At 41.7% G+C, this 144,179-nt stretch overlaps 2 protein-coding genes across 2 annotated transcripts in view; both read right to left on the reverse strand.

Moving 5' to 3' along the window:
- Positions 1-260: 260 nt before the first annotated feature.
- drp2 (dystrophin related protein 2) lies at positions 261-107,794 on the reverse strand. The gene is made up of 25 exons (XM_070913934.1): positions 107,730-107,794; positions 89,751-89,863; positions 62,984-63,158; positions 48,782-48,938; positions 40,142-40,262; positions 39,469-39,580; positions 37,712-37,868; positions 35,591-35,737; positions 30,944-31,022; positions 29,169-29,229; positions 26,763-26,824; positions 26,138-26,212; positions 24,333-24,534; positions 21,362-21,447; positions 19,203-19,360; positions 16,557-16,723; positions 15,174-15,285; positions 14,130-14,266; positions 12,631-12,696; positions 7,257-7,322; positions 4,673-4,819; positions 2,824-3,076; positions 921-1,038; positions 717-803; positions 261-280 (listed from the first exon to the last, which is right to left on the reverse strand). The coding sequence occupies exons 1-25, from the start codon at positions 107,792-107,794 to the stop codon at positions 261-263; spliced, it is 2,943 nt and encodes a 980-aa protein (XP_070770035.1).
- A 27,353-nt stretch (positions 107,795-135,147) lies between these two features.
- The window catches only part of cenpi (centromere protein I), an 11,053-nt gene continuing 2,021 nt past the window's right edge, over positions 135,148-144,179 (reverse strand). Inside the window, exons 4-20 of the mRNA XM_070913490.1 lie at positions 144,013-144,120; positions 143,408-143,456; positions 143,235-143,281; positions 142,940-143,029; positions 142,701-142,832; positions 142,149-142,292; positions 140,615-140,735; positions 140,252-140,346; positions 139,974-140,091; positions 139,665-139,729; positions 139,226-139,335; positions 138,187-138,322; positions 137,346-137,470; positions 136,859-136,907; positions 136,007-136,225; positions 135,531-135,572; positions 135,148-135,374 (exon numbers count right to left, since the gene is read on the reverse strand). Coding sequence (XP_070769591.1) covers positions 135,231-135,374; positions 135,531-135,572; positions 136,007-136,225; positions 136,859-136,907; positions 137,346-137,470; positions 138,187-138,322; positions 139,226-139,335; positions 139,665-139,729; positions 139,974-140,091; positions 140,252-140,346; positions 140,615-140,735; positions 142,149-142,292; positions 142,701-142,832; positions 142,940-143,029; positions 143,235-143,281; positions 143,408-143,456; positions 144,013-144,120 — 1,794 coding nt within the window. The 3' untranslated portion in view covers positions 135,148-135,230. The remainder of the gene's footprint in view (positions 135,375-135,530; positions 135,573-136,006; positions 136,226-136,858; positions 136,908-137,345; positions 137,471-138,186; positions 138,323-139,225; positions 139,336-139,664; positions 139,730-139,973; positions 140,092-140,251; positions 140,347-140,614; positions 140,736-142,148; positions 142,293-142,700; positions 142,833-142,939; positions 143,030-143,234; positions 143,282-143,407; positions 143,457-144,012; positions 144,121-144,179) is intronic.

The raw sequence follows: 144,179 nt of genomic DNA on the forward strand, positions 1-144,179 counted from the left end.
GCAGCCTTTAGCAGTTTGCATGAAAAAGGCTTTTAGTGCACAGAGTTCCAGTGGAGGGTTAGCACTGGGTATCATAGCTGCTGCAGTGTTCACAGAGTGCACAGAGTTCCAGTGGGGGGGATAGCTCTGGGTATCATAGCTGCTGTAGTGGTCACAGGGCCTGGTGTATTGTGGCCTGACCTCAGCCGTGTGGAGCTCCTCCCTCTGCCATCAGGGGTCCTTTCAGGCTTTCACTCTGCTCCTCCAGGCCCACTCGGGGGTTAGATGTGTGAGGTGGTGCCTGAAATTAGGAAAAAGAAGAGGAGGAAAAAAAGGAAAAGCTTTTACAATTTTAGTAACACATGCATAAGACTGAGAACATTTTCTTGGTTATAACTAAGACGGCTATAATTATGATAATCCCTTTCTTTGTTCAAGCTACAGGCTTTGGACTGCCCAGCAAATTGCGTTTTAAATGCAACGGGACAGTTTGCAAAGTGTGTGACACTGGCACTCTCTTTCTCTCTCTTTGCTACTGTCGCTGTCTCTCTTTATCTTACTCCTCCTCTCTGCCATTTAATCTCCCTGTCCCTCCCCCAACTATCGACCCACAGCAGTTCATATTTGCTCTCCTCTCCATCTCTCACTCTCCCGCGGGTGATGGAGGAGCAAAGAGTCTGTCCATGAAGCGTGGGTTGCCACAGCTTCTACGGTCCGTGCAGCCGAGACGAACTCACCCGGTTCTGAAGGGAAGACGTTTCTCAGCTGCTCGATGACCTCCTGGAGCTGCAGCACCGTGTCCTGTTCGTGCTCCATATCATCTCCTGACACACACACAGAGAAGGTTATACCTCCATGAATGGTTAAGGGTGGGATGGTTTCATATTCAAAGTGCGTGCATATGTCAAGCCCACATCTGAGCCTGGCTGCACGTCGCTGACCTGCTGCTTCAGTGTCAGTGGTCTCCCTGCTGGCCGGCTCCCCGTGGTGACCCCCTCCGGACACGGGAGAAGACAGGGTTGACGGTTCCGATCCGTTGGCCTCCGAATCATCTTTGGGCTGATTTTAGGAAAGACTGATTATCATTCAATCCAAATAATTGCTCATATTCATCATGTTTCAGGCTACAGAGTAATTCAGCCTTTCACATGATAATGAATGGGATAGTTAATGGCACTCAGCCAGCTGCCCTCGACTGGTATCTCCGAGCAGAACAATTTTAGAAAAGCCAATTTTGCCCGACAGCTGTTACTCAAAACCATCAGGTTACTATGATCCTTGCTTTGATAGACAGATAAAAAGACAGACACAGCAGTGTTGCAGGAAACACGCTGACGGATGTGGGGGAAGGTATCAAATCACAATCAAAGATGCATAATGTAACTCTCAGGGATATTCCCAAATACCACATATATGCAACCTACCGTCTTTTGTATTGTTTTTAGCAATGCTGCAACAATACTCAAGAGTACGTTCAGTAGTTGCAATGAGATGTCTGCAGAGATTAGAGTTACATACACTTCCAATGGCAGATTTTACTGATTTTATTTTTTGAGGAAATGAAACTGTGATATTGGTCCTGGGAGAAAAGAAACGGAACAGTATTTATTTTTAACCTAGGAATGTGTGCCTCCACCTACTCTGCCACACGCTCTTTCCCCATCACTCTCAATTTCCAAGTCTTTGACTTGAAGAAGAAGCATCATGTCCCTCTTTCTCAGAGTCTTTCTCTCATTGTCACTCACTCCCTTTTTTTCTCTTTGTTCAGTGACCTGCATGCACAATTTACACCTGTGCTCCCACTGCTAACAATTCACACTTTCACGCTTATTATAGTAACCCAGTGACTGCGTGTGTCAGCCTCCACTCTCCTATCCATCTCTTTCTCACACCTTTCCTTTAGACTGCAGTAAATCCTTTTATATTTCGCTCCAGAGTGTCTTAAGGCTTATCCTCTTTCTTAACTCCTTCTATACTTTTTTGTACTCACACTACTGGCATTTCCATCTTGCAGTGTCATATCTTCAAAGTTAAAATTTTACATTTTACAGAGCAGTTGTCATTTTGCATATTTTTTACATGTACCTTCTTTTCCCTTTTGCACTTGAATGTATGTGAAGCATTGTGCTACTGGATGTATGCACTGTAATGCATACAAATGTTTAAAACCATTGAACTTCAATGTGTCTGCCTGTGCCCATTATTCAAACTGCAGCTATACCGTTCAGTTACATGTAAGAAATATAGCAGATGCAGTTAACCAGAGCCCCCTAACAGAGCAGATGCTGCTGATGGACACATTGGTGACTGTAGGGGTAAAACGTGACCTTCAGTGTTTAAAGTTAAAGTAAATAAAATCCAAAACATAAAAGATAAAACAGGATTAAATCATTTAAACAATTGCTACAAATACCATCAGTTAAGAAGAGACATGAAAGTGAGTTTTAAGAAGAGATCAGGCTCATAGGGAATTAGCAGATCACAGATACAGACAGGAGTCTGACCGTGCAAGGCTTCGGGCAGTAAAATCTTAAAATCTATTCGAAAAACTCACACGTAACCAGCAGACGGCAGCAAGGATTTGTTGTGATATGGTCACTTCTCTAAGAATGTGTTAAAGGTCTGGCAGCAGCGCTTTGTATAAATTGCTTTGGATGTTTTGCCTGCTTAGACCAGAATAAAGTGTGTTGCAATAGTCAAGTCTGGAGGAGATAAAAGCATGGATGACCATTTCTACATCTGCAAATGAAAGGAATGACCAAATTTTGGTTACATGTCTCCGTTGGACAAAGCAGGACTACACTACTTTGAGTCAAACATTACACCTAGATTACAGAGGTGTACCTGTAGCAGTAGCTCCCTGAGCCTGCGCAGCTGGGACTCCAGCTGTTTGTTGTGGTCCTCCAGGATCTGCATACGGGTCTCCAGGCGCGTCTTGTGTTGCCGGAGGACCCGCGCCTCGGCCAGGAGCTCCTCATCCTGCTGCCCTTCCGCTGTGGGTGAACCTGGACCGCCCTCTCCCGCCTCAGTCAGCATGGGAACTGACGCCGCCTCCTCGTGCTTCCACTTGAGCCTCCTGTACTCGCCCTGCAGCACCCTGAGGACCCACAGTGGAGGACAGATGAAGGGAAAACAGTCAGGCCCACATGTTGGTGCAGAATATAGAACACATACACACAACTAAAGGTAATTTATGCAGCTTCCACCTGTCTGACAAAAAAATACGCCTACACATAACAATCTGACTTGTTTGCAAGTTATATAATTAGAACAATTTCACCACATGCATAAACACAAAAAACAGTGCAGCAAGGGGCTAATGTATTGTTGATATCTTCCATGTGGAGAGCAATCATCTTCATTTTGAATGTAAGCGGCAATAAATCAGTGTCTTCTATCTCTGTGGCGCCACGGCCATTAACTGACTGCGCGCTGTGCTGTGAAGCGTTACTAAAGGTGTTTTAAGTTATTTGGGTGCTGGAAAATGATGTTGGTCTACTTAAGTGTTGAATTAGTAATAACCTTCTGTTTCAGACAAACAAAAACTGCACATATCACAGTGTCATCACAACCAAATATCAAGTGCAGGAGATCAACCTCTGTGTTTTGTTGACATCGGCTTTAATAATTGCTAAATTAACACATTTTCTTTTAAAACCTAGTATGTAGAAAAGTATTGAACTAGTAACCCTGCCCTTTGACACACACTGGACTTTTTGAAAAAGGTAACAAAATTATTATTTTAAGCTGTTAAAGATGACCTGAACACCCAAAAGAAGGTGTTTGATTGTGGTATATATTTATTGCTCAGGTGTGAGCCACAGCAGAGGATACAAACTAAGCAACAGCAGCAACTCCAGTCATAAATAAGGACAACGGAGCAATGTCATAACAGGAGGCAAAAACTGAACTGGGTGAAGGTTTCAGACACCCAAAGGGCACAAGTGTATGTGTGTGTGTGTGTGTATGTGGCTGTGTGTGCGGCAAGGTCACAACCGAAATAAAGACAAGAGAAAATTATTCATATGAATCATTCGCATAAAGGTTGCCTCTGGTAACCAATTACGAGGACAGGAGAAAGGAATTTGCCTCATTTATGGAAAATGCCTGAGATCTCTTAACTACCAGGACACAATGCATTCAAATTCAGGCATTAACTTAAACTTACTAACTAAACTAATGTGCGTCACACTCGTATCACACCAGTCCATAATGGACTCTTCCCGTCTCTTCTGCAGGACACCGACATCAAACTGAAGGTGTTTCCATGTCATCACCACATTATTTTACAGGCTTTACTGCCACGTATGCACACAGAAAATGTTTCTTGTCTTCTTTGTGCTGTTCAATCTTCTGGGGAGCTTTACTGATGAAAATCACTCCCTAAACCAAACTTTTACGGCTCTGCTACATGCCTTATCCCAAACCTTTATCTAAACCTCATTCAGATCTATAACCAAATCAAATTCAACACAGTTCTCAATGCTTACAAAAATAGCAAGTTTTATGAATGTGATGGAGTTGGTGTACTCTGTTGACGTACAACAATATGTTCAGAAGGATTTATTGAGTGTGAAAACAAACACACTCAGTAAAATGACTCCACCACCTGAACAAATCAAGAAAGGAACCCAGCTCCACACTCGAAGCACCATGCTCTAAAACACATTTGTTCCTTTTCCTGGCTACAGACCTGTTCTCGTTCTCTAGGCGGGCCAGGGTGCATTGGAGCTGCTCCTTGTCCTGGTGCTCCAGGTGGGCCAGCAGCATGTGTTGTCCGCAGGGTGAGTCATGGTCCAGGGCTGGGCTGGAGTGACGCAGGAGGTACTGATCTTCATCCCTGAGTCCCCCACACAGGAGACAGCACACTGAGCCACCAGCACACAGCCACCAGCAGCACAAAGCAGAGCCAAGGACGGCATGGGAGAGCAGACAGGCCAAAGCAAGGCAAGCAGGACGAGGAAACGTATTACAGGACGAGACGCAATGCAACAAGGCTGGACAGAGCGAGAAGGGACGCTGTGCCAAGTTCACAGTCCAAATATTAAATGTTCTGTAATAAACTTGGCTCACCACACCAATAAAAATCCACTCCCATTTATCAAAAATGGAGGTTGGATCTTAAGCTACATCACAATATATTGCCCAAATAATAAACACTTTATTGACAATGCAACAGAGCACTTTGATGGTCAACCTACGGCTGTAAAACAATAAATGCATCTGTGAATGTTTGGCCATTATCTTAAGCTGTTTGTCTATTTATATGTTGCGGTAATGCTTTGGGCTACGAAGTAAAACTATTATTGAGCCAAAGTTAAAGGCAAGTTATTGGAAATTGCCCTGTACTGCCAAATCATACATCACAGAGGTATTTATTGAGGTGGCCGGATCCACTTTAGCTGCAGCACACCTCTTCTACTTCTACTATGTTATTTTTGTTTTTTTAATTTTTTTTTCTTTCTTCCTTTTCTTTTTACATTTTTATTTACCTCCTTTACTTTGTTAAGAAAATTAAGTTTTTGAATTATTCTCCCAATTTTCCATTAATGGGAAATTTATAGGAATCTTTCTTACGTTTGGCAAATCCTTCACATCACCACTCACCCACATTATTTTACAGACTATTTTACATTTAATGCAAGTGTTACCTATATGTTTCTACCCCAGAAAAATGTATATATCTATATTGAAAGCTGTAACAGATTATATGAAAGAGAAGATATCTTACGGTTTGTGAAATGTCGTTGTGTTTTGACCCTCAGGGCCACCGTAGTTATCTTACATTAACTTTCCAAAATTATTGTGGTTGTAAGTGAAATGTTGCCATAACTAAGTAGTAGCTTAGCTAGCTTAGTAGAAAGATAAATATTTATTAAGTTTAATTATGCTATTATGTAAAATAAACATGACAAACTTTAAATAAAGTTGGTGTGGAATTCAAACATTTATTTTGAGCATAGCATTAACAAGAAATACTGATTCACCCACTTATGGAAGACTGATGGTTCCACTGACCTAAACTTAAGGGTTCACTCATTTTCATTTTATTTCAATTTCATTTTCAATAAGCAGGAACTGTGAACTCAGAACAATGCACACAGGTGGAGGGTGAAGGCTGCACACACGGGCAGCATGGTTCAGGAAAACAGTATGATGTCAGCCAAACACCAGCTGGAGGCACAGATAGCACAGCGGCATGTACAGAGCCATGCAGCAGGAAAAACAGAGAGGCACTGACAGACAGAAGGACGGTTTTCGCAGAATAAGAACAACAACGTACAAGAGAACAAGAGCTGAAAACAACACGCTATACACAAGGGGTAGAAGGGAAGTGTCACGCATACAAACACACTCTCAGACATGCAATTATAGACAGACACAGATGCAAATACTATACGTTCATGCACTGATATTCACACGTTTTTGAGACAAAGCTCCATCCAAGCGACACTCGAGATACATGCACATCGTAACAAAGACATTGGCAGCGGGGTCGAGAAGCACAGGTGTCAGTAGTAAAAAGTAGTGTAGTTTTGTCTAAGCCTAAAACTAGCTTCTAGTGTGATGTCAATCACAGCCTCCTCTCAGGGAACACACACATAAAACACGTCTGAAAATAAAAAATAATGAGCACACTTCAAAATACACACACACAGACACACACCTGGAGCCCTAAAAAACCCTAAACAACGCTTTGCACGGAGCTGCTGGACATGCAACCTTGACTTTAAAGCGAAGAGAGGAGACGGTCGACAGCCCACATAGATGCCAACAAAATAAGACATGGTCACACAAATAAACAACCCTAACCAGTCTTTCCTACTTTCTCAGCTTCCCACAATGAGGACTCACCTTACTGGCTGTCCAATTCACATCAAACATCCCTATTCCTCTCACTGCTGTAAGCGCACCACCGCCCCGCCACTCAGCCAGCTTCTACAAACACACACATGCCTCTCGCTCCTCAGCTGGGACTTTGTGTATCTACCCACAACCACAGACTTCAATCGCAGCAGGTATGTGCATGATGGGGGCCATTTTCATTATGTGGCTGATTATTCATGTGATTACCCAATCTTTCCCTAACCGTCGAACATATATGCACGAGCCTGAGCACACACGTAAACACAGAGACAATCATTGTATCAAGAGGAAAGACTGTACACGCAAAACACACACACACACACACACACACATACACACACACATAATCCCTGTGAACGGCTGTGGTTGTAATGAGGGGGTTCGTAGTGTCGGGGTGACAGCATACTCACAGACTTTCATCAGGAGACAGGCTATCCGTGAAGAATGAACAATTCTGGCTTTCCATTTCTGCCAACCTATACATATACAGTATACACACACACACACACACACACACACACACACACCAAGGACAGCATGTGACACAAACCCACACACATATTTACACACACATGTGTATACAAATAGACACACAATAAAAGAGAAATACAGGAGAGTGGGTGAGTCAGAGCAAATGTGGGAAAAAGCAAAAGCAACACATTGATATTATCACACACCGGGCAATGTGCTTCCTCAAACACAAGAAAAAACAATCAGTGCAGTTTAGCTCTTAAGTGGTGTGAATAAAACCAGTGGCCTTTTTGTATTATGGACTGCGACTGAGCAGCGAGTTGTCCACAAACATCTGGCTGACAAGGCTGCAGAGTGGCTATAAAAGTGTCCACAAAGAGGGAGAATAAAACTCTGATAAAATACCGTACACTGTCTAGCATCATGCAGGCAATAAAAAGAAGTATTTCAGAACGAACGCCACAGACAGCAACTGTGTGTCTGTGTGAGGAACGAGTGAGCGGCTGTGTGGCTTTTAGGACCAAGGACAGCGCTTCTACTTCTGCATTGTGTCCTGCTGACTGTCAGTGGACAGCTGCACTAATAAAAAATGCTAGACGAGGGTAAAATGTTTTTAGTGTGTGAAAAATACATGGCGCTTTTGCTGTTTTGATGGCGGGAAAAGAATCACTGTGTAAAATGAATTGTGTGTCTTTAAAATAAAAAATGGGGAATTGTCTGGGCCCAGTTGCTCCCACTGGTAAGGCCAGTGCCTTGCATGATTGCTCGCTCAGTGTTTGTGTGTGAATTAGTGAGTGAAAGGCAAATTATAAATAATATATATAAATGCAGTCCATTTATTAAATTGAAAAAAATAATGAAAAACAAGAGAAATTGGATAACATTTTGACATTACGCTACATATTAAAGTGCATATTTTGGCTAATTCATATTAAAGTGTATGTTATGTCTAATATGCTAGCTCAAATAAACAAAAGTAGTCACACACTCAAACTACTCCCATGCTATTAAATTATTTAGTATAGCTTCTTACACTCTCTTACAGCGTGCAACTACTTTTCTTTATTAGAGTTGGCATCTTACTCAGTTGTTTGCACTTCGCTCATTTGGGTGTGCAGCTGCAATTTGTGGCATTTCATGACTAATATACCAATATTATATCAATACACTAGGATCCAGCCTGGGGCCTTGCATTTCTTAACACAATAAAACACTGTTTACAACAATTATTAGTAGTGTTTTCTTTGTGTATGTGCGTGACCAGATCATCATTCACCACTAATTACTTGTAGAAGCATCAGTATCATGTATAAGCAGCTTGTTCTTGACTGAAAAACCTTTGCCCTCTGTTGTTATCACCTTTGCCTCCTCCACCTACATGTAGCTTACACCTGAATTCAGGGTCAGCCACCCACTCTCTGACACTCATTAAAAGGAAATGTAGGAAGATGTGGTCTGAAAGTAGATGCATGACACGGGTTGAGTGAAAGTGGTTACAACACAAAATTAATTCATCACAAACTGCTGCAGTCCACTGAATATCACATGTTAATGATAAATAACCGTGTTAGAGGATCAAAGGGTGGTTTCTCCTTCAAGTGAGGTAATTAATCAGCACAGAGAAGCAACCCACTGGTGCACATACATAGCTGCATATATACACATGTGCCACATGAAAGCTGGTCTTAAGTCTACACTGCAGCAAACACACACGACACACCCCATGCTGCATCATCTTTCGCAGAATGTCGTCAGCTGAAGGAGTGAGGGATGGGAGGAGGAGGAGGAGGAGGAGAAGTGAGTGATGTAGAGGCTGTCAGGGGCATCCACATTACATCCTATTTCTCTCCAGTGTCCAATGAGTCCATAGCGCTGAGAAATTTAGGATTTATCCAAGTCCTGTTGGAGGAGGCCCGGCCTGTGAACCTGACCGCTCGTAATTCAATCTGCGACACTATTCATCTGAAAGCCTCCACAAACCAACAGCAAATGAGAGAGGAAAGGACAGAAAGTAACGGGAAATAGTAGTGTGTGTGTGTGTGTGTGTGTGGGTGGGTGGGTGTCTTGTGCATACTTGTGTGTTAAGCTTCTTGTATGAATGTAAATAGATGTGAGAGGAAATGAGAAACGGGAGAGAGAGCGGGGGTAAGAGAGGAGAAATCCTAACAGAGTTCTAAGAGGTTTTTTATTATCTTCCTCTCATCCATCCTCTACAAGCTGTCGAAGCAGCGCTGATGATGAAAGGCATGAACTCTACTCCTGCATCGATATGGGGGGGGGGGGGGGGGGGGTACAGAGAGAGAGAGAGAGAGAGAGAGAGAGAGAGAGAGAGAGAGAGAGGAAGAGACAGAGGCTGTCTCTGGCTTTGACATGCCTACGAATCTGGCTTTCCTAACCCCAAACATCAAATATTTTATCTCCCTTGAGATGACTGGAGACTACATTATTGCTATGGATTAACACATATACTCCTCACTGGCTGAAGGGCACTTTGACACACACACACACACACACACACACACCTATCTAATATGTCATCCCAAGGGGAAGAATTTCAGACACTGACCTGCCAGTGATGACATCCAGTATTTTTATATCGGCTTGACTTTCCATTAGTGTTCAAAGGGAGCGGTGAGTTACGATTAATGGGGTGAATGAATTCAAATACGGAATGTAATTTATACCTTTATATTCTCTACTAACTGGCAGGTAGAGAGGTGGGAGGAAGAAAGAAAGAAAGAAAGAAAGAAAGAAAGAAAGAAAGAAATGAAAAGACGATTGAAGTCAATTCTGCATGCTGCCAGAGCACAGATAAAATACTCAACATTCCCATAATAAGGACTGTCTACTCTTATTATGACGGTGCTCAGATCAATGTGCTCTCACTTCTCAAATGCCAATACTCATTCATTTTAGCCAGTAAAATGTATTTAAGGCACATTGGACCAAAGTGATACTAGTCAATGATTATTTTGGATAAAAGCACAAGAAATAAAAGCAGTGCCTCTTATCTTTTTACCTTTCTCTTTTGACAGACTACAATGCCAGGCACTGGCAACAGGTCAATACCATCGGGAGCAGTATTGACATGTTGACATGAGGAACCAGGGATCGAACTGCCAACTGTGGGATTAGTGTCTGCCCCAATTACCATGTCGTCCAATTCAACACAGCTAACTGAGGCCTCAAAAACTACCATTGAATTGAGTCAAAATACCTCTGATTTGTCTCTTAATTAGCTTCACTGCAATGCCATTTATTAAAGGGCTATTACATTTAATTGAATAGGATAAAAACTACTGCAACATCATTATGTTCTTGTAACATGTGTGGCAATATACAGCACAATGGTAACTTTAATTTAACCCCCTCTTTGAGCACTTATTAGCAGTAAACACTCACACTACCAGAACACAGTACAAGGACATTGTTAAGTTTTATTAATGCATCTGTAATCATGTGTGAAGATATATATCTAGACCAGTGTGTCATAAAGCATTTGTTAACTCTTTACAAACGCATACAGATCATTCACAGGTAGGTCTAAAGGATTAGTCTGGTGATATTCTATATTTCTATTATTGTCATCAAATCCCATAAAAAGACCAAAGCCAGCACTGAACTGATCCTAATAACAAGTGTTGTCTAGCAAAGCCTGCAGCTTATACATGCCTCCGTGCCACAGAGCTCCATTGTTGTCCAAAACTATTAAACACACATCAGTGAGCCACACCGTTGCACTGGGTGACACGTTCCTTCATCACGATGAATACGGGGTGCCGTAGTTTATTTAGAGTTAATCCGACACACAATCCTGCTGCCAAAAACACTCGCTAGCTCACCAGATCCTGTGGCTGAAAATAAGCCCCCAACAAAATCTCAGTTTACTGTTTGATTAACATTTCCTAAAAGCCACAGTTGCCCAGCTGATTTAGGAAATAATGAAAATGTATATTCACGACCCATTTTTAAAGATTTACGTCTTCAGTAGTAAAGAACAGAGTCACAAAGTAGGCTTTGGTCTCTCACAGAAGTTGTTATGAATAAAAGAAATATAGAATATCGCCAGCCTCATAGTTTAAAACTGTTCATGAAGACTCATCATTATGAGAATACAATCAATCATCAAGCATCTACACCAGTAATAGATGCTTCATATGAGCTGTGACTTAAATACATACACTTTAACTGTCCTTACATCTGCTTGCAACTACATTATAGAGTGTTATAAACCATTTATTAATGCGTCATTTAGTGCTCATAAAAGACAAATAGGGATGTTACCATTTTGGGACACTTTATGAAAGCATAACTCAATGATCGAAGGTTATTCTCTCAAGTAAAAACCCTTACTGATTCATTCTTATGTGAAGGCTACAGGCAGCGACATTATTACGCTGGCTAGGATTTCTTTCTGAGTGACCAACATGAGTCAAGAGCTCTTTGAAGCAAACTGTACTGTAATTAGCAACAAATGCAATAACGTAGGCGAACGTAACAGAAAATATATTAAAGAATGGAGGAGAAGAAAGGGCTAGAAGAGAGATAGCAAGGGATAGAAAAAAGAGGGAGAAATAATGTGTGGGTGGGATACAACAGAGGAGAGAGGGATCAGAGATAAGAATAAAAAGGCAAACAGAAAACAAGAGAAACGGAAAAAAGGGAGAGATAAGAGGGGTAAAGAGGACAATTGTGCCTGCTCTCTTGTTGGTGTGTGTTCCCTCTGTTTTGGCAGGGTGTAAGGCAGTTGTGTGTAAGAGCCTCGGGGAAGTAATACACAATGGCACACACACACACAGCAGGCTCAGTGGAAATGTGTGTGTGTCCAGCTCTGCAGTACTGTGGGCAGAGCTGCCAGGAGTGTGGGAGTCCAGTGCTGTGCCTTGTTTATAACCTGTCAGACAGACACTAATCCACACCAACAGCTCCCAGGTGACCAATGGGCTCACTGCCCTAGCGAGTGACAGGCCGCTAGGCGCACTGAACCCCGCTGACCTCCACACACACACCACAAACTGCTCTGCTTAAGTGCACCAGTGTGTGTTTGCGTGGAGAGTAAGCGTGAAGGAAACCGCTGGGCAGTACAGTCTCTACCTGGCTGAAGTACAGTGCACAACGCAGCCAAATCAATACTTCAATCAGCGTGAGGCGAAGACTTGAGGGTGAGGGAGCAGAGGAGGCTCGGGGAGGAGAAGAGGTGGGGGGGGGGGGGGGGGGGTGAATACAAAGAAGAAGGGGTTGATCTGGAGAGCGGAAAGAGACAGACTTTGTTGTAATGATTTGATGTATAGCACAGCACAGTGAGCCACGTACCTGCTGGCATAATGTTCAATCCTGCTGTGTGTGTCTGCATGGGGCAGCTTGGGTGAGGAGCACGGCCTGCGAACAACAGAAGCAAGTGTCGATACCTCACAGAGGCCTTTTTAACACTCTGCCAAGGTGAATATGTGGTTGTAGAAAAGCCGAATCTAAACTTAATTCACACACACAATGCGATAATCCGGTAGAAGAGAGTTTTATTGTTAGGATGCAAACAAGGCAGACAAGACTACTTATTTTGAAGAATAAGATTTTACACACAAAACATATATACAAGGGTCTAAACATATGATGCATTTACATTGATTAAACCACTGGGTCCCAACATGTTTGGCTCGTGATGCTTTATAATCAAGCACTACCTACTCATGACCCTTCATCACAGGTTGCGTGTGTCAGTGAGCTACGAGTAGTTCAGGATCTGGAGGATCCAGTTATAGCTTTATAATAAGGCTATTCATTTAAGAACCTTGAGTATGCAGTGGCACGTTATAATTTACTGCAAATCATGGATCGGCCTCCACCCTGAAATCCTGGGGTATTGAAAAGATTTCCCCGTCCCCTGGAGGAGGAGACATTGTAAACAATCTGATTTGCAGGGAAAGCTTCTGGGTTTATACATGAAGTACAACTGAACCATGGATTAAATTAAGAAATGTTTTCTATGATTTCTCTATGATGCTTCCTAGGATGTTTTCTATGATGTTTTCATGATGTATATTCATACATACACAGACATAAGCAACGACTAAACCCTGTCCATCTAATAAGAGACAGCTATTGGCTGGGGGCAGGGAATTTAAATGTCTGCACTGCCTCTTCTTACTGTGATGAAGAAACTCTTTATATTGCAACATTAGGTGCAGCACCTTATTAAAAAGCTCTTATTATAACTGTGTGCTCCAGGTCTCCTCACTCCAGATCCCGCCTCAGATCCATTTCAACCAGCTACAACATTAAAATGCTGCTTATACGCTAATGCAATAATAATAATATAATCAGAAGTAAGTTTAATAAGTAATACGTATAATAACATATAAAAACATATTAAAATACTAGCATATGGGATCCAGTCTTGTCTCAGCTCTGTGTCAGCGGATGGACAGTTTGAGGTTATAAAATGTGACCCAAACAGAGACACAATCAGCCAAAACATGGACCCATAATCATGCTAAATCTTCCTGGGTACTGTCGTAGCCCTGAGCTATGGTTCTTGATGTCCTCATGGATTTTAGTCTCATCATTCTTGTTTTTCCCTTTGGGTGAGACTCACCCATGTGAACAGAGCATCTGATCCAGACTGAGATCATAGGCATAACATTGTGTTAATGTCGAACACAGAGCTGTCCCCTTAACCCATCTTGGCGACTGCCCAAAAATTGTCAGAGCATGATAATTAGCCTACAGCAGCAGGGTGAAAGTGAGACTAAGTGAGAGACAGATGACAGAAAAGCAGAGACGGAAGGATGTCTGTGTTTATGTGTGGGACTCACGTCTCCGAGCTCTCGGCTTCGAGCACAGATTGCACCGGCAGGTAACCTCTCTGAGGGTGCTTGGTGAAGTACTGCTTTGACCTGAACTTATTCTTCAGAGTCTTGGCAAAGTCCCTCATCTTCTCTCCCGAAGTTGTCTGGAGTGTGATTTAGGAGGAGGGGGTTGGGGGAGGGGTGAGAGGCAGCAGGAGGGGATGGGGTGGGAGACAAATGACACCGCTTAACAATTCTTGAAAATGTTGCTTTCTCCAAAATGATCTCATCTGAAATTTGTCCACTCTGTCTTGGCGCTGGTTTGTCTTATTTTAACTTTAGAAGGCTAACTTATTCCTCCATCTGCTTCCTCATTCACATTCGGCTGCTCTCTCTCTGCTTCATTCTCTCTCTATGTCTCTCTCTCTGTCTCTCTCTCTCTCTCTGTCTCTCTCTCTGTCTCTCTCTCTCTCTCTGTCTCTCTCTGTCTCTCTCTCTGGCTCTCTATTTCCTGCTCTCTCTATCGTAGTAGAAATCTATGGGCACCTGCCTGTCTCACAGTTGTGAAAAAAACGTAGCAAGCTAATATAAAACATTGTCCAGTGAAAAAAATAATTGTACAAATGGCCTTTTGCTATATTTTACAGCCCAGAATTGATTAGAGATTAAATCTGGCACCATCTCAGCACACTCCAGCTTCAGCTACTCCTTTGGAATGAACTCAACTTCGGAAAATGTGCGTGCAATCGCTTAAGACTCTGGCTTTATTGGGGTTTAGTGCACGACGTGTGCTCCAAATACCACTTTATGTGTGCACTATGTGAGCCAGAAAGGATGTTACGGCTGAGTGGTACTCAATCTCTGCATACTATAGATCTGGACGAGGCAGTGTAAGCATACCTAACGGTATACACAGATGATAGAGATCTCACAGCAGAGAGGGAGCTAATTCTATGTCTGGCTGCAGGAATCGGGAGATAGTAGTATTTTTTTGGAGTACTGCTGAGTTTTATTCGTCCCTGGAGGCTTGAATTTGAAGTCTGTTACAGAACTTGATAATGTTTGTCTTACTGGCGTGTAGTACTCCATGATGGGGTAGTGCAGCTTCTTTCCCTTGGTAGTGCGGCCAGTTAGAAAACATGTCTGGCAGATGTCCACATTGAACTGCTTCAGACTGCGATACCTGTCAAGATCAATATAACACAGAGGCTGAACTGATGTTTGCAAGAGAGTGTGTGTGTGTGTGTGTGTGTGTGTGTGTGTGTGTGTGCGTGTGTACTTGTATACCTATCTTTGTGAGGACCAATTTGAGTTTTAGACCTTGGGAGGACATTTATGGAAAGTGAGGACATTTTGGCCGGTCTTCACTTTCAGACAGACCTTCAATGGGCTCTTTTGAGGGTTAAGACTTGGTTTTAAGGTTCAGGTTAGAATCAGGTTTAGGTTAAGGTTCGGGTAAGGGGCTGGGGTTAAGCATGTAGTTGTGATGGTTAGATTAAGGGGCTAATGAGGGTCCTCACAAGTACAGAAATACAAACTTGTGTGTGTGCATAATATAGGGTTGGTGCCTTTCTGTGTGTCGAATTTATATGCTTGTCTACATGCATACTTTTTTCACACATCCCTCTGCTCCAGACAGATATGTATTCCATTACAGCCATCTGTTAATCAAAATTGTAATTAGTAATCGTATCTTGTCGTATCATGTGATAAATTATGTATTGTGATTACTTTCACTTTCCGAATACAGATAAAAGAAGATCAAATCAATATTTGAATACAATATTCATTTAACGTATGGTTTGCATATATATATACACAAATTCTTTTCTGTGCCAGATTTTATGAGGATGAAGAATATTTCATAAGAACAGGAGTTTTCGGTCAGAGATTACACAGATTGGAGTGTGCTGCTGCTCCTCTTGTTATAATGCATTGTATCTTAGTAGCAATGCATCTCCGACAAGCCGTTATCGAGTGAGGAGTGAGCAGCGATTCTTATATATAATTAAAACAGAAAACGCCAGCTGCCACTATTAAAATGAATTTCTTTCTTCTCCTTTTGACTTTTAAAATGTTCCCACAAGTAATATTCTCTTTCTTCTAGTTATTAAAAAGTTGCAATTTTACTGCAAACTATATTCTATAGACTTTTTTTGCATTCATACTTCATACTCAACTCCAAGTTCTTTTAACCTGTTATTTCCATTAAACTTGCGGGATATTGACCTTTATGTTACACACCCTCATAATGGTATATTTTATTTAACATGTGTATTTTGGTTGTGTATTTGAGATAAGATCCTCGTTTTCACTTATATCATTTGTTCTTTTCTTTTTTTATGTGATGTTGCAATAGCCCACTTTGATCACTGACGAGTCACCATGTTATGTTACTTATACATGTGTGAAAAATGTTTCTGTATGTCTATTTATCTACGCTGGCATCCCTACCTGAAGCCCTTGATGGGACATTGTTTGCAGACGTAGCATTTGGCCTGGTGCTTGGTCGACTCTGCAGCAGTCACACGGTGGAGGACAGGCAGCCAAACCATCGACTGGGGCTCCAGGCTCATCCACTCCAGGAAGTGAGACACCTCAATCGCAGGTTTCCCTGGGGCCTGGGAAAGGAAGGCAGGAGGGAGGAAAGAAGTGCAGGAGACGGTAAACAATCCAAATATAGACCAACAGCACGGCAGGTACATAAAGTAATGAGAGGAGAAAGTGTGTTTCCTTTCCAAAGGTGGTTTCAGGTGAGCTGTTGTGGAAAAAAGGAATCAAAGAGAATATAAAAGATAAGTGGAGGAAGGCGAGGGAGAAAGACGATGTACTACACTGTGGGATACCTTTTACTTTTATGCAACTACTTGAACAATTATGAAGCTAAAGCACAGCAGACATAAAGGATGTGTCTGTGTGTATACTGTATGTGTGTTTGCAGACTCACCTTGTTGAGAATTCCAGAAAGTGGGATAAAAAGGAAGTCAACCTAATAAAAGAATGACTCGCCAAGCGCTGAAAATCCGTGATGTGCTAAATTCTCATTAAGTCCGCATCAGAGATGCATTAAGAGGTTGATTTCCCTGGGGCTTCCTCCACCGCTCAAGCAAAGTAGCATACTAAATGTGTGTGTGTGTGTGTGTGCACACTGATCACACAGACTGTGAGATGTACAGAGGTGTAGAGTCCCCCAGGGGTGAAGGAGCTCCTCTCTGGTAGTAGAGTAGCCAGCTTCGCTCCGTGTGGGAGGTCAAACAGCAGCCCCTCGCATACCGAACACCTGGAACTGGCACTGACTATGCTGAGCATGCCGCCGTATCTCAAAGCAGCACGCTGAGCAGATGGGATGCTTTAAACATCATCGGAAAAGTAGAGTGATAAACATTCAGTCATCCATCAAAACCTAGTGCTTTCTGCCCCATATATCCACTGAATGCCATGTGTTTGTGAATCAAACAATCAACATACAACACTTCTCACAAAGTATAAAAATATCTACTCAATGTTAAGTTATTCCCTCAGTTGAATTTGACCTAATAACCTTTGCACATACCATAACACCTTCAGCAAAATCATATTGTTCTGCGTAGCCTCCTTACTCTGCGTATTCTCTGCCCCAAGACAATCATTTGCTCCTCTGCCAGCTGAGTCTGAGGTGCTGTAACCACATCTCCACAAACTGGTGTCACTCGTTTCCAAGCCAAGTGATAAAGAGGCAAATGGGTCACCCCCCAATACGCATTACATGGATATTTCATCTCCAACTAAATGCCCTGACATGGAGCAAATGGAGAAAGGAATTGATTTTAAGCAGCCATAGCCGATACAGCAAGCATGGACCAGAATAGATTGTGTATAATTAAAATCTGCCTTGAAAATGAGGGAATTAAAAGGATTTGCATAGGCCACCTTCCAAAAAAGCTGTGGCCCGCCGCTAACAACTCCCTAATTATCTGGTGTCCCCAATTGAATGTCACAAGGTGAAGTTCCTGCAACCTGCGCCGTACACGCACAAGTTCAGGCGCATTCAGCACAAGCAAAGGATGGAAAGACAAATTAATTCATGCTCTGAATATGTCTCCTCATTAGCTATCGCTCTGTGCGCTACTGGACTCTGTGACCTCGCTTCATCATATCAATATTCCAATAGATCATTTTCTATAAGCGACTTTCCCTTTTAAACTTCTTGGATTTCAGTGTCTATGTATGGGTAGTGACATCATGCATTATCCACAACTACTGAGCATTAAAAGCAATGCAATATTAATGTGATGTAATGTTTGTGAGGCAAGTATGTGTTCTGTAGTTGGGGCTTCTTTGGTTAGAATAATTATAACTTCTCCATTTCCTGAGATGGTGCATTTAGCTTCCTCTTTCTCTGAAGGACTGCGCTGATGTCAGTAAAACACAAAGGGCTTCACATAGCTGGCAGCTTCCTGGTGTGACGTCATCACTTTTTGATGAACTTCCTTGAACTTTTGATGGAAAGCATCCAAAGGCAAATGTTGGATTTTGCCATTCATTTTTCAAGTTTCTGCCTTTATAATTCTGTTTCTGTATTTGTAATACTGTCTTGGCACGGAAAAGTTCTGTTCTGAGCATCTGGAGGTCACTCGTTATTTTCCAGCGCAGTAATTAATAGATTAGCGGGTTTGAGATACATCAGTATTCTGTAATAGCATGAATAAGCGGGTTTTCAAGGTCGACTTCATATTTCTCATTGGGGCAATCAAGTCATTGATTCAAGCGATGAAAAGAGCGCTATCAATCTTACAACACTGCACAGTGGTGGTCAGCCTCTCGCTTGCTTCAAGTGTGAACATGCTGGTCTGACAGTGATCCACTAGAATCCATAAGAACTTCACAGCTGCAGTAGTTGAATCTTGTGACTGAAATCAGACTATATCAACGTCAGAAGTGTTTCTCTGGTAAAATGGGATGAAGTCACAACATATTCCAGACGAAGATGACTTCATCTGCATTCATTGTCCATAATATGTGTGTGTGTGTGTGCTTGTGCGTAGCAAACTGTGCACGCACCGTTGCCTATCTGTGAATGTGTTTTAGGCGTGACATGCATGGCGGTGCCTCTGTCCTCACCACGCGGAAGCAGCTGCGGACGCTGGGCTCCACGTTGCTGCCCCCAAAAGCAGCGACTTCACCCAACTGGCGGGGGATCTGGATGGCTTCGTGGAGCAGCAGGCTGAGGTGACGCTGGTCTGTCAAACCTCCAGGACCAGACACCTGACGGAACAAGTCTGCAACCACCAGAAAATACATGAAGTGATGTATCAATTATGCAGTAACTAATCTGATTATACACCAGTGTGTACCAGCATTAGCTGAGCACTGCATTTGTTTACATGAGGAACAGCTGCTTTCACGTGTATTATTATCGCATGCATTTTTGTTACACTTCTACATCTGCTGATTAAGAGCAATTGTATTTATTGCTACATGTTCTCCGCTTTTCAAAAAAAAGGTAAGCTTTGCAAGTTTAGAACAGCAACATATTTTTCATCCATTTTTTAACAATGAGCCTCCAATTCAAGGCAAGAGGTTTACCAAAGCTTTGTTTTGTGGAATAAAATTCACTTCAGTGACATATAGACAGAGACCGAATCAGCAGCCTGGCTGCTCTGCTAGGAGATGAAAGAGCAGCATAAGTGGAGTCTTGTCAGATTTTGAAGCAGGCCTTTATCAAGGTGGCTGGGGCTCTGCCTGTCACTGAGGAGATGAATGCTGACAGGCATGTGAGGGTGCTGCACAATGCCAGTATAAGCATCCCATGTATCCCCCTCTCTGTGTACTTATTCAACCCTACAGGGACAACACTTGGCTTTAACACCTGCATGTTAAACAGTCTCTATATAGTTCTCATAACCAGGGCTGAGGCATGTCTGACATTTTAAATATTCACATCGAGCTGTTTGATAGAGATGAGTTTTGGACATGTTTTATGGAGACACTATCACGGTATATGGGCCTATTACATCTGAAATGTGCAGCCTGCAGCGTTGCAAACCCTGCAGTGAGATAATGGTATTCCTGGAGAAGCCACAAACTATCTGAACACCCATTACTAAGTTATTTTGCTAAGTATTTGATATGTTTTCTTAAATAAATAAACCACAGCCACGAGTCACACTAACGTCAGCATGCGAACATGCTCACAATGACAGAGCTAACATGCTGTTTACCAGCTATAATTTTTTACTATGATCACCATCTTACCTGCAACTGCATGGACTATTTCTTCCACTCTACATCTCAGAAACAGATTTTGGTCTTTTGTCAAATTAGCCGTGAAAGCAGTGCATGTTAATGTCTGCAAAACTGTGCTCATGCAGAGGCAAATGTTAATTAAAAGCAAGTAACTTGTGATGTAGTCTCGAAAATTTGTGTTACCATGAAGTCAAGTAATTAAACTACTTTTGAAATCGTAATGACGAGTGATAACAAGCATATTCTTTTTGAATCACAAGCCAAAGGCTGGTGATGATGGAATAAACACCCACCATCTGTACCTCAAAGTGGGTTGATGCAAATTTTTCACATTTATTTGTAAATATTATTCCAGTGACGTGTTGAGTTGGCAAAAAACGAGATCAGTCAGTGAAATGACAAACTGATGAGGCCACCACATGTCTACCTGAAACCAGAAAAAGAGGACTGACTCACATCAAGGACCATTCAATTGAATCTGTAAACTCTCAGTCTTTAAGAACTGACACAGATGGCGAGCCAAGCGTGAATAATCCTGGCATGGGTTGGGCCATGTTGTCTCAGATCCTGTATCAACTACAAGCTGCTCCAGGTCCAGCTACCATCAATTCAAATGCTCACTCTCCATTTTACCTATATTTGCAGGATGACTCGTAAACTGGGGTTACAATGGAACAGTAAAAACATATCTCAGACTGGAGCGGCACACTAATAAAACATTACAGCATAATTTATAATCGCAAAATGGAGGAAGGGAGCAACTCTTTGCTAGTTGACTTGTGAAGAAAAATGAGAGTGAGAGCCATACAGAGAGTGTGTGCATGAATGGTGTCTTTGGCAAGCAATCCTTTTAAGGCCCTCGGTGTACTTTGTAAGAAGTAAAGAAAGCTTTCTCCATTACGGCGGCAGAGTCATTTCCTCCATTAGACTAAGTGGATGTCTTTATGTAATACTGGCAATCAGGGCCTTTTGTTTTGGCTCATTGTTTGCAGTTGAGGCGATGCATTAGGCACATGAATGAGCATCAGACTCACATTTGTACTTCTCTTGGACGTCTGCATTGCACAAGCTCACCAATCCCATCTTGAAGCTGAGAACTCGCATTTTGCCATTTCGAGCACTAAAGGAAAGAAAGCGAGAAGAGAGAGAAAAAGTTGTAAGGTTAAAATCTTTTGTACAGTGAATTATCTCACATCATGGAGTGTTGTGTTGTGGTAATATCTTCATACAGGCCTGCTGGGAGGACCAAATTGTGGAGGAATTACGTGGGTCAAAGCAGTACAGTACAGGTCAGTGCAACAGTGTGAAATTGTATTAGGGCACATCCAGAGTAACTAAAGGCACTACAGTGACTTGATGAAGTGTTGTGTCCATGAGTTTATGCCCAGAAGAGCAATAATAAGCTCCCATACACCACAATGTCACTTAGAGACAAACACATGCACACATACTGCATAAATACACACTTGAGAACACGCACATCAATTACACAGACACATATCCAATATTTGTGAGGCTCAGAAGTGTCCCCAGCTGAATAAATGTGCCCTGACCTGAGCCTAAAGGGGTCACTGTAGCTTTTTCCCTGCTTGAAATAAAAAAAAGGGGGGTATGGGGAAGCTACTGTAGAAAGACACCATCACTGTTCGTGTTCAGATTTCACAGCTCCGGTGCCAACGCAGCCGGGAAGAATTCACTGCCGAGCTGAGCAGCATTGGCAGAAACCACAGGCTTATCTAATTAACATTTGAATCGTTAAGTGAGACATCAAGAACATCACATTCATCAGAGAACATCAGATCAATGAAGTATAAAATTGCACCAAAGAGTGAGTTAAATTTCCAGATCTGGATGTTGCTTTGAATGTGTTCAAAAAAACAAAGTAGGGGACGCTGTTTTTTTTGTTTTTTAATTCGCAGATAGGTCAAACCCGGAGGAAGTGAATCATTACTCAGGCCAGACCATTAGAGTCAGGTCGAGAAAATTAGAGTCACATGGAGAAACATGAGAAAGGAGAGCATTACTGTCTTTTCCCCTATTACATCCAAGAGGAGCTGGAGAGCACATGGGGACGACCGGCTGTCAGCACCTTTCACACACACTTTCCGCTGTGTGTCGCATGCCATCTTCAATATGCACCCCAGTGCTGCTCCTCAGGGGACTTGTCACTCCTGCACACCCTGCTAGTGTGACACGCCTCTGGAGGACACACACACACACACACACACACAAACATATATGCACATGTAATGCACATTCACTGGCGCAAACAATAAACACTTGAAAATGGACACACAAACATACACACACTTCATTCAGATTCACTGCCCCTATTTATTGGAAAATAAAAAGCAATTACTGAAATTTATGCAGAGGGTAAAGTCTCTGATTGTCTCTCATTAGCAGCAAGTAGTTAAGAGCTAGCGCCTGAATTACAGCACTTGTGGGGTTATTCCTGTATTTCTGTGTCTGTGCTCAGTGTTTTTTTCTTTGGAGACGGCACAGAATAGTCAAACTAGAGCAAAGATGGGGTGAATGTTGGTGTGAAAGAGGATTTGTTTCTGTTGTGCCTCAGAAGGGGTGATTGGCCCTCTGCCTGGACATTGTTATTGGAGCTTTAGCCATGCTGTGGCTCTTTATAGGTGTCTGTACAACAAGCCATTGAACCAATTACATCAATCTGCAGACAGACTGTCCTCGCACTGTGAGGAACTGTTAAAAATAGTTTTTATTGCAACTGTTTATTGTGGCATGACCTTACACATAGTAAGTCATAGTGTGTATGTGATGTGTATGTACCTAAAACTCTGTTAACCTAGACCTAGATTTAGTATAATGTGACCTTTGTCCTTTAGCAGCGCTTAACCCAATGAGAAATACACCCGGCTCTTCAGCATTTCTAGACCTGATACAGCACCATCATGGAGGACTATGTATCACAGTCATGGATTAAGCATTTAAAGCTACCCTGGAGAGTTGTATGCTCATTAAGAATCAAATCAGACAGTAAGAGAATAAACATAAATTCGAATCCACTGGAGGGAAGGCCAAAGTCCACATATGTAAAGTAACTAACGCTTGAAATGTAATATTGCAAGTATACTGATGTAGGAAGTATATTAGTATATATTGTATATGGTACTGGAACCTTTATGCATGCCTGGCACATACAAAATCCTCTGAACTGTCGCTATAATACAAACCTTTATGAGCATTGCATGACAGAGATGAGTGTGCCATTTAAGAGGGCACAGCGCAGATTTAGCGATGCACTCCATAACATTGTCACCTGGACGATGGACAGCAAAAAAATATCGAAATCGATGCAGCAGAACATCATCTTTTTTATTCCAAACATTCTTCTTCCTTGTCAGAGCATGGCGCGTACATTACCCACAATGCAACAGCAACCAACAGTTTGGTCAGTTGTTTTGTCGCTCCACACCCCCAGATTTTTCTCATTTTCAAACTTGTAGTCTGTAACGTCACTTGAGATAAAATGTATCCCTCTGGAGCCACAAAAGGCTTTATACAACGTTTCATTTACAGTCGTTCTCCACAAGACTTGTAAACAGACTTTGATGTGTAAAATTGGCACAGTTCCTTTTTAAGTAGCCATCCAGGTCAGTGGCAAGTAGTATAACTGTCTTGGATGATGGCTTAACAGTGAGCTTTTATCTCATCATTTTGGTTTTTCGGCCTGCACGCAGGCTGTATGGTCAACTTCCTCTGCTATAAAAAAATAATACGGTAAACACTCGAAGAGAAAGTCAATAATTTCTGGAAGTAAAGACACAAAATAAAAACTAAAAGGCAAATGAATATTGGACTTAAATTTGTGAGGTGGCAATAAACACAACCCCAAAGGGAAACTCAAGTTGCTCTGCATGAGTAGACACTAACTTAATAGGCCAAAGATCTATGAAAGCTGTGTTATTTAATAATTGGTTATAATAAATACTTCACTTTTGTCAAGATAGAAACATCCCACCCCGGCTTACCCACCTGTCGTAGACGTTGAGCAGCCAGTTGAGGCACATGTCAACGCAGAGGGGAATGTTGACCAGGATGGACCTCTCCTCCTCCAGCCTCTCGTACAGAGCCGTCAGGCCGTGGATCATCTCCACCACATCCATCACGTGCTCCCCCTGCTGCAGCTCCTGCTCCCGAAAAACCTCCACAAGGCTGCTCAGCGCCACCAAATCCACTAGAAACACACATAGGTACGTATTTAGGAACATCATCTCTATTCAGAGCTGCACTTTTCTGTGCATATTTTAGAACATGCTGGATTTACGTTTTACTTGAGTCACTTTCATTGTGAACATGTGTATGTACAGTGCTGTATGCTGTTTATGTGACACATGTATGTAAGTAAGCATGTGTGAATTTTTTATACTTTTATATGGTTTGAAATAAAGTAAACTATCAGTTTAAAAGCATGTACACAAGCATGCATATCCACATGCTGGAGCCTGAACACCTACGTTCGTACAAACGTGACTATACATTCACTTTCGGCACACGCAGACACAGAGCAGGATCATCATCCTCACCTCGGCAAATGAGAGCACAAGCGACAGCAGTGCTTATTCGCCCTTTTTTTGCCCACTTAAGCCCTACCAGATGTTTCAAGAGCAGTGACACAAATTTGATTTCGCTCTTCTAAACTAATTTGATGGCCCATCCCTCGGAGTGGAGCTAAAAGGGTGTCCGTTGATGCCAGGTATAATTGGATAGCTCGATAATGAGGTAGAACAGAGAGAGGAGATAACAGGAGGATTCTCAGGGTTTGGAGAGAATCACCTAAAAATGTATTTCTGATGGGCTCTTATGCAGCACTGCTCAATCATTCACTAAGTGTGCAGTGAGAAAGAGGGAGAGTTCTGCAGTTATCAAGGCAGCCTGGCAATTAAATTCTGTCACTATTTCAACCAGTAGAGTGAGATAAGAGAGCGGAGAAAGAAAGACGAAGAGTCATTGAAAGAGGTTGGAAGTGGTCCGAGCATGCTGAGTTTTTTTTACAGCAACTCGGTACGTGGAAGAGAGAGAAGGTTGCAGGAGAAGGCAAAGAAGCAAATTGGGTGAACATGAATAAGGGAAAGTGCGAAATTGACCACTTGCAGTGGAAAATATGAGCAGTGGGAGTTAGAGCACTGCAGGTAATGGATGATGGACGACATTAAGGGGCGGAGAGCATGAAGAGAGAAAGAAAGGCCAGGTTTCAGTTTCAGTAAAACCAAGAGAGCAAAGAATGTGAGCCATAAAAAAAAACACAAAACAATCATGAAGAGAAGCACTGGCACAATAGTAGGAAAAAATGGGCAGAAAGTGAAAGTGTCTGTCTGGAGTAGGATACCGTGACCCTGAGTAGTGCAGTGACCCTGAAGGGGCCTACATTCAAGCCTCAACCATGCAGCAAAAACTAATTGCCTTCTTTTTTTATATGCTAAATGGACCAATTAATAGCTGTAATTACCTAGCATGCCAACGATCCAGGCCATGATGAAAACAAGGAAAGAAACCGGTGGCTGAGTGGCTCTTTAAGTTTATCAATACTTTGAATTTTCTGCATGTTAAAGACAATCGTAACGGAGAGTGCAGAGAATATTTTCCAAGTAGTGTAGAGAGGAGCAATGATTCCTTCGACAACTGAATAAAGAAATGTGCCACAGCTAATCATTATATCTCATTTCCCGAGGAGAGCTTGTCATAGTGGATTACTGATGGTGCAGGATAACAGCATGTCACTTAACCAGCCACCCCGGCATTGCAAACAGAAAACACCTTCGATGAAATACCGTACGTACATCTCAGAGCCTTCTGAACTCGCCGCAGCTTCATGGCTGTTCTGTATGCTGAGAACTTGATGTTGTTCAGATCCGCTAATAGAGGGAGAGAGAGAGAGGGAGATGGAAAGAGATTAGAGTAAATGAAAAGATGAGGGAAAACAAACCCATCCTGCACCACTCCACCCTGCCATCGAGGAATTACACATCACTATCTCTCCTTATGTTTATCACACCGCTGCAGAAATCATTAGCAGTGTATTGCATGGCTTATGTCCTCTCCTGTGTGTGTCTGTGCACATGCATGTGCGTCTCTAGCTGGGCATGTGTGTGTGCGACAGCGTGCCTATCTCCCCATACAAGCTCCCCATGTCAGATCAGATTAACAGTAAAACACATGATGTCGTTTAATCACAATTAATTAAAGGCTAAGCAAAAAGCAATCACAGCGCTGGCAAATTGGGCCTCGTAGGTTAATGACAGTAGCGATGTAGTCCCTAAGGTGTTTGAAATACAGGCCCCTTAATGAGCTGCGTGACAGGGCCTTCAAAGCAGAGGAGCGGTGGTGCTGTGCTGCTGCAGCCCAATGGGGGTCCTGGGCGACTGAGCACGACTCGGAGGGTGCTTTAATTGTCTCCTAACTCACCCAGCGCTTGGTACAGTTCTGTCATCTTTGGATGGTCCCAGCACGTTGTCTGGGCCTGATGGCTGGGAGAAGACAGAAAAAAATGAAACAATTTCGTGGAGTAGGCAAAGAATGGAGGTGCACATTTTCGGGCCAGAAAGATCAAGGTAAAAATGGAGTACAAATGAGCCGAGGGAGCAGAGACAGGCAGGTGTGGCAGACGGTAAATGAAGGGAGATCAGAGGGTAGTAAGTGAGAGAGAAAGAGGAGAAATAAGAGGGCAGGACAGGGCGACCATTGTTTACAAGACATTTCAGGCCTGTAAAGTGCAGACATACATGACAAAGAAATCAGGTTCAGGCATCAAAGTTAGATACTACTGCTGCTCTGCTGGAAATACATTGCTAGAGGCTTCCCTCAGAGGCATTACATGAAATCCAAACCCGCACACACACATCAAAAACATACATTTACACCACCTTCCTATCAGACTACTAGCTCTATGGGCATATTCAGAAAATGTACCTTGAAAAAAAAGATCCAATAAAAAAGGACAAGCGCAGCAAAATAAATGAGAAACTCCAAAGCAGGAAGTTTGCCAGGACCCAGGGGCCTTTTAGGGCAGCACTCATCGTTTTACCTGTGCGAGCGCTCATTGATTGGTACCCAATGAAGTGCTGCTCAGATAGTGCTCCCACCCTCATTGGTTCAGCAATACAGCCCATAAAGAATTGACTAGCAGACTAAAACAAGACCCACAAGATTCTGTTGCAGATGATTAAGAAATAGTCTGTAGAGGAACTGTACAAACGCTTGCACAGTTACAAACCAGCACACGCAAAAATACCATCCTCTAGGCATAAATACACACCTACACACACACACACACAGTTCATTGATAAAACCAGCAGAACTCTAAAGGTGAAATAGTATTGATGAGATAAATAGATAAACAGATGAGTGCTCTGGAAAATAGGGCTCTCAGTAGCTCAATAGAGTTTCCCTCTGAATCATTTAGTATGTATCTGCTTTCTTATGGTAACTCTGTACAAATGTTTGGGCAATGGAAAGATCTTTGAAAATGTGAAGCAAGTTGAATTCATCCTACTCTGCTGTTGAGTATGTTTGTATAAAGGACATGTTAACTCGCAACCCATCATTGAGGAAAACAATCCAAGCCTCAACCCTAAAACAATAGATCGCAGATGGAATAGATGGTATTATGGAAAACAGGATGTGTCTAAATGTGGGCTGGATTTTCCAGTTAGAGATGTTATTTAACTGGTTAAATATGGTTAAATGGTTTAATTTAGCTGGTATCTTTCTTCCAGACTTCTGAATTGTCGCCTAAGTGTCTCATTTTTTTATTCAAATATATCTGGTGCTTTGCTCGCTGATGTCCACTTTCCAGAATGGAAAAATAACCAAGCCAATCAGAGCTTTTTGGTGGGCAATTGTCAATACACATAGTGAAATGTGTCAAAAGTTGGATGAGCATTCCTCTGGAAACCCAGTACTAAAGTTAAATTAAGTTTTGACCCATCATTAAGCCCTGCAGTGGGTATCAGGCTGTACCCTGTCATAAATCTACTGGGCCCTCTGACAGGTGACACTATTCTCCATCCCAGACCTATAAAGTGCCTTTAAACTGTCTTTGAATCCTGAAGGGCAGATACTTGGCGTGGTTCACATTGGGAGTTTCTTTCCGTGCCAGAGTTGCAAAAATGTCAACAGAATAATCTGCCATAAAAATTGCAAAATAACCAAACAGAACACATTAACAGGTGTTAAACTGAACAAGGAAATTAAAACAAAAGGCAATTCAGTCTGATTATCAGGCTATAAAAGCTGGTACTCCTTATTGTTTCACCAAGGCCAAGAACACTGCCAGCCAGTCACAGAAGTAAGATAAGATAAGATAAGATAATCCTTTATTAATCTCTCAGCGGGGAAATGTGCATTGTTACAGCAGCATATAGGATAGTGCAATGGTAGGGACATATGTAAGAAAAACCAAGATATAATAAATAAAAACAATAAAGACCGTTATAAAAAAGCTACTAAAACTAAAAAACAACTATAATTTACAAATTTACAAATTCACAGAACGAAAGAAATAAAGGTAAAGGAACTATACTGTATTGCACATAGAGAGTGCAATACTTGCAAAAGTGCAAAAGTACTTTTGAGCATTTCTAGAAACAGCCTCTTTCAGTGGCATTTGGTGAGGAGCTGTGGAATCCAAATCCATTCAGAGAAAACTTAACCTTTGTGGGAAAAATGTAACCAATGTCCTCCACAGACAGATCATACAATAACTTATTTATGACAGGAATAACAAAATGAATGAATCCGGCCTCCTAACCTGCCATGGAAAAAGTACAAACATCCCCACAATGCAGACACTGACCCTGAAGTTGCACTTACTTGATGTAGTAGGGCACTTTGTTCGGGGAGATGGCACGCTCCCACGGTATCTGCACTGAACCTGCGCAAACACACAGAAACCAAATCAATTTCTAAATAGGCATGTCACGCATGAAAAGCCATTGTGCACAATGTCCCTGACAGCGTGTCCAGACGGGGTGTCCATTCAGACCTTCTTAACAGAGCGACTCTTGTGTACAACAGGCGCAGCAAAGCCAAAGAGACAAGTCTATTGTGTCGGGTTTCCACCGGGTGTTGGTTTGTTTGGCACGGCCTGATAGAAAACGGGAGGCAGAAGAGTCGGTGAGACGGGGTGACTGTGGCGCTTTAACCTGCCTCCAAACTGAACCACGGGGGGTTCAGCTGAGGATCAAACACTGCACTGGAGGAAGCAAGAGGCAGACAATACGCACTGATACAGAGGCACACATGCAACCATACACACACACACACACACACACACACACACCATGTCATTGTCCATTATTGTATTATGGCAGACTTGTATGTTATTGCATATGTGGAAAACACACACGTACAAAGACTGCTGAAGTAGACTCAGAGGTAAAAATACTCGATTACAGGTAAAAATCCTGCATTCAACATCCTACTTCTAGGACGTCTTATCAGTATTATCAGCGAAATGTACTTAGTATCAAAAGTAAAAGTACTCATTACGCATTATGTATGTCCCCTTTGACTGACCTATCATTACATATTATATTATTAGATTGTTAATACTGATGTATCAATGTATAAGTTGCATTTAATATTGCAGCTGGAAGTCATGTGAACTACTTTATATACAGTTTGGTAGTTTAGTCCAAAGGGTCACAAGATAACTGTTATAATATTTAACAATATATTGTATTTTATAAGATGATCTACTTTTGCAATGTAAAATCTTAATTTGAGCTCGTAGCTAGTGTTCCAGTAGCTGTCAGGTAAATGTATACTGGAGTAAAGAGTGCAATATTTCCCTCTGAAATGCAGTAAGGTAGCATACATGTACTCAGTTACATTCCATCGCGACACAAACCCAACCCACAAACTGTGTACAATAAGCACCATATGTGCTACGTGCTATATCAAGCAACACAGTGAAATATAAGCATCTTGGTGCATAAAAAAGCCAAACACAGACTCTAACCCAGACGTTCCTGCAGGGTGCAGTGGGCTGAGCTGGCGGTGGAGTAGCGCTATATAAGCCCCAGTGTGGCATCTCTGAGCCAGCGTGACAGCAGTAAAACTGGATGGGGCTGGCGAGGACACTGAAGGCACACAAGCATGCACCACTTCAGATACACTCGCACAGAGAGCCCCGCAACACACAGCGTTTCCATTTCTTCATCAGTTTAAACTTGGCAAAGTAAATCACATTTCTTCAGCCCCCCCCCCCTCCCTGCCGCCTCTCTGTAGCCTTTGAAGAGCAGCAGGTAAAAGAAGAGACGGAATTCACAAATATGTATCTCTGCTCAAATGAGAGCAATGGCTGTTGTGATGAGCATCGCTGGGGATGCTTATCGCAACAGCGTGCTGGAACTGATGAAGACAGACGAACAAAGCCTGCCAGCTCCACCTCTAACCCAAATACACACACACACACACACACACACACTGGCAGCGTTTAATAGCCTTATCACAACAAAACTGCAATACGCCTATTCTTCTTTTCATCCCCCTCCACACTCGGAGACGGTGCCTTGGCACAGCACGGCACAGATTGGTGTGCGACATGAGGTAACAACTTCAAATAAGCAGAAGAGGACTCTTACTGGAAAGGAAGTGCTGCGATCCGGGGCCAAAGTCTCTATGTGCATCCTGGAGCTGCTTCAGCCGCTCCTCTATGGAGCCCTGAGGACACACACACACACACACACACACACACACACATGCAGAGTTAAATCAAAGGGAATCACGCTGTTCATCCCTCTCCACCACAAATCCCCAAAATAGAAACGCACGCACACAAACCACCTGCTTCTCCTCCATTAGTTAACTGCGGAATATAAATTATGTCTTTTTCCTCCGCTGCCCCTCTTGAAGGACTTTGAAAGCCTTTGAAGAGCAGCAGGTAGGAAATAAAGACAGAGATTACAAAATAATATATTTTGTCGAAACGAGGACAACGGTTCCTGGTTGCAGTGTGAAAAAGAGCTGGAGGAAATGAGAGAGTTTGCAAAGCCTCGCATGTGTTGCGTCAATGACCGTGGAGACTGCACTGACAAAATTAAGTTTGCCACTGCTTTTGTAAAAGCATTTCGCATCAGTTATGTTTCCCACCAAATGGGATTTAGTCTGCCTAATCCTGGTTTACTTGAAATGTATTGGATTTAGCACATGAATCATTGTCAGCTGGATGTTTGAAACGCGTCCTCAAACAATGGGAGGTAAATCCACTCTTGGTGAGGTAGAGCTGCAGATAATAGAGGTGGAAGAGAAAGCAGAGAAATGTGAGGGGCCTTTAGACTTCAAAGGGAGGCAATGAGTCGCAGTGTGAAACGTCAGATATATCAAGTTAGCATTTCTCACTATACGCATGTCATCGCTCCCTCGCCAGAAAATAAAACAATATAATCTGGGCCGTGATTTAAATTGGATGGGACTAATATAGAGCATTGTCAATGTGCCGTGGAGATGTTACTGCCAACTGCGTGCCGTTGTACAATCTATTTGTTGTACAGGCAATTTGGGCTGCCATAAGGAAGACAAATGACTAAATTATCCATCATCGACAAATATTAGCAAATCAAATTTGGAAATATATTTTCGCTGGCGTCAGAGCAGCCAAAACCAACAGGGCACCGGATGTTGCTGGGACTTAGCGTTTATCATTTTAATTAAGAGAGAAATGGGAAACACAGAGGGGGGGAAAAAAGTTTCTCCATTCTGCTTGCTTTCACAGCGAAAGATAGCAAAGATGCCAGGTCAGTGCATCTTATTGCTTCGAAATTAATTAATGCGGATGAGTAGAGATAGCAGATAGACCTGGGGTGCAAGCAAGGCAGCTCAAATACACAGAAAATTAGTTTTTTTTCTTTTCTAAAACCAACACCTGTCTCTTCATATGTCACTTTGGGCTCTACTGATATCACAGAAACTCAGAGAACCATCCAAGATCTGGGAGATGAATATCTGCTGCTGACTAAGGACACTAAAAGCCTTTTTTTTTAATCAATGTTGATCACCAGGGGGGTTTAGAGGCTCTCGCTTACTTCCTGAATCAAAGACCAGATGAGACAGTACATATTGTAGCACACACGGCATCAAAGATTTAGCAGAAAGTGTCCTGTAAAATAACTTTTTCATGATGACTCGTTTTACCTCCAGTGCAAAGGGACATCAGTGGGGAGCAATTGATGAGCGACAATCCGTTCCTTAAATATATGAAACTGTGTGTGGTGACAATTTGTCTCCTTAATAATTCAGGCTCCAGGAAGTGTGTCATTGCAATTTTATGGAAGTGTGTCATTTTTTTTAATGCTTTTAACAATCATTTAAACTTAACTTAAACTCTGTCGTGGCCCTCATGAAAAAAAATACATTTTAATTGCAACAGAAGGAAGGTAGGCTACTAACCTGTATAAAAATAAGACTGACAGATGTTCCTATTTATATAGAAACTCATTCCATCCCACACATTAGAAAAAAAGCTTGCCTATAGCTGCATCTGTAGGATATGAAGTACCTCGCTGGTTTTTCGAGCAAAGACCACTTGAACTCAATCAGTTTGGTCAAAGGAGTGTCCTAAAAATGGATCAACACAGCTAGAAAGTGTCTTTTAACAAATCCACACTAATTCTATACAGTATGAAATACATACTAATCATTGTGGTATATTGTTTCAGTAGTTACTTTACATACATGTCAACGCACCATTTTATACTAACAGGAAATGATACAAGAAGTGTGACGTCAGATGTCAATCAAACTGCTACTTTGGAAAGATACTGCCAATTAGACATCAAAATATTTTTCCTAAGATCTAATACTCATTTATTTGTTTTTCAAGATTTTTTTGGAGCTGTTTCACCACCACCCACAGTTCATTTTTCAGCTGTCAGCTACTCCTCCGTTTCCTTTGTGCATTGTATTGTGGGAGAATAGCGTGCATCAATAGCACAATCAAAACGCGACTGCATTTAGTATGCATAATGTCTGGTTTGAGTATACTTTATTTTGACATTTTTCTAATGTTAAAACCCTACATGCTAAAATCCTGTTTAGAATCAGTATGCAGTATGGGACACTGCGTAAGAGTCTAAGACGCTTGGACACAGCAGCACTTTGAGCAAAAGGCTAACATCAGCATGCTACAATGCTCACGGTGACAATAATAACATGCTGATGTTTAGCAGGTATAACATTTGCAGGTATAATGTTCACCATCTTGGTTTATTGTGTTAGCATGCTAACATTTGCGAATTAGCACTAAACACAAAGTACAGCTGAGGCTGATGGGGATGTCATTAGCTTTGAAGGTATTTAGTCAGAAACCACTATTGACCTGATGATGGTGCTATAGGGAAAAGCAGGGGATCATCAAAGTCATTAAGATGCATTGTCAGGGGACCATAAATGTCTGTGCCAAGTTTCATCCCAATCCATCCATTAATTGTTGAGATATTTCAGTCTAGACCAAAGGACAGACCAACCATGCTGCTAGCATGGCTAAAGGCTACCTAAATCGACCTAAATCCTTCCATTAGCTGCTACCATGATATTCCAACCTAAGCCAAGATGTTGAGAAAATGTTCAGAAAGCACCAGCATGGTGTAGCTGTGATTACAAACAGTCCACTAGGTTTCAAATGGAGGACAAAGGCTTAAGTTGAAGTGATCGACTTTATCTGCTTCACTCAGAGCAGAGATCATGGAAAAAACACTGGCTTACAAATCAAAGCCACAGCTAGTCTGTACTCATCTGCTCTGTTTTGTTCCGTTGTGTTCTCCCCATGAACTGTCTCATTCTGGGCTATTACAAGGCCACAGAGGCAACATGAAAGCAGTAAAGAGTCAGGGAGCAGCGAGTAAGCAAAGTGGATACTGGAAATTCATTTCTCAGAATTGTTGAAGGGACGTTAAAATCACCGTCAGACGAGGGCGAGGGAGACAGAGAGGAGGAGAGGCTGGAGTGGCAATTAAAACATTATGACGAGGCCACAAACGACAGGCTGTGGAGAGGGTGTCATGAAGGTTATCTAATGGGAACAGGATGTTCGAACATGAGGTGTAGTGACGGCTGAGTGGGGTTTTGTTGTGCTTGTAGGAGCGCTGGTGGAGAAAGTAGTCTAAAGCTGGAAAATTGCACGCTGCAGAGTTACAGAAATGCTCACTGGATAATGCATCCATACATTCAGCTAAGCATCGCGGGGGGAGGCCTGTCCAGTTCAATGAATCCAAGGCACTTTATTCTTGAAAATTTTAAAAGGCTTTAAGAGTGAGTACCTTGGATTCATTGAAGATTTGCCCTCTTCATGTACATGCATGGGTTCAAATCTTTACACATTTCATTTTCAAGAATAAGTTAGTTATTCTCTCTCTCTCTCTCTGTCTATATATACATATATACACACACATATATCTATATATAGCTAAAGAACACCATGTTTTTCTTGTCTCCTTTAAGTGTGTTCACAAAAAAAAAGTGAGCTCAACTCATCTCATGAACAAAGTGCTGCTGAAAAACAACAGCTGTTAAAAAACAGGTCCATACTGAGACTAGTCTGTTAAAGCTGTTAATGTAAACTCAAGACGTGCTGCAGCTGCTTTACAGTAAACATATAATAATAAAGGTTAGAAAAAGATGTACAGAAATATAACTGTACAGCCTGTATTCAAAAGGTGAGCAGAAGAGTTAAATAGTTAAATATTCAAGATTTGTTGTTAGGGAGCTAGAGGTGGAGCTTGCACACTAATGTACATTTTATGTCTTTATTCAATAGCCGACTGTAAGGAGACGACTGAAAATGACGGGGAAATGGTCGGTGCCTCAGCCCCTAGACCATCAGCCTGTAATGTTCAGATTGACACTACTTTCCTAACTGGACAATTGTTGATATTTCACATGCATATGGTGTTATGAACCATAGTCCAGTGGTTTTAATGATCCCTGTGAGTAACTGGCATTTATCTATCAGCTCGCAAACCTTCTCTGAGAATTTGTCACCACACACACACGTCCCTTTATCCAACCGCTGACACACCGACGTCCTTCACAAGCTCGGAAAGATATAAGAGACATAAAGCAGTTGGAAGCCTGAGGTGCTGGCTCCATTGGAGCCTCATATAAACCCTTAACTTGCATGAGGACAAAAAATAGCACATGGAATCACTCGTTAATGCCTCGCTTAAATTTGACTTCTGGAAAAGCTGCTGCTGACAATGTCAAACAGAAAACATGGACCTGTCAGTGAACTCTACCTGAAGCACTTTCCATCTGCTGTTGAGATGCTCCAGGGCGCGGGCATTCTCCATCGACAAATGGACATCAGAGATAGCCAGCTGGTGGGCCAGATCATTGATGTGCTTCATGCCCTCCTTCACCTGGGTCAGCTCCTCCTTAAATAACTGGAGTACGAGAGAGAGCAGCGTACAGAGAGGTTGATGGAAAAGACAGAAGAGAAAGAGAAAACAGCTGAAATACAAAACATATTAAATTTAGAAAAATATTAGACACAGGCAAACATCCAGTCTGGACAAACTCCACTGAAATCAATTGAAATGCGATCCATTAGTGTTTATACATCAGCTCTGTTTTAGAAACGATTTGGCAGCAGCCATGGATCAAAGAAAAACAATGTATAATGATATGGGAATCGCATCAGTGTCTGATCATAGTAGATTTGATGTGTGAACAATGAGGGAAACCAGGGAGTTTATAAAGTAAACGTGCAGTGTGGGTGTGTAGGAAGCTCATGTGTACATACGGCAGTCTGTTTATTAATCATTTTGCACTGTAGGGTGTATGAAATCAGTTTTCAGTATTTCTTTTTTAGTTTGTGAAACTTAACCGTGCGGAACTCGAAAGAAACATATATCTAAAAGTGGGCAAACAAAGACGCCCGATAAATAAATAAAGAGGACATAATTGTGACAAGAATATGTTCCCGTGTGACATGTTTTTACTATAATTTTTTTTGGCACTGATGTTTTTATTTGACAGCACACAGTGGAGACATAAATAAAAGATTGGAAGTGAAAGGTACTGTGCGCCATTCAAAACTAGCAAGCTGTGACTGCATGGCATGAACTCAGCCCTAGGATCGCCTGAAGTCACACGATTTTTAGGGATTACTTCCCTGCATTTTCTTCCGTTTGAATGACAGGATCTGGATTCTTGTAGAAATATTCAACTCCGGCACATTAATATAATGTTCAAACACAAATGTGGCTGAAATCAAATTAAGGTTTTCTTGTTCACCATGATGGATGATCTACTGTAGCTTGAGCAATTTGTAACCCTGTGGAGGCTGTTCGTCACACTGCGTAGATGTGAAATTCACCAAATGGCTTCTTTTAATGGCAGGAAATGAATCCCTGATATCTGCAAATGTGCTGACTGAGTCTTGACACCAGCGGGAACGATGTAAGAGGGAGAGGCCACAAAAATGACAAGCAGAAATGTAAAAAATGCATCAACCTTATATGTGAGGATTTGCTGCTTTTCTCAGTTCCATGTGATAGTAAACTGATATCTTTTGGTTTTGGACTGTTGATCGGACAAAACAAGGCATTTAAAGATGTCAGTTTGGGATTTTGGAAAGCTGTGAGAGGCATTTTTTATAGTCATTAATTTATTCAATCAATATTGAAAATAAGCCTTAGTCGCAGCCCTATATCCATGTGTCGGCTTTTGCATGTGTCTGTGTGTAAATGTAAATGAGTGAGAGACTACAGATGAGGCCAACTGACAAGCCTGCCCTAAAGACCGAGCTGAGCATGTGCTGGCTGTGACAGGAGTCCAAACACTGACATGATCATTGTGAAGTGCCCTCACTTCTAATGAACAGCGCTGCACAATTACAGGCAGCGGCGGCGCTCGGCACTCCATAATGACTAAACCAATGACCTGCCATTTGTTTAACAACATCTATTCGGCTGAGGATTGTAACCCCTGCCATCTCACCGTGTCAGTTTGAAGTGCCACGTCCTTGTCATCATCTGTCAGATCACCGCTGCTCCGACAGGCATGTGTACGCAGGCAACCAAAACAAACATTTTAAAGCTACACAGCCTGATACAGATCTCTCACTTATTTGTGAGTAACATATCACTGCCGTGTCTTTGTGATAAACAAAACAAAGAAAAAAAAGCTGAATGTCACTGTTTTGATGTTTGTCAAAGTCAAACTGTCACAACATGTGCTTTTTCAGGGTTAGCCGGAGGCGATTATCTCAAAGGAGACAATTAAGTTACTTCATAGGTGAAAGCAATTTATATCTGGAATTCATGATAATGTGTCTGCATGTACAAGCGAGTGTGTACGAGAGAGAGGGAGGAGAGTGTGTATGTAAAGTAGTGTGGTTTTCTGTGTGTGTCTACCTTGGTTGCGTCTATGTGGTCCTGCAGAGAGTCGATGAAGAGGTCTCCCACAGGCTCCCAGGCGTCCCTCACCCCCTCTGCCTGCTCCAGGGCCACTGCCAGCTCCTCCATCGCTGCCTGGATCTGGAGTAGACGCTCTAATGTCCTCTCCATGTGTCTGGGGGTTTTGTTAAAAATATAATTGCTCAACTGCGCCATTAAAATTTGGAGCTAATGCGAGCAATACCCAAAAAATCTATCAAAATCCACAGAGCGTACAGTCAAACACGTCATTCATTCAAATTTACAGACGGTTGTTTCAGCAGGGCTATGTGCAAATTATTTTATACAATAATTTCAATCTAAATGCCTTTTCTTCGAAACACATTTTAATATTCTGAACAGTAAGCTCTGAATTTTCAATAAGAATAAAACTTGATAAATGTGTTTTCCTAATTGTTGCTGTAATGGATTATATTTGCCACATTGTGTAATCAGGTTATGGTAATTGTATTACGAGTAATGTATTGCTGCATCACCCTCCTATGCATCAACACACACACAGTCACACACAGTCTCATACACACACACAGTCACAGGGAGAAATAACACTCGACTTTATGGCTCTAAAGGTTACAGGCATATTGCTGTTGTATGGTCTTTTTTTGAATAATCTTTTTATTATTCATTCACATTTTCATTTGCATATAGCCAAATTATTTTAAAAACAAAAAAAGAGAGAGATTGTCAACAGCACTGACATTTACAAAAAGCGAAAGTAAGAAACAAATATAACACAAACAATGAATAAATAAGAGCCAATTTTCACCCCTTGTCAGGCACCACAACATTTATATTCATGCAGGATTCAGTTCTTCACTCATGAGGGGAAAAAAAAGTATTAACTCCAAAATCTTTGGTTTTAGGTAACAAAGAAAAGCCAACTTGTTTTGCTTTTGGATTTCAAGAGCAAATGGACTGTAGAATTAATTTCCTTACTCCCCGATGACCTATAATTTTTAATTTAATAAGAAATAATCTCCAAAACTGGAATTGAAAGGCTTTCAGAGGACAAAAAAAGAACTGATTTCTGACTGAAAGTAAACTTCTTAGTTAACTACTGACCTTGAAAACTTGCATCATCATTACTCTAAAAACTCTTTTCTATCCACCCTTTAATATTCAGCTAGGGCTTTTACAACTACTAGGCCCAATAATAAGAGGAGTGCAGAAACCTGCAGGTGGAATAAGTGTTCAGACACTTCATTTAAGTAAAATTATCAATACAAGAATGTGAAAATACTGTATTCAACATCCTACTTAAGTAAAAGTACCAGTACAAGAATGTAAAAATACTCTGTTACAAGTAAGAGTCCTGCATTCAACATACTACTTAGAGACTTTGACCTCTTTGGGCCTCCATCAATTATTCAAATAACACCAACTTTAGAGGTGAAATGTCTTTTTGGTGGAACCGCTAACAACTTGAAAACATCTGAAAGAGACTCAAACTAGACATGGATTATTTTGTAAGCGTTAACAAACTGAAACGGTTGGGAACCACTGGTTAAATCATGTTTTTTTATTTCATGTAAAAGAATCATCTGTAAAGTAACTTGTAACTATAGCTGTCAGATAAATGTAGAGGAGTAGCAAGTACTATATTTCCCCCTGAAATATAGTGGACAAAAGAAAGTACCTGAGTAAATTTACTGTCCACCACTGCAGAACCCACACTATCTGTACAGGACATGCTCGATGTAAAACAAGCATCTGACCTGTGGCGGTCCACACAGCGTGCCGTCAGCTTTTCCCACAGGTCACTGGCCACGTTCGCCTGCTTCCACACCGAGCGACTCACATTCAAGATCCGCCGACGTGGAGACACCTCTGCAGAGGGTGGGAGAGTTCATACAGTGCCACGCAGGGGTAAAAGGATAAAGGTGCAATGGAGGACATAAAAAAATAAAGCAGACAGAGACATAACAAGGTGGAGAGGAGAGCAAGGGGTTAGAAGTCAGACAACAAGAAGAGCAGCGATTGGAGAAGGATGGTACACCAACTCTCCATGAAAGGAAAGAAAGAGAAAGGAAGAAGGCGAAACAAGATGGAGACACAGGGAGAACACAGTAAGGTAGATACAGTATTCCCCAGGTGAGCCTCCCGTGTTCAGAAACAAACATCACGAAGAGGACGTGTCGAGCTTGCTGTATTATTGATCTGGGCAGATGGTACTGTAGAGCTGCTGAGCTACAGCTAATTGGCCCCGACCCGGATACTTTCCCTAAACTCAGTGTGGCATCAGAGGATGGATCACTGCTAATAACTACTAATGGAAGATTTCACCTGCATGGGTCCCACCAAATGAACTCTGGGGCTTAGCCGAGCGAGGTTGTGAGTATGATATTTTGGCTGGCGCAGCAGTTGGCACCGAGTATGAAGAGAGCAGACCTTTTCCATCGGTCAGGGTCTCTTCTGGCTCCTGGAAGGGGTGCTGAGCCAGAAAGGCCTGGGCAGACTCCAACACTGAGTAGATGAACGGCCCGCGAGACTTGACATCCTCCATGAACGCCTGCCGGGAGACAAACAGAGAGGGGAGAGTATGAAAGACATAAGCTGTTTCCAAAGTGCTGCTTCAGTCAGGAAGAATGCGTCCTGCAGGTGAAGCTGAACCTGAACCTACTCCCCAAACGAGATAGCCGACAGTAATGGTGCATTCAAGTGCTGAAACTATTAGCCAAACAACAGAAAATTACAAGAAACAATTCTGATTACTGAATAACGATAAACTCATTCAATTAAATAGAATATCTTTGGGTTTTAAACTGTTGGTCGGACATTTGAAGACATGTCACGAACAATTTTCTGGCATTTTATGGACTAAACAATGAATCACTTACTCGGAAAAATAATCAAAAGATGAACGAAATGATAACGAAAACAATAGTTAGTTGCAGCAAAAGGAAAGTTTTTGTAAACTGAGCCAAATTCAATGATCCCCGAGTATTATGATGTTTCTGGCTAATAGTGTGTGGTAAATGGTTAATGGTAAATACATTCTTCTATATTAGTCCCATCTCAGAATCTGTTATATTAGTCCCATCTCAGAATCTGTTATATTAGTCCCATCAGAGACTTTAATAGGCTACCAGACAAACAGCAATGGCCAATTGATTTATATCCATTTAAATTGATTTAACAATTTTTTCTGTATTTGAATCAACAGTGTACAGGGAGCGAGTGTTAGAGATTATAAAGCCCTCAGGCACACACATATTTTTTTTAGCCTGTATAAATAAACTGGCTTGGCTTTCATTTATCTGTAATTCCCAGTGATTCACAACGTGTCCAGGCTGTTAACAAGAACAAACAGCAGAGTTTATGTCCGACTTCCATTATTCACATCCTGCAGTGGCGTTTTCATTGGTCTACTTCAAGTGATGTATCACCTGTGACCGATGACCACCTGAGTGGAAATACTCGGCACATAAAATGGGGTGATATTTCCAGTCTTTGCGAGTTGACCAGGATCGCCTGTGCGCACCATTAAGCGACTGACCAGCTCACAGTAGGTTACGGGATGCTGACACGTGTTTTATCCTCCAAATTTGGGCTGAAGAAGACTGGATTTCCTAGTTGCATTTGGAGGAGCTTTGTCAGCCTGTTATCAGATAATCATTTTAGAAATGGAGACTTTGGAGGATCCTTTATTGTGACACAACAATACAAATTCAGAAGTGGGGGAAAAAAGCCATTGTTGCAACAAATGTCAGTTACACAGTAATATCTTTAAAATGTTTGATAACATTAACAAAAATAAGCTACCATAATCTACATGTCATACCAGAACAAATGAGGCCGTAGCAGAAAAATCCCTGAGTGTATTGAATTGAGGGTGTGTTTTATTGTTTTTGTATTCTTTAAATATTCAAAAGTTACATACAAATGGGTTACCTATAGGAATCACTGAAGACACACACACTAGCAGTGACCTACTGGTAGCACCACTTGAGATGACATGGTTGTCTGCTTGTGATGAGAGCCCTGGGCACAATAAGAGACCGAATCTACTGGGAGCACTGGTCAACTGGCCCACTCACACAGAAGAGGCAATTAGCTTGAGAGCCCAGCTCCACTGGTCCACATTCAACAGCACTCCCTATGTAAATTACAGAAGAGGAGTTCAGTGTGCAAGAAGACACACACACACACACACACACACACACACACAATACTCCAGCACTGAGCAGATACCCAGAGCCTCCCCAGGGCATTGAAGAAAGCCAGTGTGTCAACCTTCTTCATTCTTCTACGCTAATCTTTGTTCTGTATAAAACACACTGCAGGTGTGAGAATTAATGCCAGGGATATCCCCTCTCTTCAAAGTAATTTATTTAGGTGAAACCAGCGCACTCAATCCTCTTACGGTATGAAGAGATTACAATTTCAGCTGAAAATCTACATTACTAGCTGGAATTAGTGGCATTGTGCAGTGACAGTGTTTCAGTGCCTATTTAAAAACCAGGACCAGAGCCCGGCAGGCCTGATAACACCCAGCGAGTTAAACTGAAAGCCCCCCAATGAAACACCAGCAAACACCAGCCGGCACCGAGCAAACATGCAAAAGTGTGTAACGGTGGGGAGCTGCGGCATGAGATAAGATTCCCAGTGCAACAGTCATGGAGAAAACCCTGCTGTCTGTCTTTTCACCTCTTCCTCTCTCACTCTCTTTCTCTAAGCACAAACAAACTCGCTCCTCAGCCTCACAATCCTTGCTTCCTTCCTTTCCTTTTGCCCTCACTTCATCCTCTCTAGCTCTCTATTCTCTCCATCCTCTCTTTAGCTGCTTTGCTGCCCAAAGAGGAGCTGAGCCACGGATTCCCTGAGCCAGCTGTCATGTTAAAACTTTAATTCCAGCTAAATTTCACACTCAGAGGCTTCATCTTTGGTTGAAGGAACATTAAGAGCGAAGCCTTCAGATCAGATTAAGATACATTATGCATGGAGGAGAAAAAGTCAGAGGGAGGAAATGACTTAATTGACTTCGTCTAAACATGTTGATGGCGTCCCTTTTACTCCTCCCTCTGGACGGTCCCCTCTCAATGTGCCTCTGATATCACGGAGGAGGATGTATTCTCATTTCTTTTTCCCTCTCAGAGAAGATTCTGCAGCAAATCCCCCCCATGCCAAAATGCTCACTTATCCCAGCACCCAAAGAGCCCTCACAAACATATCCTCCCACCCAAACTCCCCTCCATCACCACCCCAAATACACACACAGCGAACCTGCTCCCAAACCAATACACATGCAGATGCACACACACACAAAAATGTAGCACAGAGGGAGCTCATCCCACACACAAAAACGACATCAGAATAAATCCACTTAAGATCAATAATTCACATTTCTTAAAACGCTTTAATTCTCTATAGAAAACTGGGATGCAATTTCCCTCTCTGCATTGTCGGAAAAGTTTTAGAGCGACCAGACGCTCGAGAAACCGAGGCATCTTGGATAATAAAGGCACACTGTACTGAAAATGGTACATTTCAGAGAGGAGAGGGAGAGGAGAGGAGACATGTTAAACTGTGAGTACTATGAGTGACTTAGTGGAGGCTTGTGCAGCACTAATGTTGGGAGGTTAGTTTTGGGAAGAGAGAACAGGAAGTGTGGCTTTAACGCGTGAAAAACACACAGGATGTATGACAGAAGAGAGATGAGAAATTATGAGGGAGAGGAAGTGGGACAGAAGTAACTACAGGATAGTGTTAAGTGTTGTTGTTTTTTTCCGTTGTCCTTTTAATTCTGATTTCACAGAGCGCCTGTCGAGGTGGGAGCTGGAGTCGGTTTAACCTCTCACTGTCGATACAAGTCGCCTCTCAGAGACACTGCACAAACTGACAGCACGGAAAATTGGAAAGAGGGTGGAAAGGGAAACTCTGCTGTACTTACAGAACCAATTACGAGTGTATGTGTGTGTGTGCGTGTGAATGTAGGCTACTGTATGTGTGTGTGTGTGTGTGTGTGTGTGTGTGTGTGTTTCTGCATGTCTACACCAGTTCCAGTTTCTGAGATACATCTTCCACAACTAAGGTGATATACCGGGAAATGAAAGAACATCCTGAGCATCCCAGGTAGCGTCTCTCCAGATACTTTAACACAGAAGCATCAATTTTAACGGTTCCACCCTTCACACACAAGAACATTTTAATGCCTTCATTTGAATCTTTAGTGTTTTCTTGATTTAGATATCATGGTACCTCAAAATTGTTTTATTCCAAAGATAATAATGCATTATACTGACAGTTGTGTGGAGCTATTTTTGAACAGGCCAACAATCTGTAACAGTAAGACACACACACACACACACACACACACACACACACATACATACACACACATACATACACACACACACGTGCCTGTTGGGCAATTCCTGTCTGTACCAACTTTATGAGAGTCTCCCCCCAACACAGCGCACACAGGGCTATATAACATGTCAATTAAAAAGATTTCAGTGGAGAGACTTTCCTCCCTTAAAGACATCCTGGGATTTTTGTTATTGTCCCACCAGTGGATCTCATAACACACAGGAAAGCCATTTATTTTCTTTTGATCTGCTCAATAAAACAAAAGTTACTGACATAATATTGAACCTCCAATCAGTCTGTCAACTTGCTAAATTAAAGAAGTTTGACATAGAGGAGCTTGCAAATTGACTGTATATATATGTATTTAAGGCTACCAGTGACCAGAGGCTTGCTGCTCAGTGTGTGTTCACGCAAGTCGAGAGCCTCAAACACCCGACACACATATGGTGCACACACAGAGGTGTCTTCATTTGTTGCCTGGTTAGACCTCTTCTCTGGACTGTGTGGGCATTTAACGTTGTGCTTGACTGATATCTCCTGTTAGTTTTGTTGCACCTCCAACAACCTTTAACCTGAAAAAAAAGTCAGTCTAATCAGCCAAAATAATGGAACACACTTGTGTGGGTGTGCAGAGCCTTTAAAGAGAAAAAGATCATCCCCATGAGACAAAACTCCTCATTACGCTGTGTATAGTGTGTATAGCTGTAGTTAAAGGTCCTGAGCAGATACACAGGTGTTTCTTTTTTATTACTGATAAGAATAGACTCATTTGACAACAACAATATATATAATAAATCTTAAATTCTTATTCACTAAAGCAACAGTAACTCTTGATGTCTTGTTGGGTGACTTCCAGTGTCATCCTTAATTTCCTTTCTGGGGATCAATAAAGTTTTATATTACTGTATTCTGAGAAGGGTGACAAACCTTTCTGTCATCTTTTGTCACTGCTCTCCACTGCGGCTGCTGCTTTTGTGACATATATCCTAAACAAGCTGTTAAAGGTGTACGTTGTCCTGCTATAAAAAAGTGCAACCAAACTAAAATCAATTGAGCGCAGTCTGCACACGCCAACACAGACCTGAGACCACGTCTAGGAAGACAAAATAAATTAAAGACGTGTGTGGGTAAGAATATAGGGATCGAAGAAGCCTGACGTATGTTGCAAATGTTATTTGTTGTTCCTGAAAGGGAAAATAAATAGACGACATTTCAGTTTAACTCCTGTCACTGTGTCCTGCAGAATCAGTTGACAACCGGTAATCTAAGTCAAATTATGATCCCAGGTTTCAGAGAGAGTATTAGTCTCCTGCCCTTAAGATGATGAAAATATTTATTGGAAAGATAAACAAGCGCTGATTTGTGCCATGATCAATAAGGCCTCAGTCTCTCAGTTTGTGAGCTTGTGTGCCCTTCTATCCACACAAGCCCTTGAAGGGATTTACAGGCCAGTTCAAATCACTGAGCCATGGAGGAATTATCTGAGAGGAGGAGGAGGAGGAGGAGGAGGAGGAGGAGGAGGTGGTGGTGGTGGCTCACTCCGCTGTCAGCAACTCTAACTGATGTTCCTTAAAGCCTTAAACTTTAAAACTGAAAAAAAGAAAAAAAATGTTATAATGGCCACCAATCCTATCAGCTTACCACTGAGCAACAAGAAGGTCACAATCCCGCCTCTGTGTTTGGGCGTTGGTGTGCAATGAGGCTTCAGAGATGAGAAAAAGGCTCGTTAGCAGCCTTTATTCAGCACACACATAACTGATCACCATCAGAAACTCACAACAAAGAGATGAAAGAGGTGAAACGGTTAATCCTCGTGCGGCTCACAGTGTTTATTTACCAAAGAGTCACAGACTTTCTTTAAAATCATGGTTGCGCTGTGCAGATTGTGTGTCTGTGTGCTGTTGCCCTTTGTCCTGCTACAAAATCCCACAGGCCACAGCTGTGAATTAGAACATGCCTGGTTAAATAAATCACAGGATGGTCAAATGTTGGAAACATTAGAGCTCAGGTGAATGTCTTCAAATAAAAACTGCTGCATTATCATTCAGTCTAGAGCTGAATCAGAACTATTTTGATAATCGATTCATCGTTTTAGGACAAATTTCAACCAAAAATGCAAAACATTTGATGTTTCCAGCTGCACAAATGTGAGGATTTGCTACTTTTCATTGTCTTACATTGTAGTAAATGGGATATATTTGCTTTTAGGTCGTTTGGTCAAAGAAAACAAGACATTTGATGACATCATCTTGAGCTCTTGGAAATTGTAATGGAGATTTTCTTTACTGTTTTCTGATGTTTCATACACCAAATGATTAATCGAGAAAATAATCGACAGATCAATCCATGAAAATTAGTGTTAGTTGCAGCCCTAGTTCAGCCTAGTCAACTGAGTATAAGCTCATTACTAATTTTCTTGAAGTAACAGTGAAACAGCAGTTAAGAGAGGGATTTAAATCAAATCCCTCAGATTTAATTGGATCGCTCAATAGTGGGTGTATGACTGGATTCATTTATGTCTACACCACTGAGTTCAAGATGAGTCAAAACAATTTTTATTTTTTACATCAAGAGAAAAGAGAAGGATCTTAGCATTAAAAAATACTGCAATTTTTTTTACATATATTTGACATACAACAAAACTGAACGCTTAACACAGGATCAGAACTAGGTAAATCATTTTGTTTATTCTACGGTGTCTTTATAAACCTCTCATTTCCAGAAACGATGTATTTACACTTTTAGAACTGACCCTCGACACAAAGCCGCACCTCCATCAATAGCATCAATGACAGCTGAACTTGGAGAAAGTTTCTATCTAGTCTAACTATCTAGTATCGACTCACGCTGGACAATAAACTCAGCATTGATCAATATCTGTGATATCTACAAAAAGCTTCCAGCGAAGACTCTCTGTTATCTGCAAACGCTCAGTTCTGTTTCTCCCCTTCTGTTGCTGCTCTGTGAAATTGCATCCAACTCACGATACCCCACGTGTGTCTTTACCATGTTCACTGTCTCCAGCAACAACAAATTCACCCACTTACCACCCACCACAAACACTGTCTCCAAAATCATTGGCCTCCCAAACCTCCAGCCTCTCACATGTCAGTGACAGAGCCATCACACGCGTTGCACAGATCATAGCACACGACCTTGAGCACACCCTCAGTCCATTTCTCAAACTGCTCCCATATGTATGGAAAAGGGCACTCTGTACTGTAGCAGGAGTCTCGTCCTCTCAGCCACACCCTAACCCGAACCCAGTGAAAGCATCTGTATATGTCTGTTTTTATCTCTATGTATCTATAGACTCAATCTATCTGAGTACGTGTGTGTTTTTTATGGGTGTATATACACTATATTGCCAGAAGTATTCACTCACCCATCCAAATAATTGAAATCAGGTGTTCCAATCACTTCCATGGCCACAGGTGTATAAAATCATGCACCAAGGCATGCAGACTGTTTCTACAAACATTAGTGAAAGAATGGGTCGCTCTCAGGAGCTCAGTGAATTCCAGCGTGGTACTGTGATAGGATGCCACCTGTGCAACAAGTCAAGTCGTGAAATTTCCTTGCTCCTAAATATTCCACAGTCAACTGTCAGTGGTATTATAACAAAGTGGAAGCGATTGGGAACGACAGCAACTCAGCCACGAAGTGGTAGGCCACGTAAAATGACAGAGCGGGGTCAGCGGATGCTGAGGCGCATAGTGTGCAGAGGTCGCCAACTTTCTGCAGAGTCAATCGCTACAGACCTCCAAACTTCATGTGGCCTTCAGATTAGCTCAAGAACAGTGCGTAGAGAGCTTCATGGAATGGGTTTCCATGGCGAGCAGCTGCATCCAAGCCGTACATCACCAAGTGCAATGCAAAGCGTCGGATGCAGTGGTGTAAAGCACGCCGCCACTGGACTCTAGAGCAGTGGAGACGCCTTCTCTGGAGTGACGAATCGCGTTTCACCATCTGGCGATCTGATGGACGAGTCTGGGTTTGGCGGTTGCCAGGAGACCGGTACTTGTCTGACTGCATTGTGCCAAGTGTAAAGTTTGGTGGAGGGGGGATTATGGTGTGGGGTTGTTTTTCAGGAGCTGGGCTTGGCCCCTTAGTTCCAGTGAAAGGAACTCTGAATGCTTCAGCATACCAAGAGATTTTGGACAATTCCATGCTCCCAACTTTGTGGGGACAGTTTGGGGATGGCCCCTTCCTGTTCCAACATGGCTGTGCACCAGTGCACAAAGCAAGGTCCATAAAGACATGGATGAGAGAGTTTGGTGTGGATGAACTTGACTGGCCTGCACAGAGTCCTGACCTCAACCCAATAGAACACCTTTGGGATGAATTAGAGCAGAGACTGAGAGCCAGGCCTTCTCGTCCAACATCAGTGTGTGACCTCACAAATGCGCTTCTGGAAGAATGATCAAAAATTCCCATAAACACACTCCTAACCCTTGTGAAAAGCCTTCCCAGAAGAGTTGAAGCTGTTATAGCTGCAAAGGGTGGACCGACGTCATATTAAACCCTATGGATTAAGAATGGGATGTCACTTAAGTTCATATGCGAGTCAAGGCAGGTGAGCCAATACTTTTGGCAATATAGTGTATGTATCTTTGTCATGAGTGAGTAGATATATCGTGGAAATTAATTTTCCCTTGGACAGAATAAAGTCTTATCCCGTCAATATTTGCACTGGAGAGGTATCATCGTCCACATTACCTGGTGGAACTCCCTCTGGTGCTGGACGGCCCCCACGTCGCCTCCTATGGGCAGCTGCTCCGACAGCTCCTCGTCCTTGGCTGTCAGCCATTCTATGATCTCCTGCAGGGAGAGCTGCAGCTTCCCGCTGTTGTCTGAGAAGGCCTCAAGCCGCACCCTGCCAACACACACACACACACAGTTAGTTCAGCAAACAGTAACGTCCAACACAGCAACCAAATACTGCAGATGACATTTGGTCACTGCCTCCCACTGTCCAGAATGTCAACACAGTATTAGCTTTGATAACAACCAAAAACTTTGCACATCTATTTCATGAGACAGGTACGTAGGAGAGGACGAGTGGATCAGAAGTTGCAAAGTAACTCCCACACACTGTTTAATTTAAAATAAATGTATAGACCTTCATTTTGCCTGATGAAGGTCTAGCACCACTTAAACTTAAAAGAACAGTCCCATCGCACCACAGCAGTATTAATGTTGTCTCGATAGCTAGTTAGCAAATTAATTAACTGTCATGGGTTTGTTTTAAATACAGCGCACTGAGGAAGGACTCGCACACAGACAGCAAAAAAGCAATTCAGTTTATCATAGTTTATAGTTTACACCTATGGCAACCCCAGCCGTGCACACTGAGATATCGCCTGTAACACACACGTTAGTCCACATCCTCCAAGCCTTTTAATTAAAACTGAAACATACTGTCACAACAGGTCAATCGCCTCTGTGTTAGCTGTGATGTTAAGTGTAAGTATAGACAGAATTGGGTGACATCTGAGCCGAACTATGCATTTCCGCACTTCAAAAACACTATTTCTTAACACAGGATACTACAACTGTGTATCTAACTGCAGCAGTGTTAACTCACCGTGCTGATAGTCACAACAGAACAAGCAGACAGTCTGTATGTTGTGGCACATGCAAGACAAGGTGAGAGGCACTGAGTCACAGGTTAGTGTTGCTGCAGGTTTGTTGGACTAAATCAGAAACAAATAACAGAGAGAATTTATCAGCTTGCCACCTGCCAGCAGCATGAGAGACGTCTGGGGGAACCACTGCTCTTGTATCAGTGGCACAGCTGGCACTAAAGGGGTGGGGGAGCAGAGTGAAAGCGTCCCAGTATTTCAATTACACACCAGAAGCAGCACTCAAATATCATTATTCCTGCACATCACAATTTGCCAGCACTGTCACATCAGACATGATGAGTGGGAGCGAGAGCAAGAGTCAGAAAGAGAAACAGCCAGCCTAAGTGTCACTGCTCACATCTGAAAATGGGGGGGAACATTGCAAATATGTAATTGGACTGATATTCACATGAAAGCACGAGTGAAGTCAGCAGAACACCGTAAGATTTCTGACAAAAACAAACTGTAGGTACTGCTGAATAAGGACTGCAAGAAAATGCTCAACCATTATCTCTCAACCTGCACCATTAGCATGCCACCACCTGCAATGTCACGTTAGCCACTGAAAAAGAACTGTAAGGCAATTTCCTGCTAACAGACTTTGGCACAGATGAGTTCTGACACATGAGGGATTAGGTATCACTTCAGGGGTGCCGGATGCAGGAAGGCGTGCGGGAAAAGCTTTGAGACTTTAAGGGGTAAAAGACGGAAAGGTGAAATCAAGCTTGTAAGTGCACATTTCAGAATTGATAGGCCTCTTTGTTCAACCCTGTGTCAGGAAACTTGTGTGAAGCAGACCGTGATGTCCCCGAGCCTCTTGTTGCCCCTCCAGCTCCGCTTGTTGTGGTAATTGAATCAGAGAGGAACAGTTTTTTTCTGTGGCCCCTGCAGAACAGGCTCTCAGTCCATAACAGGCGTGAATTCACACATATAAATACAACACACACGCGCAGCATGAAGGGAGAGAGGTTTCTGACAAATCTGAAAATCAGAGCGAACCCGGGCCCTCAGATCCGTCCAAGTGAGGTCATCCATCAAAGGATGACCCTGGCACTTTTGCAGAGAAGTTTTAAAATGCTTCAAACCACACAGGAGACCCTCGATTCACACACTCATACAGAAATATGCACAGAAAAACACACAGCTCACACACCCATCACTGCTGCTTCCATTACACACACACACACACACAGACGGTGAGACAAATAGAGCACTGCCTGTGCTGTAATGGGATCGTCGTCACATGGCGGGTGCTGCCAAGAACAACTCTCGCCCTGCTAAGCTGTAGGGAGGCCGGGCTAAAGGTTTGCCAGTATGGGAGGCAGACTGAAGCTGTTCTACCTCCAGTGAAAACATCATGATATCAATTTAAGTGCTATTTATGGGTCAAGTTCTGCTGCATTCGATTAGGGGATGCCAGGGAGTGTGTGAGTCCAGAAATGCTGTATAGAAAGGACCAAAAGAGGGTGTGTGTGCTCTGCCATCTATCTATATTTGGGTTAGACCTTAACCAGCATTAATTGATTTCTTTGGCCACTTTGGACCAGACCAACAGGCTTTAAACACAACAGTGATGTATTATCACCTTCACCACAAATCCAGCGCACATTTAGCAACATTAACTGACAGTTTTTGGCCAACTGGCAAATGTAAGTCCAATATTCCCTTTCCTTTCCTTCATTTCCTGAGAGAAATATCTGACTCTATATCTGATGTTCACCAGCTAGTCGCTAATTTTGTCTTTCTGCGTTTGCATGCAGTGGGTTTATCAGAGCTTTTTCACCAGCTGCCTGATGCGTCTGAAATCAACGTTGATGTGAACGCTGAAAGTGAACCAAAACAGTAAAGTCGCAGGCCAGAAGCCCAAAACCATGAGCTGAAAGATGCTGAAACGGTCCGTAGAGCTGAGAGGAACTACAGAGACGGGTGAATATTATCTGTGGTTTCATCACTACGAGCTGCCACTTTCACATCACATGAACATTTTTGAAAAGTGCAGCTTTCAGAGCGAGGACATTTTTGTTTTCTTCAAAGGACAGAAAAGACAAAACCAACAAAGCGCTAGTCCAGAGACCACATCAGAAATCTCCCGTGGTGTCGTGGACCAAACGTATGCAGATACTGTAAGCCTTGTAACAATCTGGCTACTCACTTTATTGCACAATATAGTGCATTTGTTGGGTCTAATTTTGTGTGCGTGAGTATTTAAAGCAGCAGGATCGTGTTCAGCGTAATGAAGAATCATGTCACCCAGTGCAGAAAGTGTGGCTCACTGATGTGCTTTTAATAGTTTCCGGACAACAATGGACCTCTATGTCACAGAGGAATAAGCTGTGTAAAGCTTCGGATACAGAGACAATAATTGTCAGCGGGATCAGTTCATTGTTTGTCTTTTCATGGGATTCGTTGGCAATAAGAAAGAAGGAGAATATCACCAGAAGTATCCTTTAAGATTAAAGTGAGAGGCTGGGGAATGCAATATGCCAGTGAAGCAAACATGTGTATTGTATGTGTTAGAGAGTGACTCACCCTCACACCTTCTGTTTATTAGGAGGTGGGCTTATTACTTTAAGTGCTCTCTGGTGTCAGTTTAGAATAAATCTTTGACAGCAAGACTGTCTGAGAATAACAAGAGGGCAGTGTGTGAGTGTGTCCCTATCTCAGGCTGCTCAATATCATGACAATGCCAGCAATAATCAGTACGATTGGGCTAATGGGACCTTGTATGACACAGGACACACTCAACATAAATCTGATGCCACTGAACAAACGATAGTCTAAACTGAGACTGGTTGTCAGAATAACAGGTATTGTCATTGTGAAGATCGTAGACCTTTTCATTTCCTGGATTAGCTTCAAGCAAAGGATTCAGAGAGATAAAATATGCAGCCCGACATTAGAGAGACCAACCTTTGTTATGAATGTGAATACGCAGGTTCATGCTGCAACAGCTGAGGTAACAATCAACATCTGTGTGTCCTTGAGAATGACACTGAGCTGCTACCAACACTGTCGGTAGCTGAGGGTAAGAATCCTAATCACAATGTTTTGGGTGTAAATGTAAAAAATGCGTTGCTGTTTAGCAGACCTTGAGTTTTGTATTCAGTGTAACTCAAGGTTCTCACAGCTGGGGGAACTCTGTTACATGCTAATTACTGTTGTATGCCCACATTTCTTGACAGTTAAGGTCCAAAGTAAATAACACGGTCAAATAGAAATCCAACTCCCCAATCAGTCTGAGAGATTACAGAGAGAAGCTTAGTGCTCGGTTCAATGATTAATTAATGCATAGGAGATAGGAGCAGTGTTTCTGCTGTTTTAGGAGACAGGAGCAAGCTAGTGTGTTGCCTCGGGGCCCAGGGAGGCTTTGAGCACAGCCCCATTCCTATCTCCTTTCTTCCCCCTCTCTCGCTCTCTCTCTCTCTGTCTCTCTCAATTGCAGAGACGTTGCAAGAGCTGGCAAAAAGTGCAAGGGTGTGTGATGGGCCACACTGACACAGCAGCACTGCATTTTGTTGAAAGGGTACATATAGTCGAACGTGTGTGTACATGTATATATTTTTTTCCTCACTGTGAAATGCAACACGTTTACCATGTCATGTTGTCATTCTTTGCTAGTTTGTTAAGATTAGATTCAGGTTTGGGCAGACTGACTACCTCATTTGAGTCACGATGGAGAGAATTCAGCAATGTGAAAGACGCATAACCGGGCTTGTCTGTGTTGCGTTGTATAATCTTTGCATTGCATTGTGTCATCACAGCGAGGAAGTGCATAGAAACAAATAATACAGTATGATGTCCGTGTCCGTGTACCTTAAAATGATACTACACCACTTTTATTATAAATAGTTCCACGTTGGATCAGTTAACAGAATAGTTTTGTTTACGCATAAAATAAATCAGTTCTGTAGTAATGTTAGGCAACTAAATGGTTAAGGTTATGGAAATGTTAAGATCATGAGAAAAACTACAGTAAATTTGTGCTACAGTTATTTTAATACAAATAAAAGCCTTTCTGGTGCTGCTTCACATTGAATGATTTCCACTGGAGAGCTTTTATTGTGAAGCGCCTACAGAAAGTGCCGACTTGGGTCATTTTCACACTTTGTTTGTGTGTTTGCATCCGAACCAGAGTTTGATTGTCCGCCCACCCTCCAACACACTGAGCAATGTGCGCTGGTTTACCACCATTGCCAAGAAAAGAGATTGTTTCCCTGTTTTCATATGAATTCAGGATGGAGAACAATGTTCGGGTGGGTGAAGCCAAATGACCACTGACCACAAAAAGAGCACAACTGTACGGGTAGTAAAAAAATGAGGGCTACTCTTTCACCGTGGAAAAAAAAATTGTGTGTTAACAAGTTGACCTTGAATGTTATTCTCTGCTTATACAGCTGTAAGATATTTTATCACTTCCGTTTTCTTGCTTACAATCCAAGAACGTTACCAGTGGGGTTACAGTGAAAGACGTTTTCTTCCTGTGGGAGAACTGATTGCTTTTCAGCTGCACACAAACGATATCAGAGTTCGACTGGAAGCAATCTCAGATTGCCTGATTCAGGTGCACTCAGCTAAGATTTCTTGGTCCACACTCCAGAAAATGTTTTCATTTAATCAAATGTTTCCTGTATTCAGACTATAGCCCGACTGATTGAGGCCAATACTGATATTGATAATTGAGAGTTAGGCCGATAGTAATATCTTTTAACATAAACAATCTTGATACGGCTCCTTTAAATTTGTTTTGTTTTTGGATAGATTTTAAGACACATACTAAGTGGGACATTTTACAGTAGAAAAATCAACTTCTCTGTTCTCTCCGGTGGGCAAACTATGTCGTGGAGACACTGTTTCTAAATGATCTTAAACCTAGTTTGGCACTTCTGTACTGCAATCTGTCGTTGTATGTGTTGTATATATGGTATGAAACCAGAACTGTTAGCACTTGTTCTACATCTACAGTAGGAACAGACATCTGTTTTGAATACTGCAAGAGGAAAAACAAAAGAAGATGCAGCCAGAAATGAACTGGTTGAACTGGTGAACTGGATGAAAAGGCACCTGTTGCCTTGTCCTATTTGTCAATAAATTAACTGCAATATTTTACATTTTTAGCTGTGGGCAAACTGCAAACATGTCCTCAAGATAATCTTTACTGTGGTGTTTGTAACGTATGGAGACACACGTGTGCCCAAATCACAGGCTCTTATCATGGTTGCTCACAGTACAGCACACCAAACGTGTCCCAGTGTAAAGAAAGTCAACAAAAGACCCAAGAAGCCAGATCAGTGTCACTTGGGGCAGCTGCCATCCTTCACCTGGACCGAGCAAGTCATGCTCAAAATGAATGTCGCCCACATTGTGAGGCTGTTGCATGCGCTGGTGGTCTCGAACGGCAGCAGTAGGTAACTGAAATATTTCAACTTCAATATAAATAAATCATGTGGCGTGATAGCTGTAAACTGAAAACAGTATGTTCATGTTTTCCAGCTTTTCCTGGGTTTCTCTCTCTTTCTGCTTCCCCTTTTTTTGATTTCCTGCACTGTACTGTAGGGGTAGAGTGTGTGTGTGATGCATTCAGGGACTTCTCTCGTGCAGGTGGCGGAGTTATACTGATGCCTTGCCTAAAGCGTTTCTTCCAACAGCCATCTTACTGAGATTTGTGGGAAACATATTTGATGAGTGACAAGAGCAGACCAGCCATAGGGGCTGTTTCCCACAACTGTAGACGTTTGAAGATTTACAGCAGCTGAAGCCCACGGGTAATACTCTCTTTTTACACAAATTCTTTACAGCTATATAAGGCGACTTTGAACGCGTGTTGCTCCAAATGACCATAGATAGTTAGACAATAAGATTTATCGGGAAGTAAATACACATGATCACATGTAAACATCAATACGCACAAATCATGGGGTGTAAAATCACCTGCATGCAGGTTGCTTGTTTTCACCAATCCAGCGGGTCAGGAAATAACTTGTGCTAAACTTTACACTGCAAAGGAGTAAGAAGACACTGATGAATGCAAATTTTTTGTTGAGTATGTGTACTGTTATTTAAATTTCTTAACATCCAAGTTTCAGAATTATTCACACAAATAAAACAAATGTACGGGCTCCCATTTAGGGTGGAACATGCAGTTTTCTCCATTTTGCAGTCCGATTATGAAGCTGTGGTTTTAAAGAAATCTTGACTAATGCAGCTTTAAGAACGGAAATTAAACCCTCTTAATAAGAATCAGAATAAGAATTATCAAAGTGACTCACTGCTATGACTAACCCACATTCACAAATTTCCTGTGTGAATCATGCGTCCATATAATACTTACAAAACAATCTGCAGATATAGTCTCAATTGCCTCTGCAAAGTATATAGAGATTCCTAGAGTACGTACAGTGAGTGTGGCTAGTGAAAGTGGCTCATGTATTTCTGAGAATGCTCATTCATTGCGTGCCTGCATCCGACACTCTATGCTGGTATATATAGACGTGAAAGAAAATTGTTAAATTGTTCTGTCACTTGCAAACGCAGGCTCAGAGATGTGCAGAAGCACGGACGTGTTCACCGACATACAATCAGAGGACCCACAATGCAACATAAATGTAGAGTGCTGTTAGCGCAGCAGATAGTAGAGGGAGCGTAAGAGGTGCTGCGGGAAGCAGAGACACTTGAAAATAATGATGAATAATGACAAATAAGAAGCACGAGAGACAATCCCACTCCTCTCCTAAAACCAGAGGGCTGTATGTTCAATGTGTGTGTGAGCGTGTGTGTGTGTGAGCGTGTGTGTTCACGGGGTTATAGGGCAAACACGCTACAACGACCCAAAACATTTCCATTGGGAGAAACGTGCTGCAGCTTCAGAGATGACACACTACTTCAATATGTAGCCTATATGGCACTGAATCATAATGCAAGTTAGACATTATGATGTTCAGGACCTTCGCTTGAGGAAAGTTTCTCTATCTGGACCTCTTCAGCGATTGAGATGCTGAACCAGAGTATTCAATTAAAATTCACTCACTCAGCAGTCGGTAACAGAGACTCTAAGACAGAGAGTGGAATATGTTGCACCTGCCAATAAATAAAGAGTTGTCAATTCATGATACTTTCTCATCTCTTAATTTTAATACTTAATATACACTGCTGTTCAAAATAGTTAAATAAATAAATAAATAATGCTACACGATCAATAGAAGGCTTCAAAATAGGCCCTGTGATCGGTATCAGCCGATTCTGATATCTGTGATCGGCCACAAAAATCCTAATCGGAGCCGATAATGGTTCTTTCAAATAACAAGCGGCTGTTATGTGAGCTGGAGTGTTGGAGTGAGAGCTCAGCAGCTACAGCAGCTCAAGCTACTGCCTCTTCAGTGAAGCCCCCCTCTCAACCAAATAATACCTTATTATTATTACTACAAGTATTGTTGTAAATGCTGCTGAAGTTAGTCTTACAATTATTATAATAAGAAAGCCTTCTGAGCTCCCATTCAACAAGGGTTGATGTCACATATTCAGTTATAATTTCTTCCCGAGACTTAAGGAGGAACTCTTATTCCCTCTTCAAGTATTCATTCTTTTCTTTCTCAGTTAATGAACACAATACATCCCTGTGTCTTTGTCCTTGAGTAGGTGTCTTACTCAGTAGTTATTGTTTGCTTTGCCTGTTTGCGTGACTCTAAGGTTATATATTCTTCTTGTTCTAATGAATCCATTAATTAGCGTAGAGACATATGGAGGCTATATTTGTGTGTTTGATGTCTGGGCACGTCTCCGCAGGAGAGAAGCAGATGACCACTCAAAACATTGCTAATTAGTTTCAATCATTCAGAATGACAAAATCTTTGAGATCAATATGAAGTACAATAATTAGTGTGAACTTATTATCCCACGAAGCAGTGGACCATGTTTGCCCAAAGACATCACGATCATTTCAATGTTCAGTGTCTTTTTGAGCAAGCAAAAACATTTAACTTTCAGCAACAGGAGGTCGGAACGAGAGTAAATCAGGTGTCATTCAAGTGCATATTTTGGTATTGATGATGTTTTGCTTATTATAATTTACAGTAACACTATAATTATGGGTCATCTGTCTGTGTGAAGGTGCATGTGCGGGTGTACTGGCATGTTTAAAGACAAACACAATCAAAACACCCTGAAATTGACTGACAGATTATTAATATCTTGATTGAGGCAACAACTAAATCTAAGTGACAGTTTTATGATGCTCTTATGATGGTCTGTTTACAGAACATGCAAATGAACGTGACATATTGATCAGAGCTTTTAACTGACTTGTCCTCCTTTGACCTCCATCCAGGTCTTGGTTTGCAGGTCTTCAAGTAAACAGAGCTAATGTACAAAGCATGTCTCCGATCCTCGAGCCCTCATTGTTCTTGCAGCTCCAACAGCACAATGTTTTCTCTTCTTTGGGGATTTGATTTGCTCCATATAAACCATTCAGCATGCCTGGGTACAGTGTGTGCACAAAACCTGATTATCTCTCTCTGCTGCTACTCAAACAGACACTATAGTCAGTCCAAGAAGTCCAACATTGTCTCTAATCTGTGCACGACCACCTCTGATTTGTTCTGCACCAGATGATGGTATGAAGGCACAGTTCGGTGCTTTCCTCAAAGCTTCACTTGCGTTTAATTTTAAGCTCTACATACACATACACATACACACACACACATACACACACACACACACAAAGTGGTAATGCATCAGATTATTCATGGGGCTCCTAATTCCCCATTGGTTTGCTTTATCAATACAGTTTATCAGAGTCTGTTCGTCTTGAAGCTGTGATCCCTTCTTTATCAAATCCTCGATCCCTGGTTCACCAGCCTTTATTCAGTGTGATACACATGATGTCTCTCAAGGAAAAGAGAATGGGCTTTGCAGGAGGCCTGAATTAATGTTTGCGTGCCTGAATTAACACCAAAAATGGTCACTTACATGTGGAACATCAGGTAAAATCAAAAACCTGAGATGTGGGTCACATTTGCAATATTTGGCCTAGCAGCTCAAACCACACGCATCAGTATTATGGAGTAATACTGCGAGGCTGAACAAATATATACGTAGCCTCCTGGAAAAATGCTGCCTTTTTCTTACCCTGAAATAAACCACTGAATCTCAAAATAATTCTCAGGCGGCTGCGAAAGCAAAATCCATTCCTTCAAGCGACTGAATGATTGATGGCTGAATCCCTCAAAAGACTCCCACACCTGCCATCCCATTGCTAACCCCTCTCGCAGCACTAGGTTTTCACCCCTGACCTTGAACAATAGAATTATCATTAACATGTAACTGGAGCTCAATAAGCCCTGCAGCCATTGTACTGTAATTTGCCAGAGGGTGACGTAGGGAAAGTGGAGCACAGAACAACTAAAGGGCGTTGCACTATGCCTGGGCTGTCTGTAGAAGGTGCTAGCAAGGGATGGAGAATGTGGAGAAGAATAGAGGTGCAGGATGAATATGTGCAAGAAAAAAATAGCAGCCGCAGAGAAGAAGAGAGGAGGAGAAAGAGCAAAAAGGTAGAGACTGAATGGGAATAAAAGAGACACTGAATGAGACGCGTATCAACAGATAGCTCCGCTGGTGGACACAGATAGGAACATTGTGGTAATGACAAAAACAGACGGAGACAAAAACAGACTCAGAGGTCTCCCCTTGCCCTCAGACAGACGCTGAGCGTGGGCGGCTGGCTCTCTGCAGTTATCTGAGCCATGCGGCAAATAAATTCATAACATGCCACCGAGACACCCACACCAACCTCGGTGGGCATTCCCTGCAGTGCAAAACAGTGGGCACCTCACTATGTGGCACGGCCCGAATCTCAACAATGCCTGATATTGTTACCAGTGCGGTTGACACTGTAATCAGCAAAGTTACACGTAAATCTATTTGAAGAACTCATACCTACAACTGACTAAGCATCCTGTGCTAATACTACACTGAGGGAGATTTGTGATGATTCAGCATCAAGCTGTCGTGTGTTTGACTGCTGTAGTATGCAAGTGCAAGAATGTGATGCAGTGCAGCGCTAACACTAACATACGCTGAGCAGGAGATGATTTGCAAACACACACACACACACACTGATGAGTGCATCCCATTTAGTTGACCTTAAAGGAAATAGTGCAACATTTGGGATATAAGCTTATTGCCGAGAGTTAGATGAGAAGATCGATACCACTCCCATATCTGTCCTGTAAATAAGATGGTACAGCCAGCAGCCGGTTATAGCTTAGCTTAGCAAAAAAAGACTGGAGGAAGATGACATAAGCTTCATTTTCTCCTTTTTCAAATGTGTTAAAGGCATGTAAAGTCCAGGTGACACAAACAAAGGAATGAAGAAGGAATGCCTTGTGAATTTCACAACCATTAAACAAAGAATCCATCCTTTTCTTAAACACAGTCTCTACTGAGTAAATAGCATAATTTTCACTGAAACCTCCCACTCTCTCATACTGTATTTTCTTACACAATAGTTACAGATGGCTGAATGGCCTAAGCAATATGCTTGTGGTAATAAATGTCTCTTTTATATATAATCATAATCATTCAGCAGTGATTATGATAGACACAGCGCAATGCAGTGTTGTGGTCCACTTGTTTGGGGCTATTATCTCAATCCTGCATAAGACATTAAATCACAACTTGATATAGCACTATGCACACAGCAATAAGAACAGCATGTATATTTTTTGCCAATGGCATCAAAGCACTGTTTGGTAGTCAGTAACACATGCTATGCAGCTGGTGAGTGTGCGTAGACTGGCTCACAGTGCAATGATTTTGCCTACTTTCCATACAACATGCCAAAAAAGTGATCAAACCCCTAACCTTCTGTTATCAGCGCCGAGCCCAATTAGCTGAGCGACACTGTGTCACACTGATAAATTCTGCCATCTGTAAACGTTTAGAGAGCGCATTTTGTGCGCTACTTACTCCTTGTCTTAATTTGTTGAATTCTCTGGGTGCTTCCAGATATAGGAGCATAAAATTTGGGAAAACTGTGTTATTCTTTAGCCATGCTCGCGGTGTGACTCTAGGGATGGTCAGTCCCCCACTTTGGCTAGGACAGAAATATCTAAACAACTAATGGATGGATTGTCTTGAAATTTTGTACAGACACTCATTGTCTCCAGAGGATGTATCCTCCTGACATTGGTGATCCTCTCATATTTCCTCCAGAACCATCAGCAGGTCAAAGTTTTCACTTATCCAGTGAAATATCTCAACATCTACCAGACGGATTGGCACAAAACTTTTATTTATTTAAATTTTATTTACATAGCACCAAATCACAACAAAAGTTATCTCATGACACTTTACATATACAGCGGGTCTAGACAGCACTTTGACTCGTGGAATCCGGTTCCCAGACGATGAATCCTACATTCATGTTCCCCTCAGAATGAATTGTCACCCCTTTGGTCATCCCCTTTTTATTTAGCGCCACCATCAGGTCAAATACCTGCTAAACTAATTACATTCCCATCAGCACTAATTAGCAAATGTTAGCATGTGACAACTAAAATGGTGAGCATGGTAAACATTATATCTGCTAGACATCAGCATGTCAGTAATGTCATTGTGAGCATGTTCGCATTGAGCTCAAAGCACCGCTGTAGGCCTGCCAAAGTACAACAAGTTTAATTTAACTCCAGTCAAGGTACTATATACTATAGGGTATAAAGGATAGGACAGTTTAAAGGATAGAAGGAAGCAGCCACGACTTTTATTGGAACGGAGCCTCAACCACCTGTCAATCAATGCCAGACAGGCCATTATAAAGCCAGTCGTCTGCACTTGTCCAGCCGCTGGCATTAAATGCAGTCAGACGTTTCCTCTGGACAGCACTCTCCCTCAAGGTTAGACAGCTTCTCAGAGAAGCTCTTTCTCATTCATTCATTCTTATACTCTTCTTTCTCTCTGCCCCTCCCATTTCCCTACATCCCATCTCTCTTGTGTGATGATTTAATACCAGCTGTCTGTTCTCTCTCTCCCTCCATCGACTCTTTCCTGTACCCCCCCCCCCCTTTCCTCTCTCAGCCTGATGAAGTCAGAGTGCAGCTCGGGTATAAACAGCCACTGCAGGCCATCCATAGTGATCTCATTACACAGGACTGCAGGGGAAACTGTCTTAACCAATTTCACAACTATCCTTCCTTAACCTCCCCCTCCTGCTTCCTAGATACATCAGGGTCAAGTAAGCAATTAAGGGGCCAATTGTCTAAACAGGATGCCAGTTGAATTGAAGAAACAGAAATGATGCGGCAAGCCTGGACACTTTCCAATTAAGCATCAAAGAACAACATGAATGCCCTCTAATTGTTTTGCACTGGCAAACCTCTCGAGTGTAACTAGTGCAATGGCAGTATTAACCCATGTTATATCAATAATTAATCAGCTGACTGGAAGGACTACTGAAATATGCATTACTGTGTGACAGCACATTATTAGACAATATTTTTTTTAATTGCCAGAAAACTGACCGTGAAAGGCAACAAGAAGAATCGTCGGAGGAAAAATGGAAAGCAAACAAAGAAAGAGACAGAATATATATAGATGTTAGACATCATTAGGCTCTATTCCCCTGTGTAACTGGCAAGACATTAACTTACACATATTAGCATAATGTTTCCCCACAGAAACAGCCACAAAAGGACACTGCCGAAGTAATTAAAAGTGCAATTATCACTTATTATTCAATTAGAAAAATGAATAATAAGTGATTTCCCAGCAAGTAAGCGCTAGTATAAAATGATAACTTTGGTTAAGACAAACGCCGCAGACTCACCTAGAAAAGGCTTTAGCTAGTTCCATTACACATCTCTATGTCAAGCGGGCGTGTGTGCAAACAGTGGCTGATTTACAGCAACTGGGTTATAAAGAAGGATTTGCTTCCAAACGTGGTCAGTGCAACACAGGACGTGGTTTTGCCTTTTGGTTTTGTGTTCTGATCAGTCCCTCCACAGAACTGCTTGGAGTTGTGACTTAAGAAAGCTTCAGTAAACCGCTCAGTAAACTCTGAAACTGATCAGATGATGATCTGTACCCAGACAAAGACATAAAAGAAATTAAAATTTTAATTTCTTCTGAGACAGTCAACTTGTAGGTAGAAATGCAATCAGCATTTTGCAGCTATTGTTGCCGCAGAATTAATCTGCACGTACAAATGCAGCCACTTCCTTCTCTCAGACACAAAAAGCATCTTGGCTCTGAAAACGTCCATCCCTCCAGACTGTTACGGTAAACACCACTATGAATGTCCTCTTACCGGATGTTGTGGGACTTGCGTTTGATCTCGCTCCAGCAGAGGTTCATCTCTCCCGTTTGGTGCGAGCCGCCTCCTCTCAGTCTCCGGCACTCGGTCCCCTCCTCCTGCCCCTCACCGTCCACTGTGGACTGGCACGGCACACAGTGGCATCCCGGCCACGAGGGCCGCCCCGCAGCTAAGAGACACACACAAGGGGGGACACCAAAGTGAGTATTACAGTCAACTGATTTGGGTTTCTGAAGGCTGGTATATATATATATATATATAACCTTTCTGGTTTTGGTGACCTGGGAGGTACAATCAAACAAGACACTGTGGAAGACAACAATGCATACCACTACCACACTTCCCACAGGCTCAATCCATGGACATTTAAGCCTTTCAACATCATCCATCAAGGCATTAGCCACTCAAATACGTGCAAGTGCACATTCCTGGTAGATTATTCTGGAACATTTAAAATATCTGTACTGTTTACTTCACAATTCTCAAAAAAGACAAGATGATTGGATGTTTGATACAGTGACAATTCTCCGACTTATAAGCTGGTGAGCAATGTTGTAGTGTAACTCAAACTTGTTGTCTCACAGGTACCTCCCCCTATCAAAATATACTGTAGACCTCACCAATTTTCATTGGGATTGTCTCATTTGTCTATAAATAAAAACACACACGCTTTTTACCCATTTTTACAACTCAAAAAATTATAAAATATTCAGTGTTTCCCCAGAAATCGATGTCTCAATTGACATACTGTTTAGCAGCTCTTTCTACATTTTGGGAAATACGCTCAGTTGCTTTCTTGCCGAGAGTTAGATGAAGAGTTTGATACACTCTCATGTCTGTACTGTAAATATGAGGCTACAGCTAGTAGACTGTTAGCTTAGCTTAGCACAAAAACTGGAAACAGGGGGAAACAGCTAGACTGGCTCTGTCCTAAGGTAACAAAATCCATCTACTAGCACTCGATAATGAACATGTTATATCTTGTTTGTTTAATCCATGTTATGGTGGGTTATGTGCTGAACTAGTTCTTGCCAGTTACTCCGTGGAGTTCCCTGCTGGTTGCATTGAAACTGGTTCCAAACTGTTGAACTATGGCTGCTATGATCAACGACTGAACCACAGACCTACATTCATGAGGTGGCCAGAAACATGACTTCAAGTGAATGATAATGCTGCTCCATAACTAACTGCTAAAAAGTTCCTAATATCAGCCTAAAAAGTGAAAATATGTGAGTGTTTACACCTTGTTTTTGCTGCCCCTAAGTAGCCAAAAAATCTGTTAATGCAGGTTTAAGTCAAGACCAGATCCACGAAACCCTGGGACACATTAATCCTTAACATTATCTGCCTAGTGAAAGACAAGAGCTGTGTAGGGCAGAACCTAGATCCGATCTGACGTGAAGCGACTGGCCATTTTCTGACAGGTCAAAATTGACAGAACAGACACCTCTACCGGTCTACCTCTAGGTAATATAAATACGTTTTTAAAGAAAGCACAATACAAGGGCACATTGTAACAACGCTCAAAAATGTGAAGCGCCACACATACATGAAAAATCTAGTCTATAAATCAGAGTCAAACTGAATAACGTTGTCCTGTGTGTAGGATAGAAAACCTGAATCATGAGACACCAGCAGTTTTATCCCATTATTCCATTCCATTAAACTCTGACAAAAAGCCTCTTTTTTTCCACAGACCTTTAGAGTGAGGAGGCTTGTGAGGCTGGACTTGAAGAGGTGCAATCCCCTTGATAGAGCTAGGGGGGAAAAATATCAAGCGCTATCACACACACACAGACACACACCATAATAAGTGGCATTCAAGGCAGGAGAAGCTTTTGCCAGGTTCACAGGTCATGATAAATCTTGTGTTTGGTCACTGGGCTGTCAGGCTTCCTGTCTTTTCGGTTCATTTCACAGCCTTTACCTTAGCAGCAGCTGGACCTCTCAGCTAACACCCTCAGCCTTATAACACACACACACACACACACACACACCATAACCAGGATTTTTCCCTTGTGTTTGGTCAGAAGGCTCTTATCACATCGTTTTTTAAACTAGTCAATCTGATTTGTCCCTGCTGGAGGTCTCAACCTCTAACCTTTACAGCAGCAGTCGGCCATCCATCTACAGCAACACACACACACATAAATTACACTCACCCGGATATACAGTTGTCAAAAGTCAAGATTTTAACCATTTAATGGTCTTTGGCAGTACACATTTTGTGAGAGATGTGATATCTTGTAGAAAAATGTGCTGTACTTTCCCAGGGTGCACTGCGGTTTTCAGAAACGTACCTTTTCAGGTGTCTTCAAGTTTTCATAACTAATCTTTTTTTAGTTTAGTTTTAGACATTGTTTAATCATTAGTAGTAGCCCTAATATTTATTTTATATGTGAAATGTAAAAATGTTTATTTGTCCAGGTTTACACATTGCTCTTGTCCATAAAAGGATACAAGAGATAGATTGGTAGTGGCTCATAATAAAAAAAAAAACAATGTGGTTAGCTGAAAAAATAATAATTCTTGTTGTTGTAAGGAACTAAGAAAATGTTTCCACTGCTTTTTTTCTGGGTGGGACCATTAAAGGGTTAATGTGTCTAACTCACTGCTTCCTTTTGAGTACTTCTCTTTGGAGCTCAGGTGGTTTGTCTAAAACAAATTGAGCCTGAAGTGAACCAGGAAGGAGGAACTTTTGTTGCAGTGTCAACATTTGAGTGAACAACTCCCCAGTGAGAGGGAGGGAAGAGGCTTGCTTTCAGTCTACTCATCCCCTTTTCTTTATCCTTATCCTCCTTTCACCCCTGTTTTTCCTCCTCCTCCTCTTCCATACATTTTCCTTCTTCTCTCTACCTTTCTAGTTTGTTCTGCAGACCACCTCACCTCACATTGGCTGGATGGGTTTTTTTTTCTATTTCATATGAATCATCAGCATCTCGTTCCCACTCCTGTCTCCCGTTATCCTTCGTCTTCCTTCCCTCTCTTTTCTTCGTCAGACAGCTCCTGTTAATGTAGGTGAGTGTTGTATGAATCAGCAATACCCTGCACATCTCTCCCACTCTCCGCTGCTCTCACTGTCTATTTCCCTTTGCTGGTAATCAGAGGCTTCCAGGACCTCACTTGAGCTCACATACCTCTAAATAATGATAACGTAAACGCCTTTATATTCTGTGCACAGATCTGATTTACTTCGCTGCTGTGTTTGTGAATAAAACATGGAAGTTAATGTATACGAGGCAGGCAGGGGCTCCACATGACACAGTGACGTTTAGGAGCAGAATGGCAGCATGAATGTTTGTTTGCTTTGGAAAGCTGCCGCTTCAAGATGTGAAATGGAATTGAAAAATGACAGCCATCAGCCACACCACTGCAAACACCAAGAGAATACCCCGCGGGTGAAAGATAGCTCTGAGAGAGGTTTGTTTCTGGAGTGAAGAGGGAACCGGGTGACAGACAGCCCTGTCGGCGACCTCAAATTTCTCTTCTTCTTCTTCTTCTTCAGCCGTTTCCCAGAAAGCTACTAGCAGGGTTTCACATAAAGACACAAACTCATACATCATTGCATGCATTCATAAACTAAATATTTAAAAAATCAGTTCTTGTTTGTTTTTTTTTTGCAAGACATATTAAAAGCCATCACAATAGGGAAACGACATCTACAGAAATCATGTCTGTCTCCCGCTTTAAACTTCAAAAACATGAGTCAAGCTTTAAACGTGCATTATTTACAGCCTTGATCAGATGTGGCGTTGCTTAGTCAAGCGTGCGTGCTGCGTGTTTTCCAAAGACTCTGGAAAACCTGCAGAGATTTCACTGACATGCCACCAAGTGACACAAACAATATTCATCTTGCTGCCATGGCTACGTCTCTCACCACCATGTACTCATGACCATTTACTACAGAAATCATAGCTTCACACTTTTGGAATTGCCCAATTATGTGAACAACGCAGACAGAATATCTGCCTTTTTTTGACCACTCGAGCCAAGGCAATGTGGAAGGACATTTTCCAGACAACATGTGAATTGCAAATCAAAAGGAGTTGAAGATGATAAAAGAGAAAAGAGAAAAGACAGTTCAACTGTGCCGATAAAGCCTTAGAGGATCAAAGCCACTGTGCTGCTACACCATGTCTACACGTTGATATTAATCTGAAAGAATCAAGACTGTTGCTAAGATATCCCTGAGAAGCAGTAACATAGCTAGGTTTTTAGGCTCATTACTGGAGCTCTGCAGATAAATGCAATTCTTTCACAATGGGCAAGCGCCTACCTTAACAGTATAGACTTGCGCCGTTTCGATTCCAGTCTCGGACTCCCGTTGGTAAAGCTGCCACTAAGGGTAACTGATTGTTGACATTATTTGTCATGAGTTGGGCATGCAAAGGGATGGAGGTAAGGAGGGAGGGGAAGACAGACGCAGGCATGGGGACGGGTGACCTAATAAGCAGAAACTTCTCTGTTGGTCAAAGACTTCTCTGTCCTTCTACATTCCTGCTCACACCTACACGCCCCCCCACTCCCAAAGACCAACGGGAAGAAAAGGCCATCTGCCTGACCCACACACACTCTGAGGAGGGGACAAAAGAACCTGCACTAATGCTTCTGGGAACAGTCTCGAGTCTGGAAAATAAAAAGAAATTATTTATTTATTTAGCTTTTTTCTCATTGTCAAATCTTAAGTTACTTTTCTTTGTTTGGATTTTTTGCCACGCTAGCAGCGGAGCAATGTCGGACTGTCAGTCTGTTGGTCCTCCACTTTGGTCCAGACTGTTGTACAGACATTCATGGTGTCCAGAGGATGAATCCTACACACTGTGGTGACCCCCTGAATTTTCCTCTACCGCCACCATGAAGTTGACTTTTTTCGACTTTGAGTGAAATATCTCGACAACTATTACATGGATTGCCATGAACTTTGGTACACACATTCATGCCCCCTCAGGATGAATTGTTTTCATCGAGCATCATCACAAGGCCAAAATTGTAATTTGGCAAAATACCCATCAGCCTCAGCTGTATTTAGTGAATACTCTCAGTCTTGATGGGTCTGTAAGTCACAAGTTATTTTATTTATTGAAACTTATTTAACTTAAGAAAGTCTCTTGAGATCTTTTTTACAAGAGAGACTGGCTGAGATGGCAGCATAGTTAAAACATTGTCACATAAAAAAAAATCTTAATTTTCAGTGTGATAGGAGGCATAAAAGAGAGACCTTGACTATCTAAAATTACTACAGTCTTCATGAAACATGTTTGGAATTCAGCATTTGAATGCCTGATGTAAAGGTAGTGTTTCCAAATCAAGCATCTTGTAAAGTGTGAAAATTCAAATTTGCCAAGTTCTGTCCAAACTTTGGGGACCCTGAAGATTATCCATCTATATCAGTGGTTCCCAACCTTTTTGGGTGTGACTCCTTAAATCAAAGCAGTGTCTGCTCGCCACCCCTGTTCACAGATTACAGCTTTGCATGTGTTGTGAGGAATCTTTTCATTTTTTAGATTGGTGGCCAATATCTCATGAGAAAAACACAAACACAATTTGAGTAACAGAAATATACTTTTCTTTCTTATTTCTTATTACTTAAATCATTTTGTGAGCCCCGAAAATGTATCTTGGGGGAGTCTCGAGCCCCAAGTTGGAAACCACTGATCTAGATGATAGCTGTTAGAAAAAGGAGAAAGTGTCTTACATAGATAGACAAGAAGTTTACCAAAGTTCACGGCTACAGCTGTGAAATATGTCCTTTCATTCATTTACTCATCTTCGGGACTCTTCTTTGGAGAAAAAAGGGATAAAATTTAAGATTTAAAAGGATAAGGAGTAAGGAAACTCATTTGAGGTAAGTTAAAGGGCTGGCCAAAGGGGTCATGAAGTTTTTTCTCAGAGATTAGACATTCATATCAAAATACATCAGCTGTGACAGATGGAGTGATTGTACTGAGATGGAACTAATTCCGTACTGTAATTGCGAACACATCCTTCTGTCACCAGGCTAAAGCCAACAACGTTTTGTAATGCTTTTACTCCCACAATTACAACACTTAACAGAAGTGATAAAGCCATTATGCACTGTCCAACAGAACTGGCGAGCGCCGATATGGACGCCCAGCACTCAGCGGCTGGGCTTCACTGAATGTGCCGAACACTGATTTAACTTCAACAAATAAATGCCAAGCCAACAATGATTCAGAGTGTCAGTGTCCAGGAGGCCTGCTGCTAAATAGCGTGTGAATACGAGTTGGTGCAAGTGTACTCGTGCATTTCTGCGAGTGTGTGTGTATATTGACGTGTGTGTGTGTGTGTGTGTGTGTGTGTCCTGGCTTGTTTCAGTAGCAGGCTCTTGGCTTTGTGCCTGATGGGGGTTAGTAGAGGTTGGACCACTGCCTCCCTGCTGCTCTCTCCCGCTGTCCCACAGCCCCTCAACAGCCACCAGTTAGAAGGCAAAGGAGAGAACACACACACACACACACACACACACACACACACACACACACCCTCCAGCTCACAGTCCCTCTCTGCTGCTGATGCAGGATGAGCGAGCCGAGCTTCCCCTCACAGCTGCAACCGTCACACACTGCTGGAGGGACTGGAGGAGCTCCAATGACACAGCACACACACATAGTCACATAGGCACTCTTCAACATCGTCTATTAAATGGTAGGCATGCGCAGACACACGCGCTCACTGTAAGAAAAATACTTCCACCTACATCAGCTATACCCTCTACACCCCTGCTGGGCATAGGCAGCTGCCAAACTGTGACTACCCCCCCTCACCCGAAACATCGGCGCACTCTTCCCAAGCTTGACTCCTTTTGTCTGCAGACATGTGGCACGGTGATTTGTGATTGGAAGCACCCAACTGAACAGCAGGAGCAAGGAAAGACTTTCACTTCCCCTCCTCCTGCCTGTCTTCCTCCTGTGCTCCCATCACGACTGCACATTGTCATGCTCGCAGTGTTTTGCCCTCCAACCAGATATTTCATTGCCCTTCGTACTTTATTATCTTTTCATTGAAAATGTAATTTCCCCCTGGAGCACACATGCCATCCACACGCTTATTTATATTTACATGATGCCATTGCTTCTTTTTTCTTTTTTTTTGGATCCCGAAATGATGGCTTTGAAGCGGGGGCTCGGCAGTGAAATAAAAGCTCAGCTGACATTAACATCATTATTGTTGGAGGTGGAAGTGGGGAAGTGTTATTTGAACACTTTATAGGACGCTCGTTGTGTTGATTCTAGCATCAGGTGAGTAATGGTTATGCTTTTCATTCAACTGCATGGTGAGTGAAGTGCTTCTAGAGCAGCAGTGAAGCATCAACTGACTGAAAATATTATTCTGTGATAACTTGTGTGTGTGTGTGTACATGCTGGTCTGTGTGCACTGTCCTCCTTTGACCCTGTCTGGATGATACAATGGGAATGGGAAGACCCTTACTGAAGCCCCCTGGTCCCAGTAATGCAATAATCTCTACATTATCAGATAATTTTTAATGAGTTTTACGTTTAATTTTCCAAAAAACAGGTGAAAGCAAATGCTCTTAATTCAAGAATTTTCTAGAATTTTTTCTTTCTAGTGCAGCAATCTGCCTTATGGGCCTTAACGCTGGGAGGATCGTCGGTCCCCGAGGTATTTCCCCTAGTGTTGACCTCATAAAAATGTGTGTTCCCCTTTTACTCCCCTTAAGTAACATTAAGTTTGTCAAAATCATCATATTCTGAACTATATATTCTGCATTAGCTTGTTTCGCCTCCTCATTGAGGTTTACACTGACTGAAATACTGAATCTTTTGTTTCAGACTGTGTATTTTTATGGCTGCATCCAGTGGAAATATTCTAGGCATATAGTGCACCATTTTAGACACACTTCCCCAAAATTGGGTCTGACATATTTGGTATCTGTGGAAACTCGGGATCTCCACTAGAATTTAAAAAAAGCACTTTGAGTTTGAACAAAGTTTGGCTTCACACCATGAGTTTGTACTGAATGGCCCACCAGTGCGTAAGTGGGGTTCTTTTAATCTTCAATGTTCCTCTTGGATAATGTGACAGTATTATAGGTTTATATTATGGCCATCACTGTTAATTATTTCAATTTAGTGTTTGAGGAATCATGTGATTTCCGTCAGTTTGGTAGGATAGACATCTCTAAACACTACAGTACCTAGTAGCTTCAGCCGTCCATTGCTATTCAGAAGACGTCAGGCCTGCAGCAAATTCAAGACCGTGTGCTGTTGCAACTTGGAACAAAATACTGTACCATGGTTGCTGAATTCATCTAAAATTGATCCAGAATCTGAAAGTGAATTGAATTAAGCTGCTGAGTTTATTATTGCCTCTGGCGGCACATTCAACAGAATTTGAAATTGAAATTCAGCTTAGGAGTCGGATTTGACTTCTCTCCTAAAACCTACACTAATTGATTTTTTTGAGCCGTTAGAGGGCAGTGCAAGAAGCTGTGAACACAACAATGACCTACAATTTACTCATCCAGCAGGCACAGACCAACATTAACATTTATTTAGAGTCGCGTTTCTGGCAACCGGATGAATTTAAGTCCAAAATTCACTCTCCTTTTAGCTCTGTTTTGGTCTTCACCATCTCCTGAGGGAAATATCTGGCTCTTTAGCTGCTTGCTGCTGCACTATGTTCACCAGCTAGTTGCTAACGTTGTCTGCAGTTTGATGCTGGGCAGGTAGAGTACAGCGGGTTTATCAGTGTATTGAAGAGAAGAGTATTGGAGAAGAGTTTCATGCCCATCCAAGCCTTCCAAGCCTTACCTCAAAAACCCAGGACACCCTGAATAACTTCTTCCACTTCTTAACTCTGTTCTATGCTCTTTCAAAATGCTGCCACCCATTTATAGAAAACAAGTCGATTTGTTTTGGAAACATGCTGAAATAATCTTGATACACTGACAGATGTTTGCATTTGTTTGAAGAAAACAAGACATTTAAGCCTCAAAAGCAAGTAAAAATTACTTGATATGATGGAGTTATTTTTGCAGTGTGCCCTGAGTGGTCTCTGCATCAAACAGCCCTCACAGCAAGGAATAGATCATGGGCAAACGTCCACTTTACTCAGCTGTTTTGTTGATGCCACTGGTACAGACAGCATCCTAATGAGCTTATTGTGAGCATTCTCCATTTGTATTTCATACAGTCATCTTGGCCTCTCCTGCTGTCTCTTTTCAAGAAAATTGAATTTACAGCTGTGTAACCTTAATGAAAGCTGAAAAACCTTGTGCAATCTCACATACGGCCATAATGTATTTCAGTCTGCGTGTGAGCACTTTGCATGCAAATATCCACCTTCAGATTCATGTCATCTGTTCAATTATTCAATCAGTTTATGCCTAATGAACGGAGCTTAATAGAGTTAAGATTTAAGGAACGGTTCCTAGTCTTGAATCTATTTTAAGGCAGCAGATGACAGTTGAGATATTTCATCCTGTATCAAACAACGGTTCCTGGAAATGACAAGCAGATATGAATCAAAGTTTCAAGTTAAAAACAGGGGACCACCAGGCTTGAAATTACTAGTGAAGGAATCAGAAAATGAACTCTTTTTTTTCAGCGAAGTTAAAGCTCATTACTTAAGAAAAAGCAAAAACGGTGATTAACTTAACAGATTGAAATACTTTTCTCGGCTGAGTGACTTCGAGCACACCTTCAGCAAACTCGAGTGAGCAGACTGAAATATACATGGGCTGAAAAAGTAAAGGAATGGCTTTGAGACTGAGCAGCCAGATAAAAAAAAAAGAAAACTGAAGAAACTCAATACTGCTGTGGTTTTAAAATATGATACAATTAGTGATATCCAGTCCTCTATAACTCAAAATCAAGTGCCCTAAATGTCCTGACGGTGTCATTTTCACTGTGCAATGCTGTGTTTAGGATGTATACAATGCTTTTTGTCAACAGTGGTGTAATATATACAATATGTGACAAAGCAACTGGCAAAGAACTGGAGCAATATGCCACTAAAGAGGATTTAGAATATATCAGCCCATATCTTAACCAGATCATTTAGTTCCTTTATAATCACATCAAAAGGCATTTTGGGGATTAGCCGAGACATAAAACGATCTCAAAGGACTTCATTTTGTGGTCCCGGCTGCATTGTTTGGAGCGTTGTGCAAAAAAAAATTATAAACTGAGGGAAGTCAATAAATTAAGACAGTCCCTTGTGTTTGAAATACCCATTTTGTGACAAGTGCATCTGCTGTGTTTAGACTTAATTAAAGATAATTAACACAAAGAAATGCACATACCGCCTTACAATTACTGTGCAAGCAATGCTGATTAAAAGTCAACCCTGTCACTGCTTCCTAACATGCAGTCATGTGTGGAGAGGGAACGCCTGGTTCAGAAAAGAGGTGATTTAGCAAACCCCAATTGAAATCCCTGCTAATTAAGATGAGTTTCTTCCACTGCAAAGACTATGAGATGAAATACTCTGTTGGGAGAGAATGAATGTACATAGAGTCAGATGAAGTTTAAAGCTAAAAGATGTTACCTTTTTTCGTCCTGATTAAAATCCTAATTACAAAATGACTCTTTTTCATAAAGTTTTCTGGTTCATCACTCACGGCAAATAATCCTGTACAAACATAACACCAAGACTGCGACCTATGGGCTGAAGCATCAGGACTATGCCACTGTACTTAAACAGCGTAGGTCAAATGTTTACTGTGACTAAACACCAGCCGCTAACAATCAGGCCATCCATTCATTCATCCGCCCTTCCTTAGAAGTAATTTGGTTTAGTGATGGCACCGAAAATAATGCAAATTAAGAGCCAGGGTTTTGTTACAGTCTTGGGTTTAATAGTGCATGTATAAAACAGCTGGCATTCTCTTGAACTGAGGCAGCTAAAGTGTACATTTTCTAAAATAAGTTTTTAATGATCAAAATAACAGAAAGCGCATAAAAGTAATAATAAAATACCTATGTTAATTTGATTTTCACATAGTAGGTACCACTGACCTTGTCAAAACTGACTGCACACTATTTACCTGACTTTGGTTCCAAGTAATGCATTTGCACTGCTCACTCACCAATAACAGCTTTGTTTATTTGGTATAATACAAGCTGGGCTCCAGCTCAAAATTGTAATTTAACAAACAAGTATTTGCTTTTATTCATTCTGACATATTTCTAATTGCATCCAGTAAGTACAAGTTAGAGCACAATATCAGAGCCAAGACCATACCATACGGTTCATTTTGACTTTACTTGGCTGTAGTTTTGGAATTGGAATTTATCCAGGAAATATCTGATCAAAGACTGTTTTGCAACGACTATTTCCCATGGTCAAGAATAAACTTTCAATCTCGCCTGGATCCGAACACGCCACAGATTTAGCTCACTGTATGTCAAGCTAAATTTGACGCGCTCCAGTAGTTCATGCTACTGATGTTACACTAGTTAACGCTTTCAAAAATATTTTATTATATGGCCACATTAACTGCAAATCATTACTCTTTCAGTATGTCCTTCCAGTATTTGCCCTTTCCTGGTTTGATTACGTCCCCATCTGAGCCTTCAGAAAGCCTCAGATGCAGAACACAAACAAGTTCTACATTAGCCAATATGAGAAAGTATAGAGGACACCAACACACCAGCCCTCAACGCTGGTGTTATTACAGAAGTCTACAGGATCTGTATTCTGTCTGAAACAAACACAGCCCTACATAAAATTCATAAAAGACACGGACAAAAAGACAGACTGAATATTCTGCCACCAGCAGTTGGTTACACTTGAACATTCTGTTGCTAGTAGCAACCACTACTGGCACAGTTCCATAGCAGTTTAAGTTTAACTGACATTGTTACAGCCACCATTTTGTCAAGCAAATATTGACAGAAATCATTTAATCTACTCCCCAAGTACCATTGTTGGAATCTGTAGGAACTCTTTACATTACAGTTGTTTAGTTTCTCTACGATGAGTTTACTGCTAACCAAGCTAGCCATTATACGAGCTGTCTGAGGCTAATGTGTTATTGCTATTGCAAGTAGCATTAGCATTAGCTAACTTTAACTGCTCATTTACTGTTGAGCCATCTTTTATGTATTTTACTCTCTTTTTTTCTTGTGAACTCAACCTGTATGTTTACTTCATTCATTTCTGTGTTGTACTTCCGAATGTTGATCTTTCAATGATGGACTTTTCACAGTTTCTTCCTGGCATGAGCTAATTTGACAGCTAATTTATGAATTTATTTTTCATGAATCCAGTTTCCTTGTTACTGGGCTAATTCATCTTTACAATATAGTACATGTAAACGTAACGTAAATGTTTGTTTTTGTATCTTTTTCTGATTTGTAATCACTATCATTGAAATTGTTGTCTAATATTGTTCACAGTTTCACAACTGCTTCCAGTAAAAACTTCAAAGGCCAACTCTTGTCTTCAGCTTTTATTTGAGGTGTTTTTAGCTGGCTGCAGAGCTGTGCACCTTCACATACAGCAAGGGCAGAAGACTGTCAGATTGACAGAGAGACAGATATAAATGTGTGACATGTTACAAAACATCTCATTTAAACTCAGAACTGTGAAATTATAAAAAATATTGCAGAGAGGGGAGCCTGAGAGAGGTTTTGGTGTCTAAAGGAGAATAAGGTATAATTAATGAATATTCACAGCAACTGTGCATGGATGTGATAATGATGAATATCTGCAGTAATAAAGGCTGCAGAAAGCACAAATCAACAGGGAAAGAGCTTTAATGGATTCAACAGTACCGAGGCTCATTTGAAAGCACGAATCTCATTATAACAGCAAGAAAAGGCTTTTGACAGGGTATGGTGTGACATTTGGCTCTCTGCTCAACTGTCCACACTCACTGGCCTGTCAACCTTGTCACTTCCTATTTGCTGAGGGAGCCATAAAGATTCCAATAGACGGGAATCTGGTTGACAGCTTGCTGTCCATTAAAAAGGTGACAATGAATTCCACAGGATATCTGCAGCCTACTGTGTGAGCTGCAGCTACGGCATAAATCAGAGTTTCCCTGAGAAAGCGCAGCACTGAGCTGCAGTGCACTTTGCCAAACAGAGGAGGAGATGTAAAACACACAGGAGACTTTCAGATTTAACAAACATTACAACAGAAATAGAAAATGCAACATTGATGCTTTGCATGTGTCACAAAACACTGGGACATAAACTCTGCGGCTGACTAACTATGTAATTGGGACAGGCACAAATCCAGTGTGAAAGCAGCTGTTTGCGTAAACAGGGTCATGTCTGTTTTCCTCTCACTAAATAAATTTATTAAAGAAAATATGTTTAGAGAATCATTTACATGCAACAAAACAGGACAGACTAAATGGAAAACACTGGGACGAAACTGGGACACAGAATGATCATCAGTGGAAGAGCCAAGAGCTTAACTTAAATGAGAAAATGAACGTTTCAATTCTTCAAAACTTAACCCAAATAGCAAGTCAGACGTGAGTAAAATCAATTCCTAGGCACTGTATGGTGCTGATTAGTTGAAAATAGATTGCAGGTAGGGGAAAAGAAAAGTAGAGAATAATTTGTTTCCATTAAATGAATCTAGGGTGGATTTCAATGCACTAATGAAGAGCTAATGATAGAGGAGAGTTTAAAATATTCAGGTAGCACTCGTCTGCTATGAAACTCTGAGACCTGCATTAACATACTCTCACTCCTTTTTACCCTTCTTTATACCCTCAATTCAAAGCCTATTCATATTTGATTAGTTCAGAGATTCTACCCAAAGGAGAGTAAATCCTGTTTTAGACGCACACAACATTTTCCATATATCATTACACGTGGGACAGGATTGCAGATCTGTTTGGAAGAAAAAAAGCTGAGTAGGCCTTGCAAACACATTCCCAAACAAACTGTTCTTTCAGTGAAGGACAGTAGGCAGAGAGCTGGACGGAAAGAACTGACCTGACATTTAAGGCTACTGAATATACCGTCACATAAAAAGGGAACTCTGAATGAATCATTTCTCCTGAGTTTGGAACATAACGGCATGTTCCAGCAGGCCCTGTGATAATGGCCAAGGATGATGTAGTGGCGAAGGCTGTTAAATGATAAACAACAGTCGACACTAACAATTTCAGCTATAGCCGGAGAGAATACATTTTCAAACAGGTGTCGGATGTCAGGCCGGTAGAGACTAAAAAACATGCCATAATGGAACATTTCCAAAACGCTAAATGTGATATGAGAGCCACATTGCATTAAATTGAAGCAAATCAAGATGCGTTTCTGCTTTTTTGCACTCTGATGGATGTTCGATCTCACTAATGGAGGAAATGTAATAAATGTAAAACCTTTTTGTCCAATTAGTACCAACCAATAATGTTCAGTCTATGCTGCTGAGTGCAAATGATATGTTGAGCATCAGCGTGGCATAACATGCTCACAATGGCAGCGCTAACATGCTGATGTTTAGCAGGTATGTTCACCCAGATTAAGATCTTAGTGTATTTGCATGCTAACATTTGTTCATTAGCACTAAACACATAGTACAGCTCATGCTGATGGGAATGCCATTTTGCAGATATTTAGTCATAAACTAAAGAAAAAAATGATTATAACAAGTCAAGTCAAGTCAATATGTATATGAATAAGGTTATTTCCTTGAGGGGCTTTACAATCTGTACAGCATACAACATTTTCTGTCCTTTGACCCTTGAAAAATTCTCCAAAAATACCCCTTTAACTAGGAAAAAAAATGGAAGAGCAACAGAGGAGTTATCCCTGTCCCAGGACGGACAGACATGCAATAGATGTTGTGTGTAAATAAGGATGGCACTAGATGAAATTAATAATTAGATATGAAATGTTTTAATGTTGCAGCAGTGGTGCTGTTTAATAGAGTCAGAGAATCACCAGTGAGCTCATTGTATCTTGGGACTGCCCAGGTGGCCCGAGCAGCACTGGGGTGCCAGCTTTCATCTGTACCTCCCACCAGTCTATAACGCACAGGTGACGGGGACACATTTGATCTGCAGCCTGACAGTGAAGAGCCAATCACTTGTCAAAATGTCTGTACACATTTGCTGCTCTTCTCTGAGCAGCACACTTTGCCCTCTTAGTGCCAACTCATCGTGAAGTAGGAACACACACAGAGAGCATTGGGATTGACACTGACAAGATCTCATGAAATAATTATGCTCCGATTCCCAGCCAAACCTAGACGGAGAACTCATACGGGACATGGCATCCATCCAGGTAGTTTCTTATTTATCCACTCCGGCTTATTATGTAATATACAACACTGCAAACAGATTCTATTAGGAGCGGCGTGGCTCTGCAGTTTGATCAAGGCTTTCCATACGAACATGCAAGTCCTGTTTGATTTCTGGTGCCAAAGTTTGTGCCACTAATGCTTGCTACAGTTCCTCATGTTACTGCTACTGAAGGTACCGAGGATTGAAAGGTTACATTTTGATTAGTGGCTCTTTGAGTGCAAAAACCACAGGCTCTGCCCCCTGTAAAGATCTTTAATTCAGACACAAAGCGACAGCTGACTACATCACTGTGTTTCTCCACCAGCACCTAAAGGAGATGTCCTATAATCAATTGACAAATGCATGCTTTTCACTTGTCAGATTATGTCATTAAAACCTGCATTTTTCATACCTTTTCAGTTTAATTTGAGTCTTATAAATATTTCAAGCACCACACATACTGCGCCCACGGATGATGGAAAAAAGACTTAGAGCTCACTGTGTCTTTTTTGTGCTCCGGTGAGGATGGAGCCCCAGTGGAAAGCAAGTCCTTAATCAAGTGTCTAACCAGACTCATAAACCATCCTGAAAGCCCCCCCTTAGGCACCTTGCTGGGTAAACAATGCCATCACTCTGTCATGATCCTGAATTAAGATATTACCACATGCATGTAATTAACATTTGTATTCAGGCCCAGAACAATATTTCATGTTGATTAAATAAATACTGAGCGACACCTCCATGAGAAATGCTATGTCACTTTTTTATTTAATTCTTTTTTTTTCCTGCGGAGAGCAGAAACTGGATTAAATAGAAGGGATTTTCAAAAGCAGAAAACAGGACACGGAAGGTATTTGTGGAGCACAAAAATAGCAAACCCCCATCAAAGCAAGTCCACTCTCCTCTCTCTCTCTCTCTGAAAAATCGAGGCAGTGGTGGCCCTGCTTCAGATGTGAGCATTATCCACAGTGGCACATCCAGCTTTTATGGGAAAGTCATCAGTGAGCAGGAAGTAAAGAGAGAGCTGGTACATGGTGACATGTCTGATTTCTTTTTCAGTTTTGGCCTGTGGGAGACAGGCAAACTTTAAGGAATCGAGCTTAACCTTTCGAAGAACTGTCACTATTGTGCCTTTAACAGAAAATGTATTACCAAAATGTTCTTTTTTTGCTACAATATTTATGAAAGAAAAGAAAAGCCATTTAAATACGAGGACAGGGAATTGTTAGCAAAATAATACAGCAAAGGATAGGGTGAATTTGTAAGCCTGAGATGATAGGATCAGATCTTTGAAGCTACAACAGCTTCATGCCTGAAGCCAGGCAATACATACCCTCTCTCAAGTGAGAAAACATGGGGGCAAGGGAGTGAGAAGGGAGAAAGGCTTTGAAGATCACAGGGCTGCCATGCAGTCTGGCGTTTGGTGCCCCATCAACAGCCCAGAAAATGACTCTCTATTTTTCCAGTCATCTGCGGCACTTCCTTTTTTCTTCTCCCTCGTTACCTCCTGCTCTTTTAGTCAATGCCAGAGACGGACAGTGAGAGATGTTAAGAGGGACGGTGGTCTTTTCTCATGTCTCTCATATCCTTTTTCTTTTATTCCCATTAGCCTCCAGTTGTTGCAAACTACCTGACGCCAGCGTAACACAGAGGAGAAATAAAAGACAGAATAGTGGAGAGACAGTGAGTGACAGGTAAAAGTGTGGTGATGAGGGACGCAGGGAGAGTCGATGAGAAGTAAGAGGGGAAAACAACAAGGAAATAGTCGATGAGAGACGGGGATCTGAGCGGGAAAGAGCTTAGCAGTAATCAACGAGGGCAAGCCCCACTGGAGGATGCGCATTCTCTGAAGAAACAAATCAACGTTTCCAGGAAAACGACTCACTTAGACTTTTTAGAGACTTCAGAGGGGGAAGGGACAGTGAAAGAGAGAACAAGGAGATATGAGAAGGAAAAGAAGACATTTTATTGGTAAAAAAACTATTTCTGAACTCGAACCTTGCACTGGTGACAGGAAGATTGCCAATATCTTCAGGTGTACGTCACACCCACCTCCACCCTGAGACACCACACCAGGATGACTTACAAAGTCAACTGACTGGCTGCATTCAACTTCACCCCGTTGCTCTGACAGCTATCAGTCACATTAATGAAACATATTGTCATAGTGACGCTTGTACCAACCCTCTCCCCTCTCCTCCTCCCTTGGCCTTGGTACTTTGTTTAATTTTTCAGACCCCAGTCACACTCTACATGCCCACCAGTTACCCTCAGTAAGTTTTCCATGTCTGTGCATCACCTGACTGACTTTGTGGTCAGCTGCCTGCCTCCACAGTCGCAGCAAATAATATTAATGATGGCTCTGTTTCATTTAAGTGCCTGGCTTAGACAGCATGCACACACCACCTCGCACTCAGCACTGTAAAGGGATGAGATGTCACAGGTCTACCGTAGGTAATGAAGAAATCTATAGTGTCTGTATGCTTTAGACTTTTTTCACTGAAAACATTTTGACCTGTCACAGTAGGAAAAGCACAGGTGTATATAATAAAATCAATAATGGCTGAATTCCATTTAGCTGCTGCAGTGGTCTTGCTTGAATGCATGTACTCCAGACTAACTTCCATCTCTGATGTTGTGGTTTTCTGCCTTTACCCTCAAGATTTGTTTACCTTAAGACATTTGAGTAAAGCCTGTTTTTTACTAAATCTGCCTTGTCCCTGGAGTCTCCGTTTGGGTCCCACTTCATTAAATGCAACAACTGTGAGATCCAATTCGTTTGAGCAGCGAGGCTATCTTTCCAAACACTACATAAAAATTTCAGATGTTAAAAGAAAGCAAAACAGTTTCACTCTAACAGCCGCGCTTGAGAGACCATCCAGTAGCAGACTGCGAGCTAAACACATCTCTCTCCCCTGGTACGTATGTGTGTGTTGGCTGGCAGACTGGTTAAGACGTTGCTGGCCGTCACTGGGGTTTCTGGTCCCGCTATTGTGCCTGGCATTATTACACCACCCATCACTCAGGCCCACTGTGTACATTATTCATGCCCCCAGAGGAGTTCATCAGAGGCTGTGACCGCAGGTGCTGTGACAGCGCTCTCAATCACAGGCGCCCACGCCGTCTGCTCATCCGACCCCAGCGAGACACGGCAACCCGTGGTCCAACTCAGTTCATCTGTGGAATCAGGTCCAGAGCTGGGAGAAACCGTCCAGCATCCATTCACAAGTTAATCCACACATAAAGTAATCTGGAGACTACCTTCAGCAGGGGCTCTGTGTTTTAGATGAAAGCCTAGGGGTCTAAGACGTCCACCACACAAATAACAACCCGCGCCACACATATCAGCTCACGCCTGTCAACTTCAGCACACTCCTGGGTAACAGATAGCCAGGGGATTTTATTAACTTGTTTGTTCAATTTCACAGAGCCACATAACTCCCGCTGCCATCACACATGCAAACACAGAACTTCTCAAAGCAGCGTAGCCTGTGAGCCAGGGTGTGCATTTCCACTCTGCCGCTCAGATGTGTCCCGTCATCCTTCATGGCGACGAGTAAATTCTAGAGGCGCATCTTTCTGCTGACAAAGTGAAGAGTGGCCAGCAAGGCTATTTACCTAATATTACTGCAATTGATAGACGCATTTACATGTGATGTTTCACAGCTGTCCTGCTGTCTGCATCCACCGTTCAATCAGACATTAGGGAGAGTCAAGGTGAGCTGTCGTTCACCAAATGCGGTGTTATTTATGACTCTTCCTCTCTGGTAATGTGGGTAAGGTCTGCCACATCAGAGCCATTTCTCCGCAGTGTGATACCACTCAAATCCTTGACTCTTGATGTCACAGGGTGGTGGACCCAGAGCTGCTCACAGAACTCTGCAGAAAAAGCTCTCCCCTTTGTAATTATTCTTTTATGCCAATCCCGCCTGCATTCTTTAAAGCGCAAATTGTGCAATTTTAGCAAGATAACACCGAGTTCTCTTAAGCTTTTTAAATAGATAAGCTGGATGGGGAGAGCCAGCTATGCAATGGAAGTTTACTTTGGCATTTCTTTTGGTGTTCTTGACTGAGAATTATGAGTTTTACTTTGAAGTAGTCTGGCTGCACTGCAACTCAAATAATCAACTCAGCAGTGGATAATCTGTATGTACATAATTAGAAATTTAGCTGTGCTGCTAATTAGTAATGAATGTCTTGTCTTGTTCCACCTCTGCCCTCTCCTGTCAGTGAGAGACAGTTATATGTAGCATCTGGTGAAAGGAGTCTCATGTATCCTAACAAAGCATATGTTGCATTACATAAAACAACAGGTCTTGTTATTTATGTTTGGCAGAGTGAAAGAGATTTAATAATATATTATTACACCCTGGATTTTGCAAGCTTGGTGTGTGAGCTGAGATGTTACAGTACAAACTCAGTACAAAGAAAGAAAGTCATAAATATATTTGCATATTATCAGAATCCCCTTTGCTCCTGTTTGTTTACGTGGTGAAAGAGAGATTTTATGACCTGTTTGGCTGTGCAATGATAGTAAACAGAGATAGCAAAAACTTGAATCCCCTTTTCCCACTCATGTAACTAATTAGGATGAGTGAGAATTTGGACTGATATCATGACGAGGACACTAACAAGCCAGGGTTCTGCTAAAGTTCAACATCTTAGGATATACAGTATTAGTAACACTGCCATAACAATGTTCATTATATTTATTATACTTGTGCACTGCAGTGTCTATGGCTCTGCATGACCTTTGCATGTCCTTCTTATCTAAACATACATTTTCTCTAAATTAGGTTCAGTATGAATGTGTGAGTCTGTGTTAGCCCTGTGATGAACTGGCAAACTGCCTTCAGTGTTTCCCTGACTTCTGCTGAGGGTATGTTGGGACAGGCACCAGACATCATGGAAATAAAGAAATGGATAAAGAAAATTAGTAAAATACAGACACAGAGGAGATATGCCTCAGGAATGCAAAACATTACCAATATGTGCATTAGCCTTGTTGTTAAACTCCAGCTGAAAACAGCAGACTTGTCCTCATCACCTCGTACAAATGCTCTTCTCCAGCAGAGGCTACGGAGTAAATAATGTGTTGACTTCTGCAGAGCGCGCTTAGTGTCTGCCTCCACCACTATAAGCAGGGATTAACTTCTCCCTAATGAAGGGCAATTCAGTGCAGGTATTAGGACCAATGGATACCAATAAAAAGACCCTCTGTCCCTCACCCCACAATTACTGTGCTCCAGGATTAGCACTGAAGGTGTGAACGTGTCTACAGAATGCTAAGTGCATGCTGATATACAGCGTGTGTACACAAACTTATACAACCACGCATACCAACACCCACAAACATATAACCTGACGTCTACAGACGTTCAACCAACTGTGCCTTTCATAGGTGCACATATAAAAACACAAACGCAAACACACGCATACACAAAAGATCACTGACTTCTCCCCCTGAGCCCCCGTTTCATAGCTCCACTAATGGGTCATAACACATCAGAGTGGCAGCATCACACACACACACACACCAACCAGCTACTTCTCAGTCACCTCCACTCTGTCAAGCAGCACGCGTGATAATGGCCTCGCCTGCATAAAAGGCAGGGCACGATGTGTGATGCCTCCCCATCTCCTACATGGGTAACTGATGAGAGAGCATCATTCATTCTTGTCACTGTGGCGATAAAAACGGTAAATAAATGATGGTCTTACAAAAGCAGTTTTACCACATCAGCTAACACTAACTGAGGCCAGCTGTGGAGGAACACTTAACTAAAAGTACCAATCCAACAATGTAAAAATACTCTATTACAATTAAAAGTCCTGCATTTCAAATTTTAAGTAAAAGTACATAAGTATTATCAGCAGAAGTACTCGTTCCATAGAAAATGGCCCCTTGACTGACGTTAGATTTGTACTGATGCCACAATGTGAAAGAAGCATTTTACTGTTTGTAGCTGGTCGAGGTGCAGCTAGTTTTAACTACTTTATACTATTTCGTAGTTTAGTCCAGTGGTTCCCAGCCTAGGGGTCGGGCGCCTCAAAAGGGTCACAAGATAAATCTGAGGGGACATGAGATGATTGACGAGGTTGGAAAGAAGAAACAAACCAGCTACACAAAAATGTTTCACTTTTTGGACTTTTTTGTAATATTTGCTTTCTTGTGAGATATTAGATCATTCAACAAGAACGAGTTTGTAACTGCACTTTGGAACGACACGTACAGCAGAAGCGTTTTCTGATCTGGCAACGCTATGGTTAAGGTGTGCTTAGGTTTAAGCACAAAAATGACCTGGTTTTGTTAACTTCGTTGAGGTTAGTCATCTACTATATACAGCTATAACCATGTGGTTAAGGTTCTCGCAGTAGCTCACCCAGTAGAGCGTGTATCATATCAAGGCTTAGTTCTCAGTCCTTACCGCAGTGGCCCAGGTTTAACTCCAAGAGAGAGGGGATGACATGCAGCAAAGGGCCCGGCCTTTGCTGCATGTCATCCCCTCTCTCTTTCCCCTGTCTCTCTCCAGCTATCACTATCTTAATAAAGCAGAAAGAGAAGGAAGAAATGTCTCTTCAGTGGAAACAACTCATACTCTGAAATTTGAGAAGGGGCTCCAAGAAGACATTGCTTTTTCGTAAAGGGATTGAATTTAATCAGTTTAGAATATGTATTTTTAATGTAAAATCTTACTGGTAACTAGTAACTATACCTGTGGATAAACGTAGTGGAGTAAAAACTAAAATATTTCCCTCTGAAATGTAGGAGAGAAGAAATATAAGGTAGCATAAAATAAAAATACACAGGCAAAGTACCTCAAATGTTAACTATGTGTAGTACAATGCTTGAGTAAATATACTTAGTTTCCACCACTGGCCTGAGCAATACCCTTTCCTCACACAGACACACACACTCGACTAGTGACGGACTTTGCTTCAAAGCAGCCCTTTCAGATGAGGACTGAGACAAGTGTACCTGCTTCAGCTGCTTTAAAACACGGATGTTATTACTTTTTTTCCAGTGCGCTGCGCCCACACAATAATGGTACTTATGCATAAATGATAATCACATTTCCTCACTGTGGCCATCGGTGACATCCCTGTGACATCCACTGTGCTTATGTATAAATGATGTCCACATCTATTTAAGTGTTACTCACTAGCCTTCATTATGGCCCCATGTTCTGTGCCTCCACATGAATCTCTCTCTTTCACATAACACATGTACACATTTAATACTGGTGTGCAATTTCTTTTTTATTTAATCGTGTGCATTATGGCGCTTATGTCAAATAATAGAAACCATTTGTTAAATCACATCATAGCTGTTATTTCAAGCAAGGCTGAAGTTGTAATTTAGGAGTTAATTGACAAAGCAGCATGTGATTCCCTGGTACATCCATCATACATGAGCAAGATAAATTTTTAATTTCTTCTACCTTGATGGAAGTATAAAACATCGCACTTACAGAAAGACGAAAAAACTGCATTTCCCTTAGGCCTTCACTGAAACAATTTGCTGCACCAGTGAGATAGCCTGCATATATAACATCAGCGTTTATGGTCATCTGTCTGCTGAGGTGAAAGTGTGTACTCGGAGCTAATTGGCTTCAATATGGCATAAAACAAGCCTTTAATCTAACTCATGCTCTCCTAATCACACTGCCCTGTAATAACAATATCAGAAATCAAATTAATGGTGAGAACGGGTCTTGCTGTGGGCAGGCAGTAAGTGTGGGGGGGGGGTATCCTCAAACCGAGATGAAATGTAATTTGGATGGAGGACGGAGGAGAGGGGAAATGTTCTGAGGGAACTGGAGCAAGCATCTGTCTCCAACGAAGGAAATGTCAGGTCCTGTTAATCTTATCTGAATGGCTGCCCGCTGACGTGGATTTAATTTTACACAAGCGCACGCCTGCTAACTTGCGTGAGTGCACACCAGACGGACTGTACACACATGCAAATACATAACATACAGATGCGGCACGGGCTACGGTGGCCTTGAGGTGCACAACACAACAACAAAATAGAAAACAACAATATTACAGAAAACATAACAACAATATTACAGAAAACATAACAACAATATTACAGAAAACACAACAACTTTTCACAAAAAGAAAATTTGGTCAACAATTCTTCTTCGTGATTGGACAGAACTCAAGTCAATTCAAAGTTAACTACCTTTTCCAATATGTGAAATGTTGTTGCGTCTTTTATTTTGTTATTGCGTTTTGACCCACACCTCGCCACTCAGCCCGTGGACACACATAATTTCTCATTTCCTCAAATGAGAACAGTGAGATGCAGCAAACATAAACAGCACACCCGTACCTCCCCCATTTTCCCACACCGGCATAAAGACGTACAACCACCACTTTACCCCATCTACAATTCAATAAAACACACAGCCACATACACACACATCAGAAGAACAAATAGTAAAGCTGATTCTGTCCAGAAGCTATATCTCTGTTCCTTCACCACCCCCATTCCCAGAGCATTACCCATCATTCTCAGAGGCGACAGGCAAAGAGAGTGAGGGAGAGATACATGCTAAGTGAAATGGGAAATAAAGGAGTGAAGACGAGGAGCGGGAGATGTGACAGCAAAAAGAGAGACTAGTGAGAATAGGGAGAGGATGATAGGGGAGTGCCACATTTGCTCATCCTCCGCACCAGGAGCCAGGCCTCTGGAGGACGGCACACATGCATGGCAGCCTCCGGCTCATCACAACATGCAGGACAACAAGGGAGGAATGAGAACAAGAAAATGAAAGAGAGAGGCAGAAGATTCAAATGAAAGGAGAGATAAGAAGATCAAACTGTGACAAGGGACTAGAGAAGTGGGATTGCAGAGTGAAGGAGAGTTGAAAGAGGGAGGAAGAAAACATGATGCTGCCAGAAGCCACTGTGGTGGGTCTTTGACACTGTGACACACTCAGGGACACTCAGGGTGGGCCAGCAGGCTAAGCTGCCTTGAACATAGATTAGTGGAGAGCCACAGAAACAGTGAGTGATGTTAACACCGAGCTCTGCAGTGCAGAGTTGCCTCTATGGTTCATCTACGATCACATGGGGGTTTTAAAAACCTAAAGCACTAATGTGATGTTGATATATTTAGCCAGTTTCAGATGTACCGGGTAATCATATGCTTTATTAACACATGGATTATGATATAAAGCAGGAAATTATGCAGCAAAGGTTATATGGTAATACGTGGGAATTTAGCATAGACAGAGGAATTATGGGCTGGGAGCTTTGGAGGGGATAAACCTCGGGGAAACATGTTGATGATTGCGGCTCATGTTACTTTGTTGTTGATTAGCATAGGAATACAGTGGTGAGGGTGCTGCCACATTAGCTCATTGTCGTGCACACTTGGCTGGGGATGTTCTGTGACACAGGAGTGCAGCAACATGAGGAGAGGCTAATTTCAGCAGTTGAGCAGATGAACGCATTAGCGCACAGGCCTGTGATACAGTTGCTACACTGGTTTGAATCAAAATAATAAAAAGTACGGACTACACTTGCAGACTGTCAATCATCGGCTCCGGATATAATGCAGCAGCCCACAGATAAGGAAAGAGCAAAAAGGAGAAAAGGAAAATCTCTCTCGCTGACAAAGTATAGTAAACCCTTCTCAAATGTCTCGGAGCGAGATAACATTTTAACAGGCTGCAACTCCAAAACCAGATCTCTTATGTGCAGCAGTTGAGCCGAGGCAATGTTCCCTCGTGCCACACCAGTTGGATGACTGAGTGAGCACTGCACAGCGCTAATTTCCTTGCCCGCCCTGGGCATGGAGCTGGTCCTACGTCCTCGGAATCGCTGCAACCTCACTGTGTATCTACACACAGGCTTCTGCCTTTTTTTCTGTCCAACAGCTACCTTTTATGACCTTCTCCGAGCTCGCTCCTTGTTCCCTCGCTTCCCTCTGTGGTACTCTGATGTGAAGACAGGGCTGAAGCTCAGTAATTTGGAGTCAGAGATAAGGGCAGGCGGAGGATATTACTTGTGGGTAGACAGTGATTGAATTGGCTCCAGAGGGTCAAACACACCTAAATGACAACTCGGCGGAAACCCAGGACCCATTTATTTAACTCTGAGAAGCCTCGAACCACGGGGGCCGCAACGACGGCTGAGAGTAGGAGGACGTAATGATGAAATACACTGTAGCAAAGCCGGAGGGGAGAGCAGACAGGAAAACAAAAGGACGCCGTGGCTTGCATCTCTTTTTGTGATCATGTGAGCCTAATTTATGCGTAGGAAGGAGACTAAAAACACCTACAGGAGTTATCATGTCGGTCGGGTCATTCAAGATTTCCAGAAACAGGAAGCAGGCAAAAAAGTTGAGAAACTGGGGACAGAACTAGCGAATAAATATGAAGCATGTAACTCAAATGTCCACTGAAGAGATGAAATATTGGCAGACAAAAGCTCAGATCTGCGTGAAGCGATGAGGAGACCTATGACGAAACATACATGCCATATACCATATTTCCACTTTTCGTTCGTTTGAGGTTTGACTGGCGCTCTTTAATTACATCATCTCGTTGTGCCCTCTTCTTCTGCAATGGTTTAATGACACCCGGCTGGAGAATTAGCACCACCAGCTGTTGATGCACATGACAGTGGTGGACTGATTGTTTAGCAGAGTTACTGAAAATTTGGTTAAAATTTGAGATAAATTTGGATGGAAACTTGACTATAGTTATAGGGTCTCATTTTCCATCCAAAATTAGTTTTCCTACCAGATGTGGTGACAGGAGTCAGGATATTGAGGTCAGTAGGACAGCTCAGTGTCTAAGAACCCACAAGCACAACGTTCACATTCTCATCCAAACTTACATTTAAAGCAGCAACAATTAACTTTTTTAGCTCTATTTTGGTCTCAACTGACTCTAGAGGGAAATATCTGGTAACAGGTAGTGTAGGTCTCCTAGCAACTCCTTTCATATTACACGTTTGTCATTTGATTCATTGCTTATATAATAAATGTTGATTAGAGCCGTTTTAAGTACTTTTGACCTTAAATACCGCATGCCTGTCAGCTCATCAGTATGTGTAACTGTCTTGTTAGACGGCAGTGTTTGTAGTCAAGGCAACATTTCATACAGGATGCTGGTCTATCCGATGCTTTTCTTCGCCTCACTGACACCGTACTTTGAAAAGCAGTTGCTGAGTTTGACACAGTTCAGTAGATGACCCCTGGAGCCAGAATCAAACTATGCAAAGGGCTTAAAAAACAAAAACAAAGACACAACAGCTCTGATCAAACCCCCTGAGATTCCTCCTGAGCCCTCTGGCTCCTCTGTTATGTGTGTGTGTTTGAGTGTATTGCATGCTTGGCTGGAGAAAATGCCTCTTTTACATGAAAAATGCACACATGAGCGACCCCAGAAGTAACAAGCACAAAAAGCAATCCCAAAAACAATACCACATAATCTCAAAAGTCTGTGCTTCGCATCCCCCCCTCCAAAAAAAATCAAAAGACGGGAGTAGTCTGCTTGCATGCTTGATACTTACCCAGCGGCGAAGACGTGATTGACGTGGCTGCAGGATCAGAGCTTCCCTGGAATCGAGCCAACGCTTCTGTGGCTGCCCGGCGCTGGCGGAGGCGGAGGAGGGGCGTGGGAGGCCTGGATGTGGAGTAACGGCAACACACAGGACGTGAACCTACAATACAGGGAAAAAGGGTCAGAAACTCCTCCCCAGTGGACTGAAGGAGATTTGATAAGAGGCTGACAAAGGCACACCATTTAACAGCTGTCTTTTGGAGTTTAATCCTTTATTGGCACTGGGCTAAACGCCAAAGATCCAGTCCCTACTCTGCCCTCCCTCCTTTCCTACAAGCCCAATGACATTCAGACCTGGGAGCAAAAGCAACAGCAGGGGTTTTAAAGCGCTGTGACACTGAGCATAAAGTAACGGTTTCGCCCATCAATGAGCGAGATAGACAGTGCAGGGCGTCGAGGCTCTAACTCAGCAAACCTCTGCGACTGCAGCCCGGTTGTTGGGCTGTTTATTATCAGCAGACAGCACACTCAGGCCTGGAATATAGGACTGCTGAGACACTGGGTGCTGGCCGCTGGGAAGAAACAGGGAGTGAGGCGATGCGGGAGGAATGCCAATGAGCGTCCCCTCTCCTCCCTGAGATTTCATTTGCTACTCTGGCACAACACTGCCCTGCAATGTTAACGGCAACTGGAGTCTTTTCTCTGATTCCAAGCCTCACATCCCGACCATTAACCAACACTGATAATTCGGTTCATCCGCTTTGATGCTGCCCTGACCAGGCGTTGTGCAGTCAAGACGGTGCACAGGCAGGGCTGGAAACAAGGGCTCTTAAAAAATAACAGGAGGATATTTAGAGAAAGTTTGTCAGCAAACAGCTTGGCTTAGAGGTGTGTCACATTTCCAATAAACCTAGTGGGGGTGCAGTGGAGAGGTTGGCAGCAAAAAAGAGAGCATTCCCTAACAGTTCAAAACAGATATAAAAGTTTAATGCCAAGCTGGTAGCAAGCAGCCAGCAGAAAAGGGAATGAGCTGAACTATTTTCAGAGTAGTAAGTGGCATTCATAATTCACATTATAGTTCAATATGAGGAAATAGAAGATTCCTTCAAACGTATTGTCTTCCCCTTCCTGCCTGTAACGCAGCTGTAGCCAGTGTGTTTGTCTCGGAAAGGTGTGTTTGTTTACATTTGTGTGAATGACAGAACAGTTCACTGGTTTAAGCACTCAATATGCTAAGTTTTTGTGCAACATCCTGCGAGGGTGTCAAAATGAAACAGCCTGACATTATATATCACCGGCAAACTGCAAGAGACAAAGTGAGAGACAGATTTCATTTTCAAATCAGACAGAATCCAGCACAACAGCTATTTCAGACTCTCATTCTCAATAAATTAAATCATCCTGTTCACAGCTAATAATGATGAGGATATTAATATGATCAAAGGTTGCCATAGATATTCATTTAGTTACAGCAGGACCACCCAGAGGGAGGAAACAGCGGGGAGCAAGAAGAGAAAGAGGATGAGTGAAGAAGACACAATGTGGAGCAAAATATTAAACACAGACATGCATGTGTGCACAAATAAGGCCAAAACTATACTGATAAATGGCTACATTTTCCTTCTCAGCCTGTAGAAGACACGCACAGACGACTCCAGCTCCAAAGACATCTGCCAATGCACTGAACAACAAAACCAATGTCACTTTACATAAGCATGTAACTCAGACTGAAACACAAACGAAACCGTTAAGCAATAACCATAGTAGTGGCAATAACAGCCCCCAAAAGAATAAATGTCCACTTTACTGAATTAGACAATAAAACCACAAGAAGTCACTGAGCTCGCTGCTGCACCGGAGACAGAAAACAACACTAACGCCGCACGAGGAAGATGTTTATATAAGTGAAAGTGAGTTCAAGGAAAGTTTCAGTGTTGCAGCCTCTTCCATCCGTGTACGTTTTTATGTAAGAATGCAAAGTATATCAATTGTACATGTAAGTGTCGGAAATGTGCTCAGGCTTATAAAGTCGAGGAGGGGGTTGATCTTGAGTATGAAATCCAGACTGCCTGTTTTAAACACACCATGTTTAGGATATTATTAATGTTATTTATTTGAATCCCTCTGCACAAAGCAAAGATTTGTATCCTCGGTGCTGCTCAGAATGTGAATGAATTTTTTGTTTTGTGTCGTGACTGGTTTAATAAATATACCAAAGAAATATGCTGTCAGGTATGAAAAACACTCTCTGTAGAGACAAACTGTGACAACAAATCTAAATGCAAAGAGTCTCCTAAACAGCAGTGTCTTGCCTCTCTTATCCCGGTGGTACTCTTTGGTATTAAGTGATTCTCAGACCACCCGTTTCAGTCTCGCCCCCTTTTCAAGTGAGCCTTATTCTACTAGTTTCGTAGAATGTATTTTTCCATAGAGAGCTTCCTTCATTGACCTTTCTAAAAACCTTAATCATGAAAAAAAAAATGTTTTTTTGTCCCTACCCTAAGTTAAATGGATATCTAGTTCTGTGCTGGACAGTAACGTTCGAACACCTTGTCATTTCAATTATTTAGGATCATTTCATTCAGTTAACAACTGCAGCCCCGCCGAGGTTTAGTTAGTTTGCCTAAGACTCATGAATGTTGAATGCTAACAAAATATCTGTTGATTTGTCTTATTTAAAATGGTGAGATGCTGATTTTCCTGTCCAGAACAGTAATATGTATTTATGTAGCTCAGAATGAGGAAATAAAACCCCACTATTATGTTTGAAACCCTTTATGAGAAACAAACTGAAGTAGATCGGAGGCTAACTCAGATATCAGCTCTCTATAGGTGTAAAGAATTTATTACATAAAGCTTTTTCACCAAGGCTGTCAGCTCTGCTAGATCCATTAACAGCTATTTACAGTTGTGGGTAAAATGTGTGACCTACAAACCTCCTTAAAGAGGTCGCTGGAGAGATATACTGTACTGGCATCAGTATTAATTCATTCATATATCAATTTATATGGTTTTAGATGGCCCCCTGTCATCCCCAAAATTTAAAAGAAAGATTAAGATTAGTTCATTAATAAAATGTGGATCTGACTGTATGTGTGTGTGTGTGTGTCTGCATGTCTGTGGAGTATGTGTGGGTCCTTTACTGTCTTTGGGTGTTCGCACATGCATTTTAATGTAAAGCACATTGAGACTTTTTGTAAGGAAATTGTCTCGCCTTGCCTTTTCTAGTGTGAATGCACTACATAATTAAAGAACCTGGTTAGAGTGATTATGCACTGTAGTATAAAACTGGGACACCGGCAAAGTTGGACAGTCTGTGAAAAAAAGGCTCAAAAGGTTCAGAAGAGCCGGGAGAGGACCCTAAAGCACCTGCCGATTTGACTGCGGGTCACAGTGAAAGCCCTTGTAGACTTATCATGAACAGACTCACCAAGTGTGTAAGTCTGCGAGGGTGGACGTTGGGAGTGGGCCAGAAAACCTGTGAGCACACAGCTCTATCAGCCCGCAGCAGCAAAGCTGAATATTATTAGCTAGCCCACAGTAATCGGACCCAAATTGTACCGCCCATCGGGATTTCTGCTGATCCTCCTGATTTAGAGTCTGCAACTGGGCTTTTAATCAATCATTAACATGTTGGGGAAAATAAAAAGTCACACACTTTAACCACTCAAACAAAACCTGATACGGTATATGATGTGGATATTGCATGATTGCATGTATTACACAGGCATGCTTTGGAAAGCTCTTTGATATTTCTTCTGGACAACAACAACAACATCATTCGCTTCAGGAAAGTGGGCAAGCCAAATATCATGTCCTTGACAGGTATATACTGACAGACAGCAAGACAAACAGACAGCCAGACAGAACGATGGTTAGACTTTAAGCGCAGCTCTGTAACTCTTTCACAGAAGAACAACACTGACACTAACATGATGTATTCCTGAATACAAACATTCCCTTTCTGTTTCTTCCTCACTTCCCCCCATGGCCACCTACTGACCCTGAGAGTTTGGCCGCTTCAAACAACAACATTTCAAAAGGGATCCAATCTGTACGGGCTTTCATAGAGGACACCAGGTTGTCAAAACATCTCTCTCCATGGTGGATAAGGGGCACTTATTGCCCCGAGCTATTCTCACGCATCCTCCTGCCAGCTTTCCCCTACCAGGATAGGGGTATGAGAGTTTAGTCATATAGCTGCAGAGGCTGCTTGTCAATTTAAATAGGACAGCACACTGAAGAGCACTTCAACCACACAATGCAATTCATCATCCACAGTGTTAACCCCCCCTGTCACGCTCATGCTGGCCGTATAATGAAGCATTTTGTCATAAGGAATGAGTGTGCACTCATTCAGAAAAGTCTCAGAGAAGCACTGTTCCAGAGGCATGAAATAGCTTTGGATGGGAGTGCTGTGTTATGGGTTAGATTGACTTAATTTAATCAAACTTATTGGAACAGAGTGGAGATTAAAATCAGGTTGTTGGTCACCAGAAACAACAGGAGTGCCCAACCTATTGACAAGGAGAAAGCACCTGACACACACACACACACACACACACACACACACACACACACACACACACACACACACACACAGAGTAATGAAGGCGTGTAAATACTGAGAGTTCAAAAGGTTGTGTACCCTGGAGAGGAGGAGTGTCAATATTGTATTTCCAGTGGAGGAGGAGAAGAAACAGCAAGAAAAGAAGAAGAAGAAGAAGAAGAAGAAGAACAGAGGAAAATTGGAAACATAGCAGGCCAATATGCCGGCTGCATAAGCTGTTTGTAAATTAAAATTTAGCCCAGTTATAACCTAAGCGTGTACAAAGTAGAGATTTAAAAATAACTCAATTAAAACAGGTTGTACCTCATAAACTAGTTCATACATAGAGATTAGTTGTTACTGAATATTTACACCCCTTAAAGAGGAGGTATTATGCTCATTTCCAGCTCTATATCTTTATTCTGTTCCTGTATTCGTAATTCCCCCTCTGTCTGACACAAGCTGTTTGAACCCGTGTCTTCAAGGCCCGCCTCCCTAAAAGCCTACTTTCTTCTGATTGGCCAGCTCCCTGCAGCACACGAGGGGCAGGGAGACACCTCTGATCCCTGAACACAGCCCACATCGCTTCATACTCGAGCCGCTGTGGTCGATTGCATGACAGCGACAGTAACTCAGCTTGGAAAATAGAGAGATGGGGCACTGAATTTGATGAACTTACTGTTTATCAGACCGCAAATGAGACAAGAAGTAAGTTAGAAAAACGATAGATGCTGCTGGAGTGTTTCTGGGGACTGGGCCTCACTGATTACTGTACTAAAACACACAACTTTATTCACTGATTTTGGTGAAACTCGATCATTTAATGGAGAAAATGTTTTCGGGTTTTCCCTCTGATGTCCTCCGGCTGCTCTGCCTCAACTCTGGGTGATTTACGGAGTTTCCTTTTTTCTTCTTCTTCGTGGGGGCGTGCTGTGCCCGGAGCAAATGACCATCTAAAGAAATTCGGGATGTATTTCACAATACGTCTCACGGAAGTAAGACACGAAACGCGAAGGGAGAGTTCTGAGCAGTCTGAAGACTGAGCTTTTGTCTCACAGGGATTATTTTTATATACCTTTTCCTCATTATTTGGCAGCTAACGTTTAATAGGAATATCCAACATTGTCACACTATGTATATGACAGAAAATAAGGAAAAGCATAATAGGTCCTCTTTAACTGCCAGGTGTAACTGTTGGTTTGGTATAATATAATCCCATATTTCCTACTCATCCTAAACTACATGAATACTACTATCCCTGAAATGAAGTCATACCAACTTTTACAAGAGACTAACAGTAAAGTTTAATACAATGTTTGGCTGCTGCTGAAAGATACAGTGACTTTCTGGCTGAAGAATATTGGAGAAAGAAAGACAAACTCATGACAAGGCAGAGGGAGAGAAATAGGGGAAAGTGGAGATGGGGAATGAGGAATCAGAGATAAAGAGCATGACAGATGAATAGGCTGGATACCCTATATTCTGGGACAGAGAGAGTAAGAGACAGAGAAGTGCTGAACACATCCAACAAGAGATCCCAGGAACATGGCAGCAGTCTTGGTCCAACACTTCCCATTATGCCGAGGTGTGTGGAATAAGAAGTGAAATACTGGGAGGACTTGCTGTCATTCTCACTCATTTCAAATGTGTGTCAGCAATCCCACAGCCGGTCCCTGCAGTCAGAGTTTGGAAAAATAACTATCTTTACCATTAAAGAGCGGCTGAGTCCCAGAGCACACTGAAACTAAAGTCTTAACAGGACAGAGCTGCAGTGTTTCAGAGTTACACAGCACAATCGCCAATATGATTCACCCGCCGCGAACAATAAAAACTGAGCTGCTGAGTTGACCTTTAAGTCTATTGTTGGGTTGTTTCACTGTAATTTGGTTGTTAAGATAACATTATTGTCACTTAGTGTAGTGGTTTCTGTTCTGCTGAGCAGGCCTTAATAGAGCCAGTAGTGCAGGTTTGTCTTATAGCTGATGGCCTGCAAACACTATTGTTTTCCGAAAGCACTTTTTCAGTTCAATTCAGTACAATTCAATAACTATATTCATCCCCAGTGGGACAATTAAAAAGTACATAGAGCAGAGCACAGACACACAAATACCAATGAAACACAAACAATGAAGTAATACCATGAGTAGATAAAGAGCATAAAAGTACACTGTAATGACTATAAGTACACAAAGTCCACATCATTTTGTGTAGTTTTTTGTGGTTTTGCTCCTTAGTTCAAATTAAGGGAAATCTTACTGCTACTCTAAACAATGATATTTAAGACAATAGAGTGTTTCCAACTTTTGGGAAAGGCCATTAATCCCAGGCTTAGTGGTTCGATCCTGGCTCCTCATGTCCACATATCGAAGTGTCTTTGAACAAGACACTGAACCCCAAATTGTTCCTGATGGTTAGGTCAGCACCTCGTATGGTAGCTCTCTGCCGGTCGGTGTGTGTGTGTGTGTGTGTGTGTGTGTGTGTGTGTGTGTGTGTGTGTGTGTGTGCAAACTGGTGAATGAGAGGAAAATCGTGAAGCGCTTTGGATAAATGCGCTATATAAATTTACCATTTGCCATTTCTTGTTAGAACATGACAATGCCTCCATGCACAACGCGAGGTCCATAAAGAAATGGCTTCCCCAGTTTGCTGTGAAAGAACTTGACCGGCCGTCACAGAGCCCTAACCTCAACGCCATCCAAGATCTTGCGTGCCATGCCTCATGGCCCAACATCAACAGTTTGAACTCACCGATGCTCTTGTGGCTGAAAGGGGAGAAAATCCTTGCAGCCAGGTTCCAAATCTTTTGCCTTCCCAGAAAAGTGGCAAAAGGAGGATGCCACAGCAGCATATTAATGCCCATGATTTTGGAATAAAATGTTCAACAATCACATATTGGTTTAACTCAACAACTATTGGATGGATTGCCATGAAATCACTTTGATCCCTTTCCGCCATCATCAGGTCAAAATACCTGAACTAATGACATTCCCATCAGCCTCAGCTGTACTTCATGTTTAGCACTAATTAGCAAATGTTGGCATGCTAACATGAAAACTAAGATGGTTACCATGGTGAACACGAGTGTTAGCATTGTGCCTAAGTAAACCACAGAGCCATTAAGGAGCTGCAGAGCTATTTTTGTTTTCATTTGGCACTGAAGTGTGAAAATCACCTTTCCAGCTTCAGCTTCAATCAATTTTCAATCTTCAGTCTTACAGCACACAGCAGAATCCACCTACATAAAACATTTTAATCCGAAACATACTGTATGTAAGTATAAAATGGAAAACCCTGAACTGCCATAATTCCAACAAACATGATGTAGCGCCTTATCAACAGCAGAACATATACTTACTGAACTTCCTTGAGGAGCTCATCTGTTTGCTTCACCTTTTTCTGTCAAAAACAGTCCGAACGTTGGCATTGAATAAATATCTGCCTGTCCCAGCGGAGGTGCCCAGCAGAGGTGGCGAGCCACGCAGAGTGGCCGTCTCTGAGCATGTCCTCTCCATTTCTGTGTCCTTGCTGCCACCTTGCTCTCACATTGCCGTCACTCCATTATTCATACTCAAACATGGCCGAGACTCCAGCCAGAGGTAAAGACAAGACTGAGTTTCTTAGTGCCGCTGAGGCCATATAGCGGGAGTTTGCCCGCGGGGTACAGGGGCTGATGAGTAACAGCAGTATGATGCACACACTTGAGCATGGATGGCTGCAGTGTGAATCTGAATCATAACCCTTGCACTGTCTGCGTGGAGCTTTACACATTAAGCTACAGGATCACCAGCAGAAAGTTTATCCCAGCAGTGATGCAGTGACTGGAGCGTACCACGAGTCTAGCATTCAGTCTGGTGTGAGCACTGTATCTTAAAATGCAAACACAATCTCCGTGCTATGAGAGAAATATGTTTCTCCAGAATGACAGGATTATGTGAGCAGACATGACTTCATAATATAGAGGCACGAGTGTTGAATGTACGTTTTCCAGCCAGCTGCAGCTCCTGTGAGCCGTTGATGTTGTCAAGCTTTGATGCCACGTTTTAGACTTTGAGAAGTTTCTCATTTAGCCACAGTCTTACCCTAACTGTAACTTTTCCATGTGACAAACAGGTAAATTGCTGTGTCTGATTAGAGCTATTCTCACATAATCAGTTGGCGGTGACACAATCATCACATCATTAATGTCTGAAACAAGTAATCTGTGTTTCAGGCTTGGTGCTAATTTCTCTAAATTTTAGAAGATGGTGTAATTATACCTCAATTATTAGGCAAACATGCTTTGAGAAAGGACCTGAAGCCCTAAATATTGCACCGCTGCCAATCATGGGCTCTGAAGAAATGAATATGTGCTGGGTTATGTGATTGTGTCGTGTAGCATCTAGGATTGCAGCTGTGCAGCACAGCTAGTAATATTTCACGTGTGCAGTTGCTGCTTCAGTTGTCGCCACAATCCCATCGTGCCTCTGGGAATATGTTGACCGGGCTCTGGCTCTGCTGCAATACTTTGCCTGAACTTTGAACGATTTCAGTTTCCAAATGGGAGGACATTATACGCTGCCCATGTATCCAGTCAGACGTGAAGTTTTGTCTGGCGACCGGGCTCTCCAGAGGGTTAAGTGTTGAGATTACTTGCAGGCCATCTTCTGTAGTAATGAACCCTGTCTGGGTGCCAAGATGTAGCTGAAGGGGCACGGTAGCCACAGGAAGCTTCTTCCTGCTGATTGCCCGTCTTAAATAGCTTTTTTTTTCCACTTGGGAGACACAACCACAAAACTTTACAGCTCCTTATGAATAATTATGATGACACCTTGTGTTATTGCACCCTCTGATAGTCCGTCTTTGATATTATGGCCAATAAATATGACCATTAAATCTGTTTTCACCCACATTAACAGTGCGCCTGATACGCCGCGATTGAATAACAATTTAACTGGGCAACAGAGGTGTATCAACGTTGCCAGGCTTGTTGTGTGCATCGGCTGAACCCCACTTGTCACTTCTTCTTTTAACTCTCACTTAAGGATTTTCACTTAAAGAATGTATTTTCTTCTTCACGACTTTGTGAACCTCTCCCTCTACGTACAGTCTCCCTCTCCTTGTAAGCCTCTGGAAGATATTGCCCTCAGGCGCTGTTCCAGCATCAGCTCACCCCACCCACATCCCTCCATTAACCCTCAGTAAAACCATTTTAAGGTTTCCTTTTCTGTCTCATCTGTCTGTGTTCTGCATACATGCATTTCGTTAACATGCACCTTTATTGAGCTAAAAAAAAAAAAAAAAAAGGTTTTAAGGCAAGTTCTAGCAATGTACTACACAAACCTTGACGCAGGTAAGCCCCTCACGTCAGCATTATTCATTCCTATACCGTAAAAGCCATTATATGTAATTGCATTTTTTATGATGCTCCCATAGAAGCGTGCAGTGTTTAATCAATGGGAAGGCTTTCATTTTTAGGAGAGGTCACTGGCTTTGTGTCTTACAATCCTCCTTGAAGGGTCATCCAGGTCTATTACCCAGCAGGTCAGCATCACGCGGCACCCTGATGATCGCACTCAGAAACTGGAGGACTGGACTCCTCTCTCTAAGCCCCCTATCTGGTCTTATAATCACCCACTGTGCTGCTGTAATGGGCTTTCTGTTGACTCTGGTAGATTGTTATCTCGCTCTGGGTGATGGGTTACACCATGCTACGCTATCTCGAGGCCATATCGACCTGAGTGGATGGGGTTAATATTGATAATATTTTTCTACATCAGGGACAGATGGACTACGGAAAAAAAAACATAAACCAATTCTCATGGTGTTAAATAAATTTTGGTCATACATGGGGGAACACTGCACTGCAAATTCCTTGTAGTTAATGCTAAAGGATTATAATCATCCACAATGACCTCACTATGATCCTCTAGAAAAACAAACCGAAGCAGTAAGAGGTGTACAGCATCATGGCTGTTTACTACCCATGTCCAAGGGCGTAGGAAGCAGGGTGAACACAGGAGACACATCCACTTCAGTGCTAAAGAGGATCAAGTCTAAAACTACAAAACAAAACAAAAAAGTGATGGATGAATCAACTTAGCTGCTGACTGTAAACAGGTGGGGACTCAGATAGGGACAGATAAAGTGGAAACACTAACGTACTTCCCTTGACACTTCCAGTGAAGAAGAATTAAAGCTGCACTAATCAATATCATTTATATTAGCTATGGTTCACATGACCATGTGTAAGGTCAAAAGGTGTCACTCGTTGTGATGAACCCTCAGGGAACTCTGCATTTTCCATCAGCTCAGCCCAGTATCACAAGGAATCGGGCGATTCTGAACCTCATGATTTACGTCCAATGCTGAGGTTAAGTGCCAACACAGGAAGGAATGTGACCTAAATATAGCGAGGTGAAAAGAGTTTGAGATTGGGGTGGTAGATGAATGATAAGCATGTCCGACTTGTAGCACGTCCAACCTTCATGCAGGAGACAAGAGTTTGTCTGTCGACAAAGACGTGCAATTAACGTTAGCGCTTTTATTAAACATAACTATGATCTTTCATTTATCTCAACCTGTGTTTTTGTTGCCTAAACCTACCGTACTTTATTTTCCATAACCACAATCTTTCTCTAACCTAAACCATACTGTAGCTGCCATGAAACAGGAATTTTAAAAACATTGGCATAAAAAAAGCTGACACTGAATGTAGTCCGGGGTTTGTCATCCAGTATTGATGTTCTTGTCTGGATGTAAGTTTTCTGAGCTCTGAGGAGCTTTTCAGCCTCTTATGGACCATTTGGTTTTCCAGCCTGCAAACTCAACTCTCACCAACCTAGTTTAGCAGGCAGGTGTTTTCAGCAAAGAAAAATCTCAAGTAAACTGACTGTACATTACCTGCTCAGCACCAAAAGGGCAGACAGACAAAGCTAGTGACTGGCTGGTGGAGAAAGTGGAGCAATTAGCAGCTAAAGAGCCAGACGATTTGGTGGAGGGTTAGGGTTAAAGTAAATATTGGACATACATAAGGTGGCCAGAAACAGATCTCCAAATGTTACTCCATGTCTCCTGGATGTGTAAATAAGCAACTGCTGGGTGGTGGATGGGCATGAATTTTAAAAACACTGTCATTGAACATAATCAGGGTTTTGCAGAGTCGTCCAATATCAACGTCCTTGTCTGGTGATAGGGTTTTGTTATAGGGTGCCCCCAAATATAAAAATGCTAATGCAAACTATTTGAAAAATGTGACATTATATGTGATGTGGACACAACTACTAAGTGTTACAACCTGAATCATTAGCTACAAACAGAAAACACTCACCACTTGGTAAGTGTAAAGTAGGATTTAAGCAAGTGCTATTGCCAAACCATCTGTACTGTTCTTATTTGTTCACACTTGGTTTTAGCACCACTCCGCAGTAGCTAATAACCGCAGCACCCACATATGCAGGAGAAATATGTCAGTAAACCACAATTAGTTTTCCTTGTAAATGAAATAAATCTCCCTCACAGTGTCTATTGTTCATGTTTGCTACACAACAGCGAGGCATCTTAATTTATTCTTATGGTCACAGCGTAATAAGAACCAGAGCTTGATTCATGCAGAACACAGACAGCCTCCTCAACCCCAGAGAGAGAAAACAAGCAAGTGTGAAGTGCTTGTCCAGACTCCAGTAATTAGTTGCCGAATATCAGTCATCTTCCTCCTCCACAGCATGTAATAAAATGACAGAACATGATCGAGGAAGAGTGTTGTTACAGTATGTGTTGGATTAATGTAGGCCATGAGACAGCCTCCTCCTCACAAGACAAGGACAGAGGGAGGGATGCAAAATAGTGTGATCTCGCTGCTAAAGAAAACTGTGGAACTAGAAACAGCTTCAAAACAAGCACAGAGAAATACTTTCTTCAGTATTTTCAAGTTTTCATCATTTTCACCACGATTCAGATGCATTTGACCTGACGAGTGTGCAGCCCCTTCATGAACTGATTTGATCAGATTTCAGTAAACAACTCCCGCCACCACACACACACACACACACACACACACACACACAGCCAATGTTTATCCCTCCTTTCTAGTCACTTGCGAGTAATGGGATATTAAAACCAAGTAAATAGACACCAGACTTATTTTTCAAAGTAAACAGAAATATACAAACATGCTTCTGATGCCTTCTGATGAATTTGTTTTGAGTTATATTAATGTTAACTGCAATGTTAATTGTGTCTTCCAGGAGCAAAATGTCTGACTCTGTCCTCATTCAGTCATGTCCTAGAGGACGGCATTGGGATTGGGATCCCACGGGACCCAACGCAAATCTCATGGGAGCAGGCGGTTTACACTTTGTTTTTTGACCACCCGCAGCAAACTGCGGGATTTTCACGGGATGAAAATCACACTGTCTTGAAATAACCGCTGGTTTATTAAGAATAAACATAAACAGATCGGCCATTTAGCCAAATGATCTACAAAAATCAAAGTGTTATGTTTAAATGCAGAGGACGTGATGTCATTTCACTATGTTATTACCGACAGGTATGCATGAGAGGACTACATTGGGATTTGGATCCTGCAATGCAAAACTCGCAGGAGCAGGTGGTTTAAATTTTGCTGCAGGCGGGAGCGGGCAGTCTTGAACACACACATTGCGGGAACAGGTGGTAATGGTCAGATATCCAGCGGGAGCAAGACTAAGAAACAAGGGCTCTATCGTGTACTACTCTCTATATGATAGACATAGACAATAGTTTCCTCTAGAATGAGCAGTAAACTGAGATTTCTGACACTTGTGGATTATTGTCATTTTAAGTCATTATTCCAAAAACATTGCTTTATGTTTGGTGTGAACACACTATTAAGGCCCTTTTCAAGAGGGAAAACTACAAAAACAAATCCTCCATCTATCAACCTCCACTGCTCTCCTTCAAAGGCAGCCTGTATGAAACAGGGCCAATCTTAGCACACATTTACACCCACATAACCACTCGCAGACATTTTCAAATTCATACACAGATTTCTTGCTATGTGGGATTTACAGTCCTCCTCGTATGTTTATTTTCTAACGTCGAAATCCAATCATAGCTGTCATGTTGAATTTTAAATGAGCTGCTCCTTATCAGAGCACTGCACCCCCTTCCACCACCTCCTACCTGAACCTGTCAGGAGTGTCTGGCTGAGGACAAACAGATGCCAGCTAACCTTGTCCTTGTGCTAACTGTGCTAGCTGCCACTAAAGCACTGATGTTGCGAGACTTCCTGGGGGGCTGTACCATCCACAAATCACCAGGTTATCTTCCCCCTACGTCCCTCATATGTTTCCCAAAGCTGCTTCCTCTTTTACGCTCAAGTCCTTGAAATGCCAGAGTTCAGTGGGAACCATGGCGGAGCTAAGCTAAATGTGGCTGAGTTATGTTGACAGATACATGGCTCCCTCAGTTCCCTCTGCAGCCTACAGCACTCTCACCACCTCCTCACAAAACATAGTGACATTTCAAGATGAAGGATATTCAGGACTTTTATTTTGAGGAATGAAATTAGCCACGGTTAAAAAAAAAGAAAAACAGATGCAATCAGGGCATTGATTTTCAGACAGAAAATGTCTATGCAGAGATCGATTGGTAGCCATAAACAAAGACCATAAATAAGGGAGCTTACAGCATTGGGCAGTGTTATCAGCCTTAGTGCTCTACTACAACAGTACCACATTACTGTCCTTTTATTCTCAGCTAAAAAAAAACACAGCGTTCATATGGACTGAATGTTGTTTGACCGTAAGCATCTCCACCTCCATCTGTTGACTAGAAACTTGAATGCTTAAGTCATCATTCACTCTGCAGGGGAACACTATTCAACTGTCACCTAATAAGAAACAGGCTCAACCACTGGAAAATTACTGCCTGTCCTTGTCAGTCTTTAGGTCCAATGTACCCTATTTTTACTCCTATATAATACGTTTTGAGAAGAGTGAGAGCAGCTTTGTATTCAGAACTGTGTGAATAAATGTGATGACAGCTGCTGGATTTAAGACAATCAGATCATAACAAATTATAACCTGATTCTCCTTCAATTGATAGCATTAGGTTGCCTGCTATTCCTTGTATATAGGTATAGTCTTTTTTTAGCTTTCTTAGTCTAACTTAGCTTTCTTGCCGAGAAGACGCTAAATAACTCTCAAACGGGGAAACAGCTAGCCTCGCACTGTCTAAGGATCATATTATTCAAGAAAATAAAATTTTCAATTGTCAGTCTCTCCTGGATCATTGTGTGAGGTCGGCATGAATGTCAGATTCTCGGTTTGGTTTTGGAAAGATCTGGAAATTATCGCCTCGATTCTGTTGTTGGAAAGGTGTGTGTGTGTGTGTGTGTGTGTGTGTGTGTGTGTGTGTGTGTGTGTGTGTGTGTGTGTGTGTGCTTCTGTTGAAGCATATTGGCAGATTAAAGGGAAACACATTACATCATGTTTGTTTAATCCGTAAAAAAACCCCAGTGTAAAACATACAAGTTGTCGTTTTACTGGACTATTTCTTTACAGGGCGCAGTGATGTCCTGGAGCCTCATCATCATGTCAGTCAACCAGCGGAAACATCCGGAAGTTACTGCTTCCAAACAAGAAGTAGTCCTGCACATAACCCCCCAGAAAAACCACAACTTGTCATTTCTACACTTTGGTTTTTGTACGGATCAAACAAATGAGATATGACGCGTTAATTAGTGAGCTGTACAGGTTCTGGTAGGTGGATTTTGTTTCCTTTGCACAGAGCGAGGCTAGCCGTTTCCCCCTGCTTTCAGTCTTTATGCTAAGCTAAGCTAACCCTCTCCTGGCTCTACATATTTAATGGACAGATATGACAGTGGTATTAATCTCCTCATCTAACTCTCAGCAAGAAAGCAAATGAGTGTATTTGCCAAAATGTTGCGCTATTCCTTAGGCTTTAAACAACACTACGCTGTATTTACTATATTTCACTGCAGCAGAAGTTAGTTCATCTAAGTGATACATCTGTAATTTAACTATCCTATTTACCATGAGAAAATATCTGGCTTATAAATAGGCCCTGGTAGCAGATTTACATATTAATGTCACACTTCAAAGTCCGCTGGTATCAGTGAGAAGCGAGATAGACATAAAGCATGAAATAACCCTTCTATGACTGAAGGCCCAATGAGATCCACATCAATAGGCTTCTTTCATTTAAATAAGAAATACATAGCAAGCAAAGTACGAATGGAGGAAACTCCACGCCCCTGAGCCAGACATCTTGAGAAGAATAGACTTCTTCCACTGCCAATTCAGTAAAGCCTGCACAGCAAATTTCACACAACCATTTTGCGCTCTGCTGATAAAACACTTTGGAAGCCCAATGACACAGACAATGCCTTCAGACAGGAAAAAGCCACGTTTTGTCCCCATCCCTTTTCATCAATGTCCCAAATACAACCAAGCCTAACTGAGCAGTGGAACGGAAATACCCTACAAAAACTGACTCCAGCATCTAACACCCCCACAAACTTCAAACAAATTGCCTGGCTTGAGCGGCTGAAGCAGTCCCACTAAAAACACAGATTTTTCCTCATAGATCAGTAAAACTGTGAGTGCATCACTGTTGTAAGTGCTGTTTGTGATTAAGTCTATTAGACCTGTGAAGGGGATCTGGCACAATGGCACTAGAACCCTGCACCTGTCGCCCTCTCATCCACGGCCCACTCTGTTTTTGTGAATGAATGTGGCTCACTTCATTTCCATGTCCCACTCAAGCGCTTTATTGATGAATAAAAAAGACATCACGGGTGAATAAAAGATTCCTTTTATTGCCCCATGTGAGGAAAAAAAGAGATGGATTATCGAGTCAGAATCCCGTAAATCACATCAGGCCTCCACCTCATTGGGTTTTACTGATATTATGAGGAACTGCCTTGGTTATGATAACCATAACGTGTCCAGTGTCGTCCTCTACACCACTGGAGCACAGAATCAACTCACGAACCCTGGTTGGAAGACCTTTTTCCCCTGGTAGCCTGTCTGAGGATCAATAAGAAAGGTTGCTCAATTAAAAGGCACTTTGGGAAGTCGCCTCCGAGCCCTGACTGCTTCTACTGTCACCCTCGACACCCAAAGGCTCATTAAAACAGGTAAGTTCAGTGAAAACAGCAATAAACTGGGGAAAGTGAATTATTTTTCTTTTTCACTGACCTTCCGTTCACTAAACTTCTCCCCCGAACAATGATTGTCTAATCGTGGCTTTACAACTGTAGGTATGTCCAGTTTTGGATTTCTTCACATGTTCAAGCAATATACATGGAGCTCTAATAAGTGCAACACACCCGTTTGGAGGGTGGTGTCTTTTTTTAAGCCTTTCCTAAACCCAAAACACAAGAGCACAAGTGTAAGGAATGCCTTAAACAGTGTGTTTATCTGCTCTAATTTAAGATGCAAACATTAGCATGCCTGGCTATCTACAGTAGTAACCCAGCGTTCCTTTCAAGGCCAAGCAGCGTTAGCTAACTGTATTTCATGAGGTTGCTTAATTTTAAAAAGCCCTGTTCTCATCCTCAGTGTAGTATTTCCCCACTGTGACCTGCATGCTGCTACATCAGAGCGTAGGCTAACATTAGCAGCTCCGTCATGCTCTTTATTGATGTTGGATGTGGGATATTTACACTCCAGCAACCCCAGCCAGACTATGTCCACCAAACACATTGGTAAGTCCTCATCCTAAATGCCTTTTCATTTGTGACATTAAACGCACAGTTTGAAACTTTAATCTCCGTCTGCTCACATAGGAAGACAAATAGGGTTAGAAAGACTAGAATTTGTCTTACATTTGTCCTTATCATACTTTTTATGGCATTATGACTAACTGGCTCTAAACGGCATAACAATATCAAAGCTGTTTCTTCATTTCCATGTCTTCTACATGGATCATCAGCTGTTGAGGATGCTGACTTTCTGTCTGGACTGTTAGCTTCAGCCTCAGTCCTTTAGCACGATATCACGCGTGTAGCCATCAGGTGCCTATTTAAAACGTCTTTTACAAAACAAGTCAGCTGGAAACAGTAAAAAGCCAGACGGAGAGAGCGTTTTAACTCACTCAAAAATTACTGAGTTTTAGGCGTTTCATCTGCTGCTGTAAACTGTATACGGGAACAGAAAGCATGGCAGATGTAGCAACAGGCTTAGCAAACAATCCCATGTCAGTTCTGTCACGGTCCGAGTTGATGACACCTTGTACTGTTGCTGTAACAGCATGACGGATTGAAGATGTGGCCCGAGAAAAGAAAAAAACGTCCAGCTATAACTTGCCCATCGTTGAGCTCTATACTTTCCTACAATAGCAGGGTGGATGGAACAAGTTATTTTTGAGGCCCACTTGAAACTATAGCCACAGAAACAGTTTATTTCTGTCTTCCTGCTCTTCTTCTCTGAGGCAGAGCGGTGAAGCACTGCCTCTCACGGAGAAGGAGAGCAGAGGCACACCACCGCCCTGCCGGCTCCCACGCCCACCACGGTCAGCTCCATCCTTCCTAATTCATCTAACAGCGTTCTCCAACAGCCTTGTCCCCCCCTTTTCACAACTTCAAAGCACTGCTTTACCCATTACCCTTGGGCGGGAGCTGCCCTTCTCTGGACCACACTGACATTCAGACGCTATTTAGAGCCATTAGGCCACCAAGGTCAGCACTTAACTTACATTTTCACAGCTTCAGGCAGCACTGTTGTGTTGTTTTTTTTTCCCGTTTTCTCTTTCTTTTTCCCTTCGTTATTGTGGCGCACTGCACAAAGGGGAGTGCATTGCTCATTAGCTGGGGCTCTGGTGCTATAACATGTGCTGAAGAGGGGAAAGTAGGGGGGAGAAAGCCAGAACATTCAAGGCGACATTTTTAGTCATCACAGTTACAGCATCTGACGAATTAGCCAGCCCCACAGGCTATCCTTGTAATACTGTTAGAGAACATCTTGATTCTTGAGGGGGGAGATGAGATAAAGGCAGAAGATATGTCATTTTAAACACAAAGAACCACTTTTTGCAGGATAATACAATATAACCCTGAATGACAACCAATGACAGACCATCAGGCAAGTTTTTCCAGTTTCCTTTGACAGAGCAGTCAAGGTTCATAAATTTCTTGATGGAGAGAAGGTTGACTTGGTCAGGAACAAGACTTTAGAAGGGAAACTATAACTTGTCAAAGCTGTCTGTGGCGGGGCAAAAAAATGAAATATGGTGTCAAAACTCCCGGTGCACAACCCTTCAAACTACACTACGTATGTAAAAGATCACAAAAAAGAACAAAAACATTCAGAGAAATTATCTGGTCAGGATCTTGTCCCCATTACACTGAATGTGTTGTTTAGTCTGCCAGAAGTAAAGTGTGACAAGGAAAGCAACATTTTTTTGGGCTCCCAACCATCACAGCAACACTCACAATTAATTTAGTTTGTTTATTTTTTGCTATCCAGACTTATCTTTCTCACAGTAATATATTAATGTAAACACAGAACATTGTTACATAATCATCTGGCATTTGTGCAATGAATAAAACAGCTGCAAGTAAGTACTGATCATTGTGGAGTAACACAAAAATGTGTTAAAAGTTTTGGAAGCAAAGTGGGAGAAGAAAGCGTTATAGCACTGAATATCTTGAGTATTGCTTGGATTTATAATTTAACTGTTCTGTGAGAAGTTTGTGTGTTTTGCTGTGGTGCATTTTCAGTTTCACCAGACAGAAGAGGTGTTACATTAATGCTTGGACTTAATTCCTCCACTCCTATTACAATGTGACGGTGCATTTTTTATATTATATTTGTCCTTGTAATATGATGACAATGTATAATGTTGAGTAACTGAAATGAACTCCGCCCTGCTAGCTCCAGCTGGGAGCAAAATATTCAGTCGAGTAACTGCATTAAGATAACATGAACATTTAATAGCTGTGTGTTTCTGTTAAGCCCCCCTGTAGCCTCGTGCAGAGCATCTTTTGTTTCTTTTCTTTTCCCCCATTCAAGGTGTTTGCCAATTGATCAGTTCTCCTGGCACGAATCCCAGTGTCACATCCCAGCCGAGCAAATGAGCAAGCTGCGAATTAACTTCAATTTCCTAATGACAAATGCAATTCTACTGCAGCAGGGGTATGACATTCATATTTGATGAGCCACCATATCTCACTTCAAAAAGGTCTCAATAAACCAGCTAGCAAGCTTTTTTTTTTTGTGTGTGTAAATATACAGCACTGCACCGAGCAGACTACAGCCCCTCATTGCCTGGCAACTCCCCATAGGGCTACTATTGCTCATTCACACCTCTGTGAGATGTCAGGGTTTGGCGCTTATGAAAATTGAACTCCAAACTCATCTTCACCCCAGGCCAAAAAAATGCTGAACAATGCCTTGTCACATTCACAAAGCGGAGAGACTAATCTGTGATGTGAAGCAGGCATCAACGAAACTAATGTCTGACGTATTGACCGAGGGAGAAGGGGAAGGTGTGTGTGTTGTGGATAAAGAGAGAGGGAAGGGGTGGGTGAAAAGACGAGGGGGGGGGCTTTATTAAATTCCACCAACATTTATTCCAAACATTAATTTCATTGCGCCATCAGAGGCGTTTCAGGGTTGAGGAATGAAGGAAGAGCAGGAACAAATTGCTTTCAAGTTCTACAGAGCATTCCCTCTGGATGGCACAGACTGGGACGCCTCTCCCCCTAATTAAATCCCCCTGTTGTATTTAAAAGCGCAAGATGTAATTAGAACATTTAGTTTCATTTAAAAACACTTGAATTTCTTCCCTCCTACATGCCACAATTTAATTATATTCAGCATATCGCGGAGTCCTGACAGGAACAGAGAGTTGCTATAGAGATGACCACGGCTGTGAGCTGTGCTTCACACAGCGAGCCAAGCACTCACACACACACACACACACACACACACACACACACACACACACACACACAAACAAAACCACTATATGCAAACAAACACAAGGATGAGACTACCTCTCTATCATTTTGTGCTGTAGATTCATGCAAATATGCAAACACGTGTGTAAACTGCCACATTCTTAACAGCTCAGCCAGCCAGCAGCACCGCCGCCACCACAGAGCAGCAACAAACAAGCACATTGTTCAATCAGGTGCCAGCCTCCTGCACAGATACAGGCCACAGGAGATGCACCTTTATCGCTGGGAGCAGAAAGCCACCCCCACTCCTCCCCCTTTCTCTTTCTCTCTCTCTCTCTCCCTGTCTGAACGACCTCCCTCCCTCTTTTCCTGCCTCTCTGCATCCTGGAGCTGCAGATGCTGCCGTAGGTGTCTTCTTCACAGCCCTCCCTCCCCTCCCCGTCTCGATTGGGGCTTTGAAGGCAGCACAGCAGAAATCAATGGCGATGTGATGGCCGCTGCCACAGCCATTAGATACCCTTTTCTGATGGAAGAATGGAGCGCATTCCTGGTCCTCAATACAGATCAATTATCCTGAACAAAGTCAACAGGACACCTCACACACACTCTCTCACACACTCGTTTTCTGACTCACTTGCCCTTCCCTCTCCATTAGCAACAACCTCATGTAGTAACTGTAGCAAGTCACAACAGACACCAGTCGTGCCGCATTTAAGATTCAATGCTGAGAAGAATTTTCACGGAGAGATTCACCAGTCATACCAGTGATTTACTCTCTGCATTACAAATCAATAGTTATAAAACCCAGCCACTGGCAGCCGGCTGAAGAGAGGTCACAGATATTACAGAGATGGGTCTTTGTGTCATGCAGAATATACAGTATAGTGCTCAGCTTAGACATGGCTGCTTACCGTTTGCTCACCAAACAATCCACTTCTATGAAAAACCCAAAGCACGACGCTGTGGAAATGACTTTAAAAAAACATCTCAGTCCCGAGTCTAACAGAGACTTCCATACTTGACCCCTTGATTTAAAGCAAATAAATTACAGGAAATGTATAAACCAGGATTTTTAAATTAAAACCTACTGACTGAATCAAAGAACAAAGCAAAGCTTTTCTCTGACGATGCTTGTAAAAGTGCAACTGAGCCACAATAAATTCATTCAACAGAAAAATCTTGAAAGCATAAAATAAAAGCTGCTAATCACCACTTATGACTTTCGTAAAGCTTTTTTTAATTAACATATTCATCTGAATGGTGCATTACCAGGAAACTCAAAACCAGCAGATGATGGTTAGAGACGCTCTCGGTACACTGATATAAAGCCAATATACAGTATGTAGATATTTTACGTGATTGTAGTCTCATAAATTAATAACCAATAACATTTCTAAAATATTTATAACTTCTAAATAAAGCTTTTATTAGAATAAAAACAAGACAATTCCAGTGAAAATTGGTGCAGGCTTTGAAAAACGTTACAAATGACAGTTTAAAAAGAGTCAATCTGAGCATGCTCCGATCTGGCACTATGGTTGGAAGATCATCGGTCATGTTTATGTAAATAAAACTACTTAATTAAGGTTTGACTGAGGTTGTGGTCAAGGTTAAAAAGGCCGGCCAAACATTTTCCCCAAGAAGATGACAGAACCTACTTGTGATTTGCGTGTGTGATATTCGTGCAATGGATTCAACAGCCAAGTCCCAGCTGTATCACGCGTGTCTAGCTAGTTCTTCGATGGCTGATTCAAATAAACTTCAGGCCTCCACGCAACCTGTCACAACAACTTTGCTGCAGGCTGAACATTAACATTACCTCTCGCCCATGATGTACCAACTTAAAAGCGTGTCCTCTTCGCTTCTCACCCAGCTGGTCTCTCACTCTGCAGCACTAAAATACTTGAACAGCATTCGTGGAACGTGCAGCTCATTACTTCTGACTGCTGTGTCCCCACATTACCTCTCTAAATCACGCTAGATTACAAACCACAATTCAACTCCAGCAGCTAACATGCTGACGTTTAGCAGGTATAACGTTTTATACCTGTTCACCATCTTAGTTTACGGTGTTAGCATGCTAACATTTGCCAAGTCATAACCAAACCAACCAGGTAAGAACCAAAGTGATTACAATCCATCGAGACATTTCACTCAAAACTATACATGTCAACTTCCTGGTGGCGCTTGAGGAAAAATCAGGGGGTCACCAAGGTCATTACGATACATCACCTAAGGACCATGAATGTCTGTACATTGTGCTGATTTATCTGTTGTGTTTAGATGTCTTAAAGGAAAAGTGAAAACTTCGACCTGCTGGGCACCGTGCATATCTGAACCACATTTTAGGGCAAAGAGGTGGACCGACCGTCCGACAGACTGACATTGCCATCCCTGGGGCGGCCGTGGCTCAGGAGGTAGAGCAAGTCGTCCTGTCCATATGTCAAAGTCTTCTTGGGCAAGACACTGAACCCCAAATTGGGGTGAATAAGTGACAAAAAACTCGTAAAGCCCCTTGGATAAAAGCACTATATAAATGCAGCCATTTACTTAAGAGTTTAAAATCCACAAGCCGTAGCCACACAAATGTCTGAACCCCCGCTCACCCCTCTTTATGAAGGCCGTCTTTTCACCCCACCTACGAATGTGGCCATAAAAGGACAGTTGGTCAGAGAACATGTTGTACAAACTATTTCTTTTTGAGTACACCTCAGCCTTTAGACATGCCGTGCTGCTTCTAAGCTTAGAGCTCTGACATTAACCCCCCTCGTCCCCACCCGTGGCCCTCTCTGGGTGTCTCGTATGGATGATAAGAGTTAAGACAGATGAGGGAGACATGTTTGAGTAGGGGGGCGTTTAACACTCACATGAGCAGCCCTCTGTGCAGCATGGGGCCTTGAGGAAACATGAGGAGGTGTTTGTGTGTGTGCGTGCATGTGTACCTGTGTGGATAGTCGTGCACATATGTGTATTTTGTTTGCATGTTGGCTTTGCATATGTGTGTGTTTGTGTCTCTATGAATATCTGCCCGGGTCAAGAAGTGTCCAGAGGAGCCGTGGTGAGCGTGTTATGGTGTGATGTCAGGTCTAATTAGCCAGCCTTGCCTGAGGCTCATTACTCACAGACCACTGGGAGGGGGAAATAGGAAGAAGAATGGGGGGGGGGGGCCACATGGGGAGCACTCACCACCATTTGAGCTTCATCTCACTAGGAATGTGACAAGACTTTGATAAGGGCACACGCACTCCACACAAGACCTCGTATCATCCTCCTCGTGTTCCTCCAAGCCTCCCCACACTCCACACCTCCCTCCCAACACGCGGCCGCCTCCTCAAGCACTCCGAAGAAGACTCAGCGAGGATGGAAAAGAAAAGTGCGGGATGAAATTAAGTTGATATGATCCGAGGATTTAAAAAAACATTTTTAGGCTGTGCTGTTACCGTGGAGACACTTGTGTATCTATGTTTAGATTGATTGGAAGCACCTCACCTTAATGATGAAGTGGCTGTCAACAAGATGTATGTGATTAGAAACAAAGACGCACACCCAGGAATTTTCTTGATGAGGGCCTGCAGGTAGTAAAACAAATTCGGGATAAGGCCTTCCACTGAAAATGCATGTTATTCTTGCTACTTGCTAAAAGCCTTCATTAGGACCATTATTATCACTGAATTTATGGCTGATTACTGACAGGTTAAGTACAATGCTCAGTAATCAGCCCTATGAAAAGGACTGTGCTCACTCAATTATAACCTCCCTAACAAAAGTGGTTATAATTGTTAACATAATTGAAACAGTGAATAAAAAACAACTAAAGGAGCAAACAAAGTGGACCAACCTCTATTTGAACCAGAAGTAAGTGCAAAAAAGTCAAACACATCGCAGTCCTGAACTCAATGTTTCATGACTCCACCTCTGTGACTTTGTCACTATCTCTCTGCTATTGTCTTCACTGGGAATACAAATCCCTAAAATAACACCATTTCCATCCAGTTTTCATTTCATCTGCTGCCCATATGTTGCCCTTTGGGTCCAGCAGATGATTTAACCGTCCATTCTCAACTCTGTTCCACCTCCTTTGTACCAGGATGAAAAAGATGTGTAATGCATCACTTTGCCTGGCACTGAAAACAAACAAAAAAAACTCCAGTTCAATGTGCCGATGTCTTCACTTGCAATGAAAGGTACTAGATCGTAAAACGTATGAAAGAATATTGACGACAAAACATGTAAGAGAGCACAAACAGAAACGATCGGGATTACATGCTCAAATCTTATTCTGCTCTTACGAATCCGTGCCTGTGCGCTCGTAAATGTTGACTTGCTCAGAATTTGTATTGTGCTTTCGAAACTCTTCTGTCGTCAATATACCTTGAACAAAATGCACCTTTCCAAGTCAAGATTTCGAGTTCAAATGCTGGGTACGATGAAAAGGAAAAAGGGCCACGCAGGTTACACAGCATGGAGATGTGCCAGAAAGCTCTAAATTAAATTTAATTTGCAACCTCAATACTGGAGATGACCTTTACATTTTACAAGACTCCATGATGGCAGTGATGTTGACCCCGCCATTTGTGGCTGTCAGAAAGAGGTGTGAGTGCATGCAAGTGAGTGTGTAAGTGCATGAAAAGTGTTCGGTAGTCTTGGATCACATATAATATAATGAAAGTTGCCCTCAACTGTATAAATGATCCATCACAAATTTTGGTAAATAACAGTATACAATTTAAGATTACTTTAGTGAGATAGTGGGTTTCATGTTGGATTGGTTAATGGAAACGTCTGCCAGCAAAGCACATTTTCTATCAATCAATCCATTTGTGTGTCACTCCTCCTGGAAATGCACTTCCACAGGAAATGCAGTCTATTTGTCACAGACATTAGTGTCAACTGCTATTGTTTGGGGAAAGAAAAGACTCCCACACAACAACACATGGATATTTTAAGCACCTTTTGTAGGAGTTTTAAAGATCACAGGGAGGAATGTTAGAAGAAGAAACAGACAGTGAGGCTGCTTTCTAATTATATGAAAAACTAGTTGCGTTGTGTGCAGCAGGAGGAGTCCAGGAGCGAGTGAGTTGAACGTACAGTGGGTGGGGAGGCACAGTACAACCAGATACGCGCGTTGCTAAAAAGCGTCCCTAGAGAAATGTTAGGAAAAATGAAAAAAAGAAAGAAATATATACGAAATATGGTGCTGTGTGGGGTGGCCAGACTTTAGCCTGGCCATGGCCACCCCAGGCCTCCCCCTGGCTCCACCATTCCTGGGACACCTTGAAACAGTTACTGTAGTCCCTCCAGCATGTCCTGATTCTAACCCGGAGTCTCTTCCCAGTCAGTATGCTTGAAACACCAGGAAAAGAGAGGCAGCCAGGGACATAGCAGGTCCTAATTAGAGAGCACCAGTGACTTTCTAAATCTCTAATCTCTATAGAATATCATTAAAAATGTAAGAGCAGCCACATCTTGGAAAGCCTCATTTTATCTAGGAAAGAATTATGGTTTCTGACTCTGTGGTGCTGATCCCCATCATCCTCAGCTGCAAACCTCTCCAATGTACATCAGAGGTCACGGTCAGATGAAACCAAAAGGACAATATCATCTGCATACAGGAGAGATACCACCAAACCGGGCTATGTGGTACATAGTGTCAAAAAAAAGTAACTAACTTTGTCTTTCTTTGGACTTTTTCATTCTTTATTGTTTTACAACATTTAAGCATGGTAGATTACACTGGGGAACAATTTGAAAAAAAAATTCTGTTGAGTTAGATTTTTATGCTGATTAAAACTAAAATTGGCATGCTGATTCCAAAATTGCAGTCAGTTTTTTTCTAGCACGTCAAGTTTTTTCTCCACAGCTTACCCTCCAGATAAGCAAAATTCCACTGATTAGCTGTAGTAAGACTTGCCAGCTGATTACGATTGGACTCATCTACAGCTACGTGGCTTGTTTGTGCAGTCACAATTGAGACAGTGCGGTGAGAGGTGTGTGCAGCTCCCAATAGGTCAGTACTATCACACACATATCTGTTAAGTACAGTATTTTTCATATTTCTTAAGAAAACGGGGATCCTATAGTTCAAAAACTTGACGTGATTGAGAAAAACTGAGATCAGTTTTGGATTCCGCACCCAAAAATGAGTTAAAAACAGCTGTCAGACCTAACTCAACAAAAATTGTGTTCCCCAGTGTTAACAGACAAAATGAGACAATGCCAAGTGTCAAAGTGAAAACAAATCCCTACAAATTGATCCAAACGATGAAGAAATATGAAACATTACAAACATTCATCCCCTTCATGTCATTATCTGGTCAAGACAACACTTACAACCTTGAGTTGATGTCTGTATCATGAGGTCATTTTTCTTTACCAAACTGCTCCACAACTATGCTCCTCTAAAGTGCTCTGACATGCTCTGCTTAACCTATCCGAGATCATTATATGACTGGTACAGAAGTCCAACAACAACTCACCTGCCAGCAAAGCACATTTTCACATACACATCACTGGTATTCAGATTGCAGAGACTATTTCTCCAAATCACACACCTGAAAATTTCTTAGTCATCGTGAGCAGTCAAATTGGTCAGTGGTCAACCAAAGTGTTCGTCGGATGGTCGAAGTACAGCAAAATTTAGTTCTCCAAACTCCTGTTAGGCAAATATAAACAAACAACATCCATCCTCTCTGCTTGCTGCATTCCTCTCCACAACATCATCCATCCACCAGACTGTGAAATATGGATCCAAATATCCAAATAATAGACTGAAAATTGGAATTGTGTTTTTCAGCTATATTCTCTGAAGTGTAGAAGTAATCCAAATGTAATTAAAAGTGTGTGTGTGTGTGTGGGGGGGGGGGGGGGGGGGTAATAATAACTGATATCTTCAACATTGGGATTCATTTTACCTTCACCTCTCCTGGACGTCTGAAACTTTATCTGTCACTTGGACAGCCTGAGGCTCACCATGAACAATATATATGGTCTCCGTTGTATTTGAATCTAACCTGACATGATGGATGCAGTCCCACGTGCAGAAACCAGCAATTACTCAACTCTGGTGCAGCATAATTCCAGGATTGTCCCTCTGTCTTCTCTGTCTTTTCTCTCCTTTGTTTCCTCTTCCTTTCTTCTTCTCTTTCTATAGATGAGGCACTCGGGCACAAACTAACTCTTACTCAAAATGATGAAAAAAATAAAAGCCTGTTTCTTTGAATTTCCTCTCAGGACCATATTAAAGAGCTAGAGTGAATCAAACCTCGCCATATCTCTTGGGTTTTGAATAAGAGCATGAAAGAGTACAGGGATAAGGACTGCCAGTCTGAATTCCAGAGATAAGTTTTGACGTTAAGGCTGTATCTGTGCAAGACGCAATCACACTCTGGAGTACGCAGCAAAGACAAGGCTGGCATTCAGAATAATGGCAGCCATGACAGCTTTAGATAAACAGTCAGCTGCTATTGAGGTCAGTGTCTTTCTAGCTCAGCACCTGCTTCACTCTGTCATCTGTCCATCCATCCATCTGCAGCGCTGCACAGTACTCAGCTGATTAAACATCAGTGATTGATCTATGCAGCAATCTAAAGTTCATGTCTTTTATTTGTCAGACTAATTTGCATATAGACTGAGATCTAAGAGCAAATGACTCTTTGAAGCATTCACTTAGCACTTCTAATTCATTAGACGTAGAGTTAACTAGTATCTGAGCACAGTGGTTAGCACTATCACCTCACAGCAAGATGTCTGACCCAACTAGGGCCGACTGTGTGGGGGTTCAATGTTTCCCCAGTGTTCATCTGGGTTTCCTCCGGCTGCTCCAGTTCCTCCCACAAGGCAAGGTGAGTCAACTCTACTTGTACAGCATATTTCATCACAGGGTCATTCAAGGAGCTTCACATAAGACATAGGGACTAAAAGAACATGACAACAAGACATGAAATTAATCAAACCGCAGAGGAAAAAGTCAAAGTAAAGAAAAATAAATCAAGAAATTCAAACAGCATAAGAAGTGACAAAAAACAACCTTTATAGTCCTGATCTAAAATAAGACCAACTTAATTAAAAGCACTGGAAAAAAAGATGAGCAATGAGAGTTGAGGCAAGTCTCAGATCTTCTGGAAATTCCAGATTTGGTGGGGATTTTAGCGAAAAGCAGCTTCCTCATGTCTGTACATAACTGTGAACAATCATCTGATCAGTGTCGGTCGACCTCAGCGGGTTGATGCCGCAGCCGAAGATCAGAGGTGTATTTTTGTCCTGAACCATTAGTGATTTATAAGTGAGAAGCAGTATTTTACAGTTGATTCTCTGACAGACTGGAACCAAGTGCAGAGATTTGAGGATTGGAGAAATGTCTCAGCTTTCTGTTGAATGAGCTGGAGTCGTCACAGAGTTTTTTAAGACCTCAGAAAAGCCCATTATAGTAGTTCAACCTACTACAGACAAAGGCTAAGAATAATTTTTTAACATTTTGTTTGGACCCAAATTCTTTAATAAAATAGGCTGAATTAGTTCTTGTTTTGATGTAGCTGTTGAAACGCACCTATTGGCTTTCTTGCAAAGAGTTAGGTGAGATCATCAACACCACTTTCTTGTCTGTCAAATATCAAGCTAGCATCGAGAGGCAATCAGCTTAGCAGGTAACACTTTCCCCCATTAGCATTTCTGAGCAGTACAAAGACATTTAATAAATGGTTTATAACATACTATAATGTAGTTGTATGCAGCTATAAGGACATTTCAAGTGTTGATTTAAGTGCCTAGAATTGGAAAATAATGTGTTCATGTTTATATACTGCTTATAAATGCTGAATACGGGGACTTAGCTTAGCATAAAGACTGGAAGCAAGTGGAAACAGCCACCTTGTCACTGGTTGCCAGGAAAAAGCTTCAGCACATAACTCCCCATTCTGCATTTAAGAAGATCTTTTGACACTTTGTACAGAGCCATGCTAGCTGATTCCCCCGGGTTCCAGTCTTTATGCTAAGCTAAGCTAATCGCCTCCTGGCTCTTGCTTTATACTAACAACTAAACACACAAGAGTGGTATCAATCTTCTCATCTAACTATCGGGAAGAATGCAAATCAGCATATTTTCCAAACTGCAGAGCTATTCCTTTATTCTTCAGGTCCACAAACACGTAGGTCAGGTGAACTGTAAACCTATATAAAATTCTAAATTGCCTGTAGGCGTGAGTATGTTCTCATGTGAATCATACTGAATTTGGCAACAGCTTTCAGAGTTACATTTATCTGTTCAAAGACACCTTTCCCTCCTAAAGCCTTGTGGGATGTTTAAAAATGCATTTTATTCTTAATGTGTCTCATTCAACAGTTTAACCAAGGTATTTTCTGTCATAAGCCAAGTCTTAAAAACTAGCACATCTCTGTCACTGGAGGCCTGCTCACCGCGGTGGCAGCGTAATCACCATAGAACAAGCTACAGTGAAGTGTTTTCCAACTGCTGCATGTAATTTCAACCAGCAATGACAAATTATTGCTTAACCAGCTCAGATTAATAAGTAAATCGCTCTAGTTTGACTAAAAGCAGTCCTTGTGGAGTTTGCAAATATTGAAAATGTGCCTCTGAGCTTGCAGAGCTGTCTTCACTGGTGGCAGTTTCAACAGCCTCAAACTTAATTACATTTAATGTATTTTTAATATATAATATATAGTTTGCTTTTTTAACTTGTCAATTTTATGAGCTTTCAGGGCCTAAGGGTGATACATGTCTAGAATATCAAATCATCTCCACAGAAGCTTGATACTTCAAAAAAAAAAATATTTGTAGCACAATGTACTACCACTAACCCACGAGACGGGAGTTAGTGGTACTGCACAGAGTTTATCTGGAAGAATCGGTTCTTCATAACAGCTCGGATCAAAACCCACCCAATAAGGAAATTGAAGGCTCTCGCTCTATAGATGATCGACACAAACCTCCATATGTGTCAGACACAGTTTAATCCTAATCAATATATTTTACAGACTACATCTTTCTAGAAGTAGGCCTGTCAAACTTGCTCTACAGTTTCATTCAACCAAACTGAATGAAACTGATATATAGAGATAGAGATATTCCTTGGAACTGCAGAACTTGCCCGAGAATCATCATGTTTTTAAGTTCCCTTTAGTATCAAAGTAATCCAGTGATAGTTGTCTGTACATAAACAAATACACTGCAAAGAGGAACCATAAATAGCTCATTCAGCATACTTTTAATTGTGTCAATTTGTCAAAATATAAACAAATATAGGCTAAAACTAAAATAGTCAAGTCGTTGTCAATGAATCCATTGCAACATTGTACTTCCTATTTACAACCCCCACCCCATTATGGGAACTGTAGTCCTAAAACCTGAGCATGATCAGATGATTACCTCCTACTACTACTCTACTACCTTGGAAAACAGGCAAAATGCCGAGAAATACTTAACAAAACTGCTAAAATGGAATGATTGGAAAGGAGTATTTGCACACTATGACAGTTATGTTTTATGTTGATCTGTAAAATCTGAGCAGAAATTGGGGGGAAAAAAACTCCATCACATAAGTTTACTAAATTCATGTGTACCAAATGTAATCAAATACATCAGCACTATGTGCCTGTCTTCAGCCACTTGGTTGGTGAGCAGCAAATATGCCTCAACAAGAGAAATAAGATGGCACTGCTTGATGACTGAGTGGGTGTATGAAGTGTTTAGCGAACACCCTGCTCCAACTCAGTTGTGATGCAGAAAGCCAAATGAAGCCAAATAATTTAGTCCTTACCCAGAGTCACGTCATGGCAAAACACCATAAATCAAAGCCGCAGCCACAGAATCCACCAGCTGGATGTTTACCGATCAAAGCAACATATTGTATCTTGTGGGGAAAAGAGAGGTTTTAATACCACCAGGCAATATAGTCTGGAGATGCGAGGTTCCTATCACACAATGGGGGTTTGGCAGTTCACATTCATTGGTTTTAACATGACTCACTGCCTCCTCGCTAAGACTGAGCACCAACAGGAGATTGACTCTAAAAATAAAGACCAGGCACCATCAGCATTTCCTCGCATACTATACATCTTGCCCTAGTACTGACACAGCCGCCGAGGCGTCATGAAACAAAGAACCAGTCAGAATAGTTCCTCAATCTGGGGAAATAAAAGCCACAGCTTTGCATGAGCAACGCCGAGGAGTAGCAGCATGATCTCATTGACATATTCACAAGCGGTTTTTGGTGCAAATTTGGCGAAAAGAAGAAGCAAGTATGTCTGGATTTAATGTTAAGAGGAAAGGCTTACAGCTACATCTACTGGCATATGGAAAGGTCAACATGATTGGACCGAATCAGAAAGGTCAAGCCAGTAAAATAATCGAACATCTGACTCATTGAAGTTTATTCCACAGCTCTTGGATCTTTGGGAGAGAAGCCCAAAGTAAGACTGCTGGCTAAGACCCGCTGCCTTCAGTTCAGTGACCTGCTGCCCTGTGCCAAAACGCAGGACTTAACATGAATGAACACTGTCTACCAGGGCAAAGAGTTCTGCAGTCTTGTAACATTTCGCCGACTATTGTAGTGGTCTGCATAGCAATAAGTTTGAACTCTTAACACTGCAGTTTCCATAGGAACTAAGTAAGGCAGCTATCAGCTCACAAGACAGATTGATGTGACGCTTTAAGTGCACAAGCAAGACTATTTATGTTCAAAACACAGCCACAAGGCAAAGAAAATAATTTGGGCATTAATTAAGAGGGATTATAACCTAGCTTTATGAAACATATTGAAATAACTTGAGATTTTTCGTCATGCAAGCTATTTTCACAGCACAAACATCACAAAAATAAACATTGCCTGAGGCAAGGTGCCTAATCTAAGATGGAAAGTCTTTGCCATCAGAAAACAGAACTAGTAAAATGAAAAGAAGCGGAAAAACACTGTTGTATTTGCTGTGGGGGGAATCCACAACAGACAGTTTATTTACTTGACTTGTATATGAACATTTATTTAAGTCAAGTGATTCTTTAAATAGAAAGAAATTCTCTTGCTGTCCCAGACTGACAAATTCTCACGTCGTTTTTTATTTAATTTATTTGAATTATTCCTTTTGTCTTTTATTGTTCTACATAACTGTATGTATGCATGCATATATGAATATATATATATTTTTTTTATGTTCACCATATAATAATAATTTTTAGCCACGTGGGTCAAAGGATGGCAATGTTGGTCTGGTGGAACTGAAATATCTCAACTCTTGGATAGGTTACCATGAAGTTTTGTACATTCATGGTCGCCAAAGGATGAATCCTAATGACTTTGGTGATCCACTGACTTTCAAACCTTCGTCACCAAGAGGACTGCCGTGAATTTTGGGACACGCACCTTCCTCCCCGTGTCTGAGGTCAGAAAGACACCTGAGTCAGGAAATAGCATCCAAGCTCCATGTTTTCATGAAAATGGTGTATAAGTGCACAACAACAATGTATTGTGTAATACGATAACGCACATTAGCCAACAAATCTCTCAAACAGTAGTTGAGCCAGTAGCACTTAGCAACAACAAAACACTCAAAGTCTATTGAAAAATAACCTGCCATTAATAAAAAATAGACCACAGAACATAAAATCTACTTGCAGGTGATGATTTTTGTGGGCTCAAACAAGAGGACTGCAGTGGATGGTCTTTTCCCTGTGTAATGTGCAATTCTGCCATGTGGTCCACAATTAAATAGCCTACCTCCTGCTTTAGACCTGAGACAGGTATTCACAGTGCAGTTCTATAAATGACCACCAAAGGCAAAATGACCACAAATGAACTGAAGGCGAAAAAGCACACACATTCATGAAACTTCCTTGTAATCTCTCCTCCTGGCGCCATCACAAGATCAGAATGTAATACTTTGGTTTCCGACCAAATACCAACAAAACTAATAACATCCCACCAGCCTCAGCTCTACTTTGTGTCTAATAAGCAAATGTTAGCATGCCAAAACGCTAAACTACGATGGTGAACATGGTAAACATTATACCTGCTAAGCATTAGCATGTTAGCATTGTGGTTGTGAGCCTGTTAGCATGCCGATGTTAGCAATTAGCCCAAAGCACCACAAAGAACAGCGACCAAATCCCTTTTTTTGCGTGTATTTTGCTTTTGTTTCTTACCACAATTCTCTTTCCTTTTTATTCTCTTTCATCTGTGTTTCAAAACTAAACCGAAGCTTGACATTTCTTATTATTTGCTTGCAAACCCAATAAATAAAGTTTGGAGATAATATACATCATTAGTCAACAATGCTTGAAACAACTAAACATTGAACAAGACCTGATAGCTGCGTTATTTCATATAAATACCACCCCTTCCTGTGCTCCCATCCAGGAGACAACCCATGTAAGGACATATGTCACTAATGGAGCAGACCATCCTGAGCAGCACCAAATAAAAGCAGACAGAATTAATTGCAGCCTGCCGTAGTGACCTTTTCTGTTTGATAAATCATAAAGCCTAAGAGACTGCCGTTAGCCTCGTAGATAGGAAATACTCAGCTTTGAAAAATGATCTCAGATCTCTGGGTCTGGAGCTGTATCGACCCGGAGAGTTTGTGGTTGCAACACACATACATTCGCGCATGCACACAAAATTTGTATTATTCTGTCCCTTTCCGTTCGAAATGGGACAGAGACACCCGGAGCTTTATTGTCTGAGGAGAAGTCAAATTCCTATTTCATCACTCAGTAAAGAGAAGCATTCCCGTGGCGCTCAATTAAGCTTCAACAGGAGGAGCCACACTAGTCTCTGGACTGTGAATAATGTAGACAGTCATTAGGTTCTTTTCTGGTTCACTTTAAAAGGAAACCACATTTCATTGGCTTTGTGAGACAATGTCAGGGCAGCGGCTTCTAAACTGCAGCTTTTGACTGAAAACTTTAAATGGAGAGCAATCAGGAGCTAGACAACACATTACACTAATCAGGTAATCATATATTTGGAGGGGAGTAATTATTTTCAAGGTGAAACACAAGTTTAGAGAGTCAAGTGTGATTTCCAAGTGGTTTCGTCATGATAAAGCAGTTCAGCTTTATTATCTATTAAATACTGTACAATATGAGGTCATGAACTCAGCATGACTGTGTGAAGCAGCCCTGTCAAAGTGCTCGGAGGCTGAAATGTTTTTCTACACCCAATAACCAAATTAATTACATTTACATTGTATTAAAGTAAGCATAAGAAGTTTTCTTTTAGACACAGACAGACAAATAAGACACGCACTAATCCACAATGAACAAGCATTAAGTTACAGCTAAGTCCACACTGTTCTTTGTTGTGTGGAAAATCTTATTAATTATTTCTGCAGTGTGTTAAAGTAAACATAAGTTGTGTTATTAAAATGGGATCCTGAAAGAACAAAGACTGAACACTCAACACAGAAGGCTCCAGTATATTGTCTCCTGGTAAGATGAAACTGAAAGGTTCAGCAACATTCATTTAAGTTGGGTTTTCTTTTCATAGCTTTGACCTTTATTCTGATTACTTATAATAACCAGCTATTAAACATGCTCAGCTGCGGAAATTTCAACAAATCACCCAATTTCAGCTTTACAGTGGTGTCCATTAAGGCCAGCAACATGGCACACAACCTCACACTGGTTTCTGTACACTGGATCGGCATTGAGGGTGATACTGACCGACCCTCGTTAAATACAGTTTGTTAGTCACTGTCATTACAAAACACAACTTAGAGACCAACGTAACCCCAGCTGAACATCTTGTTTTTTTAATGACCTCCTCCAGTTTAACTTTTCACCTTGCTGCAGTGACGTAGACATGTACATCAGCGTGTGTCAGTACACTGCGACATCACTGCTGGGTGTGGTTACAGGTTCAACAGAGTACACTTCTGACCACACCCTGCAGTGACGTTGGTTGTAGTCAACCCCAAAAATAAAGCTGCTGTTTGAACATAGCATAGACCAGATCAACCTGCAGACTCTGGACTTCAGGAGGCGTCTGAGGCCACTGCACACTGTGATGGCCCGGCCAGCACAACGAAGAAGCCGTATAAAACAGAAAATTAAACACACACACACTGTTATGGCTCTTGAGAATTTATTTTGTGGTTGAAATGACAGGGTTAAAACTTGTGTTGCTTGCACTAATGGCTACCGTTCTCTAAAAGTATAATTAGAGGAGTCGCCGTCTCTGCAGTGAGTGCAAGGGTGCGGGTGAGTAAAATGTTTTTATAACCAACGGGAATAACGGCCAAAACTGTGAAAATAACACCCAGTTTGAAACACAGGAAAGAACTAAAGCTAAGGTGAACTTACAAGCGTCCTCCCACAACAAATGTTGAAAGTTAACTCAGATCACATAAACTTAACTCAGAGAACAAAAACAAATACCCAAAAATAAAAACAAAAGCGAGTGCATGGGTGTGTATATAAACGCATAATAGCGCCATAATGTTCCACTTATGCAGATTATAATCTTATTCATACATTTAACTCCTTCAACCACACAGACTATGACATTTAACATCATCTACCAGAGAACAATACATAGAAAATGTTTAATTCAAAGTCAAATATAATACCTGCTTTGAAGACTTGCCAGAAAGTTATCTCTAGCAGCGTTTTTTTTTCCTCTTTCATAGCCTGAAGGTTAGACTGGGGAGGGGGAAGATTGGGAGTCATATATAATGAGTTCATCATCTTATATACGGCAAGGAGGGATTTCAAATTGCCATAAATACTCCACGTCTCTCAAATGATATAAAACCACGTGACTCACGGCAGTTATCAAAATGAGCCCATCCCATGTGCTGAATCTAAAAATAAGAGATAAAAATCTGAGCACTGTCTGAGGTGTGGGCCAGAGCCACGACACAGCATGATATCAACAATGTGCTCCATGAATTTTAAGAGGTCATCCAAGATAAAAACACAGATGGAGCTGAGTAACCGAACAGTGGAGGACAGCCAAGCCCACCCGAGGTCACACTGCCAGGCATGACACCGCGCTGATCAGAACATCAGAACATGTCAGCTTCAATTGGAGCGCGTTAGCACAAGTGCAGAAGATGAAGTGTGACCAGTGGGGAGCAGACGCCGCGCTACCCTAACCAGATCTGACACCCAAGAGCGATCGGTTCACTTGCGAAATAAAATTACTATCATTATTTGACACAGTTTGGAAAAGAAGCAGCAATCAGAGAAACAAACTCAGCAGCAGCCATAAGAAATATGTTGAACTCTGCGCAGGAGCCATTAACTCCAATTAGAGTGGAGCGGCTGTAGAGAACTGCTGATGTAATGCTATTGACCAGAGTGTCTTGTACAGAAAAGTTGTGTATATGAGAGTCCATTTGAACAGATTAGATGTAGCTTTGCATTTAAATGGTACACTTTCATCTTGAGCTAGAATGGACCATTAAAGCAGTGCAGTGATCACGAAGCAATGAAAGAGAAGTTTGGATAAAAAGTGAAAGAAACTTTTTTTTTGTAAACAACGGATTTTAACTTTAACTTTAAGGTGTAAATCGGTTGTCGTCGACTAATTGTCACATGTTTAATCATTCATCAATGTAAAATGCTGCTGCCAGAGGGGGAAATTGAGTGTTATTCAGCATAAAAGCAGAAAATGTTCAGGCGGTGAATATTTAGTTGAACCACTGTCCCACATGCTGACAAACGCAGATAAAATGAAAAACAACCAAAGCCAGCATCTCTGGCGCAGAGGATGACAGGATTAAGAAATAACACCACCTTCACATCTGTAGCTCACTGCACTGCTGCCTGATAGTCGTACTGGGAAAAATGTATGATGATGTATGATCTCTTTTACAGTGTTGACTTTTCATCTTCTCTTCACTAGGAAAATGTTACATGTTAGCGGCTCTGTGAGGCCGCACACAGCTGTCCTTTGAGCTAAATGCTAATGTCAGCATGCTAACATTCGCACAATGACAATACTAACATGCTGATGTTTAGCAGGTGTAATGTTGACTATGTTCGCCATCTTATTTAGCATGTTAGCAGGCAAACATTTGCTAATCAGCGCTAAAGTACAGCTGAGGCTGATGGGGATTGTCATTAGATTTGCAGGTATTTGGTGGTAAAACAAAGTATTGGACACAAATTATGCTAGATGAAAAGTTATGTGATCACCGAAGTTGTCATGATTCATCCTGAAGGGAACATGTTTGTACCCAATTTCATGGCAATCCATCCAATAGTTACGGAGACATTTCACTCAAAGCCACAAATATCGGCCTCATGGTGGCACTACAGGACAAGTCAGGGTTCACCAAAATCATTAGGATAAATCATCTGGGATACCAAATTTTGTGCCAATCCATCGAGTAGATGTTGAGATATCTCACAGGATATGCAACAACTTTGAGCTGCTGGTGGCACTCAGTGAAAAGCCAGAGAGCCGTAGATATCTGTATCAAATTTCATGATAATCCATCTGATTGTTGTTGAAATCCATTCTGCTAGCGTGGCCAAAACACAAGCTGATACACACACGTACAAGAGGATAAAGAGAAAAGTGGCTACACACACAAATCTGTACTCATGCAACATCCCCTCCCTAAATTTCTTGTAAATTAAGCAACTGGTCGCTACTCCTCTCCCCCTCCCATCCTGCCCTATTAAGAATGACTCGCCACATGGGGCCACACTGTGAGCCGACCCTCGGAGCAGCTCTGAGAGCAAGGCCTGCAGAGCTGGGCAGTAAATAACCAGCATAAACGTGTCGTGGGAGACAACCCGCAGACACCAACCCATTTAATGTTAATAGGAAAGCATCGGTTACCAGATTCTAAATAATAGCTCACAGTCACCATGCCCAAGGATAGGTACCACAAGGCGCAGGAATTTATGGAGTTAGCAAATTGCTTTTCTATCCCCATTCTTCCCCCATTCGTCTGTTTTGCCATCTCTCAGCGCAGGGTGGGGATGATGGAGAGGTGCAGGGAGATGATGGGACTGTTGCAGCCTGCTTGACTGAGCACAGCTGTCCTACGGCCACAGAGCTCGGGATGATGATGCTCCAAGGTGTACAACAACTATCCGTCCATCTAGGTCTCAGGAGGGACAGCCACTTGACAGGGCACTGAGATATTTTTATTCCAACAAGGCCTGAGGTGTTTGGTTGTGACCAGTGGCGATTTTTGTTGGACAGGAAGACTTGTGGATGCACTAGTCACAACTGGTCTGTGGTCAGTAATATTAAAATAGCTTATATACAGGGCCAGAGAACACTGTTATCATCTGTATATTGAAGGCATGTAGTCCAGCTTCATTACTATATAAATGTATTCCAGGTCCTAATTACTCCTGAAATCTTTAAACAGCAACTTAACTGTAAATCTTGATTTTGTTGACCACTGCACACGTCTGACCCCACCTAACCTGAGAGGGCAGAGAAACGCGGTTTTTCAGCCTGTTGTTGAGTTGCTCTTTAAAAACACAAAAATATACTTTAATTTCTAAAAAGTCTAAATAGTTTCCTTAAACAGCTGGGCACTGTAGCTTTTAGCAAATATTACTCAAACAGGAATAAATAGTGCGTTTTCAGATTTGGATTTGAGGCTGTAGTTTGTATTTACAGTGTATGTCGGATCAACTTTTAATAATTTTGGACAATGATTGAGGTCAGAGGCACAGGGGAATAAGCTACATCAAGCATTGGATACACAGACAATACTTATTAGTGATTCATTTCAATCTTGGTTTTGGTCTTTTCATAGGATTTGCTGACAATAAGATGAAATAAATATATAAAATAAAATGACAGAATATCACCAGACTGATCCTTTAACTGAACAGCAAACTAAAAAGATGGTCAAAATAAGAAGACATTTGGTGTGTCTACCTCCTATATTATCACAGACACCACTTTACTCATCCAATCAGACGTGTTCTCTGCTCTCTGCGGGCATAGTTAGAAATTAAAACATCAAACTACGGCAAGATGAAAATGACACAACAGAGAATCTTTGCCTAAACCTAATTAACGCTTCATGGGATACAAACTCGGTGGATTATCAATCATTTTGTGGTTTATTGGAAGTTGTTTTTCATACTGTGCAAGAATGAGAAGCAACAAATGGCTTCTTCTGAAGGGAGGAAAATGAGCCCTGATGTCTCCAACGGATATTAAATACAGAATTTAAATACAAAGACAAGTTGAGTCACAAAACTTCTTTCACTGCAAATATTCAGTGTAGCAGAACAAGGCAATATGGAAAAATAAATCACGGAGGTCTTCATCTGCCTCACTGGAGAGCAAAATGACATAAAAAAGATCAAACCTGGGGTCAGCTGTAATTAAATCAGTTAGAGTCCATGAGGTCTCACTGAGGTCACAACCTGTAAACTCGCCACTGTTCCTCTGTGTAGACCAGACTAATTATTCATGATCACAGTGCTTACATTCTGAACTCACCGCATCTGACCTACAATCACCTTTTCATTGTAAAGAAAGAAAAATCCTCTCAGTAAGAATATGTAATGTCACCACAGCAGTTGGTAGGTTGCTAATTCTTAACGCTCCGCTAGAGTTACTGAGGACCCGGGGCAGACTTTAACAGAGGATGACATTTTCAGATCACTCTCCTGAATTAAAAAAGGGGAAAAGAAAAACATGCCCGAGACAATCTTTAACACAGCTTGCTCCCCACATAACAGTATAAATAATGCAATCCCAAAATACATGTTTAGGATTCATCAGAGGTGATGAAAACAAACCATGAAAGACACCAGCTCCCCGCCTTGAAGTACTGTGAATTTAAAACTAACCTTTCACACTCCCAAAACTGTGAAAAGACCTATGAGTACAGAAAAATACAAAAGCTTTAACACAGGGATTCTCAACCAGGGTTAGATGTTATTCCAGGGGGTGCTTAGGCAGTTGCTAAAGGTATAATAGCGCAAAACAAAGTTTTGAAAAAATTACAATTTGACTTAAGCACTGAAGCAGAGAAGTCTAAAGTTAGCTAAATGTCATGAATAAACAACTCAAATAGTTAGGTAAATTGGCTAAATGGTTGCAGATAGCTAAAAATAATGGATAAACAGCTAAAACAATTAGCCTAAAGTAATGGAAAAACGTTTTAAATAGCTAAAAGCAGTGAATAAACGATTTAAATAGCTAAGTAATGGATAAACATTTGAAATAGTTAGCTAAAAATAATGACAACGGTTTAAATAGCTAAGTAATGGATAAACATTTGAAATAGTTAGCTAAAAATAATGACAACGGTTTAAATAGCTAAGTAATGGATAAACATTTGAAATAGTTAGCTAAAAGTAATGGATTAAGAGTTGAAATAGTTAGCTAAAAGTAATGGATAAACATTTAAAATAGTTAGCTAAAAGTAATTAATAAACGGTTGAAATAGCCTAGTTAGCGAAAGGTAATGGATTAACAGTTGAAATAGTTAGCTAAAGGTAATGGATTAACAGTTGAAATAGTTAGCTAAAAGTGATGACAACGGTTTAAATGGCTAAGTAATGGATAAACATTTGAAATAGTTAGATAAAAGTAATGGATTAACAGTTGAAATAGTTAGCTAAAAGTAATGACTTAACAGTTAAAATAGATAAATAAATGGTTTAGCTAATCAATAAATGGTTTAAATAGCCAAACGCAATGAATACATGATTGAATTATAGCTAAATGTAATTGATAGATGGTTGAAAAAGTTAGAAATTAGACAGCTAAGCATAATGGATTAATAATTAGCTGAAAGTAATGGATAAATGGTTGAATAATGTGCTAAATACAGTTGAGAATGGTTTCTGTCCAGCATCTGCCACTCCAAATGGTACAGTACGAATGCAAACTTGACCAAACCAACCTAAACACTGACATTCAATTGTACACAAAATACTGTAACAATATACACTTTCATATGGGTAGTGTTAAATAACATCCAGTTTGAAATTAATTCAAATGAACACATTTGGAGCATGACGGTTGGTGTCAATGAGGAGGTAATTTAGCTCTTCTGACAGGGCTGTGGGGTTACATCAGAAAAAAAGGTTGGTAACCACTTCCTTAATACAAGTGACAGTGGCACTGTCATCTTAAGGATAAATAAAGGACATTAAAATGAGATGATGCCGTACGATTTAATCTCTATTCTCCAAAACACAGCTGGAGGGAGAGTGTTGAAAATGCATAACATAAAACATGACCAGAGGGCATGTAGATGGAGAGAGGCGGAGACAATAGACCATCCTTGTAATCCTTTTAGCATCTTTCACAATTATAGTTCACTACTGTGTGGAGCCTTAAGAAACACGGTTTCCCTCTGCCAAATCTGGTTACAAAGAGCAACACATAATATGCAAGCTGCTATGGTCATCACAACGTATGCTACGCATTATTAACCATTATTAAAACCACTGTCTGCAGAATGATTCCTCTTATTTTTTCCACAGTTTTCAGATATTTTGCCGCGGTCTTCGAGATCAAAAGACATGCAATCCTATCACCACATCAAAATGGATTGCCTGAAGAAAATTCAAATGTGTTCCTGTTAGACTTTTTGGGTTCGGAGGGAAATGATCTCTGTGTGGGTACAGGAAGATTACTGTCCATGAAAATGACTTGGAGCCATTTTAAATGAATGCAGATTGATAAAGCTGAAAGGTCCTGCAGAATGACAACATAAAAGACATTTTCAGAGGGATGTCTCTGTTAGACAGAATGTCACTTTATACCCCCTTTGGGAAGGAAACATTATTCAGGTCTAAAAAATCTTCCAGCTTCAATTTCATCCTGGACTGAACCATGAACACTAAGAGTTATCAGGCTTTATGATCGCAGATGAAAGAATACAAAACCAGCAAGAGAGCGAGTTCAAAATCAAGATGATTACATTTTTATGAGGGGAATTTCTGTTTTTGTATTCGATTGATTCCCCAAAATGGACATAACATTTGGACACAACAGCACTGACAAAAAGTACAACTCACACGTTGAAACTGTGATAATTTGTCACAGCTCAAATATTTTGCCAGCCTTTCAGTGGAGCCCTTAAAGGGACAATCAGTAATGTTTGTAACTAAATCAACATAAAGTTTTAGTTGAAAATACAGCAAAGTTTTACAACATCTGAAACAAACTTTTAGTTGTTGTCTGGTATTAACTCCTGTCAATCAGACTGGGAGTGAGTGCAGGTGCAGATGTTGCGTTTTAGCTGATGGGGATACTATTTTGTTTACATTTGGATTTAAATATAAACTACTACAGCTGTCACGTCCACAGAGGCAGGATTACTCCTCCCTCCAAATATATTTCCCTAAATCATCCCACACTGTGGCGCTCAACAAAAAAAAAAGTCTTGGGGCTTAAAACGCACACCGTGTAATTGTAGCCATAATTACTCGCGACATGCAGAGTTCAAATCCGGCTCAACACCTCAGTCTGCCATCACACGTCAGTCTCCACCCATACAAACTGATGAGGCAGAAAAGCCAGAAGAAAAATGCTCATTTTTTTCCTGCAGGGAGCGAGACTTGCAGGGAAACTTGAAGAGGAAGATCTGGCAGGCTCCACAAAAAAAGCGCACACTTCGGTAAATGTGCTTCATCTCATCCGCAATTAGTGAATGGAGAAACTGTGGGTCTGTGCGTCTTGTTCATTCAGTCTGCGAGCTGCAGGTTGTTCAGAATAACGAGCAACAACTGTAACGTAAACATAAGAAACAGAAGGGGCTTTTTTGTTTTTGCCAAATTCTGCCAAAATGTCCAGTTGTGCACCTTTTGTTCCGACAGCTCCACCGGCCAGAAGCGCTCACACACACACACACACACACACGGGCTGTAGTTATCCTGAAGCTCATCAGGCAAACCCATCCATCACACGGATGCCGTCTGGTTGAAAAGAAATCCAGCTGCCAAACAGTCACCAGGACGACGCACAGGATCCTAACTGCAGCACAACAGTCGGTCTCAACATGCACAAGAGTGACCCAAAGGAGATTTAAGACTCATTGTCACACCATGTTTCCTCTGTGTGTGTGTGTGTGCCCTGCCTGCACGTGAGGTTAACCGGCTTCTATCAAAACAAATTTCCCGCAGTAAACACTTCTTGAACAACAATCTTACCTTTCTCTCTGCCGGAGGCGAGGATCTGGCTCAGGTAGGACCGACACAGCTCAGTTGAATGTGTTGGCGAAGAGGCTGAAATAAGCTACTCCCGTGGATGCAGCCGAGACATGAGCTTGAAGTAAAGTGAGGAGAGCAGCAGCAGCAGCAGCAGCAGCAGCAGCGCAGATGAAGATTTGAAGCGGCGGAGCAGCGCAGCGCCGGAGTCTGTGCCTCTGACGCTGACATCAGCGGGCTGCTGTCTTTAAGGTGGCTCCGCTCGCTCACATCAGCGCCACAACACGCGCCGAGGGTTTCATCTGGTGCCTTCGACCATCTCAGCAAATAATAAAATCGTCTCGGAGAAGCAGAGTTGGAACAAGACGAAATGCTACCAGAAAACTTCCGTGGTGCGTTGTGAGGGAGCTGCAGGAGGGAGGCTCTGAAGTCACAGCTCAGGCGGGGGAAGCGTCCAAAAACCTGTCAGGAGGAAATCTTGGCTCAAGCTTGAGCTTCCTCTCTGCAACTCTTCATCATTTTTATTGAGAGTGGACTGAAAACCTCAATAAAACCTACAACACCCCAAAAATAAAGCTGTGATTCAAAGTTCTAAGTACAAACTATTGTTACCAAGACATCCCAAAATAATGAGCCTTAATGTTTAACACTTGGCCAAGCAGAGGGCCACCTGAGAAGAATAAACAAGGAAGTCATGAAAATTATTGCCCTGAAACTTGCCCTCAGCCAGAGGCCATTTGCTGGTTTTGTCTTTTCAACTATGAAGATTTGTAGATTTGTGAACTGCGTTTCATATTATTTTAAATTTAATATCTTTTGAAAAAGATGTAACCATGGGCTCTCAGAATATGTGGGGGCTTTTTTCCCACAATTGTTTGACATTTCATGACCTTAATGAATCAAAAAATTGTCAATAGATGAATTGATGAAGAAAATAATCTTTAGTTGCTGACCTAAGATAGTGACATGGCACTATTGTTCATTTAAGTATTTGACATGTTCTGGGGTCAATATGATTTCCCACAGATGAAGCTGATCACTGCATGTACCTGGCATACAATGATTTCACCAAGGGTTTTCAAAAGTAGCCGAGGAGCCAGAGGCCTAATAACCATCCAGATGGGTCCCTCAATTAAAGCACAATGCTGTTTTCCAGCTGGCTGAGCGACTGACTGCAGTGCATAAGAATACTTGTGCTTATAACAGATTCTCAAGGAACTGATGGCCTTTGATAGAGACAAAATTCAGGTTTACATTCAGACACTTGTAAACTGTGACGTACCGCAATGTAATGTTATTTAGACACAACAGATTGATTTTATTTGCTTCTAAAGTAAAAGTCTTACACTTATTTATTTTCAACAATGTGCAAGAGTCAGATGGCAAGCTGTACAAGAATATAACACAAAAACATACAGTAAGCTAAAGAAAGATGCATTTTCAATGTAGTAGCTAGTTCAAGGTTGGTGTGTTGACGTTAAACAAAGAACGACTGATTTTTGCGCAAAAATATTAGAAAAAACTGAAAACGAATCTGAAACTTTTGTGTCTCTTGTTCTTTAGTATCTGGTCAACAATTACGTGGATTTTGTGGATATTTCTCACTTGACAGATGAATGTGTGTGACAATGATCCCCCTTTCAGTTTTCTTCCCTTTTTCTTGCAATAAACATACCATCTTCCCTGTTGAACGTGTATTCACTGAACTTAAACCTTCTACTGACACTGCGTCCGGCGAATGGCCGCCAGGGCATTATAGTCTATTATCGCTGAATGGAAAGTACTATAAGTGAGAATACACAATAAACACAAATAAATCTATGTACATAAAAAGATACTCGGATTGCTTGCTAGTAGCTCGCTTGGAAGAGATGAGGAGATGAAATATGTACAAGTCTTTTAAAAAATTGGTCAGATGCAAGTGGTTGTTTTTCCTCTCCACTGAGTTGAGCATCTACCTCTGCTGCGTGGACAGGCTGTCGTTCTGCCCGTCGCCTGCTGCCAGCTGCCGGCTGATGTTGCTCTGAACAAACTGTTTAAGGCCGTCGTAACCCTGAGTGAACAAATACTCCAGGTACCAGCTCCATGGCTTTGAATGCTGAAACACACACAGAAACACATGAAGTCACATCGAAGACATCTGAAGATTTCTATGATCAAAGAAATCTCTCAATCTCTGAAATATGACCAGTACACATCAAACTACATTTGAAGTCTATCATAAATGCAGAAATGAAAAGGAGACCCCTCGTACCTTTATGGAATTGAGGTCCATATCCTTTCTCCCCGGCCAACACTGATAAAGAGAGAAGATTAATATTCATTGTCAGCCCACCCAGCTAAATCCCACAAGATCACTGCTGGATGTTGCAGTTAGACCGAACCAAAAAAGGGTACGTGTATTATTAAACATGATGAAAACCACGTCTCATGCAGCACCCATTAATAATAAAATGCTCTTCTGTATTAATGCATCTTCTATGAAGGATACATTAACCCCACATTTGTCTCCTTGTCTTGCCTGTAAGTCTATTAACCAAACTGTACAGACAGGCTGCACACTGATCCATTACTGGCCTCTCACAGTTTCAAAACAAGCAAGAGCTTTGGAGCAGGTTTTGTTTAAAAAAGGTACACAGAAGAAACATTTTGTGGTCCACAGCAGGTTGGATCCCATCCAAATATATTTGCAAGACACAAATCAAGAGATCCGAAACGGTCCACACTCACCCTCTGGTGAAAGTCGACAGCGTAGCTCATGAAGGCAGGGTGGTGGATGAGGTCGAAGCTCGTCCAGTATTGCGGTACGTTGCTCTTGAGCAGCAGCTCCTCTCCCAGCTGTATGCCCATGCCTGGCTGAAACATCTTGGAGTTCCACAGGCAGTTGACCATGACGACTACGTAGTGGTTGAACTCGCGGAACGTCTGGCGGCTGATGTGAAAGGCCTGCTGAAAAACAGAATCCAAACAGAAATAAGAAGAAAGAAAAGAAAGTCCAACTGAACCACTCTACATAGCCGCAGAGTTTCACATCTGATGTTTGTTGTTCTGATTCATTTGCATGCCCATTTGCCAAGTCTATTTTTCTTAATAAAAAGTACCACTGACATTTTCAGGGGAGCGTACTGGCTGCCTGACATGCACTTGTTAATTCACAGCTCGCAGTGGCAGATGTATTAAAATCAACAACTTTTTAAGTCCTCTTCTGAGAGACTATTATAGGTTATCAGCTGTACTTGGATGCTTGTGAATTCCTAAAGAGCTGGACTGAAGAGATGTAAAATCCATAAAAACTCAGTGGATCAAAACAAACAGCAAGTTTCTTTGGAAGAGAGCACCAGCTAAATGTCTAAAAGGTAAACGCAATCACCAGAAATGCCTTCATATCCATGCTTTGAGATAACTGTTAAATTAGCTCTTCTAACCAAATCACTGCTAATTAAACATGATTTGCTCCACATTGTGTGTCAAGTACTTGGTGCAATGGACCAAAATGTTTTCTTATAGCATCACTGCAATGCAAATCACAGCGTGTTTGACTTTCAGACAAGCATCATGAGAAAAATGTAGTTTGTTTTTTACCTCTGTGAGTTTTTCTTGACTCTTGGCCGATGTCAGGTTCACCTTGTACCTGAGCAAAAAAGAAAGACCAGCAACCTCTGTGATCATGAATTACTGCGAAACAGCTTGTTCTCTATGATCTATCAAATATATATGATGCAATTACATTCCAATTTTCTTTTGCCGTGACAATTTACTCTCAGCTTTGGTAAAAATCCTTTCAGAACCCTGGGGTGCAGTCAATTAGCTGACACTGTAAGGATTTGTGTTATTATAGCCTGCAGTTATAAATGATGCTTGAATTCTACATAAAAAGGAGAAGAGGGCTTAAGTGTATTGCCTTTTAGCCTCTCATTATCATAAATCATACATTAACATTTAAGTACAATGAAGCCATTTGATTCCAGTTCTGTTCCGTCATTAAATATACATAAACATATGACATACTACATTAAGGGTGTTGCTAGCGTGTGCATTGTGATGGTTTATAGCAGGTTGTAGTCCCCACCTGTACATGATGTAGGCCAGTCTGTCCACGCTAACAGGATCAGTGGCAAAGAGGGCGGGGTAAAACACTCCAGGTGGAGGCATCACCACAAGGGGGAGCCCATACTTCAGAAACGTGTCGCACACCTGGAGGAGGAGAGAAATATGTGATAAACACCCACAGAAAGGTAAGAGTGAAAAGTAGATACACACAGTATATCTCACTGTGATCTTACATTAAGAAATAAGATCTTACATTATCCTTTTGATCTATTTTGTGATCCTTGATCAGTCTTTCCATATTTTATCTAACATAAATCTTTTTTTTTTTAATCTGCTATGTGCTGCTGTTGACTTGACCAGGAAACCACTGAAAAAGGAAATTTTTATCTTAGTCACAGTTAAAGATCCCCTCCAGACAAGTTTTAAGAGATAAAAATACTATGCCCTGAATAATAATTAGTGTCTAATGTGTTTCTCAAAAGACAAAACAAAAAAACACTTCATTTACTTAACTAAAACGTTTTTAAAAGACATCTCTTCTCCCTCTGAAAAATCCAGAATCTATGAATATGCAAATATTTTTCACTTCAAAAATTCAACTGTTTAACTTCGATTTAAGGTGAGCACAGAGAAACGTTCCCCTCTTGAACAGATGAATGTGAAAACAGCCTTCTAGTGTCAAACTGTGCACATACATCATCTGCACAAGGTCAAACATCCAAGTGAAGCAACAATAAACTAAACACGCATTTTTAAATAAAGTTATATCATTTAGAAGCACCAGTAAAGCCCAGGCACAGGTTGCCTCTCGCCTGACAAAGCCACAAAGCAGATTCAATCATTAGAATCAGCTCATTTACCGTCTCATAGAAGTCCAGGATGAAGCTGAGGAGGAGAGAGTGGCAGCCTTCAAGCTGAAGGCCTACAGAGGCCAGTCGACCCACAAAGTGAACCAGCTCCATCACTGAATCCTTGAACCCTGACAGAGTCATGTTTCTGGGGCAGAGAGCAGAGAGTCAGACACACACTTTAACCAGTACACAGGCACCTGGGAATGATGAAAGAGCGTCAATGACTCAGGTCTGTGACACGAAGGAAGAAAGCTCCCAAATCAGACACGTGGCAGTTCATTACAACACAAAAGACAAACACTGAATCAAGAGTGATTGTTAGAAAGTGTACACAAATACACGATCAATGATTTCTACATCTAATCTCTGAGTTGTTAAATACCAGGGGTGAGCTTTGAAATGGCAGTGAATAAAAAATGGATCTCTCCACTTATTGTTATTTATTGTGGGATTACTCATGTGGGGACTCAATACTGATGAAGCCCAGGTATTTAAACAAAATTGACACCAACTCCACCCCTTCATTTGGAAGCTGGGGAATCATTTAACTGGATATAAGGGCCATGTCTGTCACCAAACTAATTTAAATGAAAGGATTTAATGGATAAATGGGCTCAAAACCAAAAGGGAAAACATGTCAATACACACTTCTGCCTCAGTTGCTTTGGTGGCGAGTGGATAATAGCTAAAGGTTACTGTATATACCAGAGTGGGGATTCAGTCCAGGTTTTATCTGCTAGAATAAAAGAAATGTCCAAAATGTTGTGACAAGAATGCTTGACTCAAAACAAAATGAATAGCAGTACTATATGCCTCATGTTTGGGGAGTGACTGTTTCATTACACTAACTCACAGTAAATAAAAGTGAAGGAACACCTCAACACTTTTATCACATCTGTAAGAACTGATTAAGTCTGAAAGGGCATTTCTTGGCTCCAAAGTAAAAGAGCTATATCCTCTAAGCTCTCAAGTATATTCACAAAGTGTTTCTATTGCTTGTTTATGCTCAGGGCATAAACAAGTAGCAGGAAGTAGACGTGAGACTCACATGGAGGTGTGGCTGTTGAGGCTGATGTCCAAGTCGTCCTCCAGAGCATACACTGAGTGCCAGGTCAGCCACTTCAACAGCATATTGTTTAGACAATCCATCAGTCCACACTGCAGACGCAGACGCAGACGCAGACGCAGACGCAGACGCAGACACACACACACACACACACACACACACACACACACACACACACACACACACACACACACACACACACACACACACACACACACACACACACACACACACGCAAAGAGGAAACGCACAAAGAATACAGTTGTTTAAACACTTAGCCAATACGGGACCCATAATGTGTGCTTTATAAATACAAGACAAACACTATGCATCTTTTCTTATAGCAGATTACAGTTTTGTAATTCATGGACAGTGGCAGGAGTGAGCTCATTTTCTTTGAGCCTTGGAGACGAAAGCCTACCTTGAAAAACATTGACGAAGTGAAGAAGAGCTGCATGAGAGGCTCAAACAGGAGCCGTCCGATTTCTGAAGTGGGAGAAACAACAGAGTTACATTTGTACCAGCTATATAATTCAATTCTTAGGATATGGCACAATACAGCAGGCTTTGCTAACATCTGAGAGACGCTGCCATTTTGTCCAAGTGGAGAGCAAGGTTAGGGAGGAAAACAGTTTGTGTGTATGTTTGACAGACAGACACAAAGAAAGAGCATTAAATGTGGAGCCGGACACACTACATGGACGTGGTGGACAATGAAATCAAAACTCACGCGAACTGGGGACGACAGGAATGTTACTCAGCAGGCCGAGGATCTGTGGGCGGAGGAGGGAACCGTCCCAAACATTGAGGAATTTGTATAGAAAAGCCTCTGAACTGGAAAACCCCTCCTGGTAGAGAAATGTGATGAATTAAAAGATTGCGAAATCATTGTTTGACTGTTAATTAAACCCTCACCCTGAGCTTGTGGGTGCAGGTTGATATAGGAAATAGTGACTGACAGGTGTGAGGTAGAGAGGGAGCTATCAGGGCCTGAAATGTGAGGCTCACCTGGAGAAAGTGCTGCGTAGACAGCAACTTGTTCAAAAACTGCAGAGCTTCTTCTGAATTCTGTGAGGCTCCTCCATCGCCACAGAACAAAAACTCTTAACAAAAATAGCAAAAAAGGGTATTTAGTGAGTGAAAAAGTCAAGGGAATAAAAAGAAAACAGCAGAAGACTTCAGTTTCACTGCATCTCACATAGTGAGACCGCCCCCCGGTCTCTTTTAAACCCTTCTCGGAAAGAATCCCTTTGATATGCCAACTAGGTAAAGTGCTAGGGTTCAGCTCAAGGTCAGCTTTGCTTTGGATGAATCTTCCTGATTCAAGATGTCACAGCAGTTTGGTCGTTGCTTCTCCCCCCTTCCCCTTACCTTCGTGGAGAGCGTAGCCTAGCCAGAAGTTGAGGCGGAGGAGGGCAGACTCATCCTGTACACAGTCCAGGTACTGCAGTGCCAGACTGGAGCCCAGCAGTGATCCCATCTGAGCGGGCAGCTGGTGGAGGTAAAATGAAGAAACAGGAAACATATGTAAGAAAGTATGAGAGAAGTAAAGAGAAGAGATGAAAAACAAAAATCATATTGCCAAGTAACTATAATCAAAGTCAAACTCTCATGAAAACGCATAAAAAGCTGCTTTGCATGATCAGCTCAAGTCAGTTTCAAATCAATCTGCTTACCTGCTACTAAAGAATAAGAATATACTGATGCTCATGTCCTTGTTTTCACTGAGTGGGGCAGTAATCCACTACTGGGCTAATTCTCCAGTATCCAGTAATCCCCATAATGCCAGCACTGGGACATTTCTTCCATCACGCTGGATAGTTTATACAGTCCCATATTGTGTATGAACAGCTGCCTCCCAATATGGGGACTTTGTCAGTTTAATAAATAAATTAGAAAGAGGAGAAGACAGACTGTGAATGGACATAGCTCAGTTCTTCAATAATTATGGAGCAACTGTATCATTAAACTGAGAAAGCTCCATTCAGCTTTTGACAACAGGAGTGCAGGCAATGAGGAATAATCAATGATCCTTTGTCAATGCCTTTGCTGAATAGTTTTATGAGTGTGACTGACTGTACTCATCTGTCTTTCCTAAGACACGCAAACTAGAGCTTTCTTGACAATAAACACAGTTGATAATATCGCCGTCCAAAAGCCTTATCACTCACATTGACTTTGTGGGCGGTGAAAAGGGTGAATTTATGCGGCATGACGCATAAAGGTCTGCGAGCCATTTAAAATGACTTGTATTAGTTTATCAGGGCACTGAATCTGCAGGGCATTTATGGAGAGGCCTCTTTAAATGACCAACTGCTATGAAACTTTGTCCAATTCATTACTCAGATACATCTCATCTCAGATCTTTTGCCTTCATTACTCATAAAGAATAGACAAACCACTGAAGATATCTGTGAAAAGAACAACGGCCCGTTTAGAAAACAAATGATAAGCACTGTGCTCATAAAGATGGTTTATGCTCTAATTTAATAACAAATTACAGCCCCAGGTCACATCTGCTGTTGTTTCTCTAGGACTAAGTTGCTAGCGGGCTAGTACAATGTACAGACAAAATTATAACAGTGACACAGTGCCACCCTGTGGCTGTAAGGATACATCACAATTTAAACAGACTGTGGTTGCACATCCTGATGGCATGGAGAACTGGCATACATTTTATTCTGTTGCTTAAATGATTAATGATCTTCACGCTTAATGCTTAAATGAAATTCCATCTGTTCCCAGTCCAGGTGTGTTGGGGCTCTGGGACTAACAGCTGAACTGTGGAAGCTGAGGTAGACGGGAGCAGAAAGAGTGAAAGACTGAGAGGAAGAGAGACAGTAAAGGGACAGGTGTCAGCACCCCACAGATGTAGGACTCAGAGATTTGTCCTAGGAGAAATTACCTCTATATGGTGCATATTTTCCAGCAGCTGAGCAAAGGAGTGGAGCTGCACCAGGGGGACCAGCTTTCTGCTGGAGGACGGCTCACTCTGAGTCTGTTTATTGACTAAAGAACTCAATGCCGGCAATTCCAGGTGGCAGTGTTTCTGAGAGAGAGAGAGCACAGTAAAACAAGAACATAAATAAAAGCAAGCCTAGGCTAGCATATACTTTTTGTATTTCCTGAAATTAATAAAAGGCTAAAATCATGCTAAACAGATTAACAACTACATACAGATAAACAAATATATACTTTATAGCTCTGGTACATGACATTATCTCCTGAACATGTCACTCAGTGAATTCCTACTTTGACATTTGGCACAATGAGAGAGCAGAGAGTTACGATAACCTGGAGAAAACCTACAGAGCCTACGGGCCTACAAGTGCTGGTGGAGGTGGGGATGATGAAATGTTGGAATGGCATTGGCAAGCAGCAGCAGTAACTGTAGTGTAGCAGGGGTGATGTCAAAACAGTAAAAAGTGTATCTGACAACTTAAATAGAATTCCATACCCTTTTCCTTGAGGTGGCCTTATCTTTAATCGTTAAGGCCAGACTGATGCTGGAGGCAACTTGGGAACCGTTCCTCTTCTGCACAGCAATCAATGCTGATTTCCAGGGGGAATTGTGGTTCCTAAACCCACTCTGTAAGAAAGCAGAAAACATAGAATTCCTTTGAAGCTTTAGAGATGATAATCATATCGTATTATGAACAGCAGAATGAGCATTAACTGCACAGTCCATGTACAAACCTTCATTCGTGATGGAATGGAGAGCGTCACCAGTTCAGGGCAAAACACTTTGTAAAGTGACAGTAGGTGCAGGAGGAACGGCTGTCTTCCCTGGGGAAACAAGAGTGAATATCAACATGACACGTCTTTGTACTGGAAATCTCCGTTTTTGATTGATGTTTCCTAATAATGCAGAATATTACAATAACCAATGATATGGAACAGGTAACTAACTACAGAAATAATGCACAGAGTGTAGAAAAGCAGCCCAAGTAGCTTTGATAAATGGATCTAGAGGGCATCAAAGGATGTTTACCAGTTTAGACTGTAGCTCCAGTAGCTTCCTGACTCTGAAGACTCGCACTACAATGAGGAAAAAATTAAACAGTCAATAACGCTTGCGGAAGTGATGAGAATACTAAAAAAGAGAAAACAATGGAGTAAACAAGAAAGAAAATCATATTTCAGGTGTGAAAATGTTTGACTTACCACTTTCCTTTCTAGTCAAAAGGTACAACAGATGGCAGATGAAAGGACACTGAAAAAATGTGACAAAAGATAATGACTTTACAACTCAGCAGTTGTTCAAGGGTTCCCATAGCGCATTACAGTGTTGCAGTCATTTCAATGGATGACTTAGCTGAATAAAATCCAGAATATACCTGTTAACTTTCTGCTTCAGATATGAGAAGATTTCTGGTTTTAAACAGATAAAACCTGCTTCCTGAAACAGGCTCCTGGTTATGAGTTAACTTCAGCCAAACACAAACTTTTTTTGTGATGTATGAATTATATGCCTAAACCAAATAAACGTATTATCTGTCTTTCTAGTCATAACTTTTATCCATCACATCTGTCTTGAACAAGGCACAGCATTAATAAACAGTGATGCATTTGCCATTCCAATCTTGTTTTAAACAAATGCTCTGGCATACAAATACACATATAATTTAATTGACAAATAAGCTTAGTGAAGCCTACATGTGTTTCTCAAAGACATACTGTATGTAAATGAGTATACAAATTGGATTTCATGCCATCAGATTTTTCTAAACATTTTATTACAACAACGCAAAGATCATCAGCAAACATACCAGATTCTCCTCTGTGACGAAGCTGAAGATGAAGCCGTAGACAGCTCGAAGTTGGTCCTTTGCATCAATCATGTCAAATATGGTCAACACCCACTTTATGAAAAGAACCTGAAAATTGTACATACAAGTAAACACAAAAAGTAATTAACTATGGTGAAATCTCAGCA

The sequence above is a fragment of the Enoplosus armatus genome, chromosome 10 (assembly GCF_043641665.1).
Source record: "Enoplosus armatus isolate fEnoArm2 chromosome 10, fEnoArm2.hap1, whole genome shotgun sequence".
Taxonomy (NCBI): domain Eukaryota; kingdom Metazoa; phylum Chordata; class Actinopteri; order Centrarchiformes; family Enoplosidae; genus Enoplosus; species Enoplosus armatus.

Coding starts and splice junctions, on each gene's coding strand:
- drp2 (XM_070913934.1), bottom strand. CDS start 107,794: ATGGAGCTGACCGTGGTGGGCGTGGGAGCCGGCAGGGCGGTGGTGTGC. Junction 21,448..24,332: donor CTGCTCAACGTCTACGACAG/GTGGGTAAGCCG, acceptor TCTTTCCTTTAG/TGCTCGAAATGGCAAAATGC. Junction 1,039..2,823: donor TCAGGGAGCTACTGCTACAG/GTACACCTCTGT, acceptor TCCTAAAATCAG/CCCAAAGATGATTCGGAGGC.